The sequence below is a fragment of the Gobio gobio genome (genome assembly GCF_949357685.1).
Source record: "Gobio gobio genome assembly, chromosome: 2".
In the NCBI taxonomy this organism is placed as follows: Eukaryota; Metazoa; Chordata; class Actinopteri; order Cypriniformes; family Gobionidae; genus Gobio; species Gobio gobio.
In genome coordinates, this window is record NC_137098.1 from 78,789,644 (window position 1) to 78,933,822 (window position 144,179).

Here is a 144,179-nt window from a genome sequence, read left to right on the forward strand (position 1 = left end):
GGCACAGGAATAGATGAGACGAGCACTTGACGCCAACACTCGGAGCCAAACGCTCAGGTCATTACGCCGAGTGTGTGTGTGTGTGTGTGTGTGTGAGAAGGGAAGCACTCGTCTGCCGCACATCCTGACGTAGGAGATCCGCTGGACAGTGCTGGACTGAAATAACTCACCTCTGTCAGAAACTACAGCGGATGAACGGGTGACATCATTTACAGTTCAATACGACGGGGAATATGCCCTGGACAGATCTCAGTTGGCCAATCTGCTCTATTATATATACAGTATATAGTCAAAAGTGTGTGAACCGCTCGCAGAATCTGTGAAAATGTGAAGCATTTGAACAAAGTAAGAGGGATCATACAAAGTCCACGAGACAAAACAACAATTCAAATGACCCGTTCAGAAGTTTATGAACCCTTGACTCTTAATCCTGGAAGTGTGTGTGTGTGTGTGTGTGTGTGTGTGTGTGTACTCATGTTTCCCTGAAGACAAATTAAGTTCACTTTACCCTGATCTTCAAATTCAATAAAAAATAATGTTGCATGATCTCTCTTATTTTGTTGAAATTATTCACATTTTCAGATTCTGCAAGCGGTTCACACACTTACAACTGTATATTTATTTATATTTATATTGTAGCATTTTTCTAGCATACTCCAGTTTATCACACTAGTGTATCCTTGTGCGTTATATTCTATTCTTTTATTTATTTAGCCTAAATTTATAGTCACTAATCAGAGGTTCAAATAAAATTTGTGAAATACTATCTGAAATACATCATAAAATGCAAATACATTTTTTTAAAAAGCTTGTGCCAATCATTTTCCTCGATTTCTATACACGACCCAATAAAAACATTAGGCATTTCTGTCGACCCGCCTTCCTCGAGACTCTGACAGCGTATTTCAGAAATAAATATATGTCATAACGTATTTATATCACTTTTTATTAGGCTTATATTTTTCCGGTTCCAACATTTCATTATGAATACATTATTTTGTGATGCATTGGTTTGTTTTATATTGTCTGCTTTATTTATTTCAAGGTGTATTCAAGGTTTTTTATTTTAAGACGTCCTTTTTCATGTTACACAAAAATGTTACTTTTTAAGCCACTTACTTTAAAGTTGAAACAGTAACTCAGTTTACTTGAGTGTGTATTTATAAGATCTGGCCCAGTTGAGCGGCTTTACTGGAGCATTGTGAAACGGTCTCGTTCTGGAGGAGGCCACTCCACAGGGCAAAGAGATCGAGGGTTTAGCAGTGCAGCTTGGGAAGGGTTTGATGTGTGTCCAAATGCTTATCGCTGCTGCTATTTCGACTTCAGCGGACCAAAACAACGGGTCACATGATGCAGAGCACAGGCGGGCATGAAGGCGCTGACTGAAAGACACGTTCCTTTCAAGCATCTTGTCAATGCAAACACAGAGAGATTCAGCCCACATATCAGCAGCTTTTTTTTTAATCATCACCATCAGATATATTAACAGATGTCCTATATTTATTAACTAATAGATATCATCATACTTCCCCAGTTGATTAATCAAAGTAAGACCATTTTTTGTATTGTTTTCTGAAATGTATGTTTAAAAAAGCAACTGAGGCATTATGCATTAATGCACTAATTTACATTTCCAGAAGATCAATCTGAACATTGGATGAAGCCAGGTTCAAAACTTGTTTGATTGTGTTGACATATTAGAGTTCAGTGTTTTTAGTTAGGGGATTTGGGATATTTATTTCCATCACTTCATAAATCAGAAAATACTGTCAATAGACAGAAAAAAACACGTTTTCTCCATGTTTTTAGGAAAAAAATGTTCTATAAATCAGGTTGAATGATATATGAACAAACCCCTCACTAAAAACCTCCAGAATATAGATATGAATAAAACTGTAAGTTTTGGTGTGTGTAAGTGTTCCTGAAGTGGAGGAACAACTCATTTAATGACATGTATTGAGATTGAAATCTAAGACAGTTGCTTTATATTACAACTTTTCTGAAATATTGTTTAAATATGCAAATTAAATAAGTAAATATGCTCTTATTTGCACATATTCCAGAACATAAATCTGAACATGGCTTTATCCAGTGTTCAGGTTTGTGTTTGATTGGATATTACAGAGGGGATTTTGGATTTCTCTTTTCTAAATAAGTAAATCTGCACTAATTTTCACACATTTCCAGAAGATCAATCTGAACATTGGATGAAGCCAGGTTCAAAACCCTTGTTTGATTGTGTTGATATATTAGAGTTCAGTGTTTTTAGTGAGGGGATTTAGGATATTTATTTCCATCACTTCATAAATCAGAAAATACTGTCAATAGACAGAAAAAAACACGTTTTCTCCATGTTTTTAGGAATAAAATGTTCTATAAATCAGGTTGAATGATATATGAACAAACCCTTCGCTAAAAACCTCCAGAATATAGATATGAATAAAACTGTAAGTTTTGGTGTGTGTAAGTGTTACTGAAGTGGAGGAACAACTCATTTAATGACATGTATTGAGATTGAAATCTAAGACAATTGCTTCATATTACAACTTTTCTGAAATATTGTTTAAATATACAAATTAAATAAGTAAATATGCTCTTATTTGCACATATTCCAGAACATACATTTTGAACATGGCTTTATCCAGTGTTCAGGTTTGTGTTTGATTGGATATTACAGAGGGGATTTTGGATTTCTCTTTTCTAAATAAGTAAATATGCTCTAATTTTCACACATTTCCAGAAGATCAATCTGAACATTGGATGAAGCCAGGTTCAAAACTCTTGTTTGATTGTGTTGACATATTAGAGTTCAGTGTTTTTAGTGAGGGGATTTAGGATATTTATTTCCATCACTTCATAAATCAGAAAATACGTTTTCTCCATGTTTTTAGGAAAAAAATGTTCTATAAATCAGGTTGAATGATATATGAACAAACCCCTCACTAAAAACCTTCAGAATATAGATATGAATAAAACTAAGTTTTGGTGTGTTTAAAGGCCTGTACACACCGGGACGAATATCGCACGCGCTTATCGCCAGTGTTTTTCGTGACGTTTTTCGGCGCGTCTTGAGTGTTCACACCCAAGCGATTTCCACTGGCGATGCGCCGAGTGAACGTGCACATTCAGTAGATGCGCTCCCGGTACACAAGGTGGTGCTGCGGCACTTACGCTTCTGACACTCGCTTGTCACACAGAAGAAGAAGAGAGACAGTATTTACGTGCTTGCCAAAACCACAGATATATTATGTCTATGGCAAAACCATTCACACACTTTTTGCTAACTGGCAAGCAGCATTAGCAGCCCATCTTGTTTTTTGTCTACTTACTACTTCTTCGTCGTATCAATGTGTGCTCGGCAAGACCGATTTTGTGCTTGAGCGCCACACAGTCGTGTTTTACTGTCACTTCAGCAGCTCCAGGCACGTGAACAAAAGCGCTGATCTCATTGGTCGGCCAGTTTTTAACGCGCCGTGTCAAAATAAAAAAACGAACCCGAGGCGTTTTTTTTTTAAATGACGCTTTTACGCCTGGCGTTTTACGCGTCGGTGTGAACACTCACATTGGCGCCCATTGTTTAGTCACGAGGCGTGAAACGTCGGCGATAAACGCGCACAAAAATCGTCCCGGTGTGAACAGGCCTTAAGTGTTCCTGAAGTGGAGGAACAACTCATTTAATGATCTAATGTAATTGAAATCTACAGACCCAAATATATAATGTGCTGTAAAAGATGCACTTAAATGTGTATTCTGGATGTTTTCTTTCCACTAGTTTAATGATGGAAGCAAAATCTCAAAACTGACCAGTGCATGGAAAACTACGGTTTTGCCTGTAGAGTCTCGCCTTAAATATTGTGAAAAAAATAAGTGTTCTTGGAATTTTAGAAATAATTTATTTGTTACCTGCATGGCAATGTAACGAGTTGTAAAAGAGAGGAAATAAATCAATAAATGATGAATAATTTGTGTGAATAATATGCATTAAACATTACGCCACGGTTCGTGAGAAGCTATGACGTAAATATGTTTATGATCTTATATTTGATGAAGTTTGCATCAGTTATTTATTGTGAATCTGTATTGTATAAAGCGCTATACAAATAAAGCTGACCTAATGAAATCATAAAAATGACAGATATATTGTGTGTTTACCTGCATGTCAAAAATCAATAAATGATGAATAATTTAGATTTTAAAATGTAATATAATTACAAGCAGTTAATATTTGGTGATTTTACAGTGGAGATTTTGGGAAATACTGTCAATAGACAGAAAAAAAGACGTTTTCACCATGTTTTTAGGAATAAAATGTTCTATAAATCAGATTGAATGATATATGAACAAACCCCTCACTAAAAACCTTCAGAATATAGATATGAATAAAACTAAGTTTTGGTGTGTGTAAGTGTTACTGAAGTGGAGGAACAACTCATTTAATGACATGTGTTGAGATTGAAATCTAAGACAATCGTTTTTCTGAAATGGTTTAAATATGCAAATTAAATAAGTAAATATGCACTAATTTGCACAGATTGCAGAAGATCAATCTGAACATTGGATGAAGCCAGGTTCAAAACTCTTGTTTGATTGTGTTGACATATTAGAGTTCAGTGTTTTTAGTGAGGGGATTTGGGATATTTATTTTCATCACTTCATAAATCAGAAAATACTTTCAACAGACAGAAAAAAACAAATTTTATCCATGTTTTTAGGAATAAAATGTTCTATAAATCAGTTTGAATGATATATGAACAAACCCCTCACTAAAAACCTTCAGAATATAGATATGAATAAAACTAAGTTTTGGTGTGTGTAAGTGTTACTGAAGTGGAGGAAAAACTCATTTTATGATATAATGTAATGGAAATCTACAGACGCAAATAGATCATGTATTTATGATCTTATATTTGATGAAGTTTGCATCAATGTTATTAATTGTGAATCTGTATTGTATAAAGCGCATATAAAAATAAAGCTGACCTAATGAAATCATAAAAATGACAGATATATTGTATGTTTTTAACCCTAATCAATTTTAAAATGTAATATAATTCCAAGCAGTTAATATTTGGTGTGTGATTCCGTAATGATGAGTTGTATATGTGTGAGGCAGAAGCGGAGAGCAGTACCTCAGCGCACTGGGTCTGGGGAGAGGGTGGACAGCCTCCTTCCCCGTCCTCCAGCAGAGCGGTGGTGCTGTGGACCAGGTGCCCCAGCCGGTCCCTCACGGCCCTCCGCAGGCTCTCGAACTCCCCATCCAGCTCCTCGCCCATCTCCTCCACCTCCCGGCGGATCACACACTCCAGCAGCTCCATGCAGCGCCGCAGGGCGGAGCGCACGTGCCCCACCCGCTCCGCTGAGGTCAGGGCCTCAGGGCAGAGGGCAAGGGTCACCAGACGCCCCCCGCCCGGCTCGGGATGGGACAGGAAGCTCTCGCGCTCTCTCTGAGGGGGAGGACAAGGCCGTCATCAGTTATTACAGGAAAACATCGGCCCACTCGATGGTTACCGTTAACGCACCGGGATCTGTTTTTATTCCCACCTGTAATTAACACAACTTCCTCTGACTCACACACACACACACACACACACGCTTTTCATATCAATTATGCCTTGCGTGTTACGCCACCTCTTCACACAAACTTAAAAATGGAATAATTGGGGAATAGGTTTCACTCATACTGTGAGTAAATGTCATATGTAGGAAGACTGCAGAACTGAACAACACTTTCTAAAAAGCAACTTTTTAAATATAATATAATATAGCTGATATACCAACCTACTGAAGTACTAATATCGGCTGTGTGCCTCTATAATCCTCCAAAAAACTGAAATAATCACACATGTGAATCAAACACACACGATATATCACCACCATCTCGTTATCGGACGATACATGTTCACCTTTACTGTTATCGTTATCAGCCTGATATGATTTTCCGATAAACTAACGTCGATAGATAATGTATTATTCCCTTCAGATGGCTTTGAAATGATTGAAATATGATAATTATGATAAAATACAGTTCATGTGCAACAGGAGCAGCGCAAATCTGTCACAGTCATAACATCATAATTGTGTGTTTGGGACATAAGGCTCTCAAAAAATTATATAAACATTTGTATTTAGATTTTTCTGCCAATATATCGGTTATTGGCTCTCAAATATAAAGAATTATCGGTATCGGCCAAAATGTTCATATCGGAGCATCCCTAAAAACAACTGATTATTACTTTTTACTGTGTTAGCGATACACAATATATCAGCATCGGCTGATACATGTTCACTTTTACTGTTATTGTTATCAGCCTTCATATGATTTTCTGATAAACTAAAGCCGATAGATAATGTATTGTTCCCTTCAGGTGGCTTTGAAATGCTTGAAATATGATAATTATTATAAAATGTGCAACAGCAGCACTACATAAAACAGTCTCATTAAGGCTCTCAAAAAATATATAAACATTTGTATTTAGATTTTTCTGCCAATATATCGGCTATTGCCTTTCAAATATGAAGAATTATCGGTATCGTCAAAATGTTCATATCGGAGCATCCCTAAAAACAACTGATTATTACTTTTTACTGTGTTAGCGATACACAATATATCAGCATCGGCCAATACATGTTCACTTTTACTGTTATTGTTATCAGCCTTCATATGATTTTCCGATAAACTAAAGTCGATAGATAATGTATTGTTCCCTTCAGATGGCTTTGAAATGCTTGAAATATGATAATTATAAAATGTGCAAAATACAGATGTGCGCAAGAGCAGCACTACATAAAAGAGTCTCAATAAGGCTCTCAAAATTTTTTATTAACATATGTATTTAGATTTTTCTGCCAATATATCAGTTATTGGCTTTCAAATATAAAGAATTATATTAAATTGTTCATATCGGAGCATCCCTAAAAACCACTGATTATTACTTTTTACTGTGTTAGAGATACACAATATATCAGATACAGGTTCTCTTTTAATGTTATCGTCATTAGTTATTAGTATCAAATATAAGGAATTATCATTATCGGCCTGTTCAGAAGATTATTAAAGCTGATTTACTGAAGCCTTTTTAGTCTGTTAATATGATCATTTTTCACAGTGTAGATTTTTTTTTTTTTTTCAAAAAAATATTATTTTCACAGCGACAATCCGCTTCTTCAGGTGGACAGGTCATGATAAATGTGTAGAGCCAGATCTTTAATAAACACTGATCTATGAGCGGTCATCTGTCCATCTGCCCATGATTCCTCATGTCTGATTATTGATCATCAGTTCAGCTCTGAGTCTGGATCTGCTATAACGCAGCCGTTATGAAGAGATGCTGACTGTGCGCATTACTAATTGAATAAAAGCATTATGCGCCTGAGCAACAGCAGCCTCCCTCAGCAGTTCTGCCGTTAGTTTAGCCAACTCTCTCTCAAACCCAGAGAGATATGGACATTACTAGATTAAAGACTGAGCTGAAGCATCATAACCGCGTGAAGCACGCGCCGGGATTGACAGCAGGAGCGTCGTAACGCCAGCCGTACTCACGTAGAGCTCGAGCAGACGCGTGCAGTCGCGGTGCAACAAGCGGGCGAGCGCCGCCGCTCTGTCCGTCGCTGATCTCCCCGGGACGGGCGTGTCTGGCTCCGCTGCTCCCTCCATCGCGTCACGGCTCCGTTATCGAGCTGATCCCGACGCGCGTGCCTCGAGCCTTTTAAATACCGGGCAAACGCATGCGTCCCGACCGATCGGAGAGCTCGCGTGCGTCTGCGCCTCTCCAGCCTTTCTTTCCGTGGGACACCGAACGCGTGCACCGGAGGGCGTGATGACGTCATCTGCGCCGGTTCCGAGAAATTAAAAGCTCCGGGACTCGCGCCAGCTTCATTGAAATGAGCCATAATTACAAACCGCCCGGAGCGCGTCATAATTCAGCGTGAGCGGTTTACCACAGCATGACACACCTGACACCAGCCGCTATATATATGAACTTATTACTACACATAATTATCTAACCATTCTGATTATTACATATTGTGGTCTCACGATTCTAAAGCGACATCAAAGTTGGTTTTGACTTTAAAAAAGTAGTTATTTTTATTTTTTTGCAATATCTGAAGCATTTTAACGGCCCCACCACAAACAACAACAACATACTTTATGTTTATTTGTCATTTAATGCTAATTGTAATATATTTTTCACTTAATAATAGCAAAAAATTATAATTGTAATAAAATAAATCTAAGTGGTGAATAATCAAAAATCATTCTAATAATTTTGACAAAACTTCATAATTATTATTGCTCGGTCTAATTATTTAAACAAAATACAACATTTAAAGGCCATTCACACCGGTGTGACGTCACAAAACCAAACATAAAAAAAACAATAAAACACACGAGAGCCACGTTTCTAGCATCTGTAAAACTGTGTTCTTCCATCTTAAGAATATAGCCTAATATCTAAACTACAGCACATGCTCTCAATGCCAAATGCTGAACAGTGAGTTCATGAGCTCTAGATTATTGTAGTGCAAGGGTGTTCTGTGCGGTTGCTAAGGTATTCTGGGTAGTTGCTAGAGCATTTGCTAGGCAGTTGTTAGGGTGTTCTGTATGGTTGCTAAGGTAGTCTGGGGTGTTGCTATGGTGATGCTAAGCGGTTGGTAGTTGTCACAGATGATTACTATGGAGTTTTTATAGAGTTCTCAGCATGTTCTAGCACTTAGCTAATCACTGTTAGCACGTAGCTATTCACTGCTAGCATGTGTAGCATGTTGGAAGTCCTGTTTGCTAGCATGAGTCAAAAGACCCAACCCCCCATGTCTCTACGATGTTCTGATGCAGAGATATAGGTCTTGCTAAATGGTTGCTAGGGTACTCTGTTTGGTTGCTAGGGAGTCGCTTGGCAGCTGCCAATGATAATACCCCAAAGGCTGCTTGCCAGTCTGAATGATATAAACCAACCGCAATCCCTCTATGACATTCGGATTTGAAGATATTTGAAAGTGATTCATGATTGGCTGTTTGCTGTCCCTAGTCAAACGAGCCCACCCTCATGTTTCTATCACACTTCTGTCCAAAGATAGCCCTTTGATCTCTTTCAATGGAAGTCTATGGAACTTGTTGCTAGGGTGGTCTAAATGGTTGGGAGGGCGTGGCTTGATAGCTTCACGATGATCCTGAGAAACTGATTGGCTGCCTGAGTAAATTGAGGCCGCCGCCTTGTCTCTATGACACTGTGATCCAGAGTTATGGTCAGTTCCTGTAGCAGGAGAAACACATGCGCTCATGGGCCGTCCCTCACCTTAGTTAGTAAGTCTATGGGGCAACTTTGGGCAGCTCTTGCGCCCCAGGGGTAACACGTACACCCCACTGTGAGGTGTGTTCTGACAGAGCCTGCCCGCCTCTTCAAATGTGGCAACTCACGAGTTTCTACGAAATCCGCACTCTGAGCTATGACCCGTCAAAGTTCATCCCAATGATATGGATTGGTAGGGTTGGGGCCGTCCCCCACAAAGTTGGGTGCATGAAATTGTCCAAAATGTCTTGGTGACGCATTAAGAGTTCCTTTCACTGGAACTAACCCCTGAAAAACAACACACTAAAGCGTCTGCAGGCCTAGAGCTCGAGTTATACACCTGTGGCCATGAAGGGCTGAACAGCTGAACTTCTAGAACGAGTAAAGCTGCTGTGAAACCGTATTGCGTAAAGCGCTATAGAAATGAAGCTGACCTGACTTGACACAGAGAGTAGAGAAAGGTCAGATCTGCACAACACTCGCCCGCTCTGACCTGTTCCTCCTGTCTGAGAGACAAAAGAGCGGGACGAGAACCTGCTGTCTCTGAACCGTGTCTCAGTCTGACAAGACAAACGTCTGCTAAGAGTCTGTCAAGAGAACAAGAGGCAGGAATTCCACTCTGTCAAAGTGTCAGACAGCATGAGCTACTTCACACCCACACACACTTTACTCAAACTCAGAGTCAGAGCTACACAATCTGCAGAAGTCAGACGCTGAAGACTTGTTTATATCTGTCATGCACACTAATATACACGAGAATAATTGATCTAGGAAATGTTTTGCAAGAAAATACTTTTGCCGTTTCTTTCTGTCATTTACAAACAGTTACAAACCCCCAGCTCTAAAAGAAAACCCGGACGGCAGGAAGTGATGGTGTCATATTCTCTTATGAATGTGTGTGTGTGTGTGTGTGTGTGTGTGTGTGTGTGTGCCACCAGAGGGCGCCGCGCCACTGGCCCTGCAGTCCGAGTCTGAGCACGTGACCGTGACGTCACACACTCGTATTTTTTATTCATATGTAGAAGCTTTCGTTTTTATATTTTTGTTTACATATAATTATTACGGTTATTTATTATTATAGTTTCTATGTATTTTTTTCATGTTATTGCTTTTACTTATTTCAGTTCTCAAAGTAAAGTTTCAAATTTAGTTTTGAATCTATTATTTATTATATTTCCCTTTATTTCAGCTATATTGCAATTACTAAAATTAGTTTAATAATTTAAGTTAATGATAATAAACCTGGTTTAAGTCATTCATTCCACTTGACTACTCTATATATATATTATAGTTGGTAACACTTTAGAATAATGGTCATTAATTAACATTAGTTAACTACATTAGTTAACATTAACTAATAATGAACTGCACTTACTGTAAAAAGCCTTTATTAATCTTTGTTAATGTTAATTTCAACATTTACTAATGCATTATTAAAATCTTGTTAACATAGTTAATGCACTGTGAACTAACATGAACAAACCATGAACAGCTGGATTTACAGTATATTAACTAACGTTAACAAAGATGAACAAATACAGTAACATATGTACTGCTCATGGTTAGTTCATGTTAGTTAATACATTAACTAATGTTAACTAATGACCATTATTCTAAAGTGTTACCATAGTTTATATTAATATTTTGAATCAATATCAACATTTTAATTTGTTACTTTTTTATATAATTGTGTAATGTGCTTTTGTCATTTTAAGTCAGTTTTAGTTTGTATTGCGTTTATTTCAGTAAGTTGTGATTGTAGCTTTTTAAACTTTCATTTTGTTTAAGTTTTTCATATAATATTTATATTTCATTTTATTTCCGCATTATTTCAACTCACAGAAATGTTTTAATAGTTTTAGTTTGACACTGCTTTTGACTTCTAATGAGCCAGAATTCTTACTTTCAGATTTACTGATAATCCACCATCTTTCCCAAAAACATCTGCCCTCTTTCATATTCATAATCAATCAAATGTTTTATTTAAGAAAAACACAAATATTACAAGGCCTTCCATTTATAATCAACAACAGATCAAGGGCTGAAGAAATGAGTCCGCCGGATCAATGGACAGCAGATTATCACAGATATTATACTCCATTATATTCATAAACCCATCACTTCATCTCTCCTGATTGGTGACGTCAAACACTCTCACACACCACACACACTCTCACACACCCTCACACACTCTCAGGAGCTTGACCGAAATGCTGTTCGCCTGGAAAAACACAAATATGTATTTGTGGAATTCATCTGACAGACTTCAGATCATCTTTATCTGTTCAGAATAAATCTGATTCAACATCACACACGCCCCTCTGAACACACACACACACACACACCCCTCTGAACATCTGAAGCCTCAGGCACACACGCACACACACTTGATTGACACCTCTTTAATTATAGTGTCTGCATATTCTAGTTTCTGCATTAATTCATCTTAGACATGCGAGAATCTTTCAGTGCTCAGTTCTGACGGATATTGTGAAGAGGCTTTAGTGCGATGGACAGGGGGCAAAGGCCCTCATGGAACCACCAAAGCTTTGTTTTTAAGGGTGTAGCAAAACAAAAGAGATGTGAGAGCGTCAATCAAACACCCACCGACGACAGACCGGCTCTAATCTAGATCTGGAGACACCCTTTCACACTGAACTTTGATGAAGCGGAAGTTATTCACACGCCTCGGGCGTAACATGCAGATCGCGGACACACAGTATTTTTAGCCGCAGACCTGTGAAACCCCCAGACAGTCACACACACACTCTGAAACATACGCATGCACACGCCCAACACACACACACACGGCATGATCACATCCAATCGCAGCGCAAGGAGAGAGGAGGAATCCGGAGCATTTTTATTCTCACTTCTATTTCCAGACCTTTAGTTTTCATAATCTTTGGTATAATCCAGCAGGTGAAGACACATTTACTGCTCTGAAAGCCACAACGACGTCAAACGCCAGGCCTCAAAGAATGAAAGAATTTAAGTGCATCAGAATTAACTGCATCAGCCATTAAGTGTGTAAACATGAGCACGCCAGCGCAACATGCTTATCCTCCCACACACACACTTCACATCAAACCTCTGAGTAAGTGGCTCATCTCGTTCCATCAAGATGATTGAGTGATGATCGATCATTAGTGGTGACACCTGATGATGATGAGCAGAATCACTGAAAAGGGAAAGGTTATTAATAGCACAATGGTAATTCAAAGTGCTTTACACCAACAAGAAAAATAATTAATAAAAAGATTGACATAAAATAGTAGAAGAACAACACGAACAGAAAAAGAGACACAAGAACTACAGCTGACTTCAGCCACAGCCTCAGATGAACTGAAGATAAAAGACAATAAATCGGAAGATCTTCAGCTTCACACACTACTGACCAGACTGACTTTATTTCTGTCAGACGTCTACAGAAGCTCTATTTGAGATTAAAGAGTTAGTTCCCCCAAAAATGAAAATTCTGTCATTAATTACTTACCCTCATGTGGTTGGACACCCGTCAGACCTCCGTTCATCTTCAGACACAAATGAAGATATTTTAGTTGAAATCTGATGCTCTGAAAGGCCTCCATTGGCTCAATGGCACGTTACACTCTCAAGACCCTTAAAAGACACTAAAGACGTCGATACAAAGTCCATCTCACTACAGTGGTTCTAAAATAACTTTATGAATCGGCGACATTAGTTTTTGTGCGCAAGAAAACGCTAAATAACGACTTACATAGTGATGACGATTTCAAAACACGGCCTCATGAAGCTTCGAAGCTCCATCAGTGAGTCAATTCAGCGGTTCAGAGCGATATGAATCAGTGAGTCGATTCAGCAGTTTGAATCGCCAAATTTCAGCAGTTTGGCGGTTTGACACGCGATCCGAATCATCATTCATTTATGCATTTAGCAGACATTTACATTTATGCATTTAGCAGACGCTTTTATCCAAAGCGACTTACAACTAGGGGGTACAATAAGCGATTGGTCGTGAGGAGTCGAGTGAGCGCAACAAGTGCCTGAAATACTGAGTCCGTGTACATTTCTCAGTGTAGCAGAGGCTAGAGTAGGGAGGGAAAGAGGAGGAAAAGAAGAAAGGAAATGTCTTTGTTTTTTTTTGTTTTTGTTTTTTTAAGAGGTTAAGTGCTCATGGAAGAGATGAGTTTTTAGTTGACTCTTGAATGTTGTCAATGAATCCGCATTTCGGATGGCGGTGGGCAGATCGTTCCACCAGCTGGGAACGTTGAATGAAAATGTTCTGGAGAGGGATTTTTTGCCTCTCTGTGATGGTACCACAAGCCTTCGCTCCTTAGCTGAACGAAGGCTTCTGGTGGGGGTGTGACGACGTAGAATCAAGTCAAAGTATGCAGGAGCTGAGCGTGTGGTGGCTCTGTAGGCAAGCGTCAGCGACTTAAACTTGATGCGAGCAGCGAGTGGTAGCCAGTGCAGAGAGATGAAGAGTGGTGTGACGTGGGTCCTTTTGGGCTCGTTGAAGACCAGACGTGCCGCTGCATTCTGGATCATTCGAAGTGTTTGGATCGCACAAGAGGGGAGTCCAGCCAGAAGCGCATTGCAGTAGTCAAGTCTAGAAATAACCAGACCAGGGCCTGGACAAGAAGCTGTGTTGCGTGTTCTGTTAGGAACGGTCTGATCTTCCTGATGTTGTAGAGCGCAAACCTGCATGAGCAAGCTGTCTTAGCAATGTGTTCTCTGAAGGACAACTGGTCATCAAATGTAACTCCAAGATTTCTGACTGATTTTGAAGGGGAGATCAGGGATGCACCTAGCTGGATGGTGAAGTCATGTTGCATAGTGGGACTGGCGGGAAAGATGAGGAACTCAGTCTTTGCCAGGTTGAGCTGTAGGTGATTTTTACTCATCCATGCAGAGATGTCAGCCAGACAGCTGGAGATTCGTGCAGCTACTGTGGGGTCGTCTGGTTGGAATGAAAGGTAGAGCTGAGTGTCATCAGCATAGCAGTGATATGAGAAGCCTGTATGATGGGACCTAATGAAGTAGTGTAAATGGAGAAAAGGAGAGGTCCAAGCACTCAGCCCTGAGGAACCCCCGTGGTCAGTTGATGCGCTTGGGATTCCTCTCCTCTCCAGGCAACCTTGAAGGACCTACCTGTGAGATAAGACTCAAACCAATGGAGCGGAGTCCCTGTGATGCCCAGTGAAGAAAGGGTGGACAGAAGAATTTGATGATTGACCGTGTCAAAGGCAGCAGATAGGTCAAGGAGGACGAGGACTGATGATTTGGACTCAGCTTTAGCTATCCGCAGGGCTTCGGTGACCGACAGTAGTGCAGTCTCTGTGGAGTGGCCCCTTTTGAAACCGGATTGGTTAACGTCCAGCTGATTATTCTGTGAGAGGCAGGATGAAACCTGGTTGAAAACAACTTGTTCAAGAGTTTTTGCTATGAATGGCAGGAGAGAGACAGGTCTGTAGTTATCTATGAGTGATGCGTTTAAAGTGGGTTTCTTAAGCAGTGGAGTGACCCGAGCCTGCTTGAAAGTGGTAGGGAAAGTGCCAGTGCAGAGAGATGTGTTGATGATGTGTGTGAGTGCTGGTAGGAGTGTAGGAGAGATGGCTTGAAGGAGGTGTAGAGGGAATGGGATCGAGAGGACAGGTGGTAGGATGGCTGGAGAGGAGAAGTTTAGATACTTCGGCCTCAGTGAGTGTGGAAAATGAGGAGAGAGTATGTTCGGTCGTGGAAGTGGCAGATCTAAAATCCACAGTGCGCGGGGGTGAGAACTGATTTCTAATAGTTGTTGTTTTGTTTGTGAAGAATTGTGCAAAGTCGTCTGGAGATAGGGAGGTGGTGGGGGGTGGAGGAGGAGGACAGAGCAGAGAGTTGAATGTTCTGAATAGTGTGCGTGAGTTTGAAGTGCTGCTGATTTTGTTTTGGAAATAAGAAGATTTAGCTGCGTGTACTTCATTCGAGAAGGATGAGAGCAAAGACTGATACTTAGCTAGATCAGATGGGTGATTTGATTTATGCCATTTCCTCTCTGCTGCCCTGAGTGTTGTCCGATGTTCACGAATAACATCAGATAACCAAGGGTTAGAGGGAGTAGCTCGTGCTGGCCTAAAAGAAAGAGGGCAGATATTGTCTAGACATGAAGTTAAAGTGGAGCATAGAGTGTCAGGTGCAGTGTTAACATCCATAAAAGAGAATTGTGTGGATGAGGGAAGGGAGGATGACACAGCAGAGGAGAGATGAGAAGGAGAGAGTGAGCGCAGGTTTCGCCTGAAAGTAACTGGTGGAGGAACTGGTGGTGTGTGAGTAGTAAGTTAAAGATTAAATGTGATGAAAAAGTGATCTGAGATGTGTAGAGGTTTGACCAAGATATTGTCTGTAGAGCAGTTGCGTGTGTAAATGAGGTCCAGCTGGTTACCAGATTTGTGGGTATGTGACGTGATGAGGCGTTTGAGGTCGAATGAAGCTAGGAGGGAGTGGAAATCTGAAGCATAGGATTTGTCCAGGTGAATGTTGAAGTCGCCGAGTTCTATGAGTGGGCAGCCATCCTCTGGAAATGAGGACAGCAGAACATCTAGCTCATCAACAAAGGTGGTCAGTGGACCTGGGGGGCGGTAAATGACTACAATATGTATTTTAGTGGGAGTTGTAAGCGTTATAGCATGATATTCAAATGTGTTGTTTTTGCAAAGAGCTGTGTGAGATGAGTATTTCCAATTGTTAGAAATGAGAAGACCCGTGCCCCCACCCCTCCCAGTCTGGCGAGGGGTGTGGGAGAAAGAGAAGTTATTAGAGAGAGCAGCAGGTGTTGCTGAGTCTTCTGGATGGATCCAGGTCTCAGTCAAGGCCATTCGGCTCATTGATTCATAACGCTTCGAAGCTTCATGATGCCGTGTTTTGAAATCGTCATCACTATGTAAGTCGTTATTTAGGGTTTTTTTGCGCACAAAAACTATTGTCGCTGATTCATAAAGTTATTTTAGAACCACTGTAGTGAGATGGACTTTGTAACGACGTCTTTAGTACCTTTTAAGGGTCTTGAGAGTGTAAAGTGCCATTGTGTCAATGGAGGCCTTTCAGAGCCATAAGATTTACACTAAAATATCTTAATTTGTGTCTGAAGATGAACGGAGGCCTGACGGGTGTCCAACCACATGAGGGTAAGTAATTAATGACAGAATTTTCATTTTTGGGTGAACTAACCCTTTAACAGAGGTTTAGATTGTGATGTTTTAAAACAATTCAATGATTGGTCACCATTATGGAGATCAGTGTTTGCTTTAGTTAGTTGGTCTAACAGTGTTGACCAAACCACATAATATACATCATCTTCAGCTGAATAATAATCTTTCATTGATGTTTGGTTTGTTAGGACAATATTTGAACATCTGGAATCTGAGGGTGCAAAACATCTAAACATTGAGAAAATCTCTTTTAAAGTTGTCCAAATGAAGTCTTTAGCACTGCATATTGCTACTAATAATACATTTATGATATATTTGCGGTAGGATATGGACTAAATATCTTCATGGAACATGATCTTCATATCCTGATGATTTTTGGAAATAAAGAATAAGGTATAATTGTGACCCATATATTGTTGGCTATTGGCACAGATATACCTGTGAGACGCAGGACTGGTGTTGAGGTCAAGGGTCACATGACGCTGTCGTGTAAACGTACCCTAGGCCTGCACCGTCTCTATAGTTGCGCTTGTTGTCATGGTCACAGATTGAGTTTGGGTGTGGTTCTTTTCCTCGTTTGCTCCGTGTATTTCAGTTCTTGCACTCTTCAGTTGTCGGGTATTGTTAAAACTAAAATGTATTTGAAATACATTTATTTTATGCTAAATATACTACAAATACATTTATATAAATGCCCTGCAATTGTAATACTTCTAAATTGTTAAACTTAAAGTGTGCTAAAGTGGAACTATACTTTAGGTGCACTTTAAATATCTTGCATTTAAATGATACAGTGATCATACTATCGTTAGTAATAGTGATATCAGGGCGCTTTCACACCTACATTGTTTGGTCCAGATTTTTGGACTTTTCAGTTTGGTTCGGATCAAAATTACAGGTGTGAAACCTTCCCTGACCACGGTCCGGAACAAACAGACGAACTTTGGTCAGACGAAAAGAGGCGGTCTCGGTCCGGATCAAACTGAACAAAGGTTCGGTTCGTTTCTAGTGTGAAAGCATTTGCTGTACGGTTCAAACTTTCAGACCATTTACAGGAAGTTCCTGTTTATGTTAAAATATTTTAATGTTATTTTTAAATTTCATCTAGGCTACGTTGATTATGAAAAGTGAAAAGATGCGCAATATGTCAGAAGACAGAAGGTCAGAAATGATTTTGAAAGAAATTTTGCATGATTTTGCTTAGAAAGCCTTTCTTTAATGTGAATTTCGTTTTGTATAAATTGTATCTTAATTTTAATCAACGTTTAATCAGATAATTGCCTGGATTGAATAAATAAGAAGCAAATAGTCTATAGCAGACAATAATCACGGGAGCGATCACATGCTTTGCACATGAACTGGAGCGAGTCTCAAATAAACCGAAACTCAGCAGCTACTGCCTCACAAACATGAGAAATATGTGAATATAAAGCTTGAAATGTCCACTTTTAAACGTAACGAAAAGAAAATAGTCAAGCAATGTGCACTGTTCAATAGTGGCAACGATATGCGTCCGTTCATTCACTCTTGTCAAAGACGCAGATCCATTTACAAACCAATCAGTGTCCAGATGCCGATAGATGAAGACGAGGGGACACAAGTGTGTCATGTTCAGTTCTTTAGTGCACTCGCATAATTGCAATGTGAAACCAAACCAAAACTAACCGAATGTATAAAATGTATCAAAACATGAACTTCGGTTCAGACCTTGGTGCGGATTTACAGGTGTGAAAATGCCCTTAAACACATTTTAGACTTTAAAGGGGTGGTAAAACACATTGTTTTGAAGGCTTGACTGTGTTTGTGGGGTGCACTGTAACATGTGTTCATGCTTCGTTTAAAAAAAAAATTGCCTTATTTTTCATATATTTGACCTTTATTCTACACTGCTCTGTCCCTCCTTGTAAAACGGTCTGATGCTTTCCGGGTTGTATGAAGCCAGTCCCTCAAAAATACGCAGTGGGCTCAGATTGGTTAGCTGGCCCAGTGTGTTCTGATTCGCTAACCGCAGTGCACGGTTGTCGGAAACGTCACGCCCCTTACCTTAACCGGTAGACTGTGCTTTGGTCAGTATTAGAAACAATGGCGTCAATAAAACCATATGAGCTCGAATCAGACCCAGAACATTTGAGTGAAGATGATCGAGCAGAACCTGTTCAGTCCTCAAGAGTAAAGACTGCGGATCTATAATGATCACTACTGAATGGCACTGTTACTTTTGTATTTTTAGAACGATTATAGCCAAATATCTGTCGCAAGAACTATTAACCCAAAACGAACACTAAGCACTGGCTTTACTAGTAAGTTAGCCAAATCACACACAGAACCATGTTTAGCATGCCTGTAGATTAACAATACATAAAAGCTCTAATCAAAGAATCATTTACACTAATGCCAGGTTCGCTGTTGAGATTTTAACGTTAGGTGTTTGTAACGTTAAGTGTTCGTCGGATAACGTTAAGTATGAATGAGCATTTAACAGACTGGTTTGCAGAACAGCGTTGTCATCTGTTTACTGCCTTGCTACAACCAATTACAGGAAAACACATCGATGAAAAATAAATCAGACTTACAGGTTGTGGCCCGTGAACAGCTTCTGTTTGTAAATCCAGCTTTCAGGACAAGCCGTTGTGCATATCCTGTATTGAACTCGCGAAGTTTGTGGAAGTTTGTGTTGTCCTCCGTGAAATGTGCAGCGCGCGCGTCGTGCATCCACGCACTGGCAGTGTTTTTTTCACGCAGCTGATGTTGTGCAAATCTGGCATTGAAATCGCGAAGACGGTGGATGTTTTCCTCTGTTAGATGTGCTGCAGAGAGCCCTGCGCGCGCCTGATTCCCCGCTGACTCAAACACACGTGCATATAACATGCTGTATGTTAAACGCTCTGCAACGCACCCCCGTCCCTATGAAGGCTGAACAGAGCAAGTACACCAGACCTGCAATCCGGATGAAAATAACAGCGTTTCCTCGGCATCGCGGCAACAACACTCCAGCCTACTATACCACAACAGCGCCGCAATACAAAATGGCCTCACCCCCCCTTATTTAATATTCTCGGAGGAGGGGTTTATGTAAATATTGAGCCTGTTGATGTCACCAACCCTGGAGGAATGTGTGTAGTCGCCTACTGGCCGTTTGCTGTAGTTCTTAGAAACTGATTTCTTTAAAAGCAAATATCTCTCTTTGCTTTAAACTTTGAACGTTGTAACTTTGCAGATGTTGTTTATGCTCAAGCAGCAACATTACACGCTAGCTAAAGTTAGAATAGTGAAATCGTGGTTTACCACCCCTTTAAAGGGATAGTTCACCCAAAAATGAAAAATTCTGTCATAATTTACTCACCCTCAAGTTGTTCCAAACCTGTATGAGTTTCTTTGTTCTGCTGAACACAAAAGAAGATAGAGTGAAGAATGTTTGTAACAAAGCAGCGAGAGCAACTATTGACTACCACAGTAGCAAAAAAATACTATGGTAGTCAATGGTTGCTCTATCTGATTGGTTACACACATTCTTCACTCTATCTTCTTTTGTGTTCAGCAGAACAAAGAAACTCATACAGGTTTGGAACAACTTGAGGGTGAGTAAATTATGACAGAATTTTCATTTTTGGAGTGAACTATCCCTTTAATATTAAGAAATATACATTGTGCAATAAAGAAGAACTCAAAATAAAGTTTAATAATAATATTTATATCAGTATCAGTCTCAAGCGATATGTCAGTAAATATATGAATGGGTTTGTAGTATAGTTAGTGTGAAATAAATGTAGGCCTATTTTAAATGTGACTTAGCATAGGCTGATTGGCTCTGTCATGTTTTCCCACGTCATAACTCATAACTCATAATCACGAGTTGTGCTGATGTTCATTTGAACTCATAGACTGATTCTTTCTGACATGACTTGAAAACAGCGTAACTGCCGAAGCTAAACCTTGACCCCATTGGCCAGCCCCAACGTCCTACCATTGGTTGAACCAGAAGTAACACGTCAGAGCGCTATGCTTGATCTGTGTTTCGAACACGCCGTAAAGCCAATGCCATCACACTCGGTTTCGCTAAATAACCGACCTCGCTAGAGCGCACACTGTTGGGAATGCTGCAGATTTGGCACATTTGTCAGAAGGAAACCTTCACTGCAGTCTCACCATGTATTTAAAATCTGAGAATGAAGAAATTATTCTATTATTATTTTAGATGAGGCTTTCTTTCTTTGTGTGCAAACCAAAGGAAATGTGAGGTATGAGGCATCTAGTGTGTTCTGCTAACAGGTGCTGTGAGGGCAGGATTTACACTACTGTTGCCTACAGCGCAAATCTAACTGAGCAATTTTCCAATAAAATGATTGAATTTGTTAAATACTTAAGCGCTACTTCAGTAATGTGTTTTTGTTGAATCCTCTGCTGACCTGTGATGGTAACTGTATTAGAGTTCTACTTGAGTATAAGAACAGTATACAAGTTTATGTGTTTTAGGAAATGATATATAATAATGATAATCATGAAGTTTTATAATCATGACCTTTACCTTTTCAATAATTTGCACTCACTTTGAATATCATTTTACATTCATCCATTTGGCAGACGCTTTTATCCAAAGCAACTTTCATTGCCTTCAAGGTACACATTTTGTCAGTTTTGTCAGAACCCATGGCCCCATAAATCATTTCAATTCATGCGTCACATCTAAATCTGCAGCGTAATGCAAGATTGCCACATCCTTTCATGCGTTTCCGTCAGAGCCGTTCTGCACCTTCACATTCTTCCACCTAGAACGGCGGTGTCTGTATTTTAGCGCGTGCACACGAATAAATCTAATGTTATGGCGGTTTATGCATCCTGTCATGGTGGAGTAACTGGTAAAGCGAGTGCACATGTGTGCCAGCGACCCGGGTTCAAATCCAGTCCGTACTGTTTCCTACTTTCAATGTTCATATACGTCTGTTCCCATTGTCTCACTGATGTTCACCGGATAAGCAAGTGACTGGTACACTGTCAGCAAAAGGCATGTTCTTAAACTGTTCCATTATTTATACAGATGACTATTTGAAGCACACTATAATGATGCCATTAGCACACTTCAAGCCACTGCAATCGGTTTAAAAATCACTCAAAGTGTGTTATCAGTATGATATTAATGTACGTTCAACACTCCTACAGTGACTTTGAATTGTAATGTACATTTGAGGTTTATGCTGAATCAATTCTGCATTTCAAAACTTAAATACAAGAGTATATTTAAATTGTACTTAAGTATACTTGGAATAGTTCCACTTTAGCACAAACAAGTATATTTAATAGACCTTTAGTTGAACTTCAGCACTGCTTTTGTTCAACTAAAGTGCATTTAGGACACAATTAGTTGTTCAAATTTAACAGACTTTAAGTATACCAATTTATAGTGTGTCACAAATACATTTAGTTATACTAAAGTACATTTGAATAAATTGTGCTTAAGTATACTATTTTGTCACTAGGGCGTGGATGATTAAAGGATGTGTCATCTCATTGTGTGAGTTGTTACAAACAGCCCTTTTATATTTGCCATGAAAGCTGAATTAATATAGAACGATCTGCTCACTTTCTGTCCTCCGTTTGCTAAATTAGAGCTGCTTATTTCTGGCATATGTGTACAGAAGTTGAGATTGAGATTAAAAGAGGTTTAGATGTTGAAGTTAGTTTGAAAGTAGTATTTATGGGGCACCATTATGGAGATCAGTGTTTGTTTTAGTTTGACCATTACTTTTTAATGTTAGCTTTTCTCTTCTAAAATGTCATTCATTCAGTCATTCCTTCAACTTACATGCTTTTTAAAAGGGTAACGACAAAATAAATTAACAAAGCAACCTGGGGACAATAACACGATATGTCAGCTAGAACCAGACAAAATTCTCATTTCTATTTCCAGACCTTTAGTTTTCATAATCTTTGGTATAATCCAGCAGGTGAAGACACATTTACTGCTCTGAAAGCCACAACGACGTCAAACGCCAGGCCTCAAAGAATGAAAGTTGTCTCCAGAATTTAAGTGCATCAGAAATAACTTTTGTTTGAAATGCATCAGCCATTAAGTGTGTAAACATGAGCACGCCAGCGCAACATGCTTATCCTCCCACACACACACACAAAACACACAAACACTTCACATCAAACCTCTGAGTAAGTGGCTCATCTCGTTCCATCAAGAGCATTCCTATAGCTCTTTATAGTGGAAACCAGTTCTCAAGAATGACATTGAACTTTTAACATACACAGGTGCTTACATGCCATTTCCTCTGTCATTGCCTCAGGTGAAGTGTTTGAGATGTACAGTAAGCTGTTTCATAAAGAAGTCATGTATGGGATTTAATGTCTTTGAGGCTTTACACGTACACTGTTGAAAAATGTGTTGCTGCCGTTTCTAACTATTTGTGAAATGTACTATCAACTGACAGTTTTCCAAACAACTTCTTTCTTCTGTGGATATTTTTAAAAAGTGTTTTCTTTGTCCATTCAATGGAAGTCAAAGGTAACCAAAACTGAGCAACATTCTCACATCATCTTTGTGTTCTGCAGGAGTAAGAAAGTTTCGAACGACTTGTTTACTTCTGCAGTTAATGTGGACTGTGATATGAATATATTTCAGAGAGGTTCTCCAAAGGTTAAGGGTGTAGTCAGAAAAACAAAGCTTCTTGTTTGCGGTAATTACTCAACACTTGCTAATATGAATGGCAGCTAACTGCCACTTTAAATTTAAATAACTAAAATAACTTAACTAAAATAACAAAGTGTTAATTAACTTGGCCAGAGGAGAACTGGCACCCCGACTGAGCCTGGTTTCTCCCAAGGTTTATTTTTCTCCATTAGGTCACCTGATGGGGTTTTGGTTTCCTTGCCACTGTTGCCTCTGGCTTGGCGTGCTCAGTTGGGGACACTCAATTTTTCAACTAAACATCGAAATAAATCTAATTAATAAACTAAATTAACCATTTAAATTAAATTAGTGATCTAATTACTGATCTAAAGCCCACACTGTCACTGTATGATAATTGAAATGAACTGATGACATCAGTGTTTTTTCCAGAATGGCTGTACGGCTGAATAAAATTCTGTTGCATTATTTTCCTGTTTAACACTGTAAAGCTGCTTTGAAACAATCTACATTGTTAAAAGCGCTATATAAATAAAGTTGACTTGACTTGACTTGACTTAAAGTTTTTGTATGGCATGTTCAACTCTGGATGACACAGTTTTAACATAAACTAAGTTAATGCGATGTATATTTCTCAAACATAACTCATATTCTCATATGATAATACACTAATACACCAATACACTTATTGTGTTCTGGGTCAAAAATGACCAGCCTTTTGAAACTTGCTTGTAAATCACTCGTTGTACTTTATAATCACCACCCAGTCAACATTTTGAACACAGTGATCTAAAGTGTGCCTCACAGCGCACTCAGTGTGTGCTCATACTATGGCCATGATGTGAGGTCACCCCAGTTATTATTGCTCTAAGAATGTTCTGAGAATATTATGTCATGTTCTTGTAATGTCTTCAGTAGCTGGTTTTATTTTGGTTACCAGAATGTTCTCCTAAAAGGTAGGATAACATTCTGTAAAAACATTATAAACATGTTTAGTGATAAGGTTTAAAGAACATTATCCCCAAACATTTGTTTGAAAGTGAAAATCAGGTTAAAGTCAAGCTCCATTGCCATTAAACAACTCCAAAAACAGCATTAGCTCACTTTGTTTTTGGCATACGTGTACAGAGATTGTGATTGAGATTAAAAGAGGTTTAGATGTTGAAGTTTTTTAAAGTAGTGGTCACCATTATTGTGATCAGTGTCACAGTGATCAGTGCCTTGACTTTTTTTTCTTTATGGCAAGAACAGCAAGTTGTGATCAAGTATATTGTTGATAATAAAGATATTATCATGATGTAGTGGTCTGACTTCAAGTCTAATATCTGGTACCAGATTTACATCATCATCCTGGGATTATGTACAATAAGTAGATCACTGTGAGAATGTGTTGACTGGGAAAACACTGGATTCAGTCTTTTCATCAAACTTGTTTTCTTTCAATAAGCACAGGTTTTGTAGGCCTCGTTTTTGAGTGAAAAAGCATTATTTATGGATACATTTGTCAATATTCATCAAAATATGACACATTTTGCACTGTTTATCACACTAGTGTGCTTTAATGTTTAGCCAGGAAGTGTGTTCCTTAATGCTTTTATTTTGTAGAAAATATATTTTGTACACTAGTGTGATAAATTGTACAAAATATTTTTAAACTTGATTAAATATTGCCAAAATTGCACACAAAATATTGTCTTTTTTGGTCAAAAATTGAGGTTCTTGAGCTCTGATCAATGAGGCATACGATCCTTCAGTTCCAAAAAGAAAAACAAAACCTGTCCTAATTGAAACAAAACAAAAACATTAAATTCTATATTTGATGATAATATAGCATAACAAGAGATTTATACGTTTTTTTTTTGTAGGCTGGGGATTTTTGTGAAATTGTAACTTTGTACCATTTTGTGCAAAATCAAAGCATTTCGAAAGAAACGTTCTGATTAAACATTAAATCACACTAATGTGATAAATTGTACAAAATAGTTTTAAACTTTATTAAATATTGCCAAAATTACACACAAAATATTGTTTTGTTTTGGTCAAAAACGTAATTGCATGAGCTCAGATCAATGAGGCCTATGATCATTTAGTTCATAAAGAAATACAAAACCTGTCTTAATTGAACAAAAACAAGTTGACAAAAAATACTAAATTCTATATTTGATGATAATATAGCATAACGAGATGTATAAGCTATTTCTTTGTAGTCATGTTTGTGAAATTGTAACTTTGTGCCATTTTATGCAAAATAAAAGCATTTCAAAAGAAACTTCCTGATTAAACATTAAAGCGCACTAGTGTGATAAATTGTACAGAATATTTTGAAGTTGTATTCAATATTGCCAAAATTACACACTAAATATTGTTTTTTTTGGTCAAAAATTGAGTTGCCTACTCTCAGATACATGAGACCTACGATCAATCAGTTCCAAAAAGAAATACAAAACCTGCCCTAATTGAAAGAAAACAAGTTGACAGATATATATTCGAAGAATGAAGAAATGTATCCTATATTTGGTGATGATATAGAGTAATGGAGCTGGTTATTGTGTTTTTAAAGTGCCCCTACATGTGCAAGGTTAAAGGTTTTTCTGCAATAGGTTTACAAGCATCCAAAGTCAACAAACGCTTAAATTTTTTAACTTTACACTTTCAAACGCTGTTCATCGGCACCCAATGAAGACCATATTTGGACAATATGCAAATGAGTTAAAAACCTACGCAGGTTCAGCAGGAAGTGAGACTGAACCGCTCCTTTCTTTTAGGACACAAAACTCATTTATCTGCAGTTTGATCTTTGCAGAGCTTTTACATTACTCTATTACACACTGCATGAAGGGGAATACCCCAATAAAACACAAGAGGGGCCCTTTTACTTTATTATTACAGAAATCTGACCGGTTTCATTTATGTGACTGACAGATATGCATCACATGATGTTTATTAGTTTATTTAAAACAGTGTTCAGTCCAAATGGATGGAAATTTGATATGCAATTCAAAGGCTTTATAATTCTGTCTGAGATGATTGGCACCGTTTTCTTCAGCTTAAAGTCCATCATGAAAAAGCCCTCAGGAGAGTTTGCAGCTGAAACACTGATCACAGGATGGGGAAGTGAACGGCAATCCCCTCGGACGGCTTTTTATTGCAAAAAAAAAAAAAACAATGGTATGAATATCTTATCGTATAAATGTAATTTCCCTGATGAAATCCTGACAGCAGTGATCACTACACAAGCGCTGAGATGGATATCTTTCGCTCCGTCAGGGTTTTTCAGCATATCACTATGAGGAAGTGTTTGTTTGTTTTCTGAGGAGTATGACAGAAATCATGTGAATGTTGATTTCCTTCACACACACCCTGTCATTACACACTTGAGTTAATGAGTACTCTTCTCTGCAAAAAGGACTGAAACGAAAGTTCAAATCAGGACACAAAAGAAGCTATTTTACACTCATGCTTCAGGTATTTAACACAGAGTAATACAAAACAAATGTTTAATTTGCAAAGGGAATAAATTCCACTTATATATTGTGTGTTAGGCACAGAATATTCACTCAAAAAGTCCCTTTTTCCATATCTTTCGGCCTGTCTGTAGGCTCAATCAAACTTGCCAGAGAATTTTCCAAACAGCACACATGAATATTAAATCCCCCAAAATAAGCAGTCTACCAAACATTGATATCAAACCAAAATCACTGATAAAGTCCTTATGTTGTTTTGGTGGTCTGTATATATGACTGCTATTGCCACCGGGATATCCATGTCCAATATCACTGTTCAAACGACTCATATTCCTCTGACACTAAATTCTCCACTCTTGAGTCACATAATATCAGGACCCATCATTCAGGCACATGGCTTCTCATACCACTGCTATGCTGATGGCACTCAGCTCTACCTCTCATTACAACCAGATGATCCCACTGGCGGACATCTCGGCATGGATGAAAGAACATCACCTGCTGCTTAACCTGGCAAAGACTGAGCTTCTCCTCTTCCCTGCCAATCTGACAATGCAACACGACCATCCAGCTAGGCTCATCTAGTCCTTCAGGGTTGCTCAGAAATCTTTGATGACCAGCTGTCCTTCAGAGAACACATTTCAAAGACAGCTTGGTCATGCTGCGCTGCACAACATCAGGAAGATCCAGGCCCTGGTCATCTCTAGGCTTGACTACTGCAATGCACTTCTGGCTGGACTTCCATCATGTGCGATCAAAACGCTCCAAATGATCCAGAACACAGCAGCACGTCTTGTCTTCAACGAGCCTAAAAGGGCCCACGTCACACCACTCTTCATCTCTCTGCACTGGCTACCACTCGCTGCTCGCATCAAGTTTAAGGCGCTGACGCTTGCCTACAGATCCACCACGCGCTCAGCTCCTGCAAACTTTGACTCGCTCCTACAAGTCTACACCCCCACCAGAAGCCTTCACTCAGCTAAGGAGCGAAGGCTTGTGGTGCCATCACAGAGAGGCATGAAATCCCTCTCCAGAACATTTACATTCAACGTTCCCAGCTGGTGGAACGATCTTCCCAACGCCATCCGAAACGCAGAATCACTGACAGCATTCAAACGACAGCTGAAAACTCACCTCTTCCACGAGCACTTAACCTCATCTTTAACTTTTTGTGATTTTTTGCCACTTCATGACGGATCACTTCCTGTATTCCTCAGTTGTAAGTGGCTTTGGATAAAAGCGTCTGCTAAATGAATAAATGTAAATGTTTAGTTGAGATATCCGACACATTGGCCTAATATTGCACACTTGCTGTAATCCAAACGAGGTAGGAAAACTCGGGATGTTCCAAGCATATGATGGTTCCAGTGAACACCGTCTTATGACATGACATCAATCCATTTCGTAGATAGAAAAGGCTCATAAAACACCATAAAACAAACAAACGTGGAAATATTAAGGACATTCGGGACATTTCCTCACTACTAATTATTCCACGCTCAACTGTTAGTGGGATTATAACAAAGTGGAAGCCATTGGGAACAACAGCAACTAAGCCACGACGTGAAATCCCAGAGCGGGGTCAGCGCATGCTGAGGGTCACAGAAGTCGCCAACTTTCTGCAGAGTCAGTGTTTTTCAGGGGTTGGCCTTGGCCCCTTAGTTCCAGTGAAAGGAACTCTTAATGCTTCACCAAGACATTTTGGACAATTTCATGCTCCCAACTTTGTGGGACCAGTTTGGGGACGGCCCCTTCCTGTCCCAGCATGCACCAGTGCACAAAGCGTCGCTCCATAAAGACATGGATGAGGAGTTTGGTGTGGAGGAACTGGAGTCCTGACCTCAACCCGATAGAACAGCTTTGAGATGAATTAGAGCGGAGACTGAGAGCCAGGCCTTCTCAAAGAATCCCCATAAACACACTCCTAAACCTTGAGGAAAGCCTTCCCAGAAGAGCTGAAGCTGTTAGAGCTGCAACTCCATATTAAACCCTACGGATTAAGAATGGGATGGCATTAAATCTCATGTGCGTGTAAAGGCAGGCGTCACAAAACATTTGGCAATATGGTGGATGTCATAGCAATAAACAAACAACAACTATGCAGGCTTGAGATACTTCCGTGCTTTAATACAAAGGCGCTGTTGTTGATATGTAAAAATGTGAGAAACTTCGAGAGTTATTTGCATGACAGGTTTCGAAACGGGAAAATTCTCATCAAGCAGGTTCATGTTTCTCTCTGTTCCTGTTTAGAACTAGAAAAGGTTTGAAAGGCACTAAAGTAACATGCTATAAATCTATTGTGATCAATGATGAGGGGAGCTTGAATATTATATTCTCTCTATATTCAGCCCCAGTTCTCCCACAGGTGCGGCTGAATCATCCGTATCACGCGTTCAGTGTTTTCCTCTGCTGTTGGTGAGTAAAGAAGAATTTTAAGAATGTGATTTCTATCGGCTCTATTTCCTCTTCCTGCTGAAGCCTAAAAGATGCTGTCATTCAACATTGATATTATCAAAATCCTATCACTGCTTTATTAGCTGGTGTTTACGTTCGAGTCAGATATTATATTATACGATATATGATCAGTGGTGAAAAACCTGAGGGGAACTAGTGTCGTGGTAGAGGAGGGACAATATGACAAAGGTGTTTTATAACTATAAATCATTATTTTATAAATATCTACCTTAATAAATGTGATCTGTGGTCTTCTATGAACAACAGGAACTTTAACAATTCCTTTAAAATGTTTATTTTAAAGAAAAATAGGGCCCTAGGAAATGTTTTATCTTTTCAGAAATGTTGTGTTATATGATTAAATACAGATTTATTCGGTTGTAATCAATTGAATGTATGAAACCAATTGAATCTAGCTTTTTAAAATGTAATCAAACAGAAGATGATCAATAACTTTTATTTCTTGGCAAACAAAGAGCTGTGATTAAAATATGGAGAAAAATTGGTGTGATATTGTGTGGCATTTTAATAAACTGTGTTATTGTTGTAGTTATGATTACATTGAGAAGCACATTCTACAGTACAATCGTATATATTAATTAATTAATAATTTGATACAATGCACTTATTGTGTACATACATGTTTTTACATTGTACTTACATTTAAAAAGATACCTGGATGTAATTACATCTGAAATAAATTTCTGTAGTCACATTTGTAATTACACAGTTGACACTTCCCTTACACCAAACCCTACCTTTAAACTTACCCACACCACCAGAACTGTCCCTAACCCTACCCTTAAACTCACCCATACCACCACACCTGTCCCTAACTTTGCCCTTAAACTCACCCATATCACCACACCTGTCCCTAACTTTACCCTTAAACTCACCCACACCACCACACCTGTCCCTAACTTTACCCTTAAACTTACCCATATCACCACACCTGTCCCTAACCCTACCCTTAAACTCACCCACACCACCACACCTGTCCCTAACCCTACCCTTAAACTCACCCACACCACCACACCTGTCCCTAACTTTACCCTTAAACTTACCCATATCACCACACCTGTCCCTAACCCTACCCTTAAACTCACCCACACCACCACACCTGTCCCTAACCCTACCTTTAAACTCACCCACACCACCACACCTGTCCCTGACTTTACCCTTAAACTCACCCATACCACCACACCTGTCCCTAACCCTACCTTTAAACTCACCCACACCACCACACCTGTCCCTAACCCTACCTTTAAACTCACCCACACCACCACACCTGTCCCTGACTTTACCCTTAAACTCACCCATACCACCACACCTGTCCCTAACTTTACCCTTAAACTTACCCATATCACCACACCTGTCCCTAACCCTACCCTTAAACTCACCCATACCACCACACCTGTCCCTAACTTTACCCTTAAACTCACCCATACCACCACACCTGTCCCTAACTTTACCCTTAAACTCACCCATACCACCACACCTGTCCCTAACTCTACCCTTAAACTTACCCACACCACCACACCTGTCCCTAACTTTACCCTTAAACTCACCCATACCACCACACCTGTCCCTAACTTTACCCTTAAACTCACCCACACCACCACACCTGTCCCTAACTTTACCCTTAAACTCACCCATACCACCACACCTGTCCCTAACTCTACCCTTAAACTTACCCACACCACCACACCTGTCCCTAACTTTACCCTTGAACTCACCCATACCACCACACCTGTCCCAAACTCTACCCTTAAACTTACCCACACCACCACACCTGTCCCTAACTTTACCCTTAAACTCACCCATACCACCACACCTTTCCCTAACTTTACCCTTAAACTCACCCATACCACCACACCTGTCCCTAACTCTACCCTTAAACTTACCCATACCACCACACCTGTCCCTAACCCTACCCTTAAACCACCCATACCACCACACCTGTCCCTAACCCTACCCTTAAACTTACCCATATCACCACACCTGTCCCTAACTCTACCCTTAAACTTACCCATATCACCACACCTGTCCCTAACTTTACCCTTAAACTCACCCATACCACCACACCTGTCCCCAACCCTACCCTTAAACTTACCCACACCACCACACCTGTCCCTAACCCTACCCTTAAACTTACCCATACCACCACACCTGTCCCTAACTCTACCTTTAAACTCACCCATACCACCACACCTGTCCCTAACCCTACCTTTAAACTTACCCATACCACCACACCTGTCCCTAACCCTACCTTTAAACTCACCCACACCACCACACCTGTCCCTAACCCTACCTTTAAACTTACCCATACCACCACACCTGTCCCTAACTTTACCCTTAAACTCACCCACACCACCACACCTGTCCCTAACCCTACCTTTAAACTTACCCATACCACCACACCTGTCCCTAACTCTACCCTTAAACTCACCCACACCACCACACCTGTCCCTAACTTTACCCTTAAACTTACCCACACCACCACACCTGTCCCTAACTTTAACCTTAAACTCACCCACACAACCACACCTGTCCCTAACTTTACCCTTAAACTTACCCACACAACCACACCTGTCCCTAACTTTACCCTTAAACTTACCCATATCACCACACCTGTCCCTAACTCTACCCTTAAACTCACCCATATCACCACACCTGTCCCTGACTTTACCCTTAAACTCACCCACACCACCACACCTGTCCCTAACTTTACCCTTAAACTTACCCACACCACCACACCTGTCCCGAAACCTACCCTTAAACTCACCCATACCACCACACCTGTCCCTAACCCTACCCTTAAACTCACCCACACCACCACACCTGTCCCGAAACCTACCCTTAAACTCACCCATATCACCACACCTGTCCCTAACCCTACCCTTAAACTCACCCACACCACCACACCTGTCCCTAACTTTACCCTTAAACTCACCCATACCACCACACCTGTCCCTAACTTTACCCTTAAACTCACCCATACCACCACACCTGTCCCTAACTCTACCCTTAAACTTACCCACACCACCACACCTGTCCCTAACTTTACCCTTAAACTCACCCATACCACCACACCTGTCCCTAACTTTACCCTTAAACTCACCCACACCACCACACCTGTCCCTAACTTTACCCTTAAACTCACCCATACCACCACACCTGTCCCTAACTTTACCCTTAAACTCACCCACACCACCACACCTGTCCCTAACTTTACCCTTAAACTCACCCATACCACCACACCTGTCCCTAACTCTACCCTTAAACTTACCCACACCACCACACCTGTCCCTAACTTTACCCTTGAACTCACCCATACCACCACACCTGTCCCAAACTCTACCCTTAAACTTACCCACACCACCACACCTGTCCCTAACTTTACCCTTAAACTCACCCATACCACCACACCTTTCCCTAACTTTACCCTTAAACTCACCCATACCACCACACCTGTCCCTAACTCTACCCTTAAACTTACCCATACCACCACACCTGTCCCTAACCCTACCCTTAAACCACCCATACCACCACACCTGTCCCTAACCCTACCCTTAAACTTACCCATATCACCACACCTGTCCCTAACTCTACCCTTAAACTTACCCATATCACCACACCTGTCCCTAACTTTACCCTTAAACTCACCCATACCACCACACCTGTCCCCAACCCTACCCTTAAACTTACCCACACCACCACACCTGTCCCTAACCCTACCCTTAAACTTACCTATACCACCACACCTGTCCCTAACTCTACCTTTAAACTCACCCATACCACCACACCTGTCCCTAACCCTACCTTTAAACTTACCCATACCACCACACCTGTCCCTAACCCTACCTTTAAACTCACCCACACCACCACACCTGTCCCTAACCCTACCTTTAAACTTACCCATACCACCACACCTGTCCCTAACTTTACCCTTAAACTCACCCATACCACCACACCTGTCCCTAACCCTACCCTTAAACTCACCCACACCACCACACTTGTCCCTAACTCTACCCTTAAACTCACCCACACCACCACACCTGTCCCTAACTTTACCCTTAAACTTACCCACACCACCACACCTGTCCCTAACTTTAACCTTAAACTCACCCACACAACCACACCTGTCCCTAACTTTACCCTTAAACTTACCCACACAACCACACCTGTCCCTAACTTTACCCTTAAACTTACCCATATCACCACACCTGTCCCTAACTCTACCCTTAAACTCACCCATATCACCACACCTGTCCCTGACTTTACCCTTAAACTCACCCATACCACCACACCTGTCCCTAACCCTACCCTTAAACTTACCCACACCACCACACCTGTCCCTAACCCTACCCTTAAACATACCCATACCACCACACCTGTCCCTAACTCTACCTTTAAACTCACCCAAACCACCACACCTGTCCCTAACCCTACCTCTAAACTTACCCATACCACCACACCTGTCCCTAACTTTACCCTTAAACTCACCCATACCACCACACCTGTCCCTAACTTTACCCTTAAACTTACCCACACCACCACACCTGTCCCTAACTTTACCCTTAAACTCACCCATACCACCACACCTGTCCCTAACTCTACCCTTAAACTCACCCATACCACCACACCTGTCCCTAACTCTACCCTTAAACTCACCCATACCACCACACCTGTCCCTAACTTTACCCTTAAACTCACCCATACCACCACACCTGTCCCTAACTTTACCCTTAAACTTACCCACACCACCACACCTGTCCCTAACTTTACCCTTAAACTCACCCATACCACCACACCTGTCCCTAACTCTACCCTTAAACTCACCCATACCACCACACCTGTCCCTAACTCTACCCTTAAACTCACCCATACCACCACACCTGTCCCTAACTTTACCCTTAAACTCACCCATACCACCACACCTGTCCCTAACTCTACCCTTAAACTCACCCATACCACCACACCTGTCTCTAACTCTTCCCTTAAACTCACCCATACCACCACACCTGTCTCTAACTCTTCCCTTAAACTCACCCACACCACCACACCTGTCTCTAACTCTTCCCTTAAACTCACCCATACCACCACACCTGTCTCTAACTCTTCCCTTAAACTCACCCACACCACCACACCTGTCCCTAACTCTACCCTTAAACTCACCCATACCACCACACCTGTCCCTAACTTTACCCTTAAACTCACCCATACCACCACACCTGTCCCTAACTCTACCCTTAAACTCACCCATACCACCACACCTGTCTCTAACTCTTCCCTTAAACTCACCCATACCACCACACCTGTCCCTAACTTTACCCTTAAACTCACCCATACCACCACACCTGTCCCTAACTTTACCCTTAAACTTACCGACACCACCACACCTTTCCCTAACTTTACCCTTAAACTCACCCATACCACCACACCTGTCCCTAACTTTACCCTTAAACTCACCCACACAACCACACCTGTCCCTAACTTTACCCTTAAACTTACCCATATCACCACACCTGTCCCTAACTCTACCCTTAAACTTACCCATACCACCACACCTGTCCCTAACTTTACCCTTAAACTCACCCATACCACCACACCTGTCCCTAACTTTACCCTTAAACTCACCCACACCACCACACCTGTCCCTAACTTTACCCTTAAACTTACCCATACCACCACACTTATCCCTAACTTTACCCTTAAACTCACCCACACCACCACACCTGTCCCTAACTTTACCCTTAAACTTACCCATATCACCACACCTGTCCCTAACTCTACCCTTAAACTTACCCACACCAACACACCTGTCCCTAACTCTACCCTTAAACTCACCCATATCACCACACCTGTCCCTAACTCTTCTCCTAAACTTACCCATACCACCACACCTGTCCCTAACTCTACCCTTAAACTTACCCACACCAACACACCTGTACCTAACTCTACCCTTAAACTCTCCCACACCAACACACCTGTCCCTAATTCTACCCTTAAACTCACCCACACCACCACACCTGTCCCTAACTCTAACCTTAAACTTACCCATACCACAACACCTGTCCCTAACTTTACCCTTAAACTTACCCATACCACCACACCTGTCCCTAACTTTACCCTTAAACTCGCCCATACCACCACACCTTTCCCTAACTTTACCCTTAAACTCACCCACACCACCACACCTGTCCCTAATTCTACCCTTAAACTCACCCACACCACCACACCTGTCCCTAACTTTACCCTTAAACTTACCCACACCACCACACCTGTCCCTAACTTTACCCTTAAACTCACCCATACCACCACACCTGTCCCTAACTCTAACCTTAAACTTACCCATACCACAACACCTGTCCCTAACTTTACCCTTAAACTCACGCACACCACCACACCTGTCCCTAACTTTACCCTTAAACTTACCCACACCACCACACCTGTCCCGAAACCTACCCTTAAACTCACCCATACCACCACACCTGTCCCTAACCCTACCCTTAAACTCACCCACACCACCACACCTGTCCCGAAACCTACCCTTAAACTCACCCATATCACCACACCTGTCCCTAACCCTACCCTTAAACTCACCCACACCACCACACCTGTCCCTAACTCTACCCTTAAACTCACCCACACCACCACACTTGTCCCTAACTTTACCCTTAAACTTACCCACACCACCACACCTGTCCCTAACTTTACCCTTAAAATTACCCATACCACCACACCTGTCCCAAACTCTACCCTTAAACTCACCCATACCACCACACCTGTCCCAAACTCTACCCTTAAACTCACCCATACCACCACACCTGTCCCAAACTCTACCCTTAAACTCACCCATACCACCACACCTGTCCCAAACTCTACCCTTAAACTTACCCACACCAACACACCTGTCCCTAACTCTACCCTTAAACTCACCCATATCACCACACCTGTCCCTAACTCTTCTCCTAAACTTACCCATACCAACACACCTGTCCCTAACTCTACCCTTAAACTCGCCCATACCACCACACCTTTCCCTAACTTTACCCTTAAACTCACCCACACCAACACACCTGTCCCTAATTCTACCCTTAAACTCACCCACACCACCACACCTGTCCCTAACTCTAACCTTAAACTTACCCATACCACAACACCTGTCCCTAACTTTACCCTTAAACTTACCCACACCACCACACCTGTCCCTATCTTTACCCTTAAACTCGCCCATACCACCACACCTTTCCCTAACTTTACCCTTAAACTCACCCACACCACCACACCTGTCCCTAATTCTACCCTTAAAATCACCCACACCACCACACCTGTCCCTAACTCTAACCTTAAACTTACCCATACCACAACACCTGTCCCTAACTTTACCCTTAATCTCACCCACACCACCACACCTGTCCCTAACTTTACCCTTAAACTTACCCACACCACCACACCTGTCCCGAAACCTACCCTTAAACTCACCCATACCACCACACCTGTCCCTAACCCTACCCTTAAACTCACCCACACCACCACACCTGTCCCGAAACCTACCCTTAAACTCACCCATATCACCACACCTGTCCCTAACCCTACCCTTAAACTCACCCACACCACCACACCTGTCCCTAACTCTACCCTTAAACTCACCCACACCACCACACTTGTCCCTAACTTTACCCTTAAACTTACCCACACCACCACACCTGTCCCTTACTTTACCCTTAAAATTACCCATACCACCACACCTGTCCCAAACTCTACCCTTAAACTCACCCATACCACCACACCTGTCCCAAACTCTACCCTTAATCTCACCCATACCACCACACCTGTCCCTAACTCTACCCTTAAACTCACCCATATCACCACACCTGTCCCAAACTCTACCCTTAAACTCACCCACACCACCACACCTGTCCCAAACTCTACCCTTAAACTCACCCACACCAACACACCTGTCCCTAATTCTACCCTTAAACTCACCCACACCACCACACCTGTCCCTAACTCTAACCTTAAACTTACCCATACCACAACACCTGTCCCTAACTTAACCCTTAAACTTACCCACACCACCACACCTGTCCCTAACTCTAACCTTAAACTTACCCATACCACAACACCTGTCCCAAACTCTACCCTTAAACTCACCCACACCAACACACCTGTCCCTAATTCTACCCTTAAACTCACCCACACCACCACACCTGTCCCTAACTCTAACCTTAAACTTACCCATACCACAACACCTGTCCCTAACTTAACCCTTAAACTTACCCATACCACCACAACTGTCCCTAACTTTACCCTTAAACTCGCCCATACCACCACACCTTTCCCTAACTTTACCCTTAAACTCACCCACACCACCACACCTGTCCCTAACTCTACCCTTAAACTTACCCATACCACAACACCTGTCCCTAACTTTACCCTTAAACTCACCCACACCACCACACCTGTTCCTAACTCTAACCTTAAACTTACCCATACCACAACACCTGTCCCTAACTTTACCCTTAAACTCACCCACACCACCACACCTGTCCCTAACTTTACCCTTAAACTTACCCACACCACCACACCTGTCCCGAAACCTACCCTTAAACTCACCCATACCACCACACCTGTCCCTAACCCTACCCTGAAACTCACCCACACCACCACACCTGTCCCGAAACCTACCCTTAAACTCACCCATATCACCACACCTGTCCCTAACCCTACCCTTAAACTCACCCACACCACCACACCTGTCCCTAACTCTACCCTTAAACTCACCCACACCACCACACGTGTCCCTAACTTTACCCTTAAACTTACCCACACCACCACACCTGTCCCTTACTTTACCCTTAAAATTACCCATACCACCACACCTGTCCCAAACTCTACCCTTAAACTCACCCATACCACCACACCTGTCCCTAACCCTACCCTTAAACTCACCCACACCACCACACCTGTCCCAAACTCTACCCTTAAACTCACCCACACCACCACACCTGTCCCAAACTCTACCCTTAAACTCACCCACACCACCACACCTGTCCCTAACTCTACCCTTAAACTCACCCACACCACCACACCTGTCCCTAACTCTACCCTTAAACTCACCCATACCACCACACCTGTCCCTAACTTTACCCTTAAACTCACCCACACCACCACACCTGTCCCTAACTCTACCCTTAAACTCACCCACACCACCACACTTGTCCCTAACTTTACCCTTAAACTTACCCACACCACCACACCTGTCCCTTACTTTACCCTTAAAATTACCCATACCACCACACCTGTCCCAAACTCTACCCTTAAACTCACCCATACCACCACACCTGTCCCAAACTCTACCCTTAATCTCACCCATACCACCACACCTGTCCCTAACTCTACCCTTAAACTCACCCATATCACCACACCTGTCCCAAACTCTACCCTTAAACTCACCCACACCACCACACCTGTCCCAAACTCTACCCTTAAACTCACCCACACCAACACACCTGTCCCTAATTCTACCCTTAAACTCACCCACACCACCACACCTGTCCTTAACTCTAACCTTAAACTTACCCATACCACAACACCTGTCCCTAACCCTACCCTTAAACTCACCCACACCACCACACCTGTCCCAAACTCTACCCTTAAACTCACCCACACCAACACACCTGTCCCTAATTCTACCCTTAAACTCACCCACACCACCACACCTGTCCCTAACTCTAACCTTAAACTCACCCACACCACCACACCTGTCCCAAACTCTACCCTTAAACTCACCCACACCAACACACCTGTCCCTAATTCTACCCTTAAACTCACCCACACCACCACACCTGTCCTTAACTCTAACCTTAAACTTACCCATACCACAACACCTGTCCCTAACCCTACCCTTAAACTCACCCACACCACCACACCTGTCCCAAACTCTACCCTTAAACTCACCCACACCAACACACCTGTCCCTAATTCTACCCTTAAACTCACCCACACCACCACACCTGTCCCTAACTCTAACCTTAAACTTACCCATACCACCACAACTGTCCCTAACTTTACCCTTAAACTCGCCCATACCACCACACCTTTCCCTAACTTTACCCTTAAACTCACCCACACCACCACACCTGTCCCTAACTCTACCCTTAAACTTACCCATACCACAACACCTGTCCCTAACTTTACCCTTAAACTCACCCACACCACCAGACCTGTCCCAAACTCTACCCTTAAACTCACCCACACCACCACACCTGTCCCTAACTCTACCCTTAAACTCACCCACACCACCACACCTGTCCCTAACTCTACCCTTAAACTCACCCATACCACCACACCTGTCCCAAACTCTACCCTTAAACTTACCCATATCACCACACCTGTCCCAAACTCTACCCTTAAACCCACCCATACCACCACACCTGTCCCTAACTCTACCCTTAAACTTACCCATATCACCACACCTGTCCCTAACTCTACCCTTAAACTCACCCATACCACCACACCTGTCCCAAACTCTACCCTTAAACTTACCCATACCACCACACCTGTCCCAAACTCTACCCTTAAACTTACCCATACCACCACACCTGTCTCTAACTCTACCCTTAAACTTACCCATATCACCACACCTGTCCCTAACTCTACCCTTAAACTCACCCATACCACCACACCTGTCCCCAACCCTACCCTTAAACTTACCCATATCACCACACCTGTCCCTAACTCTACCCATATCCCACCTCAATATCAGCAAAAGTGTTTTGCAATACAATTTGAACACAGTAAGTACATTGTACTTATTTTTTGATGTAAGTACATAGTACTTAAGGCCACCTAATATAAAGTGGGGCCAGCCCTACATTTGTTCTTGTTTGAGAGGCGCTTCACTCGATATACGGACCAATACAGGAGAAAAGACCATTATGACTTTGCTCTCTTGATGACTTTAAATAGTATTCTTAAATAGTACATTTCCTTGAACTTCTGCCAGCAGTAAACAATCAAATGATGAATCTGATTTCTATAAAGCCAGTAAAACATCACAGATAGCGTGTGCAAATGAACGCCGGCTTCAGCGGGCCACTTCTTTCTCTGTGCACTCCCAAACAGGAATAACGGCGAGTGATGCCAGCCCCTGAACCGAGGGCTGAAAAATGTGACTGATTGTAATCAAAATGTGACGAAACACATGATGACACAGTGGCACACTTGCTTTTTCAGATTGGATGAGCAGGCAGATCAGGTTACCATGGGCCAGAACGCAGCATTCCTGCTCTTGTGCGGTGAGTTCTGATCAATGCATTTCTGTCACACCACGCGACGTGATGACGCTGAATGACGTCCCTCTTAAAGATCTGGTGGGGGTTTAGTATCTATAATATTTCCATATAGATTCTTTGCTGCTCCTTTTCTGCATTAAGTAGATGCTTTTATCCTATGTGTCAACTCAACCAGAGATCCCCAGCTCACATTTTTGATTTTGTTAATGTTTTTTCTGTAGAAAGTCAAACACACAGTAAATAGTGATTTATTATTGATGAAAGCCAAAATATGGATATGTGTATTGACGGAGTAATCACTGTTTTGAAGAGGAGGGTTAGCCATAATACAGGGGTGTAAAAATCATTATTTTATTTTCACTATTATTATACATTATTATATATTATTACATTATTATATTCAGTATTAGTGATATCTGTTGACTTTATCAATCTGTGTGTCATTATATGCCAACGGTGAGCGCTCAAACATGGGGAAAAAGCATTTCTGCTGTTTATGCCTCAAGTTTATGGGGCGCCGTTTGTAAAGCGGCTCACGCTGAAAATAACAGCAACATTTTGACACATTTAGCTTCAAACAATGTTTAAAAAACTGGTATGAATTTTTGGCGGTCACTTTTTTAGCACATTTACAACAATATTTATCAACTTAGAGATATTTTAAATAGTTAAATCTAAATGTTAAATCTAAATCTAAATGTTAAATCTAAATCTAAATGCTAAATCTAAATCTAAATGTTAAATCTAAATCTAAATGTTAAATCTAAATCTAAATGTTGAATATAAATCTAAATGCTAAATCTAAATGTTAAATCTAAACGTTAAATCTAAATGTTACATCTAAATCTAAATGTAAAATCTAAATGTTAAATCTAAATGTTAAATCTAAATACAAAATCTAAATCTAAATCTAAATGTTAAATCTAAATGTTAAATCTAAATATAAATGTTGAATCTAAATGTTTCGGGTGAAACTAAATATTTAACTAATATGCAAATTCAGAATGCAGATAACCGGTTTTAACATTTAGATTTAACATTTAGATTTTACATTTAGATTTAGATTTAGATTTAACATTTAGATTTAGATTTAACATTTAGATTTAGATTTAGCATTTAGATTTAGATTTAACATTTAGATTTAACATTTAGATTTAGATTTAACATTTAGATTTAGATTTAACATTTAGATTTAGATTTAACATTTAGATTTAACAATTAACATTTAGATTTAGATTTAACATTTAGATTTAACTATTTAAAATATCTCTAAGTTGATAAATATTGTTGTAAATGTGCTAAAAAAGTGACCGCCAAAAATTCATACCAGTTTTTTAAACATTGTTTGAAGCTAAATGTGTCAAAATGTTGCTGTTATTTTCAGCGTGAGCCGCTTTACAAACGGCGCCCCATACAAGTTTGCATTATAGATAGTTTGCATTGTATTAATCAAGAAGTATTAAAGATATCTTAATATCCTTTTAGATTCTGGTTCTTAACAAACTTTGCTTTTAATATCTTCATTTTAAAGTCCGTCGATGGGTCAGTCCCAGAGATATGGAGATCTTAATGCGGCTCCATGAGTAAACTGGTCAATTGAACACATTTTCAGTGGTCAAAACCCAAACGTGGGTCACTTTGCACACAGATGATAGTTTTTTTCTTTTAAAGAGGAATATCTGAAGAAGGAAAGAGTTTAAAATAGTGTTCCGCCCCCCTTTCGCTCTCACCACTTACAATGAAGAGCAAGAAGAGAAAGTGTCAAAATAACAAATATTTGATGTTTTTATTTGCAGGAATCTTGAATTCATTTTTTACAACTACAGCTCCACTTACAGCAACAACAACAACAACACAAGTTACATCTACAACTGAACCAACAAAAACAACTCCTTCAAGATCTACAACAGAACATACAACTACAACTACAGCTCCACTTACAGCAACAACAACACAACTTACATCTACAACTGAACCAACAAACACAACTCCTTCAACATCTACAACAGAACATACAACTACAACTACAGCTCCACTTACAGCAACAACAACACAACTTACATCTACAACTACAGCTCCACTTACAGCAACAACAACACAACTTACATCTACAACTGAATCAACAAACACAACTCCTTCAACATCTACAACAGAACATACAACTACAACTACAGCTCCACTTACAGCAACAACAACACAACTTAAATCTACAACTAAACCAACAAACTCAACTCCTTCAGCATCTACAACAGAACATACAACTACAACTACAGCTCCACTTACAGCAACAACAACACAACTTACATCTACAACTGAACCAACAAACACAACTCCTTCAACATCTACAACAGAACATACAACTACAGCTCCACTTACAGCAACAACAACACAACTTACATCTACAACTGAACCAACAAACACAACTCCTTCAACATCTACAACTGAACATACAACTACAACTACAGCTCCACTTACAGCTACAACAACACAACTTACATCTACAACTGAACCAACAAACACAACTCCTTCAACATCTACAACAGAACATACAACTACAACTACAGCTCCACTTACAGCTACAACAACACAACTTACATCTACAACTGAACCAACAAACACAACTCCTTCAAGATCTACAACAGAACATACATCTACAACTACAGCTCCACTTACAGCAACAACAACACAACTTACATCTACAACTGAACCAACAAACACAACTCCTTCAACATCTACAACAGAACATACAACTACAACTACAGCTCGACTTACAGCAACAACAACACAACTTACATCTACAACTGAACCAACAAACACAACTCCTTCAACATCTACAACAGAACATACAACTACAACTACAGCTCACCTTACAGCAACAACAACACAACTTACATCTACAACTGAGCCAACAAACACAACTACATCTACAACTACAGCTCCACTTACAGCAACAACAACAACAACACAACTTACATCTACAACTGAACCAACAAACACAACTCCTTCAAGATCTACAACAGAACATACATCTACAACTACAGCTCCACTTACAGCAACAACAACACAACTTACATTTACAACTGAACCAACAAACACAACTCCTTCAACATCTACAACAGAACATACAACTACAACTACAGCTCGACTTACAGCAACAACAACAACACAACTTACATCTACTACTGAACCAACAAACACAACTCCTTCAAGATCTACAACAGAACATACAACTACAACTACAGCTCCACTTACAGCAACAACAACAACACAACTTACATCTACAACTGAACCAACAAACACAACTCCTTCAACATCTACAACAGAACATACATCTACAACTACAGCTCCACTTACAGCAACAACAACACAACTTACATTTACAACTGAACCAACAAACACAACTCATTCAACATCTACAACAGAACATACAACTACAACTACAGCTCCACTTACAGCTACAACAACACAACTTACATCTACAACTGAACCAACAAACACAACTCCTTCAACATCTACAACAGAACATACATCTACAACTGCAGCTCCACTTACAGCAACAACAACAACACAACTTACATCTAAAACTGAACCAACAAACACAACTCCTTCAACATCTACAACAGAACATACAACTACAACTACAGCTCCCCTTACAGCAACAACAACACAACTTACATCTACAACTGAACCAACAAACACAACTCCTTCAACATCTACAACAGAACATACAACTACAACTACAGCTCCACTTACAGCAACAACAACACAACTTACATCTACAACTGAACCAACAAACACAACTCCTTCAACATCTACAACAGAACATACAACTACAACTACAGCTCCACTTACAGCAACAACAACACAACTTACATCTACAACTGAACCAACAAACACAACTCCTTCAAGATCTACAACAGAACATACATCTACAACTACAGCTCCACTTACAGCAACAACAACACAACTTACATTTACAACTGAACCAACAAACACAACTCCTTCAACATCTACAACAGAACATACATCTACAACTACAGCTCCACTTACAGCAACAACAACACAACTTACATCTACAACTGAACCAACAAACACAACTCCTTCAAGATCTACAACAGAACATACAACTACAACTACAGCTCACCTTACAGCAACAACAACACAACTTACATCTACAACTGAGCCAACAAACACAACTACATCTACAACTACAGCTCCACTTACAGCAACAACAACACAACTTACATCTACAACTGAAACAACAAACACAACTCCTTCAAGATCTACAACAGAACATACAACTACAACTACAGCTCCACTTACAGCAACAACAACACAACTTACATATACAACTGAGCCAACAAAAACAACTCCTTCAACATCTACAACAGAACATACAACTACATCTAGAGCTCCACTTACAGCAATAACAACACAACTTACATCTACAATTAAACCAACAAACACAACTCCTTCAACATCTACAACAGAACATACAACTACAACTACAGCTCGACTTACAGCTACAACAACACAACCTATATCTACAACTGAACCAACAAACACAACTCCTTCAACATCTACAACAGAACATACAACTACAACTACAGCTCCACTTACAGCAACAACAACACAACTTACATCTACAACTGAACCAACAAACACAACTCCTTCAACATCTACAACAGAACATACAACTACAACTACAGCTCCACTTACAGCAACAACAACACAACTTACATCTACAACTGAGCCAACAAACACAACTCCTTCAACATCTACAACAGAACATACAACTACAACTACAGCTCCACTTACAGCAACAACAACACAACTTACATCTACAACTGAGCCAACAAACACAACTCCTTCAACATCTACAACAGAACATACATCTACAACTACAGCTCCACTTACAGCAACAACAACACAACTTACATCTACAACTGAACCAACAAACACAACTCCTTCAACATCTACAACAGAACATACATCTACAACTACAGCTCCACTTACAGCAACAACAACACAACTTACATCTACAACTGAACCAACAAACACAACTCCTTCAAGATCTACAACAGAACATACAACTACAACTACAGCTCCACTTCCAGCAACAACAACACAACTTACATCTACAACTGAACCAACAAACACAACTCCTTCAACAGTTACAACAAAACATACAACTACAACTACAGCTCTACTTACAGCAACAACAACAACACAACTTACATCTACAACTGAACCAACAAACACAACTCCTTCAAGATCTACAACAGAACATACATCTACAACTACAGCTCCACTTACAGCTACAACAACACAACCAACATCTACAACTGAACCAACAAACACAACTCCTTCAAGATCTACAACAGAACATACAACTACAACTACAGCTCCACTTCCAGCAACAACAACACAACTTACATCTACAACTGAACCAACAAACACAACTCCTTCAACAGTTACAACAAAACATACAACTACAACTACAGCTCTACTTACAGCAACAACAACAACACAACTTACATCTACAACTGAACCAACAAACACAACTCCTTCAAGATCTACAACAGAACATACATCTACAACTACAGCTCCACTTACAGCTACAACAACACAACCAACATCTACAACTGAACCAACAAACACAACTCCTTCAACATCTACAACAGAACATACAACTACAACTACAGCTCCACTTACAGCAACAACAACACAACTTACATCTACAACTGAACCAACAAACACAACTCCTTCAACATCTACATCAGAACATACAACTACAACTACAGCTCCACTTACAGCAACAACAACACAACTTACATCTACAACTGAGCCAACAAACACAACTCCTTCAACATCTACAACAGAACATACAACTACAACTACAGCTCCACTTACAGCAACAACAACACAACTTACATCTACAACTGAACCAACAAACACAACTCCTTCAGCATCTACAACTGAACATACAACTACAACTACAGCTCCACTTACAGCTACAACAACACAACTTACATCTACAACTGAACCAACAAACTCAACTCCTTCAACATCTACAACAGAACATACAACTACAACTACAGCTCCACTTACAGCAACAACAACACAACTTACATCTACAACTGAGCCAACAAACACAACTCCTTCAACATCTACAACAGAACATACAACTACAACTACAGCTCCACTTACAGCAACAACAACACAACTTACATCTACAACTGAACCAACAAACACAACTCCTTCAACATCTACAACAGAACATACAACTACAACTACAGCTCCACTTACAGCAACAACAACACAACTTACATCTACAACTGAGCCAACAAACACAACTCCTTCAACATCTACAACAGAACATACAACTACAACTACAGCTCCACTTACAGCAACAACAACACAACTTACATCTACAACTGAGCCAACAAACACAACTCCTTCAACATCTACAACAGAACATACATCTACAACTACAGCTCCACTTACAGCAACAACAACACAACTTACATCTACAACTGAACCAACAAACACAACTCCTTCAACAGTTACAACAGAACATACAACTACAACTACAGCTCCACTTACAGCTACAACAACACAACTTACATCTACAACTGAACCAACAAACACAACTCCTTCAAGATCTACAACAGAACATACAACTACAACTACAGCTCCACTTCCAGCAACAACAACACAACTTACATCTACAACTGAACCAACAAACACAACTCCTTCAACAGTTACAACAAAACATACAACTACAACTACAGCTCTACTTACAGCAACAACAACAACACAACTTACATCTACAACTGAACCAACAAACACAACTCCTTCAAGATCTACAACAGAACATACATCTACAACTACAGCTCCACTTACAGCTACAACAACACAACCAACATCTACAACTGAACCAACAAACACAACTCCTTCAAGATCTACAACAGAACATACAACTACAACTACAGCTCCACTTCCAGCAACAACAACACAACTTACATCTACAACTGAACCAACAAACACAACTCCTTCAACAGTTACAACAAAACATACAACTACAACTACAGCTCTACTTACAGCAACAACAACAACACAACTTACATCTACAACTGAACCAACAAACACAACTCCTTCAAGATCTACAACAGAACATACATCTACAACTACAGCTCCACTTACAGCTACAACAACACAACCAACATCTACAACTGAACCAACAAACACAACTCCTTCAACATCTACAACAGAACATACAACTACAACTACAGCTCCACTTACAGCAACAACAACACAACTTACATCTACAACTGAACCAACAAACACAACTCCTTCAACATCTACATCAGAACATACAACTACAACTACAGCTCCCCTTACAGCAACAACAACACAACTTACATCTACAACTGAACCAACAAACACAACTCCTTCAACATCTACAACAGAACATACAACTACAACTACAGCTCCACTTACAGCAACAACAACACAACTTACATCTACAACTGAACCAACAAACACAACTCCTTCAACATCTACAACAGAACATACAACTACAACTACAGCTCCACTTACAGCAACAACAACACAACTTACATCTACAACTGAACCAACAAACACAACTCCTTCAACATCTACAACAGAACATACAACTACAACTACAGCTCCACTTACAGCAACAACAACACAACTTACATCTACAACTGAACCAACAAACACAACTCCTTCAACATCTACAACAGAACATACAACTACAACTACAGCTCCACTTACAGCAACAACAACAACACAACTTACATCTACAACTGAGCCAACAAACACACCTCCTTCAAGATCTACAACAGAACATACAACTACAACTACAGCTCCACTTACAGCAACAACAACACAATTTACATCTACAACTGAGCCAACAAACACAACTCCTTCAACATCTACAACAGAACATACAACTACAACTACAGCTCCACTTACAGCAACAACAACACAATTTACATCTACAACTGAGCCAACAAACACAACTCCTTCAACATCTACAACAGAACATACAACTACAACTACAGCTCCACTTACAGCAACAACAACACAACTTACATCTACAACTGAACCAACAAACACAACACCTTCAACATCTACAACAGAACATACATCTACAACTACAGCTCCCCTTACAGCAACAACAACACAACTTACATATACAACTGAACCAACAAACACAACACCTTCAACATCTACAACAGAACATACAACTACAACTTCAGCTCCACTTACAGCAACAACAACACAACCTACATCTACAACTGAACCAACAAACACAACTCCTTCAGCATCTACAACAGAACATACAACTACAACTACAGCTCCACTTACAGCAACAACAACACAACTTACATATACAACTGAACCAACAAACACAACTCCTTCAGCATCTACAACAGAACATACAACTACAACTAAAGCTCCACTTACAGCAACAACACAACTTACACCTACAACTGAGCCAACAAACACAACTCCTTCAACATCTACAACAGAACATACAACTACAACTACAGCTCCACTTACAGCAACAACAACACAACTTACATCTACAACTGAACCAACAAACACAACTCCTTCAACAGTTACAACAGAACATACAACTACAACTACAGCTCCACTTACAGCAACAACAACACAACTTACATCTACAACTGAACCAACAAACACAACACCTTCAACATCTACAACAGAACATACAACTACAACTACAGCTCCACTTACAGCAACAACAACAACACAACTTACATCTACAACTGAACCAACAAACACAACTCCTTCAACATCTACAACAGAACATACAACTACAACTACAGCTCCACTTACAGCAACAACAACACAACTTACATCTACAACTGAACCAACAAACACAACTCCTTCAACATCTACAACAGAACATACAACTACAACTACAGCTCGACTTACAGCTACAACAACACAACTTACATCTACAACTGAGCCAACAAACACAACTCCTTCAACATCTACATCAGAACATACAACTACAGCTCCACTTACAGTAACAACAACACAACTTACATCTACAACTGAACCAACAAACACAACTCCTTCAGCATCTACAACTGAACATACAACTACAACTACAGCTCCACTTACAGCAACAGCAACAACAACACAACTTACATATACAACTGAGCCAACAAACACAACTCCTTCAACATCTACAACAGAACATACAACTACAACTACAGCTCGACTTACAGCAACAACAACACAACTTACATCTACAACTGAGCCAACAAACACAACTCCTTCAACATCTACAACAGAACATACAACTACATCTAGAGCTCCACTTACAGCAACAACAACACAACTTACATCTACAACTGAACCAACAAACACAACTCCTTCAACATCTACAACTGAACATACAACTACAACTACAGCTCCACTTACAGCAACAACAACACAACTTACATCTACAACTGAACCAACAAACACAACTCCTTCAACATCTACAACAGAACATACAACTACAACTACAGCTCCACTTACAGCAACAACAACACAACTTACATATACAACTGAGCCAACAAACACAACTCCTTCAACATCTACAACAGAACATACAACTACAACTACAGCTCGACTTACAGCAACAACAACACAACTTACATCTACAACTGAGCCAACAAACACAACTCCTTCAACATCTACAACAGAACATACAACTACATCTAGAGCTCCACTTACAGCAACAACAACACAACTTACATCTACAACTGAGCCAACAAACACAACTCCTTCAACATCTACAACAGAACATACAACTACAACTACAGCTCCACTTACAGCAACAACAACACAACTTACATCTACAACTGAGCCAACAAACACAACTCCTTCAACATCTACAACAGAACATACAACTACATCTAGAGCTCCACTTACAGCAACAACAACACAACTTACATCTACAACTGAACCAACAAACACAACTCCTTCAACATCTACAACAGAACATACAACTACATCTAGAGCTCCACTTACAGCAACAACAACACAACTTACATCTACAACTGAACCAACAAACACAACTCCTTCAACATCTACAACTGAACATACAACTACAACTACAGCTCCACTTACAGCTACAACAACACAACTTACATCTACAACTGAACCAACAAACACAACTCCTTCAACATCTACAACTGAACATACAACTACAACTGCAGCTCCCCTTACAGCAACAACAACACAACTTACATCTACAACTGAACCAACAAACACAACTCCTTCAACATCTACAACAGAACATACAACTACAACTACAGCTCCACTTACAGCAACAACAACACAACTTACATCTACAAATGAACCAACAAACACAACTCCTTCAACATCTACAACAGAACATACAACTACAACTACAGCTCCCCTTACCGCAACAACAACACAACTTACATCTACAACTACAGCTCCACTTACAGCAACAACAACACAACTTACATCTACAACTGAACCAACAAACACAACTCCTTCAACATCTACAACAGAACATGCAACTACAACTACAGCTCGACTTACAGCTACAACAACACAACTTACATCTACAACTGAACCAACAAACACAACTCCTTCAGCATCTACAACTGAACATACAACTACAACTACAGCTCGACTTACAGCAACAACAACACAACTTACATCTACAACTGAACCAACAAACACAACTCCTTCAAGATCTACAACAGAACATACAACTACAACTACAGCTCCACTTACAGCTACAACAACACAACTTACATCTACAACTGAACCAACAAACACAACTCCTTCAACATCTACAACAGAACATACAACTACAACTACAGCTCCACTTACAGCTACAACAACACAACTTACATCTACAACTGAACCAACAAACACAACTCATTCAACATCTACAACAGAACATACAACTACAACTACAGCTCCACTTACAGCTACAACAACACAACTTACATCTACAACTGAACCAACAAACACAACTCCTTCAACATCTACAACAGAACATACAACTACAACTACAGCTCGACTTACAGCAACAACAACACAACTTACATCTACAACTGAACCAACAAACACAACTCATTCAACATCTACAACAGAACATACAACTACAACTGCAGCTCCCCTTACAGCAACAACAACACAACTTACATCTACAACTGAACCAACAAACACAACTCCTTCAACATCTACAACAGAACATACAACTACAACTACAGCTCCACTTACAGCAACAACAACACAACTTACATCTACAAATGAACCAACAAACACAACTCCTTCAACATCTACAACAGAACATACAACTACAACTACAGCTCCCCTTACCGCAACAACAACACAACTTACATCTACAACTACAGCTCCACTTACAGCAACAACAACACAACTTACATCTACAACTGAACCAACAAACACAACTCCTTCAACATCTACAACAGAACATGCAACTACAACTACAGCTCGACTTACAGCTACAACAACACAACTTACATCTACAACTGAACCAACAAACACAACTCCTTCAGCATCTACAACTGAACATACAACTACAACTACAGCTCGACTTACAGCAACAACAACACAACTTACATCTACAACTGAACCAACAAACACAACTCATTCAACATCTACAACAGAACATACAACTACAACTACAGCTCCACTTACAGCTACAACAACACAACTTACATCTACAACTGAACCAACAAACACAACTCCTTCAACATCTACAACAGAACATACAACTACAACTGCAGCTCCCCTTACAGCAACAACAACACAACTTACATCTACAACTGAACCAACAAACACAACTCCTTCAACATCTACAACAGAACATACAACTACAACTACAGCTCCACTTACAGCAACAACAACACAACTTACATCTACAAATGAACCAACAAACACAACTCCTTCAACATCTACAACAGAACATACAACTACAACTACAGCTCCCCTTACCGCAACAACAACACAACTTACATCTACAACTACAGCTCCACTTACAGCAACAACAACACAACTTACATCTACAACTGAACCAACAAACACAACTCCTTCAACATCTACAACAGAACATGCAACTACAACTACAGCTCGACTTACAGCTACAACAACACAACTTACATCTACAACTGAACCAACAAACACAACTCCTTCAGCATCTACAACTGAACATACAACTACAACTACAGCTCGACTTACAGCTACAACAACACAACTTACATCTACAACTGAGCCAACAAACACAACTCATTCAACATCTACAACAGAACATACAACTACAACTACAGCTCCACTTACAGCAACAACAACACAACTTACATATACAACTGAGCCAACAAACACAACTCCTTCAACATCTACAACAGAACATACAACTACAACTACAGCTCGACTTACAGCTACAACAACACAACTTACATCTACAACTGAACCAACAAACACAACTCCTTCAGCATCTACAACAGAACATACAACTACAACTACAGCTCCACTTACAGCAACAACAACACAACTTACATCTACAACTGAACCAACAAACACAACTCCTTCAACATCTACAACTGAACATACATCTACAACTACAGCTCCACTTACAGCAACAACAACAACACAACTTACATCTACAACTGAACCAACAAACACAACTCCTTCAACATCTACAACAGAACATACAACTACAACTACAGCTTCACTTACAGCAACAACAACACAACTTACATCTACAACTGAACCAACAAACACAACTCCTTCAACATCTACAACTGAATATACAACTACAACTACAGCTCCACTTACAGCAACAACAACACAACTTACATATACAACTGAACCAACAAACACAACTCCTTCAACATCTACAACAGAACATACAACTACAACTACAGCTCCACTTACAGCAACAACAACACAACTTACATCTACAACTGAGCCAACAAACACAACTCCTTCAACATCTACAACAGAACATACAATTACAACTACAGCTCGACTTACAGCTACAACAACACAACTTACATCAACAACTGAGCCAACAAACACAACTCCTTCAACATCTACATCAGAACATACAACTACAACTACAGCTCCACTTACAGTAACAACAACACAACTTACATCTACAACTGAACCAACAAACACAACTCCTTCAGCATCTACAACTGAACTTACAACTACAACTACAGCTCCACTTACAGCAACAACAACACAACTTACATATACAACTGAACCAACAAACACAACTCCTTCAACATCTACATCAGAACATACAACTACAACTACAGCTCCCCTTACAGCAACAACAACACAACTTACATCTACAACTGAACCAACAAACACAACTCCTTCAACATCTACAACAGAACATACAATTACAACTACAGCTCGACTTACAGCTACAACAACACAACTTACATCAACAACTGAGCCAACAAACACAACTCCTTCAACATCTACATCAGAACATACAACTACAACTACAGCTCCACTTACAGTAACAACAACACAACTTACATCTACAACTGAACCAACAAACACAACTCCTTCAGCATCTACAACTGAACTTACAACTACAACTACAGCTCCACTTACAGCAACAACAACACAACTTACATATACAACTGAACCAACAAACACAACTCCTTCAACATCTACATCAGAACATACAACTACAACTACAGCTCCCCTTACAGCAACAACAACACAACTTACATCTACAACTGAACCAACAAACACAACTCCTTCGACATCTACAACTGAACATACAACTACAACTACAGCTCCACTTACAGCAACAACAACACAACTTACATCTACAACTGAGCCAACAAACACAACTCCTTCAACATCTACAACAGAACATACATCTACAACTACAGCTCCACTTACAGCAACAACAACAACACAACTTACATCTACAACTAAACCAACAAACACAACTCCTTCAACATCTACAACAGAACATACAACTACAACTACAGCTCCACTTACAGCAACAACAACACAACTTACATCTACAACTGAACCAACAAACACAACTCCTTCAACATCTACAACTGAACATACATCTACAACTACAGCTCCACTTACAGCAACAACAACAACACAACTTACATCTACAACTGAACCAACAAACACAACTCCTTCAACATCTACAACAGAACATACAACTACAACTACAGCTTCACTTACAGCAACAACAACACAACTTACATCTACAACTGAACCAACAAACACAACTCCTTCAACATCTACAACTGAATATACAACTACAACTACAGCTCCACTTACAGCAACAACAACACAACTTACATATACAACTGAACCAACAAACACAACTCCTTCAACATCTACAACAGAACATACAATTACAACTACAGCTCGACTTACAGCTACAACAACACAACTTACATCTACAACTGAGCCAACAAACACAACTCCTTCAACATCTACATCAGAACATACAACTACAACTACAGCTCCACTTACAGTAACAACAACACAACTTACATCTACAACTGAACCAACAAACACAACTCCTTCAGCATCTACAACTGAACTTACAACTACAACTACAGCTCCACTTACAGCAACAACAACACAACTTACATATACAACTGAGCCAACAAACACAACTCCTTCAACATCTACAACAGAACATACAACTACAACTACAGCTCGACTTACAGCTACAACAACACAACTTACATCTACAACTGAACCAACAAACACAACTCCTTCAACATCTACAACTGAACATACAACTACAACTACAGCTCCACTTACAGCAACAACAACACAACTTACATCTACAACTGAGCCAACAAACACAACTCCTTCAACATCTACAACAGAACATACAATTACAACTACAGCTCGACTTACAGCTACAACAACACAACTTACATCAACAACTGAGCCAACAAACACAACTCCTTCAACATCTACATCAGAACATACAACTACAACTACAGCTCCACTTACAGTAACAACAACACAACTTACATCTACAACTGAACCAACAAACACAACTCCTTCAGCATCTACAACTGAACTTACAACTACAACTACAGCTCCACTTACAGCAACAACAACACAACTTACATATACAACTGAACCAACAAACACAACTCCTTCAACATCTACATCAGAACATACAACTACAACTACAGCTCCCCTTACAGCAACAACAACACAACTTACATCTTCAACTGAACCAACAAACACAACTCCTTCGACATCTACAACTGAACATACAACTACAACTACAGCTCCACTTACAGCAACAACAACACAACTTACATCTACAACTGAGCCAACAAACACAACTCCTTCAACATCTACAACAGAACATACATCTACAACTACAGCTCCACTTACAGCAACAACAACAACACAACTTACATCTACAACTAAACCAACAAACACAACTCCTTCAACATCTACAACAGAACATACAACTACAACTACAGCTCCACTTACAGCAACAACAACACAACTTACATCTACAACTGAACCAACAAACACAACTCCTTCAACATCTACAACTGAACATACATCTACAACTACAGCTCCACTTACAGCAACAACAACAACACAACTTACATCTACAACTGAACCAACAAACACAACTCCTTCAACATCTACAACAGAACATACAACTACAACTACAGCTTCACTTACAGCAACAACAACACAACTTACATCTACAACTGAACCAACAAACACAACTCCTTCAACATCTACAACTGAATATACAACTACAACTACAGCTCCACTTACAGCAACAACAACACAACTTACATATACAACTGAACCAACAAACACAACTCCTTCAACATCTACAACAGAACATACAACTACAACTACAGCTCCACTTACAGCAACAACAACACAACTTACATCTACAACTGAGCCAACAAACACAACTCCTTCAACATCTACAACAGAACATACAATTACAACTACAGCTCGACTTACAGCTACAACAACACAACTTACATCTACAACTGAGCCAACAAACACAACTCCTTCAACATCTACATCAGAACATACAACTACAACTACAGCTCCACTTACAGTAACAACAACACAACTTACATCTACAACTGAACCAACAAACACAACTCCTTCAGCATCTACAACTGAACTTAAAACTACAACTACAGCTCCACTTACAGCAACAACAACACAACTTACATATACAACTGAGCCAACAAACACAACTCCTTCAACATCTACAACAGAACATACAACTACAACTACAGCTCGACTTACAGCTACAACAACACAACTTACATCTACAACTGAACCAACAAACACAACTCCTTCAACATCTACAACTGAACATACAACTACAACTGCAGCTCCCCTTACAGCAACAACAACACAACTTACATCTACAACTGAACCAACAAACACAACTCCTTCAACATCTACAACAGAACATACAACTACAACTACAGCTCCACTTACAGCAACAACAACACAACTTACATCTACAACTGAACCAACAAACACAACTCCTTCAACATCTACAACAGAACATACAACTACAACTACAGCTCCCCTTACCGCAACAACAACACAACTTACATCTACAACTACAGCTCCACTTACAGCAACAACAACACAACTTACATATACAACTGAGCCAACAAACACAACTCCTTCAACATCTACAACAGAACATACAACTACAACTACAGCTCGACTTACAGCTACAACAACACAACTTACATCTACAACTGAACCAACAAACACAACTCCTTCAACATCTACAACAGAACATACAACTACAGCTCGACTTACAGCTACAACAACACAACTTACATCTACAACTGAACCAACAAACACAACTCCTTCAGCATCTACAACTGAACATACAACTACAACTACAGCTCCACTTACAGCAACAACAACACAACTTACATCTACAACTGAGCCAACAAACACAACTCCTTCAACATCTACATCAGAACATACAACTACAACTACAGCTCGACTTACAGCTACAACAACACAACTTACATCTACAACTGAGCCAACAAACACAACTCCTTCAACATCTACATCAGAACATACAACTACAACTACAGCTCCACTTACAGCAACAACAACACAACTTACATCTACAACTGAACCAACAAACACAACTCCTTCAACATCTACAACAGAACATACAACTACAGCTCGACTTACAGCTACAACAACACAACTTACATCTACAACTGAACCAACAAACACAACTCCTTCAGCATCTACAACTGAACATACAACTACAACTACAGCTCCACTTACAGCAACAACAACACAACTTACATATACAACTGAACCAACAAACACAACTCCTTCAACATCTACAACAGAACATACAACTACAACTACAGCTCGACTTACAGCTACAACAACACAACTTACATCTACAACTGAACCAACAAATACAACTCCTTCAACATCTACAACAGAACATACAACTACAACTACAGCTCGACTTACAGCTACAACAACACAACTTACATCTACAACTGAGCCAACAAACACAACTCCTTCAACATCTACAACAGAACATACAATTACAACTACAGCTCGACTTACAGCTACAACAACACAACTTACATCTACAACTGAGCCAACAAACACAACTCCTTCAACATCTACATCAGAACATACAACTACAACTACAGCTCCACTTACAGTAACAACAACACAACTTACATCTACAACTGAACCAACAAACACAACTCCTTCAGCATCTACAACTGAACTTACAACTACAACTACAGCTCCACTTAAGGCAACAACAACACAACTTACATATACAACTGAACCAACAAACACAACTCCTTCAACATCTACATCAGAACATACAACTACAACTACAGCTCCCCTTACAGCAACAACAACACAACTTACATCTACAACTGAACCAACAAACACAACTCCTTCGACATCTACAACTGAACATACAACTACAACTACAGCTCCACTTACAGCAACAACAACACAACTTACATCTACAACTGAGCCAACAAACACAACTCCTTCAACATCTACAACAGAACATACATCTACAACTACAGCTCCACTTACAGCAACAACAACAACACAACTTACATCTACAACTAAACCAACAAACACAACTCCTTCAACATCTACAACAGAACATACAACTACAACTACAGCTCCACTTACAGCAACAACAACACAACTTACATCTACAACTGAACCAACAAACACAACTCCTTCAACATCTACAACTGAACATACATCTACAACTACAGCTCCACTTACAGCAACAACAACAACACAACTTACATCTACAACTGAACCAACAAACACAACTCCTTCAACATCTACAACAGAACATACAACTACAACTACAGCTTCACTTACAGCAACAACAACACAACTTACATCTACAACTGAACCAACAAACACAACTCCTTCAACATCTACAACTGAATATACAACTACAACTACAGCTCCACTTACAGCAACAACAACACAACTTACATATACAACTGAACCAACAAACACAACTCCTTCAACATCTACAACAGAACATACAACTACAACTACAGCTCCACTTACAGCAACAACAACACAACTTACATCTACAACTGAGCCAACAAACACAACTCCTTCAACATCTACAACAGAACATACAATTACAACTACAGCTCGACTTACAGCTACAACAACACAACTTACATCTACAACTGAGCCAACAAACACAACTCCTTCAACATCTACATCAGAACATACAACTACAACTACAGCTCCACTTACAGTAACAACAACACAACTTACATCTACAACTGAACCAACAAACACAACTCCTTCAGCATCTACAACTGAACTTACAACTACAACTACAGCTCCACTTACAGCAACAACAACACAACTTACATATACAACTGAGCCAACAAACACAACTCCTTCAACATCTACAACAGAACATACAACTACAACTACAGCTCGACTTACAGCTACAACAACACAACTTACATCTACAACTGAACCAACAAACACAACTCCTTCAACATCTACAACTGAACATACAACTACAACTGCAGCTCCCCTTACAGCAACAACAACACAACTTACATCTACAACTGAACCAACAAACACAACTCCTTCAACATCTACAACAGAACATACAACTACAACTACAGCTCCACTTACAGCAACAACAACACAACTTACATCTACAACTGAACCAACAAACACAACTCCTTCAACATCTACAACAGAACATACAACTACAACTACAGCTCCCCTTACCGCAACAACAACACAACTTACATCTACAACTACAGCTCCACTTACAGCAACAACAACACAACTTACATATACAACTGAGCCAACAAACACAACTCCTTCAACATCTACAACAGAACATACAACTACAACTACAGCTCGACTTACAGCTACAACAACACAACTTACATCTACAACTGAACCAACAAACACAACTCCTTCAACATCTACAACTGAACATACAACTACAACTACAGCTCGACTTACAGCAACAACAACACAACTTACATATACAACTGAACCAACAAACACAACTCCTTCAACATCTACAACAGAACATACAACTACAACTACAGCTCGACTTACAGCTACAACAACACAACTTACATCTACAACTGAGCCAACAAACACAACTCCTTCAACATCTACATCAGAACATACAACTACAACTACAGCTCGACTTACAGCTACAACAACACAACTTACATCTACAACTGAGCCAACAAACACAACTCCTTCAACATCTACATCAGAACATACAACTACAACTACAGCTCCACTTACAGCAACAACAACACAACTTACATCTACAACTGAACCAACAAACACAACTCCTTCAACATCTACAACAGAACATACAACTACAGCTCGACTTACAGCTACAACAACACAACTTACATCTACAACTGAACCAACAAACACAACTCCTTCAGCATCTACAACTGAACATACAACTACAACTACAGCTCCACTTACAGCAACAACAACACAACTTACATATACAACTGAACCAACAAACACAACTCCTTCAACATCTACAACAGAACATACAACTACAACTACAGCTCGACTTACAGCTACAACAACACAACTTACATCTACAACTGAACCAACAAATACAACTCCTTCAACATCTACAACAGAACATACAACTACAACTACAGCTCGACTTACAGCTACAACAACACAACTTACATCTACAACTGAGCCAACAAACACAACTCCTTCAACATCTACAACAGAACATACAATTACAACTACAGCTCGACTTACAGCTACAACAACACAACTTACATCTACAACTGAGCCAACAAACACAACTCCTTCAACATCTACATCAGAACATACAACTACAACTACAGCTCCACTTACAGTAACAACAACACAACTTACATCTACAACTGAACCAACAAACACAACTCCTTCAGCATCTACAACTGAACTTACAACTACAACTACAGCTCCACTTAAGGCAACAACAACACAACTTACATATACAACTGAACCAACAAACACAACTCCTTCAACATCTACATCAGAACATACAACTACAACTACAGCTCCCCTTACAGCAACAACAACACAACTTACATCTACAACTGAACCAACAAACACAACTCCTTCGACATCTACAACTGAACATACAACTACAACTACAGCTCCACTTACAGCAACAACAACACAACTTACATCTACAACTGAGCCAACAAACACAACTCCTTCAACATCTACAACAGAACATACATCTACAACTACAGCTCCACTTACAGCAACAACAACAACACAACTTACATCTACAACTAAACCAACAAACACAACTCCTTCAACATCTACAACAGAACATACAACTACAACTACAGCTCCACTTACAGCAACAACAACACAACTTACATCTACAACTGAACCAACAAACACAACTCCTTCAACATCTACAACTGAACATACATCTACAACTACAGCTCCACTTACAGCAACAACAACAACACAACTTACATCTACAACTGAACCAACAAACACAACTCCTTCAACATCTACAACAGAACATACAACTACAACTACAGCTTCACTTACAGCAACAACAACACAACTTACATCTACAACTGAACCAACAAACACAACTCCTTCAACATCTACAACTGAATATACAACTACAACTACAGCTCCACTTACAGCAACAACAACACAACTTACATATACAACTGAACCAACAAACACAACTCCTTCAACATCTACAACAGAACATACAACTACAACTACAGCTCCACTTACAGCAACAACAACACAACTTACATCTACAACTGAGCCAACAAACACAACTCCTTCAACATCTACAACAGAACATACAATTACAACTACAGCTCGACTTACAGCTACAACAACACAACTTACATCTACAACTGAGCCAACAAACACAACTCCTTCAACATCTACATCAGAACATACAACTACAACTACAGCTCCACTTACAGTAACAACAACACAACTTACATCTACAACTGAACCAACAAACACAACTCCTTCAGCATCTACAACTGAACTTACAACTACAACTACAGCTCCACTTACAGCAACAACAACACAACTTACATATACAATTGAGCCAACAAACACAACTCCTTCAACATCTACAACAGAACATACAACTACAACTACAGCTCGACTTACAGCTACAACAACACAACTTACATCTACAACTGAACCAACAAACACAACTCCTTCAACATCTACAACTGAACATACAACTACAACTGCAGCTCCCCTTACAGCAACAACAACACAACTTACATCTACAACTGAACCAACAAACACAACTCCTTCAACATCTACAACAGAACATACAACTACAACTACAGCTCCACTTACAGCAACAACAACACAACTTACATCTACAACTGAACCAACAAACACAACTCCTTCAACATCTACAACAGAACATACAACTACAACTACAGCTCCCCTTACCGCAACAACAACACAACTTACATCTACAACTACAGCTCCACTTACAGCAACAACAACACAACTTACATATACAACTGAGCCAACAAACACAACTCCTTCAACATCTACAACAGAACATACAACTACAACTACAGCTCGACTTACAGCTACAACAACACAACTTACATCTACAACTGAACCAACAAACACAACTCCTTCAACATCTACAACTGAACATACAACTACAACTACAGCTCGACTTACAGCAACAACAACACAACTTACATATACAACTGAACCAACAAACACAACTCCTTCAACATCTACAACAGAACATACAACTACAACTACAGCTCGACTTACAGCTACAACAACACAACTTACATCTACAACTGAGCCAACAAACACAACTCCTTCAACATCTACATCAGAACATACAACTACAACTACAGCTCCACTTACAGCAACAACAACACAACTTACATCTACAACTGAACCAACAAACACAACTCCTTCAACATCTACAACAGAACATACAACTACAGCTCGACTTACAGCTACAACAACACAACTTACATCTACAACTGAACCAACAAACACAACTCCTTCAGCATCTACAACTGAACATACAACTACAACTACAGCTCCACTTACAGCAACAACAACACAACTTACATATACAACTGAACCAACAAACACAACTCCTTCAACATCTACAACAGAACATACAACTACAACTACAGCTCCCCTTACCGCAACAACAACACAACTTACATCTACAACTACAGCTCCACTTACAGCAACAACAACACAACTTACATCTACAACTGAACCAACAAACACAACTCCTTCAACATCTACAACAGAACATGCAACTACAACTACAGCTCGACTTACAGCTACAACAACACAACTTACATCTACAACTGAACCAACAAACACAACTCCTTCAGCATCTACAACTGAACATACAACTACAACTACAGCTCGACTTACAGCTACAACAACACAACTTACATCTACAACTGAGCCAACAAACACAACTCATTCAACATCTACAACAGAACATACAACTACAACTACAGCTCCACTTACAGCAACAACAACACAACTTACATATACAACTGAGCCAACAAACACAACTCCTTCAACATCTACAACAGAACATACAACTACAACTACAGCTCGACTTACAGCTACAACAACACAACTTACATCTACAACTGAACCAACAAACACAACTCCTTCAGCATCTACAACAGAACATACAACTACAACTACAGCTCCACTTACAGCAACAACAACACAACTTACATCTACAACTGAACCAACAAACACAACTCCTTCAACATCTACAACTGAACATACATCTACAACTACAGCTCCACTTACAGCAACAACAACAACACAACTTACATCTACAACTGAACCAACAAACACAACTCCTTCAACATCTACAACAGAACATACAACTACAACTACAGCTTCACTTACAGCAACAACAACACAACTTACATCTACAACTGAACCAACAAACACAACTCCTTCAACATCTACAACTGAATATACAACTACAACTACAGCTCCACTTACAGCAACAACAACACAACTTACATATACAACTGAACCAACAAACACAACTCCTTCAACATCTACAACAGAACATACAACTACAACTACAGCTCCACTTACAGCAACAACAACACAACTTACATCTACAACTGAGCCAACAAACACAACTCCTTCAACATCTACAACAGAACATACAATTACAACTACAGCTCGACTTACAGCTACAACAACACAACTTACATCAACAACTGAGCCAACAAACACAACTCCTTCAACATCTACATCAGAACATACAACTACAACTACAGCTCCACTTACAGTAACAACAACACAACTTACATCTACAACTGAACCAACAAACACAACTCCTTCAGCATCTACAACTGAACTTACAACTACAACTACAGCTCCACTTACAGCAACAACAACACAACTTACATATACAACTGAACCAACAAACACAACTCCTTCAACATCTACATCAGAACATACAACTACAACTACAGCTCCCCTTACAGCAACAACAACACAACTTACATCTACAACTGAACCAACAAACACAACTCCTTCAACATCTACAACAGAACATACAATTACAACTACAGCTCGACTTACAGCTACAACAACACAACTTACATCAACAACTGAGCCAACAAACACAACTCCTTCAACATCTACATCAGAACATACAACTACAACTACAGCTCCACTTACAGTAACAACAACACAACTTACATCTACAACTGAACCAACAAACACAACTCCTTCAGCATCTACAACTGAACTTACAACTACAACTACAGCTCCACTTACAGCAACAACAACACAACTTACATATACAACTGAACCAACAAACACAACTCCTTCAACATCTACATCAGAACATACAACTACAACTACAGCTCCCCTTACAGCAACAACAACACAACTTACATCTACAACTGAACCAACAAACACAACTCCTTCGACATCTACAACTGAACATACAACTACAACTACAGCTCCACTTACAGCAACAACAACACAACTTACATCTACAACTGAGCCAACAAACACAACTCCTTCAACATCTACAACAGAACATACATCTACAACTACAGCTCCACTTACAGCAACAACAACAACACAACTTACATCTACAACTAAACCAACAAACACAACTCCTTCAACATCTACAACAGAACATACAACTACAACTACAGCTCCACTTACAGCAACAACAACACAACTTACATCTACAACTGAACCAACAAACACAACTCCTTCAACATCTACAACTGAACATACATCTACAACTACAGCTCCACTTACAGCAACAACAACAACACAACTTACATCTACAACTGAACCAACAAACACAACTCCTTCAACATCTACAACAGAACATACAACTACAACTACAGCTTCACTTACAGCAACAACAACACAACTTACATCTACAACTGAACCAACAAACACAACTCCTTCAACATCTACAACTGAATATACAACTACAACTACAGCTCCACTTACAGCAACAACAACACAACTTACATATACAACTGAACCAACAAACACAACTCCTTCAACATCTACAACAGAACATACAATTACAACTACAGCTCGACTTACAGCTACAACAACACAACTTACATCTACAACTGAGCCAACAAACACAACTCCTTCAACATCTACATCAGAACATACAACTACAACTACAGCTCCACTTACAGTAACAACAACACAACTTACATCTACAACTGAACCAACAAACACAACTCCTTCAGCATCTACAACTGAACTTACAACTACAACTACAGCTCCACTTACAGCAACAACAACACAACTTACATATACAACTGAGCCAACAAACACAACTCCTTCAACATCTACAACAGAACATACAACTACAACTACAGCTCGACTTACAGCTACAACAACACAACTTACATCTACAACTGAACCAACAAACACAACTCCTTCAACATCTACAACTGAACATACAACTACAACTACAGCTCCACTTACAGCAACAACAACACAACTTACATCTACAACTGAGCCAACAAACACAACTCCTTCAACATCTACAACAGAACATACAATTACAACTACAGCTCGACTTACAGCTACAACAACACAACTTACATCAACAACTGAGCCAACAAACACAACTCCTTCAACATCTACATCAGAACATACAACTACAACTACAGCTCCACTTACAGTAACAACAACACAACTTACATCTACAACTGAACCAACAAACACAACTCCTTCAGCATCTACAACTGAACTTACAACTACAACTACAGCTCCACTTACAGCAACAACAACACAACTTACATATACAACTGAACCAACAAACACAACTCCTTCAACATCTACATCAGAACATACAACTACAACTACAGCTCCCCTTACAGCAACAACAACACAACTTACATCTTCAACTGAACCAACAAACACAACTCCTTCGACATCTACAACTGAACATACAACTACAACTACAGCTCCACTTACAGCAACAACAACACAACTTACATCTACAACTGAGCCAACAAACACAACTCCTTCAACATCTACAACAGAACATACATCTACAACTACAGCTCCACTTACAGCAACAACAACAACACAACTTACATCTACAACTAAACCAACAAACACAACTCCTTCAACATCTACAACAGAACATACAACTACAACTACAGCTCCACTTACAGCAACAACAACACAACTTACATCTACAACTGAACCAACAAACACAACTCCTTCAACATCTACAACTGAACATACATCTACAACTACAGCTCCACTTACAGCAACAACAACAACACAACTTACATCTACAACTGAACCAACAAACACAACTCCTTCAACATCTACAACAGAACATACAACTACAACTACAGCTTCACTTACAGCAACAACAACACAACTTACATCTACAACTGAACCAACAAACACAACTCCTTCAACATCTACAACTGAATATACAACTACAACTACAGCTCCACTTACAGCAACAACAACACAACTTACATATACAACTGAACCAACAAACACAACTCCTTCAACATCTACAACAGAACATACAACTACAACTACAGCTCCACTTACAGCAACAACAACACAACTTACATCTACAACTGAGCCAACAAACACAACTCCTTCAACATCTACAACAGAACATACAATTACAACTACAGCTCGACTTACAGCTACAACAACACAACTTACATCTACAACTGAGCCAACAAACACAACTCCTTCAACATCTACATCAGAACATACAACTACAACTACAGCTCCACTTACAGTAACAACAACACAACTTACATCTACAACTGAACCAACAAACACAACTCCTTCAGCATCTACAACTGAACTTAAAACTACAACTACAGCTCCACTTACAGCAACAACAACACAACTTACATATACAACTGAGCCAACAAACACAACTCCTTCAACATCTACAACAGAACATACAACTACAACTACAGCTCGACTTACAGCTACAACAACACAACTTACATCTACAACTGAACCAACAAACACAACTCCTTCAACATCTACAACTGAACATACAACTACAACTGCAGCTCCCCTTACAGCAACAACAACACAACTTACATCTACAACTGAACCAACAAACACAACTCCTTCAACATCTACAACAGAACATACAACTACAACTACAGCTCCACTTACAGCAACAACAACACAACTTACATCTACAACTGAACCAACAAACACAACTCCTTCAACATCTACAACAGAACATACAACTACAACTACAGCTCCCCTTACCGCAACAACAACACAACTTACATCTACAACTACAGCTCCACTTACAGCAACAACAACACAACTTACATATACAACTGAGCCAACAAACACAACTCCTTCAACATCTACAACAGAACATACAACTACAACTACAGCTCGACTTACAGCTACAACAACACAACTTACATCTACAACTGAACCAACAAACACAACTCCTTCAACATCTACAACAGAACATACAACTACAGCTCGACTTACAGCTACAACAACACAACTTACATCTACAACTGAACCAACAAACACAACTCCTTCAGCATCTACAACTGAACATACAACTACAACTACAGCTCCACTTACAGCAACAACAACACAACTTACATCTACAACTGAGCCAACAAACACAACTCCTTCAACATCTACATCAGAACATACAACTACAACTACAGCTCGACTTACAGCTACAACAACACAACTTACATCTACAACTGAGCCAACAAACACAACTCCTTCAACATCTACATCAGAACATACAACTACAACTACAGCTCCACTTACAGCAACAACAACACAACTTACATCTACAACTGAACCAACAAACACAACTCCTTCAACATCTACAACAGAACATACAACTACAGCTCGACTTACAGCTACAACAACACAACTTACATCTGCAACTGAACCAACAAACACAACTCCTTCAGCATCTACAACTGAACATACAACTACAACTACAGCTCCACTTACAGCAACAACAACACAACTTACATATACAACTGAACCAACAAACACAACTCCTTCAACATCTACAACAGAACATACAACTACAACTACAGCTCGACTTACAGCTACAACAACACAACTTACATCTACAACTGAACCAACAAATACAACTCCTTCAACATCTACAACAGAACATACAACTACAACTACAGCTCGACTTACAGCTACAACAACACAACTTACATCTACAACTGAGCCAACAAACACAACTCCTTCAACATCTACAACAGAACATACAATTACAACTACAGCTCGACTTACAGCTACAACAACACAACTTACATCTACAACTGAGCCAACAAACACAACTCCTTCAACATCTACATCAGAACATACAACTACAACTACAGCTCCACTTACAGTAACAACAACACAACTTACATCTACAACTGAACCAACAAACACAACTCCTTCAGCATCTACAACTGAACTTACAACTACAACTACAGCTCCACTTAAGGCAACAACAACACAACTTACATATACAACTGAACCAACAAACACAACTCCTTCAACATCTACATCAGAACATACAACTACAACTACAGCTCCCCTTACAGCAACAACAACACAACTTACATCTACAACTGAACCAACAAACACAACTCCTTCGACATCTACAACTGAACATACAACTACAACTACAGCTCCACTTACAGCAACAACAACACAACTTACATCTACAACTGAGCCAACAAACACAACTCCTTCAACATCTACAACAGAACATACATCTACAACTACAGCTCCACTTACAGCAACAACAACAACACAACTTACATCTACAACTAAACCAACAAACACAACTCCTTCAACATCTACAACAGAACATACAACTACAACTACAGCTCCACTTACAGCAACAACAACACAACTTACATCTACAACTGAACCAACAAACACAACTCCTTCAACATCTACAACTGAACATACATCTACAACTACAGCTCCACTTACAGCAACAACAACAACACAACTTACATCTACAACTGAACCAACAAACACAACTCCTTCAACATCTACAACAGAACATACAACTACAACTACAGCTTCACTTACAGCAACAACAACACAACTTACATCTACAACTGAACCAACAAACACAACTCCTTCAACATCTACAACTGAATATACAACTACAACTACAGCTCCACTTACAGCAACAACAACACAACTTACATATACAACTGAACCAACAAACACAACTCCTTCAACATCTACAACAGAACATACAACTACAACTACAGCTCCACTTACAGCAACAACAACACAACTTACATCTACAACTGAGCCAACAAACACAACTCCTTCAACATCTACAACAGAACATACAATTACAACTACAGCTCGACTTACAGCTACAACAACACAACTTACATCTACAACTGAGCCAACAAACACAACTCCTTCAACATCTACATCAGAACATACAACTACAACTACAGCTCCACTTACAGTAACAACAACACAACTTACATCTACAACTGAACCAACAAACACAACTCCTTCAGCATCTACAACTGAACTTACAACTACAACTACAGCTCCACTTACAGCAACAACAACACAACTTACATATACAACTGAGCCAACAAACACAACTCCTTCAACATCTACAACAGAACATACAACTACAACTACAGCTCGACTTACAGCTACAACAACACAACTTACATCTACAACTGAACCAACAAACACAACTCCTTCAACATCTACAACTGAACATACAACTACAACTGCAGCTCCCCTTACAGCAACAACAACACAACTTACATCTACAACTGAACCAACAAACACAACTCCTTCAACATCTACAACAGAACATACAACTACAACTACAGCTCCACTTACAGCAACAACAACACAACTTACATCTACAACTGAACCAACAAACACAACTCCTTCAACATCTACAACAGAACATACAACTACAACTACAGCTCCCCTTACCGCAACAACAACACAACTTACATCTACAACTACAGCTCCACTTACAGCAACAACAACACAACTTACATATACAACTGAGCCAACAAACACAACTCCTTCAACATCTACAACAGAACATACAACTACAACTACAGCTCGACTTACAGCTACAACAACACAACTTACATCTACAACTGAACCAACAAACACAACTCCTTCAACATCTACAACTGAACATACAACTACAACTACAGCTCGACTTACAGCAACAACAACACAACTTACATATACAACTGAACCAACAAACACAACTCCTTCAACATCTACAACAGAACATACAACTACAACTACAGCTCGACTTACAGCTACAACAACACAACTTACATCTACAACTGAGCCAACAAACACAACTCCTTCAACATCTACATCAGAACATACAACTACAACTACAGCTCGACTTACAGCTACAACAACACAACTTACATCTACAACTGAGCCAACAAACACAACTCCTTCAACATCTACATCAGAACATACAACTACAACTACAGCTCCACTTACAGCAACAACAACACAACTTACATCTACAACTGAACCAACAAACACAACTCCTTCAACATCTACAACAGAACATACAACTACAGCTCGACTTACAGCTACAACAACACAACTTACATCTACAACTGAACCAACAAACACAACTCCTTCAGCATCTACAACTGAACATACAACTACAACTACAGCTCCACTTACAGCAACAACAACACAACTTACATATACAACTGAACCAACAAACACAACTCCTTCAACATCTACAACAGAACATACAACTACAACTACAGCTCGACTTACAGCTACAACAACACAACTTACATCTACAACTGAACCAACAAATACAACTCCTTCAACATCTACAACAGAACATACAACTACAACTACAGCTCGACTTACAGCTACAACAACACAACTTACATCTACAACTGAGCCAACAAACACAACTCCTTCAACATCTACAACAGAACATACAATTACAACTACAGCTCGACTTACAGCTACAACAACACAACTTACATCTACAACTGAGCCAACAAACACAACTCCTTCAACATCTACATCAGAACATACAACTACAACTACAGCTCCACTTACAGTAACAACAACACAACTTACATCTACAACTGAACCAACAAACACAACTCCTTCAGCATCTACAACTGAACTTACAACTACAACTACAGCTCCACTTAAGGCAACAACAACACAACTTACATATACAACTGAACCAACAAACACAACTCCTTCAACATCTACATCAGAACATACAACTACAACTACAGCTCCCCTTACAGCAACAACAACACAACTTACATCTACAACTGAACCAACAAACACAACTCCTTCGACATCTACAACTGAACATACAACTACAACTACAGCTCCACTTACAGCAACAACAACACAACTTACATCTACAACTGAGCCAACAAACACAACTCCTTCAACATCTACAACAGAACATACATCTACAACTACAGCTCCACTTACAGCAACAACAACAACACAACTTACATCTACAACTAAACCAACAAACACAACTCCTTCAACATCTACAACAGAACATACAACTACAACTACAGCTCCACTTACAGCAACAACAACACAACTTACATCTACAACTGAACCAACAAACACAACTCCTTCAACATCTACAACTGAACATACATCTACAACTACAGCTCCACTTACAGCAACAACAACAACACAACTTACATCTACAACTGAACCAACAAACACAACTCCTTCAACATCTACAACAGAACATACAACTACAACTACAGCTTCACTTACAGCAACAACAACACAACTTACATCTACAACTGAACCAACAAACACAACTCCTTCAACATCTACAACTGAATATACAACTACAACTACAGCTCCACTTACAGCAACAACAACACAACTTACATATACAACTGAACCAACAAACACAACTCCTTCAACATCTACAACAGAACATACAACTACAACTACAGCTCCACTTACAGCAACAACAACACAACTTACATCTACAACTGAGCCAACAAACACAACTCCTTCAACATCTACAACAGAACATACAATTACAACTACAGCTCGACTTACAGCTACAACAACACAACTTACATCTACAACTGAGCCAACAAACACAACTCCTTCAACATCTACATCAGAACATACAACTACAACTACAGCTCCACTTACAGTAACAACAACACAACTTACATCTACAACTGAACCAACAAACACAACTCCTTCAGCATCTACAACTGAACTTACAACTACAACTACAGCTCCACTTACAGCAACAACAACACAACTTACATATACAATTGAGCCAACAAACACAACTCCTTCAACATCTACAACAGAACATACAACTACAACTACAGCTCGACTTACAGCTACAACAACACAACTTACATCTACAACTGAACCAACAAACACAACTCCTTCAACATCTACAACTGAACATACAACTACAACTGCAGCTCCCCTTACAGCAACAACAACACAACTTACATCTACAACTGAACCAACAAACACAACTCCTTCAACATCTACAACAGAACATACAACTACAACTACAGCTCCACTTACAGCAACAACAACACAACTTACATCTACAACTGAACCAACAAACACAACTCCTTCAACATCTACAACAGAACATACAACTACAACTACAGCTCCCCTTACCGCAACAACAACACAACTTACATCTACAACTACAGCTCCACTTACAGCAACAACAACACAACTTACATATACAACTGAGCCAACAAACACAACTCCTTCAACATCTACAACAGAACATACAACTACAACTACAGCTCGACTTACAGCTACAACAACACAACTTACATCTACAACTGAACCAACAAACACAACTCCTTCAACATCTACAACTGAACATACAACTACAACTACAGCTCGACTTACAGCAACAACAACACAACTTACATATACAACTGAACCAACAAACACAACTCCTTCAACATCTACAACAGAACATACAACTACAACTACAGCTCGACTTACAGCTACAACAACACAACTTACATCTACAACTGAGCCAACAAACACAACTCCTTCAACATCTACATCAGAACATACAACTACAACTACAGCTCCACTTACAGCAACAACAACACAACTTACATCAACAACTGAACCAACAAACACAACTCCTTCAGCATCTACAACAGAACATACAACTACAGCTCCACTTACAGCAACAACAACACAACTTACATCTACAACTGAACCAACAAACACAACTCCTTCAGCATCTACAACAGAACATACAACTACAACTACAGCTCCACTTACAGCAACAACAACACAACTTACATCTACAACTGAACATACAACTACAACTACAGCTCCACTTACAGCAACAACAACACAACTTACATCTACAACTGAACATACAACTACAACTACAGCTCCACTTACAGCAACAACAACACAACTTACATCTACAACTGAACCAACAAACACAACTCCTTCAACATCTACAACAGAACATACAACTACAGCTCGACTTACAGCTACAACAACACAACTTACATCTACAACTGAACCAACAAACACAACTCCTTCAGCATCTACAACTGAACATACAACTACAACTACAGCTCCACTTACAGCAACAACAACACAACTTACATATACAACTGAACCAACAAACACAACTCCTTCAACATCTACAACAGAACATACAACTACAACTACAGCTCGACTTACAGCTACAACAACACAACTTACATCTACAACTGAACCAACAAACACAACTCCTTCAACATCTACAACAGAACATACAACTACAACTACAGCTCGACTTACAGCTACAACAACACAACTTACATCTACAACTGAACCAACAAACACAACTCCTTCAGCATCTACAACTGAACATACAACTACAACTACAGCTCCACTTACAGCAACAACAACACAACTTACATATACAACTGAGCCAACAAACACAACTCCTTCAACATCTACAACAGAACATACAACTACAACTACAGCTCGACTTACAGCTACAACAACACAACTTACATCTACAACTGAACCAACAAACACAACTCCTTCAACATCTACAACTGAACATACAACTACAACTGCAGCTCCCCTTACAGCAACAACAACACAACTTACATCTACAACTGAACCAACAAACACAACTCCTTCAACATCTACAACAGAACATACAACTACAACTACAGCTCCACTTACAGCAACAACAACACAACTTACATCTACAACTGAACCAACAAACACAACTCCTTCAACATCTACAACAGAACATACAACTACAACTACAGCTCCCCTTACCGCAACAACAACACAACTTACATCTACAACTACAGCTCCACTTACAGCAACAACAACACAACTTACATATACAACTGAGCCAACAAACACAACTCCTTCAACATCTACAACAGAACATACAACTACAACTACAGCTCGACTTACAGCTACAACAACACAACTTACATCTACAACTGAACCAACAAACACAACTCCTTCAACATCTACAACAGAACATACAACTACAACTACAGCTCGACTTACAGCTACAACAACACAACTTACATCTACAACTGAGCCAACAAACACAACTCCTTCAACATCTACAACAGAACATACAACTACAACTACAGCTCCACTTACAGCTACAACAACACAACTTACATCTACAACTGAACCAACAAACACAACTCCTTCAACATCTACAACAGAACATACAACTACAACTACAGCTCCCCTTACAGCAACAACAACACAACTTACATCTACAACTGAGCCAACAAACACAACTCCTTCAACATCTACAACAGAACATACAACTACAACTACAGCTCGACTTACAGCTACAACAACACAACTTACATCTACAACTGAGCCAACAAACACAACTCCTTCAACATCTACATCAGAACATACAACTACAACTACAGCTCCACTTACAGTAACAACAACACAACTTACATCTACAACTGAACCAACAAACACAACTCCTTCAAGATCTACAACAGAACATACAACTACAACTACAGCTCCACTTACAGCAACAACAACACAACTTACATCTACAACTGAACCAACAAACACAACTCCTTCAACATCTACAACAGAACATACAACTTCAACTACAGCTCCCCTTACCGCAACAACAACACAACTTACATCTACAACTGAACATACAACTACAACTACAGCTCGACTTACAGCTACAACAACACAACTTACATCTACAACTGAACCAACAAACACAACTCCTTCAACATCTACAACTGAACATACAACTACAACTGCAGCTCCCCTTACAGCAACAACAACACAACTTACATCTACAACTGAACCAACAAACACAACTCCTTCAACATCTACAACAGAACATAAAACTACAACTACAGCTCCACTTACAGCAACAACAACACAACTTACATCTACAACTGAACCAACAAACACAACTCCTTCAACATCTACAACAGAACATACAACTACAACTACAGCTCCCCTTACCGCAACAACAACACAACTTACATCTACAACTACAGCTCCACTTACAGCAACAACAACACAACTTACATATACAACTGAGCCAACAAACACAACTCCTTCAACATCTACAACAGAACATACAACTACAACTACAGCTCGACTTACAGCTACAACAACACAACTTACATCTACAACTGAACCAACAAACACAACTCCTTCAACATCTACAACAGAACATACAACTACAACTACAGCTCCACTTACAGCAACAACAACACAACTTACATATACAACTGAGCCAACAAACACAACTCCTTCAACATCTACAACAGAACATACAACTACAACTACAGCTCCACTTACAGCTACAACAACACAACTTACATCTACAACTGAACCAACAAACACAACTCCTTCAACATCTACAACTGAACATACAACTACAACTGCAGCTCCCCTTACAGCAACAACAACACAACTTACATCTACAACTGAACCAACAAACACAACTCCTTCAACATCTACAACAGAACATACAACTTCAACTACAGCTCCACTTACAGCAACAACAACACAACTTACATCTACAACTGAACCAACAAACACAACTCCTTCAAGATCTACAACAGAACATACAACTACAACTACAGCTCCACTTACAGCAACAACAACACAACTTACATCTACAACTGAACCAACAAACACAACTCCTTCAACATCTACAACAGAACATACAACTACAACTGCAGCTCCCCTTACAGCAACAACAACACAACTTACATCTACAACTGAACCAACAAACACAACTCCTTCAACATCTACAACTGAACATACAACTACAACTACAGCTCCACTTACAGCAACAACAACACAACTTACATCTACAACTGAACCAACAAACACAACTCCTTCGACATCTACAACTGAACATACAACTACAACTACAGCTCCCCTTACAGCAACAACAACACAACTTACATCTACAACTGAACCAACAAACACAACTCCTTCAACATCTACAACAGAACATACAACTACAACTACAGCTCCCCTTACCGCAACAACAACACAACTTACATCTACAACTACAGCTCCACTTACAGCAACAACAACACAACTTACATATACAACTGAGCCAACAAACACAACTCCTTCAACATCTACAACAGAACATACAACTACAACTACAGCTCGACTTACAGCTACAACAACACAACTTACATCTACAACTGAACCAACAAACACAACTCCTTCAACATCTACAACAGAACATGCAACTACAACTACAGCTCGACTTACAGCTACAACAACACAACTTACATCTACAACTGAACCAACAAACACAACTCCTTCAGCATCTACAACTGAACATACAACTACAACTACAGCTCGACTTACAGCTACAACAACACAACTTACATCTACAACTGAGCCAACAAACACAACTCATTCAACATCTACAACAGAACATACAACTACAACTACAGCTCCACTTACAGCAACAACAACACAACTTACATCTACAACTGAACCAACAAACACAACTCCTTCAGCATCTACAACAGAACATACAACTACAACTACAGCTCGACTTACAGCTACAACAACACAACTTACATCTACAACTGAACCAACAAACACAACTCCTTCAACATCTACAACTGAACATACAACTACAACTGCAGCTCCCCTTACAGCAACAACAACACAACTTACATCTACAACTGAACCAACAAACACAACTCCTTCAACATCTACAACAGAACATACAACTACAACTACAGCTCCACTTACAGCAACAACAACACAACTTACATCTACAACTGAACCAACAAACACAACTCCTTCAACATCTACAACAGAACATACAACTACAACTACAGCTCCCCTTACCGCAACAACAACACAACTTACATCTACAACTGAACCAACAAACACAACTCCTTCAACATCTACAACAGAACATACAACTACAACTACAGCTCCACTTACAGCAACAACAACACAACTTACATATACAACTGAGCCAACAAACACAACTCCTTCAACATCTACAACAGAACATACAACTACAACCACAGCTCCACTTACAGCAACAACAACACAACTTACATATACAACTGAGCCAACAAACACAACTCCTTCAACATCTACAACAGAACATACAACTACAACTACAGCTCCACTTACAGCTACAACAACACAACTTACATCTACAACTGAACCAACAAACACAACTCCTTCAACATCTACAACAGAACATACAACTACAACTACAGCTCCACTTACAGCAACAACAACAACACAACTTACATCTACAACTGAACCAACAAACACAACTCCTTCAACATCTACAACAGAACATACAACTACAACTACAGCTCCCCTTACCGCAACAACAACACAACTTACATCTACAACTGAACCAACAAACACAACTCCTTCAACATCTACAACAGAACATACAACTACAACTACAGCTCCACTTACAGCAACAACAACACAACTTACATATACAACTGAGCCAACAAACACAACTCCTTCAACATCTACAACAGAACATACAACTACAACCACAGCTCCACTTACAGCAACAACAACACAACTTACATATACAACTGAGCCAACAAACACAACTCCTTCAACATCTACAACAGAACATACAACTACAACTACAGCTCCACTTACAGCTACAACAACACAACTTACATCTACAACTGAACCAACAAACACAACTCCTTCAACATCTACAACTGAACATACAACTACAACTGCAGCTCCCCTTACAGCAACAACAACACAACTTACATCTACAACTGAACCAACAAACACAACTCCTTCAACATCTACAACAGAACATACAACTACAACTACAGCTCCACTTACAGCAACAACAACACAACTTACATCTACAACTGAACCAACAAACACAACTCCTTCAACATCTACAACTGAACATACAACTACAACTACAGCTCCACTTACAGCAACAACAACACAACTTACATATACAACTGAGCCAACAAACACAACTCCTTCAACATCTACAACAGAACATACAACTACAACTACAGCTCCACTTACAGCAACAACAACACAACTTACATCTACAACTGAACCAACAAACACAACTCCTTCGACATCTACAACTGAACATACAACTACAACTACAGCTCCACTTACAGCAACAACAACACAACTTACATCTACAACTGAGCCAACAAACACAACTCCTTCAACATCTACAACTGAACATACATCTACAACTACAGCTCCACTTACAGTAACAACAACACAACTTACATCTACAACTGAACCAACAAACACAACTCCTTCAACATCTACAACAGAACATACAACTACAACTACAGCTCCACTTACAGCAACAACAACACAACTTACATCTACAAATGAACCAACAAACACAACTCCTTCAACATCTACAACAGAACATACAACTACAACTACAGCTCCACTTACAGTAACAACAACACAACTTACATCTACAACTGAACCAACAAACACAACTCCTTCAACATCTACAACAGAACATACAACTACAACTACAGCTCCACTTACAGTAACAACAACACAACTTACATCTACAACTGAACCAACAAACACAACTCCTTCAACATCTACAACAGAACATACAACTACAACTACAGCTCCACTTACAGCAACAACAACACAACTTACATCTACAAATGAACCAACAAACACAACTCCTTCAACATCTACAACAGAACATACAACTACAACTACAGCTCCACTTACAGTAACAACAACACAACTTACATCTACAAATGAACCAACAAACACAACTCCTTCAACATCTACAACAGAACATACAACTACAACTACAGCTCCACTTACAGTAACAACAACACAACTTACATCTACAACTGAACCAACAAACACAACTCCTTCAACATCTACAACAGAACATACAACTACAACTACAGCTCCACTTACAGCAACAACAACACAACTTACATCTACAAATGAACCAACAAACACAACTCCTTCAACATCTACAACAGAACATACAACTACAACTACAGCTCCACTTACAGCAACAACAACACAACTTACATCTACAACTGAACCAACAAACACAACTCCTTCAACAGTTACAACAGAACATACAACTACAACTACAGCTCGACTTACAGCTACAACAACACAACTTACATCTACAACTGAACCAACAAACACAACTCCTTCAACATCTACAACAGAACATACATCTACAACTACAGCTCCACTTACAGCAACAACAACACAACTTACATCTACAACTGAACCAACAAACACAACTCCTTCAACAGTTACAACAGAACATACAACTACAACTACAGCTCGACTTACAGCTACAACAACACAACTTACATCTACAACTGAACCAACAAACACAACTCCTTCAACATCTACAACAGTACATACAACTACAACTACAGCTCCCCTTACCGCAACAACAACACAACTTACATCTACAACTGAACCAACAAACACAACTCCTTCAACATCTACAACAGTACATACAACTACAACTACAGCTCCACTTACAGCAACAACAACACAACTTACATCTACAACTGAACCAACAAACACAACTCCTTCAGCATCTACAACAGAACATACAACTACAACTACAGCTCCACTTACAGCAACAACAACACAACTTACATATACAACTGAACCAACAAACACAACTCCTTCAACATCTACAACAGAACATACAACTACAATTACAGCTCCACTTACAGCAACAACAACACAACTTACATATACAACTGAACCAACAAACACAACTCCTTCAACATCTACAACAGAACATACAACTACAACTACAGCTCCCCTTACAGCAACAACAACACAACTTACATCTACAACTGAGCCAACAAACACAACTACATCTACAACTACAGCTCCACTTACAGCAACAACAACAACAACACAACTTACATCTACAACTGAACCAACAAACACAACTCCTTCAAGATCTACAACAGAACATACAACTACAACTACAGCTCCACTTACAGCTACAACAACACAACTTACATCTACAACTGAACCAACAAACACAACTCCTTCAACATCTACAACAGAACATACAACTACAACTACAGCTCCACTTACAGCAACAACAACAACACAACTTACAAATACAACTGAACATACAGATACTGAACACTCAGAATCATCTGTAACTGGTTTCAGATCATCAACTATGCTGGTTACCAACCATCTGCAAACTCAGGTACTGTTATCTTCATACACGTTACATAAAAAGGTCATATTCCTCCATTCAGATCCAGACTAAACTCTTTTCCCCAGTGTTTTCTGTAATCGAGTTTTTACAGCCCAAACTCTCTGCAGGGTGCTAGAGCTCACAGGGCCTGAGTTACACACTTTCAACAATCAATTTATAACCAGAAAATCAAAAAGTGCCTCTTTTTAGGGAGATTTATTACAGCTCAGACAACATATACTCACATGTTCATCACTTATAGTAGTGGTTTATGAAACTCCAGAGGGTTTCCTGTAGAATGACTCCAGTATTGTGTGTTTAGAGACACTGTGTGTGTGTGTGTGTGTGTGTGTGTGTGTGTGTGTGTGTGTGTGTGTGTGTGTGTGTGTGTGTGTGTGTGTGTGTGTGTGTGTGTGTGTGTGTGTGTGTGTGTGTGTGTGTGTGTGTGTGTGTGTGTGTGTGTGTGTGTGTGTGTGTGTGTGTGTGTGTGTGTGTGTGTGTGTGTGTGTGTGTGGGACGCTTTTACATTTGGGTCGGACAAATCCAGGCTGAAACAGTCCCAGAGAAATTTAGTATAAATAAGTTACTCTGTGTAAAACAAATGCCAAAGTGATGCATATCTCCAGAAAGTAGAGATTCTAAGCTTTCAAATGGTGCCACATATGAGGTCAGAGCTCCTCCAGACATTTAACATTTAAAGTATATACTTGATGATGTCATTACGGACCCTGATCAGGGTCTCAGAGTTTAAGAGGTTAAAGTGCAAAAAAATATATATAAATAGTAAACTATAAGTATAATGTTATGTCCACTTACAAACTTACAAGTATACTCTCAGTATAAACCCCTAAACTAGAGTACACTTCAATGTGTACTTTCACAAACTAAAACATGTACTACTCGTATTAAAATAGCAAACTACTACTATACTTATAGTACAGATGCGTTACAAATGAGAGACCTAGTAACTTAAAGTTTATTACTGTTACACTTATAGTACACTTAAACGTATACTTTAATATACTAAAAGTGGGCCAATTTAGTCTCAAGTAGTACACTTACAAGTTTACTACTAGTACAGATTGATATTAGTACACTTACTACATAAAGTATACTTAAAATATAATTGAACATTACTTAAGTATACTTCATAAAATGAACTTAAGTATACTTCTTTTTCGTAAGGTTTCTGGGAATGTAATAATTTTCACTGTAAATGATAAGGTCATTTATAGCTTTTACTGAATTTGGCAGTATTTGACACTAAAATGACACACATGTCGATGTTAAACCGTACACAAGTTTTCCCTCTACAATATGTGGCATGTTTTTCTCTGCCGTCTTTACAGGAAACAAGACACGCCGGGACCCCGGATTCAATGGACACATCCTCGACTAACACCAAGCCATTTTCTCCATCACCTCTTCCCAAGGCCATAAGCGAAGACTCAAACTCTTCTCTTGAACACCGAGACTCAAGCTTGGGTTTATCCATTCAACCAGACACCCTGTCTTCAACACCAACAGATCTAACAAACTCACCATCACAACACAACATCCCCGGAGAAGGAGAAGTGAACAAGTCAGAGAACACACCCCAAGTACCCATGTTTAAAACTATTGTCTTCAACCACCCGCTGGTATATCAAGTCACAATCATGGCCACAGTGTCAAAACCATGAAACAGAACTACTGAAAGGGGAAGTGTGCGATCCAGAGAGCTTATTTTCCGCTCTGCATATTTCCCTACAACATCTGTTGACGCACACACGGAAGACTATGCCAAGCATTTCAGCGTAAAACAAACACACAAACACAGCAACAAGTGAAACGGGAAACACATTTTGAAGAACCGGTTTAATGTTGCAAGAAGACCGACGCTCATTTCAACAATATACCAAATATGATAAAATTTGTATCATATGTAGAAATATCTTTAATATATTCATTATTTACAGCACAGTCGTTTATATATAAGCCTGTCATGTAATACAGACGATATAAAACATTTCACCTTTGTTCTATTCTGTGTAATACACTGTAAAAACACTATTTATTTTAGGGTTCAATTCTCGCTATGAACTCATTACCGTTGCTTATTAGTATGCCTTATTCTGCATGACCTTATCCTACGTCCCTCAATCCTAATACCTAAAAACTACAAAAACTACCGTACTAATTATTAATACCCAGTAAATTAGCAGTTTATTGAGTTTATGTTCCCCATCCTAAAGTGTTACCCAATACTTTTTCAAAGTTTTACCAGAAAATACTACTTCGTTGTAATTATCTGTGAAATGTACTTAATTTAGTAATGACTTTTTACACTCTTTAGTGTAATCTTGCTTATGCTCGTTTATCAGTATGAATATTGTTGGCTCCTATGACAGATGTCTTGTGATTTTCCTCATGTTCCCGCATGAATAAATGTGAATAAATACGATCTTTTTCATGGGAAACGATTGACTGCATTCCTTTAGCAGACAGATGGACAGATATGCTCAGAGAATACGTAGGGTTTGAGGATCAAACAGGTGAGTTGAGTTCATTCCAGCTCATGCCGCCCTAATGAGGGATCAATGAATCAACATCTACTCTCCAAACTCTCTTCTTCAGTGTTTATGTGTCCACTCAACGAAAGCCAATGTGTCCTACAGAAGAAATAAATGGAAACACGTCTTTGGCTTTTTGAAATTGGTATTAGGCCTACGTTATGGGATCATTTAAATAAAATGTGCAACAAATATAATATACACTGCTCTTTAGAAGTGATAAAGCAGCCTAGAATTGATAGCTTTCATCATTTGAAGCACCTGTTAAGCACTCAGTGACAAATCACACCCTTTATCACTTAGTCATGTCGTATTTCATAAACCTGCATGCTTAGGGTGGAATGCATTGTTATACGGTTAAAGATGGAATGCAAAACCGAACAACCACTCAAGGGACAGCTATGTGACTCGGACCATGTGACTCAAAGCTTATATAAACAATGATTTTTAGGAGAGCACAACTTTACCTGAGTTTATCAAGGGACGTACAGCTCCAACTGAGTGCATGATATCACCTTCAAACAAGCAATGGACCAGGTGAGTTTGACTTCTTCAATATTACTACAACCACACTTATTAGTTCTCGTAGCCACAATGTATTTACTCATGTTCTTAATTCTTTTTTGTTGTGTATCATATAAAGGTTATAACAGACACAGAATTTATACTCCATACACACTGTGGTAAAACGGCTGACACTTCAAAATCTATTCATTGAAGTAAAAAAATGTTTAATTTGAAGATGCATTTGGAGTGATTGCCGTACATTTCTCCAAACATTAAAAATACAACAATAACTGCAATATTATAATTATATATTATAATATAATAAATGCAAAATGATTAGGATAGCATAAGGAAGTCCAACAATATTCTAAATCTTAAAATGTTTGTGCTTATCTGCGACAATATTTAATATTGCTGAATGTAAGTTTTAGGATTGCACACCCTTAATTCACACCGATAATTTTGGTATGCCATATATATATATATATATATATATATATATATATATATTTATTTTTTTAAGGATGCAGCTCAACTGTTTTCACCACTGATAATACTCATAAATGTGTTGAGCATCAGATCCTCATATGAGAATGATTAGTGAAGGATCATGTGACACTGGAGTAATGATGATAAATTCAGCTTTGATCACAGGAATAAATGACACTTTACTATATATTCACATAGAGAACAGATGATTTACAGTATCTTATAAAAAAGGTAGTAGGGCTGCACAATATGGGGGAAAAAACTAACATCGCAATATTTCGTTTTTCTGCGATATATATTATGAAAACAATTATAAGTTGAATATCCTTTAATATTAGGTCTCTAACTGTCTCGAAAACATTGTTCAGTGTATAAATGAACCAATAATAAAGCATAATTATTTTTCCCTATGTTCAATTAAGTTAAGAAGTTCCATATAGGAATGTACATTATAATTGTATGCATTGCATATTCAGCTGCACTGTTGATTTATACTTTAATCAGGAGCATTTTTAATTTCCTTTTAGATTCTGGTTCTTAACAAACTTTTCTTTTAATATCTTCATTTTAAAGTCCGTCGATGGGTCAGTCCCAGAGATATGGAGATCTTAATGCGGCTCCATGAGTAAACTGGTCAATTGTACACATTTTCAGTGGTCAAAACCCAAACGTGGGTCACTTTTCACACAGATGATACATTTTTCTTTTAAAGAGGAATATCTGAAGATGAAATAATGTTGAAACTAGGAATGTGTCTCATGTTTTTCTATCAGCTCAATTGCATAGAACAAACAGTACATGTCTAAGTGCCATAAATGTTCCTTATCTGCATGCCTGTAACTCTAAAAGTATTCAAGATATCTTAATATCCTTCTAGATTCTCATTCTTAATGAGCTTTCCTTTTGGAGTCTCAGTCCCAGAGATATGGAGATCCATGTTCAAACTGTTGAATTGTACTCATTTTCAATGGTCAAAAACTAAACATAGGTCACTTTTCAAACCGCTGATAGTTATTCTGTTTAAAATGAAGAATAAATAACACTGAAACTAGAGATGTATCTCGTTTCACACAACACACCTCTCTGAGTGCCAACATTTTTTTCTTCTAAAGTTGACTATGGTTCAATCCCAGAGATATATTAGGATATCAATGCGGTAACGTGTAGCTATGATGCCGTATATTTGAACTATTGCTAGTTTCAGAAGGTTCATGAACAAAATCCCTTTTTCCAAATATCACTGAAACTGATTCAAATATTAATACATTTCACATTCTTATTTTGAAAGCAGGTTAATGTGCCTCAACTTGACCATTTCAGTGTATTTTTGGCGCTCAGAGAGGTGTGTTGATGCAAGTGTTTGAAACAAGATACATCTCTAGTTTCAACATTTCTTCAGGGAATCCCTTTAAATACATTAAGTATCAGCTTTGTGTATAGTCATGAACCACATTTAGTTTTTTACCATTAAAAAAGGGGTAAATCTCAACAATGGACTCATGGAGCTGCATTAAGATCTCCAAATCTATGGAATTGAACCACATAGGGCCTTGAAAATAAAAATGGCAAAAGAAAAGTTTGTTAATAACCAGAATCTTAAATCATATTGCGATCTCTTTAATACTCGTAGAGTGACAAGCATGCACACTTTGGGAAAATAATATGTATGGCACTCAGACTGGTATAATCTTGTGTTGATAGAAAAAAAAATACATACATAAAGACAAAAATAAAGATACATTCCTAGTTTCAACATTATTTGTTCTTCAGATATTCCTCGTTAAAAGAAAAAAGTATCCGCTGTATGAAAAGTGACCCACGTTTGGTTTTTGGGCACTGAAAATGTGTTCAATTGACCAGTTTACTCCTGGAGCCGCATTAAGATCTCCATATCTCTGGGACTGACCCATCGAGGGCCTTTAAAATGAAGAAACCAAAAGAAATGTTAATTACTAACCAGAATTTAAAAGGATATTCAGATATCTTTAACACTTCTTGAGTTACAGGCATGCAAACTTGGGATAAAAAACACAAGAAGTGCTTTTTCCTCAAGTTTCACCGTTGGCATATAATTCAATAAAGATTGATAAAGTCAACAGATTTCACTAATAAATCTTCCATTTGTGTGGAAATAAAATAATGATGCTGCTATCTTTCTAAAGTCATGTTTACACCCCTGTATTATGGCTCCAAATCTCAGGTGAAACTGTCACACATAAAGTATGTGTGGTGGGCCACATTTAATATATTTTACTAGACTGCGAGCTGTTTGAAATTCAGGTTGGGACCACGTGATTGGACCACGGGCCAGACTTTGGACACCCCAGACTTAAGACATGCTGTCTGTGCGGCTTTGTGTGCAAAAACATTGCAAGTTCCTCTTTTGTCTTCTTGCGCTTGAATGCTTTAAACTCAGCAAGGACTTAACAATACAGGACTTTGACTCTATTTAAATTTTGCAATTAATCCACAAATCACATGCTTTCGAACTGTGGGGCTTGGTCTGTACGGATCACGGCTCAACTATGATCTCTACTAACATGACATCACACATCCTGCGACGTGACTATCACGGATACGCACATTGCGATGTCGATGCTGAAAGGATGTCATGCAGCCTTGGTAAGCAGAAGAGGCTTAGTTCCAAAACATTTACAGAATCTTACTGAGCACAAACTTTTAAATAGTAGAGCAATTCTTCCCTTGTTTTCTTGTTATTTGTGATAACAAATATTCATTTTCATTTTAATGTGCACTGTACAAACATTGACAAATCATATTTGATGGACAGACACAAAGCAGTCATTATAGAATGCTGTGCTGGAGAAAGAGTGTTTTTATTCATTTATACGTTTTTTGTTTTTCCACTGTCAAAAGATGCTGTTCCTTACATATTTTCTGATCTTATGTATTATATGTTTATAGGTGAGTTACTTGACAGCTACCAAGATGAGAAGAAAAGCACTGATCATCACAGTGTTAAGTTTAGGTCCGTAAGTTACTGATTATGCAAATTCTTTATTTTTCTTATTACTTATTTAAGTGTGACAATTGCTCTATGATCAATGTTACTTTTAATTTTTTTAACAACAGTGTATTGTAGTGCCACTGCTCAAACAACAACAGACACTACAACTGCTGAACCTACAACAACTCAAACATCAACAGACACTACAACTACTGATCCAACAACAACTCAAATATCAACAGTCACTACAACTGCTGATCCAACAACAACTCAAATATCAACAGTCACTACAACTACTGAACCTACAACAACTGAAACATCAACAGACACTACAACTGCTGAACCTACAACAACTGAGACATCAACAGACACTACAACTACTGAACCTACAACAACTGAAACATCAACAGACACTACAACTGCTGAACCAACAACAACTGAGACATCAACAGACACTACAACTACTGAACCTACAACAACTGAAACATCAACAGACACTACAACTGCTGAACCTACAACAACTGAAACATCAACAGACACTACAACTGCTGAACCTACAACAACTGAGACATCAACAGACACTACAACTGCTGAACCTACAACAACTGAAACATCAACAGACACTACAACTGCTGAACCTACAACAACTGAGACATCAACAGACACTACAACTACTGAACCTACAACAACTGAAACATCAACAGACACTACAACTGCTGAACCTACAACAACTGAGACATCAACAGACACTACAACTGCTGAACCTACAACAACTGAAACATCAACAGACACTACAACTGCTGAACCTACAACAACTGAAACATCAACAGACACTACAACTGCTGAACCTACAACAACTGAGACATCAACAGACACTACAACTGCTGAACCTACAACAACTGAAACATCAACAGACACTACAACTGCTGAACCTACAACAACTGAGACATCAACAGACACTACAACTACTGAACCTACAACAACTGAAACATCAACAGACACTACAACTGCTGAACCTACAACAACTGAGACATCAACAGACACTACAACTGCTGAACCTACAACAACTGAAACATCAACAGACACTACAACTGCTGAACCTACAACAACTGAAACATCAACAGACACTACAACTGCTGAACCTACAACAACTGAAACATCAACAGACACTACAACTGCTGAACCTACAACAACTGAAACATCAACAGCCACTACAACTGCTGAACCAACAACAACTGAAACATCAACAGCCACTACAACTGCTGAACCTACAACAACTGAGACATCAACAGACACTACAACTACTGAACCTACAACAACTGAAACATCAACAGACACTACAACTCCTGAACCTACAACAACTGAGACATCAACAGACACTACAACTACTGAACCTACAACAACTGAAACATCAACAGACACTACAACTGCTGAACCAACAACAACTGAAACATCAACAGCCACTACAACTGCTGAACCTACAACAACTGAAACATCAACAGACACTACAACTGCTGAACCTACAACAACTGAGACATCAACAGACACTACAACTGCTGAACCTACAACAACTGAAACATCAACAGACACTACAACTGCTGAACCTACAACAACTGAGACATCAACAGACACTACAACTACTGAACCTACAACAACTGAAACATCAACAGACACTACAACTACTGAACCTACAACAACTGAAACATCAACAGACACTACAACTGCTGAACCTACAACAACTGAAACATCAACAGACACTACAACTACTGAACCTACAACAACTGAGACATCAACAGACACTACAACTGCTGAACCTACAACAACTGAAACATCAACAGACACTACAACTACTGAACCTACAACAACTGAGACATCAACAGACACTACAACTGCTGAACCTACAACAACTGAAACATCAACAGACACTACAACTACTGAACCTACAACAACTGAGACATCAACAGACACTACAACTACTGAACCTACAACAACTGAAACATCAACAGACACTACAACTACTGAACCTACAACAACTGAAACATCAACAGACACTACAACTGCTGAACCTACAACAACTGAAACATCAACAGACACTACAACTACTGAACCTACAACAACTGAGACATCAACAGACACTACAACTGCTGAACCTACAACAACTGAGACATCAACAGACACTACAACTACTGAACCTACAACAACTGAGACATCAACAGACACTACAACTACTGAACCTACAACAACTGAAACATCAACAGACACTACAACTACTGAACCTACAACAACTGAAACATCAACAGACACTACAACTGCTGAACCTACAACAACTGAAACATCAACAGACACTACAACTACTGAACCTACAACAACTGAGACATCAACAGACACTACAACTGCTGAACCTACAACAACTGAGACATCAACAGCCACTACAACTACTGAACCTACAACAACTGAAACATCAACAGACACTACAACTGTTGAACCTACAACAACTGAGACATCAACAGACACTACAACTGCTGAACCTACAACAACTGAGACATCAACAGACACTACAACTACTGAACCTACAACAACTGAGACATCAACAGACACTACAACTGCTGAACCTACAACAACTGAAACATCAACAGCCACTACAACTGCTGAACCTACAACAACTGAAACATCAACAGACACTACAACTGTTGAACCTACAACAACTGAAACATCAACAGCCACTACAACTGCTGAACCTACAACAACTGAAACATCAACAGACACTACAACTGTTGAACCTACAACAACTGAGACATCAACAGACACTACAACTGCTGAACCTACAACAACTGAGACATCAACAGACACTACAACTGTTGAACCTACAACAACTGAGACATCAACAGACACTACAACTGTTGAACCTACAACAACTGAGACATCAACAGCCACAACAACTACTGAACCTACAACAACTGAAACATCAACAGCATCTACAACTGCTGAACCTACAACAACTGAAACATCAACAGCCATTACAACTGCTGAACCTACAACAACTGAAACATCAACAGCCACTACAACTACTGAACCTACAACAACTGAAACATCAACAGCTACTACAACTGCTGAACCTACAACAACTGAAACATCAACAGACACTACAACTACTGAACCTACAACAATTGAAACATCAACAGCCACTACAACTACTGAACCTACAACAACTGAGACATCAACAGACACTACAACTACTGAACCTACAACAACTCAAACATCAACAGACACTACAACTGCTGAACCTACAACAACTGAAACATCAACAGCATCTACAACTACTGAACCTACAACAACTGAAACATCAACAGCCACTACAACTACTGAACCTACAACAACTCAAACATCAACAGACACTACAACTACTGAACCTACAACAACTGAAACATCAACAGACACTACAACTACTGAACCTACAACAATTGAAACATCAACAGCCACTACAACTACTGAACCTACAACAACTCAAACATCAACAGACACTACAACTACTGAACCTACAACAACTCAAACATCAACAGACACTACAACTGCTGAACCTACAACAACTCAAACATCAACAGACACTACAACTACTGAACCTACAACAACTCAAACATCAACAGACACTACAACTGCTGAACCTACAACAACTCAAACATCAACAGACACTACAACTACTGAACCTACAACAACTGAAACATCAACAGCCACTACAACTGCTGAACCTACAACAACTGAAACATCAACAGCATCTACAACAACTAAACCTACAACAACTCAAACATCAACAGACACTACAACTGCTGAACCTACAACAACTGAAACATCAACAGCCACTACAACAACTAAACCTACAACAACTCAAACACCAACATCTACAGTTAATGTTAGGTTTCACAGCAATGAAAATTTTGATCCAGAACTGTCAAATACATCTTCTGATGCCTTTAATGCCAGAAAAAAGCAAATTAAAGATGAGGTACGTTGTGCGACATTGTTTGAATGCATATGCAATTTGCTCAGCAAGTTAAATAGTAACAAATCATTTGCATTTTAATGTATGAAGCATTTTCTTCTGCAACCTAATGTAAATATTAGTGCAAACTATTTGCACCCCACATAGACAATAATGTATGTTATTTTTACACCACTGCAGTTTTATTTGTGCACTGATGTAAATATCACTACACTGCTATTTTAATAATAACAACAGAAACTATAGGTGAAAATACAAAAGTCCACAGTTGGCAAGAACTAAGGGCTGTTACAGTAAACTTTAATATGCACTGAAATTTGGAATCACTATATCTGCATATAATGTGAAAACAAATGTATGACCACCAAATGTTGTTCATGCTGTAGGTTTTTGACTGTGGTTAGAATTTGTAATTGATAACTAAATGTTGAATCTGACATTGTGAAACTGTTTTCCACAGATTGAGCCAATATTTAAAAAGAAATTCAGTAACTTCATTCGATTGGACGGTTTTTCGTTCCGGTGGGTATTTCTTTCCTTATAAGAAGAAAATATTTGTTGTCTTTTGTTTCAGACAAAAGTCTAGACAGTTATAAATATATTTGTTTTACTAGTGTACAAGTTGGAAATAACAATTTTAGATTTCCAAACATTCCTATTACAAATCAGTGATATTTTTGTAAGAACAAGGAGTGTTTTAACAGAAGGTGTGAACCACACAGGGATCTGATCCCACTATTATTGAGTCAGTCTGGAACTACTTGGAAGACACAGAAGCAACTGAGGCTAAACCCTAAATTCATAAAAGAACTATGGCAACTTCTCCAAGACGCTTGGAACAACCTACATGCAACCTACCTTAAAAACGGTGTACATCTAATGAGCTTGAAGTTTTGAAGGCCAAGTGTGGTCACACCAAACACTGACTTGATTTGCATAAGAGACATTTAAACAGTACAGTAGTTTGCTGGCAGGTTGATCCAGCATCTTGGAAAGGCTTCCACAGTTCTGTGGATGTCAGCTTTAGTCTCAACTGCATCTTTCTCTTCATGTAATCCCTGATGGACTCAATGATGCTGAGATGAGATTAATTATTCCAAAACTTGCAAAAGGGAATTTGTTAATCTAAAATTCTACTGGTGTATTAAGGCTGTTATTATTATTTACTGTCAAATGTTTGTGAATCATCTATATTTTGTTAATAAGGGCATCTGACAGACTTGTATAATACCACACGAAAACTACAGCAAACCAAAAATAGCTGCATGAACACTTCACCAAATGTGCTGAGAGTTTCTGTACAGAGTCTTATTGTTTTATTTTTTTAAATGACAATGACCCTTTCTCTTCCCCGTCTCTTCTGTAGTGCTGGATCAATCGTCACTGATATGGATGCAATATTTAGTAGTGCAGCCAATGTTGCAGAGATAACAACTACTATTTTAAATAGTAACACCACTCTTAACATCCTCAGTGTAGAAGGTAAGTCAAAGAAGCAAAATCATCAATTAAGTGTCATTCAAAACTATTCAGAATGCTTTCTGTATTACTCTTTATTATTGATAAACTATAGTTGTTGTTTATACACTATTTGTTTGATTAATCTTGCTGGAGTTTAACAGTTTTCTCAACTATTAATTATATGTAACTATATTCTTCAAATAATCCAAACACAAAACAGTGCCAAACGACACGACTACAACTGCTGAACCGACAACAACTCAAACATCAACAGACACTACAACTGCTGAACCTACAACAACTCAAACATCAACAGACACTACAACTGCTGAACCTACAACAACTCAAACATCAACAGACACTACAACTGCTGAACCGACAACAACTCAAACATCAACAGACACTACAACTGCTGAACCTACAACAACTCAAACATCAACAGACACTACAACTACTGAACCTACAACAACTCAAACATCAACAGACACTACAACTACTGAACCTACAACAACTGAGACATCAACAGACACTACAACTACTGAACCTACAACAACTCAAACATCAACAGACACTACAACTACTGAACCTACAACAACTCAAACATCAACAGACACTACAACTACTGAACCTACAACAACTCAAACGTCAACAGACACTACAACTACTGAACCTACAACAACTCAAACATCAACAGACACTACAACTACTGAACCTACAACAACTGAAACATCAACAGACACAACAACAACTAAACCTACAACAACTGAAACATCAACAGCCACTACAACTACTGAACCTACAACAACTGAAACATCAACAGACACAACAACTGCTGAACCAACAACAACTCAAACATCAACAGACACTACAACTACTGAACATACAACAACTCAAACATCAACAGCCACTACAACTACTGAACCTACAACAACTGAGACATCAACAGACACTACAACTACTGAACCTACAACAACTCAAACATCAACAGACACTACAACTACTGAACCTACAACAACTCAAACATCAACAGACACTACAACTACTGAACCTACAACAACTGAAACTTCAACAGCCACTACAACTACTGAACCTACAACAACTGAGACATCAACAGCCACTACAACTGCTGAACCTACAACAACTGAAACATCCACAGCCACTACAACTGCTGAACCTACAACAACTGAAACATCAACAGACACTACAACTACTGAACCTACAACAACTCAAACATCAACAGCCACTACAACTGCTGAACCTACAACAACTGAAACATCAACAGACACTACAACTACTGAACCTACAACAACTCAAACATCAACAGCCACTACAACTACTGAACCTACAACAACTGAAACATCCACAGCCACTACAACTGCTGAACCTACAACAACTGAAACATCTACAGCCACTACAACTGCTGAACCTACAACAACTGAAACATCTACAGCCACTACAACTGCTGAAACTACAACAACTGAAACATCCACAGCCACTACAACTACTGAACCTACAACAACTGAAACATCAACAGCCACTACAACTGCTGAACCTACAACTGAAACATCAACAGACACTACAACTGCTGAACCTACAACAACTGAAACATCAACAGCCACAACAACTACTGAACCTAACCCTTACCCTAACCCTAAACCTGACCCTAAACCTAATCCTGACCCATCAACAGCCACTACAACTACTGCTCCTACAACAACTGAAACATCAACAGCCACTACAACTATTGAACCTACAACAACTCAAACACCAACAATTACAGTTAATGTTAGGTTTTACAGCAATGAATCTTTTGATCCAGAACTGTCAAATACATCTTCTGATGCCTTTAATGCCAGAAAAAAGCGAGTTAAAGATGAGGTACGTTGTGCGACATTGTTTGAATGCATATGCAATTTGCTCAGCAAGTTAAATAGTAACAAATCATTTGCATTTTAATGTACGAAGCATTTTCTTCTGCAACCTAATGTAAATATTAGTGCAAACTATTTGCACCCCACATAGACAATAATGTATGTTATTTTTACACCACTGCAGTTTTATTTGTGCACTGATGTAAATATCACTACACTGCTATTTTAATAATAACAACAGAAACTATAGGTGAAAATACAAAAGTCCACAGTTGGCAAGAACTAAGGGCTGTTACAGTAAACTTTAATATGCACTGAAATTTGGAATCACTATATCTGCATATAATGTGAAAACAAATGTATGACCACCAAATGTTGTTCATGCTGTAGGTTTTTGACTGTGGTTAGAATTTGTAATTGATAACTAAATGTTGAATCTGACATTGTGAAACTGTTTTCCACAGATTGAGCCAATATTTAAAAAGAAATTCAGTAACTTCATTCGATTGGACGGTTTTTCGTTCCGGTGGGTATTTCTTTCCTTATAAGAAGAAAATATTTGTTGTCTTTTGTTTCAGACAAAAGTCTAGACAGTTATAAATATATTTGTTTTACTAGTGTACAAGTTGGAAATAACAATTTTAGATTTCCAAACATTCCTATTACAAATCAGTGATATTTTTGTAAGAACAAGGAGTGTTTTAACAGAAGGTGTGAACCACACAGGGATCTGATCCCACTATTATTGAGTCAGTCTGGAACTACTTGGAAGACACAGAAGCAACTGAGGCTAAACCCTAAATTCATAAAAGAACTATGGCAACTTCTCCAAGACGCTTGGAACAACCTACATGCAACCTACCTTAAAAACGGTGTACATCTAATGAGCTTGAAGTTTTGAAGGCCAAGTGTGGTCACACCAAACACTGACTTGATTTGCATAAGAGACATTTAAACAGTACAGTAGTTTGCTGGCAGGTTGATCCAGCATCTTGGAAAGGCTTCCACAGTTCTGTGGATGTCAGCTTTAGTCTCAACTGCATCTTTCTCTTCATGTAATCCCTGATGGACTCAATGATGCTGAGATGAGATTAATTATTCCAAAACTTGCAAAAGGGAATTTGTTAATCTAAAATTCTACTGGTGTATTAAGGCTGTTATTATTATTTACTGTCAAATGTTTGTGAATCATCTATATTTTGTTAATAAGGGCATCTGACAGACTTGTATAATACCACACGAAAACTACAGCAAACCAAAAATAGCTGCATGAACACTTCACCAAATGTGCTGAGAGTTTCTGTACAGAGTCTTATTATTTTATTTTTTTAAATGACAATGACCCTTTCTCTTCCCCGTCTCTTCTGTAGTGCTGGATCAATCGTCACTAATATGGATGCAATATTTAGTAGTGCAGCCAATGTTGCAGAGATAACAACTACTATTTTAAATAGTAACACCACTCTTAACATCCTCAGTGTAGAAGGTAAGTCAAAGAAGCAAAATCATCAATTAAGTGTCATTCAAAACTATTCAGAATGCTTTCTGTATTACTCTTTATTATTGATAAACTATAGTTGTTGTTTATACACTATTTGTTTGATTAATCTTGCTGGAGTTTAACAGTTTTCTCAACTATTAATTATATGTAACTATATTCTTCAAATAATCCAAACACAAAACAGTGCCAAACGACACGACTACAACTGCTGAACCGACAACAACTCAAACATCAACAGACACTACAACTAATGAACCTACAACAACTCAAACATCAACAGACACTACAACTGCTGAACCTACAACAACTCAAACATCAACAGACACTACAACTGCTGAACCTACAACAACTCAAACATCAACAGACACTACAACTACTGTACCAACAACAACTCAAACATCAACAGCCACTACAACTGCTGAACCTACAACAACTCAAACATCAACAGACACTACAACTACTGAACCTACAACAACTCAAACGTCAACAGCCACTACAACTACTGAACCTACAACAACTGAAACATCAACAGACACTACAACTGCTGAACCAACAACAACTCAAACATCAACAGACACTACAACAACTAAACCTACAACAACTGAAACATCAACAGACACTACAACTACTGAACCTACAACAACTCAAACATCAACAGCCACTACAACTACTGAACCTACAACAACTGAAACATCAACAGACACTACAACTGCTGAACCAACAACAACTCAAACATCAACAGACACTACAACTACTGAACATACAACAACTGAGACATCAACAGCCACTACAACAACTAAACCTACAACAACTGAAACATCAACAGACACTACAACTACTGAACCTACAACAAGTGAAACATCAACAGCCACTACAACTGCTGAACCTACAACAACTGAAACATCAACAGCCACTACAACTGCTGAACCTACAACAACTGAAACATCAACAGACACTACAACTACTGAACCTACAACAACTGAAACATCAACAGCCATTACAACTGCTGAACCTACAACAACTGAAACATCAACAGCCACTACAACTGCTGAACCTACAACAACTGAAACATCAACAGCCACTACAACTGCTGAACCTACAACAACTCAAACATCAACAGCCACTACAACTACTGAACCTACAACAACTCAAACATCAACAGCCACTACAACTACTGAACCTACAACAACTGAAACATCAACAGCCATTACAACTGCTGAACCTACAACAACTCAAACATCAACAGCCACTACAACTACTGAACCTACAACAACTCAAACATCAACAGACACTACAACTGCTGAACCTACAACAACTGAAACATCAACAGCCATTACAACTGCTGAACCTACAACAACTGAAACATCAACAGCCACTACAACTGCTGAACCTACAACAACTGAAACATCAACAGCCACTACAACTGCTGAACCTACAACAACTGAAACATCCACAGCCACTACAACTGCTGAACCTACAACAACTGAAACATCAACAGACACTACAACTACTGAACCTACAACAACTCAAACATCAACAGACACTACAACTGCTGAACCTACAACAACTGAAACATCAACAGCCACTACAACTGCTGAACCTACAACAACTGAAACATCAACAGCCACTACAACAACTAAACCTACAACAACTGAAACATCAACAGACACTACAACTGCTGAACCTACAACAACTGAAACATCAACAGCCACTACAACAACTAAACCTACAACAACTGAAACATCAACAGACACTACAACTGCTGAACCTACAACAACTGAAACATCCACAGTCACTACAACTACTGAACATACAACAACTAAAACATCAACAGACACTACAACTGCTGAACCTACAACAACTCAAACATCAACAGCCACTACAACAACTAAACCTACAACAACTCAAACACCAACATCTACAGTTAATGTTAGGTTTCACAGCAATGAAAATTTTGATCCAGAACTGTCAAATACATCTTCTGATGCCTTTAATGCCAGAAAAAAGCGAGTTAAAGATGAGGTACGTTGTGCGACATTGTTTGAATGCATATGCAATTTGCTCAGCAAGTTAAATAGTAACAAATCATTTGCATTTTAATGTACGAAGCATTTTCTTCTGCAACCTAATGTAAATATTAGTGCAAACTATTTGCACCCCACATAGACAATAATGTATGTTATTTTTACACCACTGCAGTTTTATTTGTGCACTGATGTAAATATCACTACACTGCTATTTTAATAATAACAACAGAAACTATAGGTGAAAATACAAAAGTCCACAGTTGGCAAGAACTAAGGGCTGTTACAGTAAACTTTAATATGCACTGAAATTTGGAATCACTATATCTGCATATAATGTGAAAACAAATGTATGACCACCAAATGTTGTTCATGCTGTAGGTTTTTGACTGTGGTTAGAATTTGTAATTGATAACTAAATGTTGAATCTGACATTGTGAAACTGTTTTCCACAGATTGAGCCAATATTTAAAAAGAAATTCAGTAACTTCATTCGATTGGACGGTTTTTCGTTCCGGTGGGTATTTCTTTCCTTATAAGAAGAAAATATTTGTTGTCTTTTGTTTCAGACAAAAGTCTAGACAGTTATAAATATATTTGTTTTACTAGTGTACAAGTTGGAAATAACAATTTTAGATTTCCAAACATTCCTATTACAAATCAGTGATATTTTTGTATGAACAAGGAGTGTTTTAACAGAAGGTGTGAACCACACAGGGATCTGATCCCACTATTATTGAGTCAGTCTGGAACTACTTGGAAGACACAGAAGCAACTGAGGCTAAACCCTAAATTCATAAAAGAACTATGGCAACTTCTCCAAGACGCTTGGAACAACCTACATGCAACCTACCTTAAAAACAGTGTACATCTAATGAGCTTGAAGTTTTGAAGGCCAAGTGTGGTCACACCAAACACTGACTTGATTTGCATAAGAGACATTTAAACAGTACAGTAGTTTGCTGGCAGGTTGATCCAGCATCTTGGAAAGGCTTCCACAGTTCTGTGGATGTCAGCTTTAGTCTCAACTGCATCTTTCTCTTCATGTAATCCCTGATGGACTCAATGATGCTGAGATGAGATTAATTATTCCAAAACTTGCAAAAGGGAATTTGTTAATCTAAAATTCTACTGGTGTATTAAGGCTGTTATTATTATTTACTGTCAAATGTTTGTGAATCATCTATATTTTGTTAATAAGGGCATCTGACAGACTTGTATAATACCACACGAAAACTACAGCAAACCAAAAATAGCTGCATGAACACTTCACCAAATGTGCTGAGAGTTTCTGTACAGAGTCTTATTGTTTTATTTTTTTAAATGACAATGACCCTTTCTCTTCCCCGTCTCTTCTGTAGTGCTGGATCAATTATCACTGATATGGATGCAATATTTAGTAGTGCAGCCAATGTTGCAGAGATAACAACTACTATTTTAAATAGTAACACCACTCTTAACATCCTCAGTGTAGAAGGTAAGTCAAAGAACCAAAATCATCAATTAAGTGTCATTCAAAACTATTCAGAATGCTTTCTGTATTACTCTTTATTATTGATAAACTATAGTTGTTGTTTATACACTATTTGTTTGATTAATCTTGCTGGAGTTTAACAGTTTTCTCAACTATTAATTATATGTAACTATATTCTTCATATAATCCAAACACAAAACAGTGCCAAACGACACGACTACAACTGCTGAACCGACAACAACTCAAACATCAACAGACACTACAACTGCTGAACCTACAACAACTCAAACATCAACAGACACTACAACTACTGAACCTACAACAACTGAAACATCAACAGCCACTACAACTACTGAACCTACAACAACTGAGACATCAACAGCCACTACAACTACTGAACCTACAACAACTGAAACATCAACAGCCACTACAACTGCTGAACCTACAACAACTGAAACATCAACAGCCACTACAACTACTGAACCTACAACAACTCAAACGTCAACAGCCACTACAACTACTGAACCTACAACAACTGAAACATCAACAGCCACTACAACTACTGAACCTACAACAACTCAAACGTCAACAGCCACTACAACTACTGAACCTACAACAACTGAAACATCAACAGCCACTACAACTACTGAACCTACAACAACTGAGACATCAACAGCCACTACAACTACTGAACCTACAACAACTCAAACATCAACAGCCACTACAACTACTGAACCTACAACAACTCAAACATCAACAGCCACTACAACAACTAAACCTACAACAACTGAAACATCAATAGCCACTACAACTACTGAACCTACAACAACTGAAACATCAACAGACACAACAACAACTAAACCTACAACAACTGAAACATCAACAGACACTACAACTACTGAACCTACAACAACTGAAACATCAACAGACTCTACAACAACTAAACCTACAACAACTGAAACATCAACAGACACTACAACTACTGAACCTACAACAACTGAGACATCAACAGCCACTACAACAACTAAACCTACAACAACTGAAACATCAACAGACACTACAACTACTGAACCTACAACAACTGAAACATCAACAGACACTACAACTACTGAACCTACAACAAGTGAAACATCAACAGCCACTACAACTGCTGAACCTACAACAACTGAAACATCAACAGCCACAACAACTACTGAACCTACAACAACTGAGACATCACCAGACACTACAACTACTGAACCTACAACAACTGAAACATCAACAGCCACTACAACTGCTGAACCTACAACAACTGAAACATCAACAGCCACTACAACTACTGAACCAACAACAACTCAAACATCAACAGCCACTACAACTACTGAACCTACAACAACTGAAACATCAACAGCCACTACAACTACTGAACCTACAACAACTCAAACATCAACAGCCATTACAACTACTGAACCTACAACAACTGAAACATCCACAGCCACTACAACTACTGAACCTACAACAACTGAAACATCAACAGCCACTACAACTACTGAACCTACAACTGAAAAATCAACAGACACTACAACTACTGAACCTACAACAACTGAAACATCAACAGACACTACAACTGCTGAACCAACAACAACTGAAACATCAACAGCCACTACAACTACTGAACCTACAACAACTCAAACATCAACAGCCATTACAACTACTGAACCTACAACAACTGAAACATCAACAGCCACTACAACTGCTGAACCTACAACAACTGAAACATCAACAGCCACTACAACTACTGAACCTACAACAACTGAAACATCAACAGCCACTACAACTACTGAACCTACAACAACTGAAACATCAACAGCCACTACAACTGCTGAACCAACAACAACTGAAACATCAACAGCCACTACAACTACTGAACCTACAACAACTGAAACATCAACAGCCACTACAACTACTGAACCTACAACAACTGAAACATCAACAGCTACTACAACTGCTGAACCTACAACAACTGAGACATCAACAGCCACTACAACTACTGAACCTACAACAACTGAAACATCAACAGCCACTACAACTACTGAACCTACAACAACTGAAACATCAACAGCAACTACAACTACTGAACCTACAACAACTGAAACATCAACAGCCACTACAACTACTGAACCTACAACAACTGAAACATCAACAGCAACTACAACTACTGAACCTACAACAACTGAAACATCAACAGCCACTACAACTACTGAACCTACAACAACTGAAACATCAACAGCCACTACAACTGCTGAACCTACAACAACTGAAACATCAACAGCCACAACTACTGAACCTACAACAACTCAAACATCAACAGCCACTACAACTACTGAACCTACAACAACTGAAACATCAACAGCCACTACAACTACTGAACCTACAACAACTCAAACATCAACAGCCACTACAACTGCTGAACCTACAACAACTGAAACATCAACAGCATCTACAACTGCTAAACCTACAACAACTGAAACATCAACAGCATCTACAACTGCTGAACCTACAACAACTCAAACACCAACAGCCACTACAACTGCTGAACCTACAACAACTGAAACCTCAACAGCCACTACAACTGCTGAACCTACAACAACTGAAACATCAACAGTCACTACAACTGCTGAACCAACAACAACTCAAACATCAACAGCCAGTACAACTGCTGAACCTACAACAACTGAAACATCAACAGCAACTACAACTACTGAACCTACAACAACTCAAACATCAACAGCCACTACATCTACTGAACCTACAACAACTGAAACATCAACAGCCACTACAACTGCTGAACCTACAACAACTGAGACATCAACAGCCACTACAACTACTGAACCTACAACAACTCAAACATCAACAGCCACTACATCTACTGAACCTACAACAACTGAAACATCAACAGCCACTACAACTACTGAACCTACAACAACTCAAACATCAACAGCCACTACAACAACTGAACCTACAACAACTGAAACACCAACAATTACAGTTAATGTTAGGTTTTACAGCAATGAATCTTTTGATCCAGAACTGTCAAATACATCTTCTGATGCCTTTAATGCCAGAAAAAAGCGAGTTAAAGATGAGGTACGTTGTGCGACATTGTTTGAATGCATATGCAATTTGCTCAGCAAGTTAAATAGTAACAAATCATTTGCATTTTAATGTACGAAGCATTTTCTTCTGCAACCTAATGTAAATATTAGTGCAAACTATTTGCACCCCACATAGACAATAATGTATGTTATTTTTACACCACTGCAGTTTTATTTGTGCACTGGTGTAAATATCACTACACTGCTATTTTAATAATAACAACAGAAACTATAGGTGAAAATACAAAAGTCCACAGTTGGCAAGAACTAAGGGCTGTTACAGTAAACTTTAATATGCACTGAAATGTGGAATCACTATATCTGCATATAATGTGAAAACAAATGTATGACCACCAAATGTTGTTCATGCTGTAGGTTTTTGACTGTGGTTAGAATTTGTAATTGATAACTAAATGTTGAATCTGACATTGTGAAACTGTTTTCCACAGATTGAGCCAATATTTAAAAAGAAATTCAGTAACTTCATTCGATTGGACGGTTTTTCGTTCCGGTGGGTATTTCTTTCCTTATAAGAAGAAAATATTTGTTGTCTTTTGTTTCAGAAAAAAGTCTAGACAGTTATAAATATATTTGTTTTACTAGTGTACAAGTTGGAAATTACAATTTTAGATTTCCAAACATTCCTATTACAAATCAGTGATATTTTTGTATGAACAAGGAGTGTTTTAACAAAAGGTCTGAACCACACAGGGATCTGATCCCACTATTATTGAGTCAGTCTGGAACTACTTGGAAAACACAGAAGCAACTGAGGCTAAACCCTAAAATCATAAAAGAACTATGGCAACTTCTCCAAGACGCTTGGAACAACCTACATGCAACCTACCTTAAAAACAGTGTACATCTAATGAGCTTGAAGCTTTGAAGGCCAAGTGTGGTCACACCAAACACTGACTTGATTTGCATAAGAGACATTTAAACAGTACAGTAGTTTGCTGGCAGGTTGTTCCAGCATCTTGGAAAGGCTTCCACAGTTCTGTGGATGTCAGCTTTAGTCTCAACTGCATCTTTCTCTTCATGTAAACCCAGACGGAGTCAATGATGCTGAGATGAGATCAATTATTCCAACATTTGCAAAGGGAATTTGTAAATCTAAAATTCTACTGGTATATTAAGGCTGTTATTGTTATTTACTGTCAAATGTTTGTGAATCATCTATATTTTGTTAATAAGGGCATCTGACAGACTTGTATAATACCACACGAAAACTACAGCAAACCAAAAATAGCTGCATGAACACTTCACCAAATGCGCTGAGAGTTTCTGTACAGAGTCTTATTGTTTTATTTTTTTAAATGACAATGACCCTTTCTCTTCCCCGTCTCTTCTGTAGTGCTGGATCAATCGTCACTAATATGGATGCAATATTTAGTAGTGCAGCCAATGTTGCAGATATAACAACTACTATTTTAAATAGTAACACCACTCTTAACATCCTCAGTGTAGAAGGTAAGTCAAAGAAGCAAAATCATCAATTCAGTGTCATTCAAAACTATTTACAATGCTTTCTGTATTACTCTTTATTATTGATAAACTATAGTTGTTGTTTATACACTATTTGTTTGATTAATCTTGCTGGAGTTTAACAGTTTTCTCAACTATTAATTATATGTAACTATATTCTTCAAATAATCCAAACACAAAACAGTGCCAAACGACACGACTACAACTGCTGAACCTACAACAACTCAAACATCAACAGCCACTACAACTGCTGAACCTACAACAACTCAAACATCAACAGACACTACAACTACTGAACCTACAACAACTCAAACATCAACAGACACTACAACTACTGAACCTACAACAACTGAAACATCAACAGCCACTACAACTGCTGAACCTACAACAACTGAAACATCAACAGCCACTACAACTGCTGAACCTACAACAACTCAAACATCAACAGACACTACAACTGCTGAACCTACAACAACTGAAACATCAACAGCCACTACAACTACTGAACCTACAACAACTCAAACATCAACAGACACTACAACTACTGAATCTACAACAACTCAAACATCAACAGGCTCTACAACTACTGAACCTACAACAACTCAAACATCAACAGACACTACAACTACTGAACCTACAACAACTCAAACATCAACAGACACTACAACTACTGAACCTACAACAACTCAAACATCAACAGGCTCTACAACTACTGAACCAACAACAACTCAAACATCAACAGCCACTACAACTGCTGAACCTACAACAACTCAAACATCAACAGACACTACAACTACTGAACCTACAACAACTCAAACATCAACAGCCACTACAACTACTGAACCTACAACAACTCAAACATCAACAGCATCTACAACTACTGAACCTACAACTCAAACATCAACAGCCACTACAACTACTGAACCTACAACAACTCAAACATCAACAGTCACTACAAGTGCTGAACCTACAGCAACTCAAACATCAACAGCCACTACAACTACTGAACCTACAACAACTCAAACATCAACAGTCACTACAAGTGCTGAACCTACAACAACTCAAACATCAACAGACACTACAACTACTGAACCTACAACAACTCAAACATCAACAGCCAGTACAACTACTGAACCTACAACAACTCAAACGTCAACAGCCACTACAACTATTGAACCTACAACAACTCAAACATCAACAGCCACTACAACTACTGAACATACAACAACTCAAACATCAACAGCCACTACAACTACTGAACCTACAACAACTCAAACATCAACAGCCAATACAACTGCTGAACCAACAACAACTCAAACATCAACGGCCAATACAACTACTGAACCTACAACAACTGAAACATCAACAGCCACTACAACTACTGAACCTACAACAACTCAAACATCAACAGCCTCTACAAGTACTGAACCTACAACAACTCAAACATCAACAGCCTCTACAAGTACTGAACCTACAACAACTCAAACATCAACAGCCTCTACAAGTACTGAACCTACAACAACTCAAACATCAACAGTCTCTACAACTACTGAACCAACAACAACTCAAACATCAACGGCCAATACAACTACTGAACCTACAACAACTGAAACATCCACAGCCACTACAACTGCTGAACCTACAACAACTCAAACATCAACAGCCTCTACAAGTACTGAACCTACAACAACTCAAACATCAACAGCCTCTACAAGTACTGAACCTACAACAACTCAAACATCAACAACCACTACAACAACTGAACCTACAACAACTCAAACATCACAAGCCACTACAACTACTGAACCAACAACAACTCAAACATCAACAGCCACTACAACTTCTGAACCAACAACAACTCAAACATCAACAGCCACTACAACTGCTGAACCTACAACAACTCAAACATCAACAGACACTACAACTACTGTACCAACAACAACTCAAACATCAACAGCCACTACAACTACTGTACCTACAACAACTCAAACATCAACAGCCACTACAACTGCTGAACCTACAACAACTCAAACATCAACAGCCACTACAACTGCTGAACCTACAACAACTCAAACATCAACAGCCACTACAACTGCTGTACCTACAACAACTCAAACATCAACAGCCACTACAACTGCTGAACCTACAACAACTCAAACATCAACAGACACTACAACTACTGTACCAACAACAACTCAAACATCAATAGCCACTACAACTACTGTACCTACAACAACTGAAACATCAACAGCCACTACAACTGCTGAACCTACAACAACTCAAACATCAACAGCCACTACAACTGCTGAACCTACAACAACTCAAACATCAACAGTCACTACAACTACTGAACCTACAACAACTCAAACATCAACAGCCACAACTACTGAACCTACAACAACTCAAACATCAACAGCCACTACAACTACTGAACCTACAACAACTCAAACATCAACAGCCACAACTACTGAACCTACAACAACTCAGACGTCAACAGCCACTACAACCGCTAAACCTACAACAACTCAAACATCAACAGCCACTACAACTACTGAACCTACAACAACTCAAACATCAACAGCATCTACAACTGCTGAACCTACAACAACTCAAACATCAACAGCCACTACAACTACTGAACCTCCAACAACTCAAACATCAACAGCCACTACAACTGCTGAACCAACAACAACTCAAACATCAACAGCCACTACAACTGCTGAACCTACAGCAACTCAAACATCAACAGTCACTACAACTGCTGAACCAACAACAACTCAAACATCAACAGCCACTACAACTGAACCTACAACAACTCAAACATCAACAGCATCTACAACTACTGAGCCTACAACAACTCAAACATCAACAGCCACTACAACGGCTAAACCTACAACAACTCAAACATCAACAGACACTACAACTACTGAACCTACAACAACTCAAACATCAACAGACACTACAACTACTGAACCTACAACAACTGAAACACCAACAGCCACTACAACTACTGAACCTACAACAACTCCTACTATAAATACAACCACTACAACTACTGAACCTACAACCACTGAAACATCAACAGCCACTACAACTACTAAAGCTACAACAACTGAAACACCAACCTCTACAGTTCATGTTAGGTTTTACAGCGATGAAACTTTTGATCCACAACTGTCAAATACATCTTCTGATGCCTTTAATGCCAGAAAAAAGCGAGTTAATGATGAGGTACGTGGTATGCTATAGGTTTTGACTGTGGTTAGAATTTGTTATTGATAACTAAATGTTGAATCTGACATTGTGAAACTGTTTTCCACAGATTGAGCCAATATTTAAAAAGAAATTCAGTAACTTCATTCGATTGGATATTTTTTCGTTCCGGTGGGTATTTCTTTCCTTATAAGAAGAAAATATTTGTTGTCTTTTGTTTCAGAAAAAAGTCTAGACAGTTATAAATATATTTGTTTTACTAGTGTACAAGTTGGAATTAACAATTTTAGATTTCCAAACATTCCTATTACAAATCAGAGATATTTAGTGTTTTAACAGAAGGTGTGAACCACACAGGGATCTGATCCCACTATTATTGAGTCAGTCTGGAATTACATTAGCCTGGCGTGGCCATACTCAATTCTAGTCAGAATATGAGTCTGGTACCGCTCCATTGAGCTTTGATTATGGGGCGTGTTTCAACCGAGCCAGGAAAGACCTCAATTGGATAGACCCACAACCAATCAGAGCAACGGAGCGACGCGTAACGTTAGTTGTCAAATGTCAACAGAACCCAACTGCACTGTTACCAAGTCCGTGTTTTTCTCCATGTCCGCGGGTTGAAGTGACCCCAATTATGTGATTATATAAACCCAGGAATGCGAAATTTTAGCAGGCAACCTTGCCAAAATAACATATTTTGCCAACCAAACGTTTTGAGTAGCAATTGTGCGCGACATTGCAAAAACACTTGGAAACCCTGTCTGCATGCACGCATGATTAAGTAACGTTACAAGAAAAACATGAGTGTAAACGATCTTTGGCAGTAATAAAATAATTTAAGGATACACAGAGTACTTACCAACACGATCATCGTTTCTGAGAGAAATAGTAAAGGTGAACGCATATACGAACAAGTTCTCCGTTTAGGATAAGAGCAAATTCAACCCAAGAGCCTTCGATGACGTGGATGATTACGTTACTGTTGATCATCTGTCCATCATCGTCTAAAGCCCGCCCTGACAATTTCATTGGTCCGAACAGTTTCTGTTCGGGCATAATTCCTCCTCTATGGAGCGAGTCCAGACCGAATTGCCCGAGCAAAACATTTTGTGGGCGGGGCTAAATTCGGCTGGCATCCAGGCTAGAATTACATGGAAGACACAGAAGCAACTGAGGCTAAACCCTAAATTCATAAAAGAACTATGGCAACTTCTCCAAGACGCTTGGAACAACCTACATGCAACCTACCTTAAAAACGGTGTACATCTAATGAGCTTGAAGTTTTGAAGGCCAAGTGTGGTCACACCAAACACTGACTTGATTTGCATAAGAGACATTTAAACAGTACAGTAGTTTGCTGGCAGGTTGATCCAGCATCTTGGAAAGGCTTCCACAGTTCTGTGGATGTCAGCTTTAGTCTCAACTGCATCTTTCTCTTCTTATGATCCCAGACGGACTCAATGATGCTGAGATGAGATCAATTATTCCAAAACTTTCAAAGGGAAATTTTAAATCTAAAATTCTACTGGTATATTAAGGCTGTTATTAGTATTTACTGTGAAATGTTTGTGAATCATCTATATTTTGTTAATAAGGGCATCTGACAGACTTATAATAGATAACAGACAGTATAATACCACACGAAAACTACAGCAAACCAAAAATAGCTGCATGAACACTTCACCAAATGTGCTGAGAGTTTCTGTACAGAGTCTTATTGTTTTATTTTTTTCAATGATAATGACCCTTTCTCTTCCCCGTCTCTTCTGTAGTGCTGGATCAATTATCACTGATATGAATGCAACATTTGGAAGCGCACCCAATGTTACGGAGATAACAACTACTATTTTAAATAGTAACACCACTCTTAAAATCATCAGTGTAGAAGGTAAGTCAAAGAAGCAAAATCATCAATTAAGTGTCATTCAAAACTATTTAGAATGCTTTCCGTATTACTCTTTATTAGTAGTAAACTATAGATGTTGTTTATACACTATTTGTTTTATTAATCTTGCTGGAGTTTAATTGTTTTCTCAACTGTTAATTTTATGTAACTATATTCTTCAAATAATCCAAACACACAACAGTGCCAAACGACACGACTACAACTCAAACGCCAACAGCCACGACAACAACAAGTCCTACTACAACTACAACCACAACTACAACCAGTCCTACTATAAATACAACCACAACCACAACCAGTCCTACTACAACTACAACCACAAAACCTACTACAACTACAACCACAACTACAACCAGTCCTACTATAAATACAACCACAACCACAACCAGTCCTACTACAACTACAACCACAAAACCTACTACAACTACAGCCACAACTACAACCAGTCCTACTATAAATACAACCACAACTACAACCAGTCCTACTACAACTACAACCACAAAACCTACTACAACTACAGCCAAACCAAAAATAACTACAACAACATTGCCAACCACCACCACAGTACCAGCACGTCCTCTGCCAACAGTGGCCATCCAGATTGACATTATTGAGATATTTGTTATAGAGCTTACAATCCCAGAAAGCCCAGAATTTAAGACCCTAGCCAGAAAGGTAGAGAGTGCGGTAAGTTTCAAACTGCAGAACATCCATCCATTCATCAAAACCACTTATCTTCTGTAGGGTCAAGGTTTCATTTTCATAGAATATTAAGAAACATGCCTAAAACTGACTCACTGTTTTTACAGTTTAATGAAGTCTACAAACAAAAGTATGGAGATCGTTTCATCAGGACCATCGTGCTTGCTTTCCTGTAAGTTAATAGTTTGCTTGAAATATTTCTTTTTTAAATTTGCACTCCATCATGCTCTCAGTGTCAGACAGATTGTGTGAATGTCATAATAACTTATATTTATGCATTAGACAAACACTTTTATCCCAAACAAATTGCATTCAATGTAAAACTGTTTGAGCTAAACACCTAAACTTGACTAGAAAAACAAATTTTTATTAATATTACCATACTCATTACTGTCAACACAGTACAAAATATGGGTAGATTTATTTTGCTTTCCTAAGCATTTATGTTGTGTCGTTTTTCATTACAGAGCTGTTAGCAAAACCCGAGAAGATAAAAATGTGCAGGCCCAGGTTGAGTTAGTGTTTAATCAAACGTCCACCGAACCCATCCCCAGCAACACTGACATAGTGGAGACTCTGAAAGAAGCAGCTACAGCTCCAAACTCAACCTTCACCCTTTCTGTTAATGTCAACTCTATTGCTGTTATCAGTGAGTGGTCTGATGTGCCCTCTTTCTACGAAAATTGCAGAGAAAATTCTGTGCAGTTGTGATACTTTTTTAAATCATTTTTGTAGGATCACTGCAGAAAATTCCAGTGATAATCCTGACCGATGGAACCTTTGTGGCTGCTCTTTCAAACACAAGTTCAGCTGCGTTTCAGGATAGGGCAAGCATGATGAAAACAGGGGTAAGTGTGACGCGTCTCACTATTTGGGGAAACGTGCTTTTGCCAATTAAGTCTAAACGAAGCGACTCTTGTTTTGCAGCTTGAGCCGTTTTTCTTTGCTGATTACCCTGCATCCTTCAGCATCATAACCATAACAAGCTTCAGGTAAGCATATGCTGGTGTGTTCTCAAATATAGCTTTTGATTTAACATAATGCTCAGTTTTAATGGATGAATTTTGACTTTGTCCAGTGATGCCAATGTAAAAACAAGGAGTGTGTCCACGATCCGAAACTCCATGGACCTCACATTTGCGGCGAACACCCTCCTACCTAAAGACAGCCAGATAGTGAACACTATAGTTCGAGCAGCCAAAAACAACACACTACCCTTCCAGATCTTCACGGATAAAATCATTATAAACGGTACAGGTAAGTGTTGCACTTTAAGCTTTTACTCAGATGAGCATTTGATTACTGAACTCATATCAATGAAGGGTAGAGTACAGTTTTTTCCTAGTGTCCAAGCCCAATTCCACATTTTCACAAACAAAAATTAGGCTCTGATTTGAAGAACATTTGGTAACCCTTTAGTTTAGCGTCCAAATGTTCACTATGAACTAGTTGCTTATTATCATGCATATTACTATAATATTGTCTGTTTATTAGCACTTAAAAAGCACATATTAATGCCTTATTCTACATCCCTTAATCCTACACTCTAAATGCTGGGTTGTTTCAACCCAAATTTGGATCAAATATGGACAAACCCAACTGATAACAATTGTATTTAAAAATGTAATGTTTGTCCATATTTGACCCAAATTTATGTCGAAACAACTCAGCATTTTTTAGAGTGACCCAACTTAAAAACTACCTTACTAACTATCAATAAGCAATATTTAGAGCTTGTATTAATTGCCAATAAGAGGCACAGTTTTATTATCAGACAGGAATAAAAACTCCTACCGGAGTGGCCAAAAGTGATCCCTTTATTCGAATATTATTACACATTTGTTAAAGAATTTGCAGTCCCATAGTGTAGATGTGCTTGGAATCAATCGGTTCATGTGCGATAATAACACAATGAAATATGGCAAATTGTGTGGACATCATTTTTGTCCAGGCTGTCATACACAGAAATGAGGAACACCAACAAAATATTAATATTATGTTGTGGTCAATGTATGTTTTTACCTGTGAGCGTTTGGTTGTTATAGTAAATTAAAACTTGTAGCTGTAGTTTTGCCAAATAATTTTGTCAAATACCATAACCAAGTTTAACATTTCGTTCTTCCATTCATATTTTTTAAAAATATTTTCCTCATATTTTGATGGCTTAATCCAATTTATAGGGTCATTAAAACAAATATCCCCTCCAGAGAGAGAATGCTAATGTGCACATATGGAGGGCCAAACAGCATAATATTGTACTTTTTACTGCCCTACATTTCATCCTGAATATCATTTAATACTTAAAGGGATAGTTCACCCAACAATGAAAATTACCCCATGATTAACTATACCCCACTCTCAAATCATCTTAGGTGTGTATGACATTCTTCTTTCAGACAAACACAGTCAGAGTTATATTAATAAATGTCCTGGCACTTCCAAGCGTTGTAATGGCAGTGACTTGTTGGTTAATTTTTGAAGTCCATAAAAGTCATGTCAGCTTTATTTATATAGTGCTTTTTACAATGCCGATTGTTCCAAAGCAGCTTCACAGTGTTAAACAGGAAAATAATGCAACAGAATTTGATTCGGACGTACATCTGCTCTGGAGAAAACGTGATCATCAGCTCATTTCAATCATCATACAGGGACAATGTGGGCAGATCAGTAGTTTAGTTGAATCTTTAGTGTCTCCAACTGAGCAAGCCAAAAGCTAAAGGCGACAGAGGTGACAGTGACAAGAACCAAAACTCCATCAGGAGACAGAATGGAGAAATGCTGAATGCTCAGAGGTCAGATTAGATCTGTCTGATGTGATGCTGTAGTAGACGGCTGCATGGTTATAATTTTCTTCCTAATATTATCAATCTTACATGTAAAGAAGTTCATAAAGTCATTACTGCTGTGCTGTTTACAAACATCAGAAGTTGAAGCTTTATTTTTGGTTAATTTAGCCACTGTATCGAATAAATACCTAGGGTTGTGTTTGTTGTCTTCCAAGAGAGTCGAGAAATAAGCAGATCTAGCAGTTTTTACGGCCTTTCTGTATGCGATCATGTGCTCTTTCCACGAATTACGAAAGACCTCTAGTTTTGTTTTCTTCTAGCTGTGCTTCATTTTTCTAGCTTCAGGCAAATTTCCAAATTTCATTGAATGATAAATTCTGCTCTGTTTTCTTTGTAACGCAGTATATTCCTCAGCTGAAGTCGGCAGGAAGGTCAGTGTGCTGACCGCTTTACTCCTGGTGGCTGTGTCACTTCTGGTTCCGTGGTTTGACTGACCATAACTACACGGTATCCCATCATAACTGATTCAGACTGGTCTAAATGTCTCTTCCACGTCTGCTCAAGTGAAGGACTTGCACAGAAAGCTACGGATGCTACTTAATGAGTAGTAACGAACATATTATTTTTTATAATCCTATCCTGAAAATGTATTCCATTTCAGTTCTGTATCTGTATATTCCTGCATGTTTCTTTATAGATGAAGGTCAGAACCCAGCATTGTGCACTTACTGTATGTACAATAGTTTTCAATTTTAAATATTTGACTGGTTTGTAAAGTCTAAAGCTTTGCTGAAATCCACATCATCAGACACAAGTTCCAAAATTACCTGTGATTATTTTTTGAAATGGCAAGAGGTTTTACTTTTTCTTTGAAGGGATCAGTCGAAATGTTCCATGGGCCATTATTTTATTATTCTCAATGTTATCACCATAAGATCATAACTAACTACTCCATATAGATTAAAATACTCCAGATATACAGAAACATAATTAACACGCATTTTCAAATAAAATCTATTATGACCTGACAGAGGGAAACGTTGATTTAAAAATGATTAAAATCTTCATAAGGTTTCACACCCAGACTGTTATCTCATGAATCTCTTGTGAAATGAACACAACCGCTCTGCTGAAACCCAACGCAATGCTTTGGAAAATCTCTTTCATGCTGGCTGACAGGTTTTGATGAACAAAAGAATGAGGTATTTCAATGATAATGAAACCTGTAAAACACCTTGCAAGAATGATAAATATTCACAGGACACAGCATCAGAAACTTCTGGTGGAAAAACGCACGGATGAAATGTATCATAACACACACAGAGCGAAACACAGCCGCAGCTGTTATTATTCCTCATCTTATAAGCACACTTAGGTACATAATATTTAACAGACATATTTATGTATCATACCAGTATTTTCTAAATTATTTATTCTAGAAAAACATATATATGCAATATTTCTGATGTTAATTTAATGCTAAACTCAAAGGTTGTATTGATGTATTGATTGTTGTTCACGCTGGATGTGGTAATAACAGTTATGTATGTAATAATATTTATCACTTTCATAAGGACATGTTAAATTAACTCTGGTGACACAACTAGGATTATAAAGGTGATGCACAATAATAAAAAAAAAGATTATTCTAATATTCAGTCATTGTATCATTTCGTCTCTTGTCTTTCTTTCTCTCTCTCAGTGATCAGATTTAATCTGTCCTTCTACAGCCGTCTGTTCAGTTTCTGCAGTTCATCTGTGATTCGTCAAGCATGTGATATGTACATCATCAAAAGGCAAACAAAAAGATGTTTTGTTTTTACCTTCCATACAATGAAAGTCCAAACACACACAGAAAGAAAGAAAGAAAGAAAGAAAGAAAGAAAGAAAGAAAGAAAGAAAGAAAGAAAGAAAGAAAGAAAGAAAGAAAGAAAGAAAAAAAGAAAGAAAAAAAGAAAGAAAAAAAGAAAGAAATAATTTTTTTGGTTGAATGATCACTTTGGAGACAAAAAGACAACAGGAAGTGCCGTCTAGACAAATTTACATCTTCACCCTTTTTTCAAATATTATGATCAAACAGTGTGGTCATCATTTTTGGCCAGGCTGTCATACTAAGGAATTATGAACACGTGCAAAAATGAGAAAATGCCTGGTTTATGACTGTAAGGTCTGGGAAGTTCATAAAGTCATTTATGACTCTGGGTTATGACTGTGAGGCCTGGGTTATGACTGTAAGGCCTGGGTTATGTCTGTAAGGCCTGGATTATGTCTGTAAGGCCTGGGTTATGACTGTAAGGCCTGGGTTATGTCTGTAAGTCCTGGGTTATGTCTGTAAGGCCTGGGTTATGACTGTAAGGGCTGGGTTATGTCTGTAAGGCCTGGGTTATGTCTGTAAGGCCTGGGTTATGACTGTAAGGGCTGGGTTATGTCTGTAAGGCCTGGGTTATGTCTGTAAGGCCTGGGTTATGACTGTAAGGCCTGGGTTATGACTGTAAGGGCTGGGTTATGTCTGTAAGGCCTGGGTTATGTCTGTAAGGCCTGGGTTATGACTGTAAGGCCAGGGTTATGACTGCAAGGCCTGGGTTATGTCTGTAAGGCCTGGGTTATGACTGTAAGGCCTGGGTTATGACTGTAAGGCCTGGGTTATGTCTGTAAGGCCTGGGTTATGACTGTAAGGCCAGGGTTATGACTGCAAGGCCTGGGTTATGTCTGTAAGGCCTGGGTTATGACTGTAAGGTCTGGGTTATGACTGTAAGGCCTGGGTTATGTCTGTAAGGCCTGGGTTATGACTGTAAGGCCTGGGTTATGTCTGTAAGGCCTGGGTTATGACTGTAAGGCCTGGGTTATGTCTGTAAGGCCTGGGTTATGACTGTAAGGCCTGGGTTATGACTGTAAGGCCTGGGTTATGACTGTAAGGCCTGGGTTATGACTGTAAGGCCTGGGTTATGACTGTAAGGCAGGCCTGGGTTATGTCTGTAAGGCCTGGGTTATGACTGTAAGGCAGGCCTGGGTTATGACTGTAAGGCCTGGGTTATGACTGTAAGGCCAGGGTTATGACTGTAAGGCCTGGGTTATGACTGTAAGGTCTGGGTTATGACTGTGAGGCCTGGGTTATGACTGTAAGGCCAGGATTATGACTGTAAGGCCTGGGTTATGACTGTAAGGCCTGGGTTATGTCTGTAAGGCCTGGGTTATGTCTGTAAGGCCTGGGTTATGACTGTAAGGCCTGGGTTATGACTGTAAGGCCTGGGTTATGACTGTAAGGCCTGGGTTATGACTGTAAGGCCTGGGTTATGACTGTAAGGCCTGGGTTATGTCTGTAAGGCCTGGGTTATGACTGTAAGGCCTGGGTTATGACTGTAAGGCCTGGGTTATGACTGTGAGTCCAGGATTATGACTGTAAGGCCTGGGTTATGACTGTAAGGCCAGGATTATGACTGTGAGGCCTGGGTTATGACTGTAAGGCCAGGATTATGACTGTGAGGCCTGGGTTATGACTGTAAGGCCAGGATTATGACTGTAAGGCCAGGATTATGACTGTAATGCCTGGGTTATGACTGTAAGGCCAGGATTATGACTGTAAGGCCTGGGTTATGACTGTGAGGCCTGGGTTATGACTGTAAGGCCTGGGTTATGTCTGTAAGGCCTGGATTATGTCTGTAAGGCCTGGGTTATGACTGTAAGGCCTGGGTTATGTCTGTAAGTCCTGGGTTATGTCTGTAAGGCCTGGGTTATGACTGTAAGGGCTGGGTTATGTCTGTAAGGCCTGGGTTATGTCTGTAAGGCCTGGGTTATGACTGTAAGGGCTGGGTTATGTCTGTAAGGCCTGGGTTATGTCTGTAAGGCCTGGGTTATGACTGTAAGGCCTGGGTTATGACTGTAAGGGCTGGGTTATGTCTGTAAGGCCTGGGTTATGTCTGTAAGGCCTGGGTTATGACTGTAAGGCCAGGGTTATGACTGCAAGGCCTGGGTTATGTCTGTAAGGCCTGGGTTATGACTGTAAGGCCTGGGTTATGACTGTAAGGCCTGGGTTATGTCTGTAAGGCCTGGGTTATGACTGTAAGGCCAGGGTTATGACTGCAAGGCCTGGGTTATGTCTGTAAGGCCTGGGTTATGACTGTAAGGTCTGGGTTATGACTGTAAGGCCTGGGTTATGTCTGTAAGGCCTGGGTTATGACTGTAAGGCCTGGGTTATGTCTGTAAGGCCTGGGTTATGACTGTAAGGCCTGGGTTATGTCTGTAAGGCCTGGGTTATGACTGTAAGGCCTGGGTTATGACTGTAAGGCCTGGGTTATGACTGTAAGGCCTGGGTTATGACTGTAAGGCCTGGGTTATGACTGTAAGGCAGGCCTGGGTTATGTCTGTAAGGCCTGGGTTATGACTGTAAGGCAGGCCTGGGTTATGACTGTAAGGCCTGGGTTATGACTGTAAGGCCAGGGTTATGACTGTAAGGCCTGGGTTATGACTGTAAGGTCTGGGTTATGACTGTGAGGCCTGGGTTATGACTGTAAGGCCTGGGTTATGTCTGTAAGGCCAGGATTATGACTGTAAGGCCAGGATTATGACTGTAAGGCCTGGGTTATGACTGTAAGGCCTGGGTTATGTCTGTAAGGCCTGGGTTATGTCTGTAAGGCCTGGGTTATGACTGTAAGGCCTGGGTTATGACTGTAAGGCCTGGGTTATGACTGTAAGGCCTGGGTTATGACTGTAAGGCCTGGGTTATGACTGTAAGGCCTGGGTTATGTCTGTAAGGCCTGGGTTATGACTGTAAGGCCTGGGTTATGACTGTAAGGCCTGGGTTATGACTGTGAGTCCAGGATTATGACTGTAAGGCCTGGGTTATGACTGTAAGGCCAGGATTATGACTGTGAGGCCTCGGTTATGACTGTAAGGCCAGGATTATGACTGTGAGGCCTGGGTTATGACTGTAAGGCCAGGATTATGACTGTAAGGCCAGGATTATGACTGTAATGCCTGGGTTATGACTGTAAGGCCAGGATTATGACTGTAAGGCCTGGGTTATGACTGTGAGGCCTGGGTTATGACTGTAAGGCCAGGATTATGACTGTAAGGCCTGGGTTATGACTGTAAGGCCTGGGTTATGACTGTAAGGCCTGGGTTATGACTGTAAGGCCTGGGTTATGACTGTAAGGCCTGGGTTATGACTGTACGGCATGCCTGGGTTATGACTGTAAGGCCTGGGTTATGACTGTAAGGCCTGGGTTCTGACTGTAAGGCAGGCCTGGGTTATGACTGTAAGGCCTGGGTTATGACTGTAAGGCCAGGATTATGACTGTAAGGCCTGGGTTATGACTGTAAGGCCTGGGTTATGACTGTAAGGCCTGGGTTATGACTGTAAGGCCTGGGTTATGACTGTAAGGCCTGGGTTATGACTGTACGGCATGCCTGGGTTATGTCTTTAAGGCCTGGGTTATGACTGTAAGGCCTGGGTTATGACTGTAAGGCCTGGGTTATGACTGTAAGGCATGCCTGGGTTATGTCTTTAAGGCCTGGGTTATGACTGTAAGGCCTGGGTTATGACTGTAAGGCCTGGGTTATGACTGTAAGGCCTGGGTTATGACTGTAAGGCCTGGGTTATGACTGTAAGGCATGCCTGGGTTATGTCTTTAAGGCCTGGGTTATGACTGTAAGGCCTGGGTCATGACTGTAAGGCATGCCTGGGTTATGTCTGTAAGGCCTGGGTTATGACTGTAAGGCCTGGGTTATGTCTTTAAGGCCTGGGTTATGTCTTTAAGGCCTGGGTTATGACTGTAATGCCTGGTTCCCTGGAGAGGGGATGATACGCTGTGTGTGACTGAAGCATGTGTGAAATAGAGCTCAAGTCCTGGGCGTAAAACCTCACGAATGTGTACGGCGAGGACCAGCCTGCCACATCAAAAACATCTTGAAATGATACTCCTGACAAAAGAGACTTAGAGGCAGCCATTCTCCTAGTCGAATGGGCTTGGATTGCCATAGGAGAAGGTAGACTCATAAGGAAGAGAGACAGCCTCAAATATCCACTTGCTCCTCCTCTGCTTAGATGCTGGGGAACCCTTGCTAGCAGACCCAAAACAGACGAACAGTTGGTCAGATTTAGGCCATAGGGCAGCTAGTGTCCGGACTGACACTGCATGAAAAGTGGGATTTTCGACCCCGTAAACGCCTGTATACTCCCGGAAATCTCCCTAATTTTCGGCAGTTTTCGACAATTTAGAGGCAGCGAACGTCGCGTTCGTCTGTACCACAAATTGTCGTAAACGAACCATGACGTAGGTGGAGAGCCCCCCCGCTGAGAGACCGTGCGGAGGTGCGACGCCTCTAATTTGCATATGAATAGCAGCGAAACCAGAGAGTCAACGGCCAGACTTGAATTTACTCACTCACTATTGGCTGAAGCCACTACATTTAAAAAAGAAAAATCCCTCGTGATTGGTTGGCAGATCACTGCAAACCAATCATTATTGGTCCCCCTGGCTCATTATAAATGTAAACCCCAATAATAATAATAAATATATAATTTATGTTGTAATAATTTGTTTTATATTAATGTTATTGTGCTATGAAGTATTCATACCATCAAGGAATATATGGGAAAATTATACGGACCGTGCCGTTTATTCAAACAAGGGGCTTCATTTATAAGCATACAGCTGTTCATTCAAAGAAAGGGCTTAATTTATAAAACACAGCGGTTTACTCAAAGAAAGAGCTTTATTGTTAAACACACAACTATGTACAGTGCAGCAGTAATGTCTCGTAATGTAATGTAAAGTTCGTCGAGCTCCAGGCTGCGAGAGCGCGGTGGCCGCACAATCCATCCAGACACCCCGTCAACAAAGCCGTCTTCCTCGTCAGATATGAGTTCAATGGTCGCGGACTTCCAAACGTCCACCTCATCCAGCACACTCTCGCTTCCAGCAACTGTAATACAATCCATAAAGACAATAAGCAACCTGAAAAATACTCACATTGACAAAAAACGGATCTAATATAATAAATCTTACCCTTTTTCTTCTTGATCGACTCCGAGCTAAACTTCGCAGTTTCAGGTTGTTTTATCTGAAGCTCCGGCGTGTCAATTCATAATACGTCTTACAGGCAGCTGGAAAACAATTACATGAGACTGGTATTAATAAAAACAGTCACGGTAAAATTAAACAAGGAATGAGAAAAACAGAAGTTATACTTAAGTTACACACAATGTCGTCTTGATCAGCGGTTAAATCTGGACTCGCGGAAATCGCTCCAAGCAGATAAGAGCTCACGGCTTCGTTATGAGGCGAGGATAGTCTGTGTAAACAAAATGTGCAGTTTTAAGCTCGGATCTATTAACGCATCCATTTCCTTATACAGCTGAATAAAAGCATATTCTTTAAATCGTAACGTTACATTACCCATGCTGTGGTTCATAGCGCCTGCAGTTTGCCTCAGAGTTATGAAGACGAAGACAGCCTCCTGAAAATGAGTCCAAAAAGTTGGTCGCGTCCATGCAGAGATTGAGTTGAAGACGGTGTCCTGTCATTGTTGATCGCGAAAAAGGAAAGCAGCAAAAAACATAGGAAATGTAAAAAAACAAAAAAGCTTAAAGCTCGTCTTCTACGCGTCATGGCCATGACCTCGACCTCGCACGTCATTGGACTAGGGCTCTACTATGGAACGCGCCCGGGGCCAAATCTCTTTATACGAAACGCGTGACTCATGACCGTTTCAACACGCCCTGTTTTCCGCGTCAACGCAGCAATTTTTTACGTGTTTCTTTTGTATGTGTAGACACGCACATTCTGGTCGTGTAACAGGCATACACACACAGTCGACGCACAGTTTTAACATGTTAAGAAGACACATTTTAACGTGTTTCTTAACGCGCACATTCTGTACATGTCGAAGTGTATTTTTTTTTTTTTAAAGCAGACTTACCTTTAGATGTAGCCTAGGCTATGTATATTAATATAAGATATTAATTAATTGCTTACCTGACTACTGTGCTAGAGTAAAGTAGCCTAATGTTGCAATGTATATTAAGTAAATGCTTAATATTATACAATTATTATAATTTATCTATATGGGTTATTGTTTGTTTTTTAAAGTTAGGCTATATATAATTTCTAAAAGTATAGGCTAATTTACACAGCACATATTTATAACTGAAAACACACACACACACACACAACTTTATTCACTTTCACATAATAATGTTTTTGTAATTTGGTGTTTAGTTTGTTGTATAGTTTGTTTATACTGTTCTGTCTCTGTTTTGTTTCCAGGAACATCTGATGAGTGCTATAATAAAATGACTTCATTATATTTAAAATATGTTTTGTTATTCATTTATTTATTATTCATCAAAGACAAGAATAACTTTTGCCATTTAAATGCCACATTAATTTACTGAGGACCCATACAGCCAATGATCATGTGTGAAAACACTTATACATAAATTGATCACTTAGAAATCAAAACTAAGGTTTGAGAAAGAAAGAATATGCATACAACAAAATATATTGTTTCATAGCAGCTTCAGTAACAAGTTCAAAACAAATTCTGCTGTAAAGCGGCTCTAACAAGCCAATATAGTGTCAATATTCAGCTCAAGTGACTTCAGTGTTGATTCAGTTCAGTTGATTTCAGTTCAACTGTAAATTCCTCAGTTGTGCATTGTGTGTAGTTAGATATATGCAAAAACAACATTTTTGGAAATAGTTAAAATAGTTTTGCACAAAGTGTTGCTTTTGCAAGAGATGTCTGATGTTTTGTGTGTAGAGTTACAAGAAATGGAGCCGTATTTTCAGAAATTGTGTGTAAGCAATTAGATAAAACTGTAAATGAATCCAGTTTATTTTAGTTCAGGACTCATAGTCCAGGTGTTAGTAATCTGTGCTTAATCTTTGTTCCAGGCAACAATTTTTTAACTCACGATTAACTAGATTAAGGCCTACTCTTGGCATAATTTAAACCCTGTCCAGGAAACCACCTCTTGAAAATCTGCATTGATAATTCATAAAATGTGGTGTGAGCTCAATTTAAATGACAATTTCAGAAAAACACAATCTGACTTAACTATAAACACACAAACTTGTACTTTTCACATTTATGATTAATAGCCATTTAAAAAATCATTCACAGTGCAGGGTGGAAACATTTATTTTGGTATGTAAACTGTATGCTTTACTTGATTTATTTGTGTGCTTTGGTTCATTGTCTTGCTGTCTTCACTGCTGTCCTGTATTATTTTATTTTTTTTACATAACATTGGTTATTGCTAATGACATATAGAGTAATTAATCTACACTGTGAGCCCGGACAAGTTGAATCTACTTAAAAAATTGGAGCAAACTGGTTGCCCTAAAAATTTAGTAATGTGAACTAAAACGAGTACATTTAACTTAAATTTAAGTTAACATTTTAACTTAAACTTTGAACTTGTTTTGGTTAAAAAAATTCAGAACCTAGATAAAACTCCCCCTGCTGCTACTCTGATTTGCATTTGTGTAGCTCACAGCATGTTCATTTACATGATAAAGCCTCCCCTAGAATTAAGGGGAGGGGGGGTCATGGGGGGACAACTGCCAAGCAAGGCCCACGACAATTTACGACAATTTACGGCAGTTTTCGGTGTTGCCTGCAAATTGCCGTGCACAGTCGTAAACCCGAAGTTTCACGGCAATCTACAGTGTCACATACTGACGAAAATCCCACTTTTCATGAAGTGATACAGAAAGGTTGGGCATGCTAAAGATTTAAAGATTGGGCATGCTTTCTCCAGGTTGGTGACGTCACTTGCTTCTGACGTCTCAATCCACCATTGGACTGATTTCACACGTGCTTCATGACGCAGAACGCTCCCACACCATCGGTCATGATGAAGGGAAATAAACATGAGATGGAGGAAAAATATTGATCAATGCTTCTGCGTTCATCATAACTGTTTGTTAATTGGCCAGAGGAGAAAAAGCCTGGTTTATTGAGGTCCCAAGGTTTATTTTTCTCTGTTATGCCCCTGATGGAGTTTTGTTTTCTCCAGAGCGGCTGTACGGCCAAATCAAATTCTGTTGCATTATTTTCCTGTTTAACACTGTAAAGCTGCTTTGAAACAATCTGCATTGTAAAAAGCGCTATATAAATAAAGCTCACTTGACTTGACTTGACTTGATTTGCGTTCCCTCGAGAAACTTTGCGTTTGCTCACAAATAGCTCAAAAGGTTTTGCGAGCGAATGCAAAGTTTCTCAAGGGAACGCAAAAGCAGTGGCTTATTATTTTTCCTCCCATCTCATATTTTCTCTCCACCACCATGTCCCTTTAGGGCTCCATAGAAAACCAACCAGATAATACAAGCCCAGCTCCGGAAAAGTTGGGACATTTTGTAAAATGCAATAAAATCAAGAATCTGTGATTTGTTAATTCTCTTGAATCTTTTATTTAACTGACAAAAGTACAGAGAAAAGATTCCCAAGATTAATTGTATTTAGATTTTTATGGCTGCAACACACTCCCAAAAATCATGGGACAGAGGCATGTTTACCACTGACACATTCCCTGAACTGAGGATACTGATGGCTGCAGTTCTACAAGAGGAATTATTGCCCAATGTTGCTTGACAACAGTCCGTGGCCGTCGTTGACCGAGTCTCTTTTTTTATGATGATAGATTAGAGACCTACAGTATTTTGCACTGATGCACCCCCATACCATGACAGTGCCATCTGAGAGGTCAAAGGTCACACACATTCAACAGGACTGAGATTTCTCTGGATTCCCTGAATCTTTTCACAATATTACGTATGGTAGATGATGAAAGACTTAAATTATTTTCAATCTTGCATTGATAAATGTGAATTGTTTGACATTGTCATGAAACCTTTACCAATTCACCTATTTATTCAAAGCAGTTCAACTTGGAGATCGATTAATCATTTCACTTTTATTCTGCCTCTGTCCCAACTTGTTTGGAATGTGTTGCAGCCATCACGTGAAGAATATTTATAAAAAATAATAATAATTATATATATATATATATATATATATATATATATATATATATATATATATATATATATATATATATATATATATATATATATATATATATATATATATATATAATTTAATTTATACAGTATATTTCCTCATATTTTGATGGTTTGTATGGAACCTTTTAGGGTCATTAAAAGCAAATATGCTCTCCGGACAGCACTTTCGGCCACAACTGTAGGTTAGCATTTCATTTTTTAATGTTAAAATATTTTCTCCCAAATCTTTTTGATTCAACATAACAGAAAAATACTTTATCCCAGCTGAAAGGTGAACTCAGCACTTTCTTCCTCATTTACTTCTACAGAAATGAATAGTACCTTTTAACAAATACGACACCTTTCACCTTTCAAAATCATATCCTGCTCACTTCATCTAGGCTTAATCCTTATTTTTGGACTGTTAATCTCATTTATACAATGCCAGAAAAACAGGTCACTACAATTATAATATGATTTCTATATCAGTTCAACATTGAAAATGAGTGCACTGCTTCAAATACAGTACGAGTACAGTTGAGATGTTCACTCTCCACATCAAACCGTTCCCCTTAAGCATTGTTTGACTGGAGTGAGGAGCCGGTTCATTGAGAGGATTTCTATTTGGCCATTGTTGTTTTTATTCCAAAAAACATTAAACAGCGCCATCTGCTGGGTCACAAAAGAAGTAGAGCCCAAAAACATCAGTACAGCAATGCACTTACAGTAATTCAGCCATTCATTCATTTGCACTTAAGCCCAAACAGTAAACTTTCAGTAGGCCAAAACAAGCGTACATTATATTGATTAGTTGACGACCGACTGTGTGATACCATTAAAACCGTTTATTGCACATCATTGTTTCCCCATTAAAGCTTGTATATGTATACTGTTATATATATATATATATATATATATATATATATATATATATATATATATATATATATATATATATATATATATATATATATATATATATATATATATATATACATACTGACAATCCACTAGTGCAAAACTCTTGACATATCCCTGAAAACACTGTACTTCAAATATTAGGCATAAAAATATTGAGTTGTGTTTTACTGACTTTCCAAAAATATATATGGTCTTTTAGATTTTGTATTGGAAATTGGATGTATTCACCAATTTGTCGCATTTGGGCCTAAAATTGTCACATTTTAAAGTTGTGAAAATGGGATACACTCTCCCTAAGGAACTTCACCAAAAATCTTGTGCAGATTCATTAGATTGTGTATTATTTTTCTAAATCTTCATGTAAAGTAAGACAACTCTCCTAAGCCTTTCCAGATATTATAGATTCATTCTGACAAACCCTGTCATAAATCTAACAAAATGCTTGTGAATCTCGCTGATACTGTTTCTCTTGTGTTCCATTGACTTTATGATTTATAACTAAATGGCTTTTTATTGTCACAATTCTGAATGTCACACCAAATGATGAACTGCACCACACCCACAATTTGTCAATGCAAAAAAAAAAAGATTTTATATGCAACATTCAATGAATTAAATTAAATTAAGATAATAAGACTAAAAAGCATCAAACATACTAACTGTTATTTACAACCCCAAATCAGAAAAAGTTGGGACAGTATGGAAAACGCAAATAAATAAAAAAAGAAGTGATTTCTAAATTTACTTTGACTTGTATTTCATTGCAGACAATATGAACACAAAATATTTCATGTTTTGTCTGGTCAACTTCATGTCATTTGTAAATATGCATCCTTTCCTGACATTCAGACCTGCAACACATCTCAAAAAAAGTTGGGACAGGAGCAATTTAGGGCTAGTAATGAGGTAAAATGGTTAAATAATGATGTGATTTGAAACAGCTGATGTCAACAGGTGATTGTAATTATGATTTGGTACAAAAGCAGCATCCAAGAAAGGTCTAATCCTTTAGGAGCAAAGATGGGCCGAGGATCGCCAGTTTGCCAACAAATACGTGAGAAAATTATTGAAATGTTTAAAAACAATGTTCCTCAAAGAAAGATAGGAAGAGATTTGGATATTTCACATTCAACAGTGCATAACATAATTAAAAGATTCAAGGAATCTGGAGGAATTTCAGTGCGTAAAGGACAAGGGCGCAAGTCTAAGCTGAACAACCTAAGTACTGACTTAGACGATCTTACTGAAACTGTGACTAGCTACATCGAATTTTGTGAAGACTTGGTAATTCATAAAAAAGAATTTATAGTTTTTCCAAACAATAAGCCTTGGATTACTAAACAAGTTAAAAATTCTATTAACTTAAGGAATATTTATTTTAAACAAGGCGATAGTATTCGGTACAAAGAGGCCAATAAACAAGTTAGAAATGAGGTGAAATTAGCAAAATTGCGGTACAAGGAAAAGATAGAAACTATGTTTACAAATGAAAAGTCTCATGTAGCTTATACTAATAGACTAATAGATCCCAAAGAGTACGGGTCAATGGAGTGGTGTCGAATATTTTGATGTCCTCCACGGGTACGCCACAAGGTTGTGTTTTGTCTCCTCTTTTGTTTTCTTTATACACCGATGATTGTCGTAGTGTTTTTAATGGGAGACACATTGTTAAATTTGCGGACGACTCTGTGATTGTGTCTCTTCTCACTGAGTCTGAGCCAGATGTTGGGCCAGTGATCGATAATTTTATTCAATGGTGTGATGATTCATTTTTAAATATTAATGCTTCAAAAACAAAAGAGATACTTATTGACTTCCGTAAGAAGAGCTCTGCACCTGTGTTGCCTTCTATCATAAAGGGACAGCAGGTAGAAATAGTCAAACAATATAAATATTTAGGGACTATAATCGACGATAAATTACAATTTGAGGAAAACACCGATATAATTAGAGGAAAAGCTCTTCAGCGTATGCATTTTTTAAGGAAACTTCGACTTTTTAACATGGATGTTTCTTTTATGAAAATGTTTTATACATGCTTCATTGAAGCCATTTTAAGTTTTTCCATCGTCTGCTGGTATGGTAACCTTAATTTAAAGAACAGGAGGAAGCTGACAAGCATTGTGACAATGTGCAGTAAGATAGTGGGGACCGATTTAAGGACTATCTCACAGATTTATGAGTGCAGGACAATTAGGAAGGGCCAGGTAGTGCTTTCTGATGTTACTCATCCATTGTAGGCTGAATTTCAACTCCTTCCTTCAGGGCGGAGATTTAGACTCCCCTTGTGTAAGTCAAATAGATATAGAAATTCTTTCATACCGGCGGCAATTAAGTTTTTTAACGATTTTTCTATAATTCAAGGTAATTGATGTGTTGTGTTGTGTTGTTAATATGTGTATGTGTATACTACTGTTCCTACTGCTGTCTATACAAAGAATTGCCTTTAAGGACAATAAAGTTTAACTAACTAACCGTGATCTCCGATCCCTCAGGCGGCACTGCATCAAGAATCGTCATTCATCTAGAAGCGATATCACCACATGGGCTCAGGACTACTTTGGCAAACCTTTGTCAAGTACCACAATACGTAGTTACATCCACAAATGCCAGTTAAAACTGTACTGTGCCAAAAGGAAGCCCTATGTTAACAGTGTCCAGAAGCGCCGTCGACTTCTCTGGGCTCGAGGCATCTGGGATGGACCATCACACAGTGGAAACGTGTACTGTGCTCAGATGAAGCAGTATTTCAGCTATTTTTTGGGAGGAATGGACGCCGTGTGCTCCGGACCAAAGAAGAAAAGGATCATCCAGACTGTTACCAGCAACAAGTCCAGAAGCCAGGGTGTGTCATGGTATGGGGTTGTGTCAGTGCCCTTGGCAAAGGTAACTTGCACTTCTGTGAAGGCTCCATTAATGCTGAAAAGTACATCGAGATTTTGGAGCATAATATGCTGCCTTCAAGAAGACATCTTTTCCAGGGACGTCCATGCATATTTCAACAAGACAATGCAAAACCACATTCTGCACACATTCTGCAGTCCTGTCTGCGGAGGAAGAGGGTTCGGGTACTTGACTGGCCTGCCTCAGTCCCGACCTGTCTCCAATAGAGAATGTGGACAACGAAGACCCCGAACTGTTGCCCACCTTAAGACTTGTTTGCAGGAAGAATGGGACAAAATTACACCTGAAACACTTCATCACTTGGTGTCTTCAGTCCCTAAACGTCTTTTAAGTGTTGTGAAAAGGAATGGCAACATTACAAAGTGGTAAATGCTTTACTGTCCCAACTTTTTTTGAAATGTGTTGCAGGTCTGAATGACAGGAAAGGATGCATATTTACAAATGACATGAAGTTGACCAGACAAAACATGAAATATTTTGTCATCATATTGTCTGCAATGAAATACAAGTCAAAGTAAATTTAGAAATCCCTTCTTTTTTTTGCGTTTTCCATACTGTCCCAACTTTTTTCTGATTTGGGGTTGTAAGAAACTCAGAAATATGAGTAAATCAAACACGTAATCTCACGTCAAGAACCTTCAACATGAACATTTTAAAAATGTACAACAATTATCATTGTTAAACAGTAAAAATATTCTCAATTTACAATTATGTTTTAGATTGAAATTTCATAGACATTACTCATATCGGATACCAGTCAAAAACATACAATGTATAATTTGCATATTAATTACCCAATGCATCATCACATCAAATTATTATTATTATAGTCATTAGTATTTCTCATGGGAAGCTGAAAACGTTTCAGACCATAATGGCATTCACTTCTCTCTTTATTGTTCTGTATATCTTTAGTGCATCTCTCCACATCTCTCTCACTTTCTGCCTAACAGACAAACAATTGCATCTGTAACGTGGAGGCAGGGATGAGAATCCAAATGCAGCTTGAACATTTATTAAAGACTTAAACACTGAAAATACAAGAATGCAAACAGGCAGGCGCATAAGACCAGGAACACATGCGGGAGCAACGACCGACAAGCAACAACTGAAGCAGTGGGCTATAAACACACAGGGCAACAAGGTTAACGAGATAACAAGAGGGAGTGGCTAAATGGGAAACACCTGGGAGAATTAATACAACATGAAAAACTACAAAGGACTACAACACATGGCACAGGACAGGAAATAACAAAAAGTGTCCACAAACACACAGGGAATATGTGACAGCATCTTTTAATATGCAAAGCAGTATTAGTATAAAAAAGTATAAAAATTAAAAGGAATACATTATTTGAATGGGTAATTTAATGTTCACCATTAAATTCATTCAATATGTTTTGAATATTTATTTATTTATCATTTAAAATATTGTGTGACAAATCTGTGATAGATCTGCCAGGCTCTCTCACCAGTCAACCACAGTGCACCACACACACCTGAACCTCATCTGCACCCTTATCAACTGACTTTATAAGCACACACCTCACCTCAGTTATTTGTCCGGTCTCGTTCATGCTACATGGGCTACTTACCTGTATCTCAAGCAATTTCTCCAGTGTTCTATTCTCCAGCGTTTACCTCAAGATTTTCCCTCATTCCCCATGATAATCTGTCAGACTTTGAGGTGTGTGCATCCAACCTGGTCTCCTCTTCACCGAATCTCACGAGTCCCTGCAACTGTAAGAAAAAGACTTTCCATCACTCTCACATCTTCTGGACATCAAGTCTCAATTGAGTGTCTACTCACCTGTTGATATTGCCTGTTGCTCCGTGCTGTCTCGAATAAACTTCATTCCTGTTTACCATTCCTCTTTGTGTTCCGTGTACACATTATGTAACACTACGCGTATTTAGTGTGTATTAGCGATATGTGTAGATTTCAATTTCCATACAGTTTAATCTTTTGGGTGAATCTCCAGTCATCACTGTTGATTGTCGTTTGGTCCTTTCTGGATTACAATGCACCATCAAAATGATATGTTTAATTATTCCAGCTGCTGTGAGAAAGGGCTGTAAATGCTCTGCCCCCTGCAGCATCCTCACATGCGATAGCCTACTAGCCGGACTCTTTCTTTATGTGTACAGACATGATGTGGAAATCCACCAGTACTTCTCAAATTATAACACATTACAAGCTTACCGTTGTGAATCGGGCTAAGGAAATTGTTTTGATCACTGGCTGGTTATGTACTTGCTCAAATTGATTCGGATCATTTTAACCAAAAAAATGTATGGACTGCAGCTTTAATCATCTCAAAATATCAAACATGTTATAAAACATGATCTGGGCAAAAGTTGTGTAGTGTATTCCAGCCTTTACAAAACACATTCACAACTAATATAATAATACAGGTAACAACATCCGTATTGTTTGTAAAAATCATGTTAATGCCTTTAAAAGTTAAGTGAAAAGTTGCGAGTTCTAGAAATGTGTTAAATCTACCTATAAATAGATCATTTAGAGTAGACAAACAAGTGAGAACAATCAGTTAATATACACAAAAAGTTAAAAAAAAAAAAAAAAAAAAAAAAAAAAAAATATATATATATATATATATATATATATATATATATATATATATATATATATATATATATATATATATATATATATATATATATCCTTATCCATGTCCTCTCAGCTTTTCAAAGCTTTTTCTTACCTTGGTGTTTTAATAATTTTATATTTTTTTGTATGTCAGCAATGAAGAATGCATTGATAAAATCTCAGTTTATTTTTGTTAAAACGGAATGTATTACCAAAGCACCTGTTAGCCTAACAATGAATGAGAAGAACTAAAACTCTGGAATGTTGCTTAACAATTGCTAGACACTGAGTGATGCTTGCACTTGTGATAATGACTCAGAACAGAGGTAATAAAACAACATTTGGGTAAGGCAGGGACTGCACTTACCTTTACAATGGGACTTACAGCTCAACCTGTGTTTTAGGTCTCATTCACTCCATCATCATTCCTTGAAGGGATCAGACGAATAGGGTGAGTTAGATTTTCTTTTTTACTTTTAAAGTACTTTTAGCGTTTTTTAGTTTTTTAACTACATAACATTTCACTTAAATAACGTTTTCCCAGAAGACAAAAAATCTATGCTTATTTTTAATTTAAAAAAAAAAATGTGTATAGTATTTTCAATTAAAATATCAGTCACTAACTGAATAATGAATAATAAAAAAAAAAAAGAAAAATCTGCCGTACAAACAATCTCTAGCTATCTCAATGCTGTTGATTTATTTTGTGATATAGGCCAAAAGTAGCAGGGATATGTTTCCCCCCTACTCATAGAGTAACTATAACTGTACATAAAACCATAGAGTACTGCCTCTGTTCTTATAATCTACAGTCATTATAGAAGTGACATAGAAATAGCAATTAATAAACAGCATGATACTAGTGAAAACACTTTTTAATCAACCTATCAATGGGTGAAAAGTATGATCAGTATGATATTGAGTTCACATGATAATGCCACATATTTCGCAGAATTGATCTTTGGCAAGACAGCACAGGTGAATAACACCATACTTCCCCATGTGACTAATCACATACTTTAATACAATTATTTTGTTTTACAAGCTTTCTAAAATGTCATGTTTAAATATGTGAATGTGAATTAATTAATTTGCATACATTTTCAGAACATAAATCTGAACATTGGATAAAGTCAGGTTTTTACAAAGGGGATTTTTGATATCTCTTTTTATCACTCCATAAATCAGAAAATACTCTGAACAGCCAGGAAAAATACGTGTTCTCCATGTTTCTAGGAATAAAATGTTCTATAAATCAGGTTGAATGATATATGAACAAACCCCTCACTAAAAACCTCCAGAATATAGATATGAATAAAACTGTAAGTTTTGGTGTGTGTAAGTGTTACTGAAGTGGAGGAACAACTCATTTAATGACATGTATTGAGATTGAAATCTAAGACAATTGCTTTATATTACAACTTTTCTGAAATGTTTTAAATATGCAAATTAAATAAGTAAATGTGCTCTAATTTTCACACATTCCAGAACATACATTTTGAACATGGCTTTATCCAGTGTTCAGGTTTGTGTTTGATTGGATATTACAGAGGGGATTTTGGATTTCTCTTTACTGCCAGAAAATGCTATCAAAATACAAATTTTCTCCATGTTTTTAGGAATATAATGTTCTATAAATCGGGTTGAATGATATATGAACAAACCCCTCACTAAAAACCTTCAGAATATAGTTATGAAAAAAACTGTAAGTTTTGGTGTGTGTAAGTGTTACTGAAGTGGAGGAACAACTCATTTAATGACATGTATTTAGTTTGAAATCTAAGACAATTACTTAATATTACAACTTTTCTGAAATATTGTTAAATTTGCAAATTAAGTAAATATGCTCTAATTTTCACACATTCCAGAACATACATTTTGAACATGGCTTCATCCAGTGTTCAGGTTTGTGTTTGATTGGATATTACAGAGGGGATTTTGGATTTCTCTTTTCTAAATAAGTAAATATGCACTAATTTTCACACATTTCCAGAAGATCAATCTGAACATTGGATGAAGCCAGGTTCAAAACTCTTGTTTGATTGTGTTGACATATTAGAGTTCAGTGTTTTTAGTGAGGGGATTTGGGATATTTATTTCCATCACTCCATAAATCAGGACATACTGTCAATAGACAGAAAAAAACACGTTTTCACCATGTTTTTAGGAATAAAATGTTCTATAAATCAGGTTGAATGATATATGAACAAACCCCTCACTAAAAAACCTTCAGAATATAGATATGAATAAAACTGTAAGTTTTGGTGTGTGTAAGTGTTACTGAAGTGGAGGAACAACTCATTTAATGACATGTAGTGAGATTGAAATCACTTGGGGTTACTTGACTGTAACCCTGTTCCCTGATAAAGCGGAACGAGATGCTGCATAAGCTTATGCAAATGGGGATGTCTTTGACATAACCAGCTGTGAAAATAGTGTGAAAACACGTCAATGAAATTGACCCGGGAGGTATTTATAGCCTCGGCTGGTGACGTCATAGGCGCACCTGCTGCACGAGGCTATAAATAGATGAGCTTCAGCTGGAGCAAACCAGATCTTCTTTGTTTGAAGACCAGTCCTGAAGCATCATCAGCACGGCCTAGCAATGCAGCATCTCGTTCCGCTTTATCAGGGAACAGGGTTACAGTCAAGTAACCCCAAGTGTTCCCTTTCAAAAGCTACACTCAATGCTGCATAAGCTTATGCAAATGGGAACGAGAATACCCACGCCGCCGTGCTTGATGGTGCCTGGACCCCTTACGGTTGTGTAGGTGTGCACAAGAACGCAAGAAGCCTCGGCATTAGCCTGTGATGTCGACTCAAGGACATGAGAGCCCAGAGTGGCATGAGCATCCAAGCTATAAAGTCTTAAGTGTGTGGAGAGGACCAACCTGCCGCATCACAAACACTTTGTAAGGGAGCACCCCTTGCTAACGCAGTAGAAGAGGCGACTCCCCTGGTGGAGTGAGCCCTTAATCCTATAGGTGAAGCTTGACAGCGTGCCTCATAAGCAAGAGCAGTAGCATCCCTGACCCAATGTGACATTGTTTGATGGTGGCAGAACCTCTGTTACGGCCCCCATGGCAAACAAACAGTTGCTCTGACTTACGCCACTGGCTAGTGCGGTGGACGTAGGCCTGAAGAGCATGGACTGGACACAGTCTATGAAGTTTCTCCTGATCCGGCGTTGTGAACGGCAGAGGGCAGAAGGTTTCAAGAGTGACAGGATGTACAGTCGACAAAGGAACCTTAGGCAGGTAGACAGGGTGGGGATGCAAAATCACTTTCACCAAACCTGGGGCAAAGTCTAAGCAGGATGGCGATATTGACAGAGCCTGCATGTCCCCAATTCTTTTCAGAGAAGTTATAGCCATAAGAAAAACCATCTTTAGAGTCAGAAGTTCGTCAGACGCTGATTCTAGAGGTTCAAAGGAGGTCTCAACCAGACCCTCGAGGGCTAAAACTAAGTCCCATGAAGGGGTCTTGGCTCTTAATGGAGGCCACAACTGCCTGGCACAACAAAGTGAGCAGGCAGAAGATGCCTCCCAAGCGGCACCCCATCCATCAGGGCATGGCAAGCCAAAAGAGCGGCCAAATAAACCCTGAGAGTGGAGGGGCAAGCTAATGTTTCAAAGGGGGTCTCAACCAGACCCTCGAGGACTAAAGCTAAGTCCCATGAAGGGATCTTGGTTCTAAAAGGTGGCCTCAACCGCCTACCCCATGAATGAAGCGAGCGAGTAGAGGATGTCTCCCGAGCGGCACCCCATCCACCAAGGCGTGGCAAGCCGAAAGAGCGGCCACATGAACCCTGAGAGTGGAGGGGCAGGTGCCTGATGACAACTTTTCTTGCAGAAAATCCAGAACTGAAGTTACCTGGCAGTTGACTGAATCTACATTGTGTCGTACACCACCTTTCAAAGACACCCCATTTATTAGCATAAACTTTCCGAGTGGAGGAAGCTCTAGCACATAGGATGGTCTCAATAACTGCAGGCGAAAGCCCTGTGTCCCTCAGTTGGTGCCCTTCAGGGGCCAAACATGAAGGTTCCACAGGTCGGGCCTGGAATGGAATATCGTGCCCTCTGCCTGAGACAGAAGGTCCCTCCTCGCCGGAATCGCCCAAGGTGAGCCGTTGAGGAGAGACACTATCTCCGAGAACCAAACCCTGTTCGACCAACGCAGCGCTATCGATAAGAAGCAAGACCCTTGTTGGCGAACCCCGGCTAGAACTCCCAGGAGCAGAGCGACTGGAAGGAGGGCATACAGACACATTTTGGGCCATGTATGAACCATCACATCCAGACCCAGCGGGGCTGGGTGACAGAGAGAAGCAGGGACATTGCGCTGTCTGAGAAGAGGCGAAGAGGTCCACTCCCTGTGGTCAGCTCTGTAAAATCTGATCCAGATCTGCTTGAGTACTTCTGGGTGGAGTTTCCACCCCCCCATCTGTAACTCTGTCTGGACAGTAAATCTGCTCCCACATTCAACCGCCCTTGAATGTACACTGCTCGAGTGACAGGAACTTGTTCTGAGCCCAGAGAAAAATCTGTCTCGCTATTCTGATAGCGTGAGCACAGACCCCCCTGGTGATTATATACAAGATATTTAGCTGTACTGTCCACCCGCACTAGGACATGACAGCCCCTCAATTGGGGGAGAAAGTATTTCAGGGCCAGAAATACAGCCGTCAACTCGAGGCAGTTGATGTGCCAACTGAGTTGATGACCCTCCCATTCCCGTTGGGCTGGACGACCACTTAAGGCCGCACCCCAGCCCGTCAGGGAAGCGTCCGTCGTTAGCAACTTGCGACGACAAGGTACGCCTAGCGTGGGACCCAAGGCAAAAACCGGGGTCTGAACCACATAGTTAGTGGACGAAGCCACATGGCGCGCCACTTTATTTGCCTGAGGATTGGCCCTAAGTCCTCTGGCTTTGAGCCACAACTGAAACGGTCTAATGTGCAACAACCCCAAAGGGAAACCCGTGGATGCTGATGCCATTAGACCTAACACTCTGGTGCTGATGATCAGTAAGATCTTGGTCTAGCCTGACTTTGCTCAGGGAATACTGAATGGTCTTGATTCAAGCGGGAAACCATTGTGCCCACCTTGTGACCAAAAACCGAACAAACCCTAGATAAGTCGTTCTCTGGGCAGGAGAAAGAACACTTTTCTTGGTGTTGAGTCTCAACCCTAGAGAAACTAGATGAGCCAACACACTGTGTTGAAGCACCATCTCATGTGATTGTGCTAATTTTAGGAATCGCCTTTGTAATTCAAAATTTGAATGCCCCGGAATCCCAATGGAGCCGGTAATACATCCATACATTTTGTTTATGTGCGGTTACAAGGCTAGCCAAATGGAAGACCCGAAATTGGTAAGCTTTTGCCCCCAAGAGCGAACCTCAGGAACTTCCTGTGTTGTGGCAGACTTTATATGCGAATACATGCGTCCTTCGGATCAATCGTGCCGAATCCAATCACAATGTTGAATATGCGACACGACCGCCTTCACTGTAACATCTTGACCTTGAGTACTTTAACTGCTTCACGGTTTAAGACTCGAAGATCTGAGATTAGACACCCCCCCCCACCCTACTGGGGACCAGGAAGTAACTGCTGTCACTTGTGACAGTACGAACGCCAACTCCGCCTTCACGGAAGTGGAGACCACGCCGTTCAAACAAGGAGGATGACAAATAAATTAGTTTACTCATTTTTACCGTGCTTAACACCCATGCAGAAATGCCTGGCAGAAGTTCACACGCTGCCTGAGACTCTGAGAGTGACAATTTTAACACTTCCTGTTGAGGGGATGTTAGACGTTCTATGTCCTGGATGATAGCAGGATTTAAACACTGAACGTCTAACATTTCACTGGAAACCACTGCCCCCCCGAATCACCAGAGGCGGCGGGGATGGAGTAGTTTTGAGGATAACGGGGTGGGGCGAGCAAATGTTTGACAGGCCCTGTCCCGCGGGGGCAGACTGGGCACCAGACCACCGGACTTCCTATATTGATGACAGTCCCGAGGTCTGCCCTGGGAGGTTGTTGAGGATGACGAGCCGGTCTCCAGTCTTTACGAGGGAGAGCGCGACTCGCCACACTCTGCTTATTACCCCCCTAAATCTTGAAGGACTGAAGAGAGGTTGTGTGGCTGATAGCCCCTCCCCTTGAGTGCATTGAGGAAGAAACTGAGTGAACACTTCATGTTTCTTCCACTCCTTTAAATCTGGCCACTACAGAGTTAACTGAGTCACCAAATGAACCACTCAAATCCTTCAGAAGGTCAGCCTGATATGCTTGCAAGACAGCCATAGTGTGCAGCGCAGCACCAGCCTGTCCCTTTATATTTATTATTCTTATATAAATCATATACAATATATATTCCATATAAAATAATATATTATATATATATATATATATTCCATATAAAATAATACAATATATAATTCACATATATAAGCTTTGCCCACGACAGCCAACGTTTATTTCCTACATGGCTTCGTGGGGAGGTATGTCTCTTTAATGAAAATGCAGACCCAGGCGAGAGATAGCTCGTGAGCGTCTCCCACCTGGGGTATTCTCACATATCCACGCGATTTCGCACCCATGATAGTCGAAAATGTCGAAGTCAAGGGTACAAAAACACGTGAAGTAAATGCTTTCTAGACAGAAACCTCAAGCTCACTGCGTTCGGGGATCTCTCATTCACGGGACCAGACAAACTGCCCTGGCCACCGCGCGAACAACCACCTCGATAAATTCCTCGTATGGATTCACCATCATGTGAGGAACGATCGCAGGCGGCTGCTCGAGGTCCGCGGACCCAGAGATTCATCATCATTCCCCGCGCGAGCCGAAGAAACGCCGGAGCGCGCTTCGGGATCACGCGGGGAAACATGCATTTGGTGAGCGAGCAAGCGAAAGGGACGGACCCGTCTCTTGCTCGTCAGCAAACCCATTCGAGAGCTCCGAAAACTGGTGCGGACTGAAAGTAGCCCAGACGAGCATAAAGCATTCTAACTGTAAAGGCTTGCAATGCTCGCACTCGTCTGACTCAATGCAGCGACCGCATGCTCTTCCCCAAACACACACAGCAATAAACGTGCACATCCAGTTCTATTTGAAAGAGAACATGGATATACAGCGTTTTACTCTGCTGACTCGTTTCCAACTGATCAGATTTAACTAGAACTCTTTCCACTAATGTTTCTTTGTAACAGAGATGAGAAAGAGAGAGAAATCTGCACACTGCCATGTTGAAAACTAACTCCTAACAAAGATCTCGAGTTGAGTCTGAAAACAAAAAGACCTGGTTTGCTCCAGCTGAAGCTCATCTATTTATAGCCTCGTGCAGCAGGTGCGCCTATGACGTCACCGGCCGAGGCTATAAATACCTCCGGGTCAATTTCATTGACGTGTTTTCACACTATTTTCACAGCTGGTTATGTCAAAGACATCCCCATTTGCATAAGCTTATGCAGCATTGAGTGTAGCTTTTGAAAGGGAACCAAGACAATTGCTTTATATTACAACTTTTCTGAAATATTGTTGAAATATGCTAATTAAATAAGTAAATATGCTCTAATTTGCACACATTCCAGAACATAAATCTGAACATGGCTTTATCCAGTGTTATGGTTTGTGTTTGATTGAATATTACAGAGGGGATTTTGGATTTCTCTTTTCTACCATAAAATGCTGTCAAAATACAAATTTTCATCATGTTTTTAGGAATAAAATGTTCTATTAATCAGGTTGAATGATATATGAACAAACCCCTCACTAAAAACCTTCAGAATATAGATATGAATAAAACTGTAAGTTTTGGTGTGTATAAGTGTAACTGAAGTGGAGGAACAACTCATTTAATGACATGGATTGAGACTGAAATCTAAGACAATTGCTTTATATTACAACTTTTCTGAAATATTGTTTAAATATGTAAATAAATAAGTAAATGTGCTCTAATTTTCACACATTGCAGAACATACATTTTGAACATGGCTTTATCCAGTGTTCAGGTTTGTGTTTGATTGGGTATTACGGAGGAGATTTTGGATTTCTCTTTTCTACCATAAAATGCTGTCAAAATACAAATTTTCGCCATGTTTTTAGGAATAAAATGTTCTATAAATCAGGTTGAATGATATATGAACAAACCCCTCACTAAAAACCTTTAGAGTATAGATATGAATAAAACTGTAAGTTTTGGTGTGTGTAAGTGTTACTGAAGTGGAGGAACAACTCATTTAATGACATGTATTGAGATTGAAATCTAAGACAATTGCTTTATATTACAACTTTTCTGAAATATTGTTGAAATATGCTAATTAAATAAGTAAATATGCTCTAATTTTCACACATTCCAGAACATAAATCTGAACATTGGATAAAGCCAGGTTCAAAATGTGTGTTTGATTGTGTTGACATATTAGAGTTAATTGATTTTACAGAGTGGATTTTGGAAAATACTGTTAACAGCCAGAAAAAAACAAATTTTCGCCATGTTTTTAGGAATAAAATGTTCTATAAATCAGGTTGAATGATATATGAACAAACCCCTCACTAAAAACCTTCAGAATATAGATATGAATAAAACTGTAAGTTTTGGTGTGTGTAAGTGTTACTGAAGTGGAGGAACAACTCATTTAATGACATGTATTGAGATTGAAATCTAAGACACTTGTTTTATATTACAACTTTTCTGAAATATTGTTTAAACATGTAAATAAATAAGTAAATATGCTCTAATTTGCACACAAATCTTAACATTGGATGAAGCCAGGTTTAAAATATGTTTGATTTTGACAAAGTGAAAAAAAAATATTTTCTCCATGTTTTTAGGAATTAAATGTTCTATAAATCAGTTTGAATGATATATGAACAAACCCCTCACTGAAAACCTTCAGAATAAAGATATGAATAAAACTGTAAGTTTTAGTGTGTGTAAGTGTTACTGAAGTGGAAGAACAACTCATTTAATGACATGTATTGCGATTGAAATCTAAGTGTTAGGGCTGCGAATGAGAGACAGGAGGATCCAATAGCGATTCAGTAAACACTCATTTATTAGTATGACTGAGACAGTACGTCGAACAAAGTCATCAAAAGAAGCAATGTAACAGATCAGGCGAATCCCCGTAGAGTGGCAGGTGTAGGGGAGCGAACCAGGCATAGAAGTGCAGGCAGAGCAGTCACAGACAGGCAGAAGCAGGGACGCAGCAGGCAGCACGGCACAGCGGAATCCAGGAAGGAACCGGAATGGAGATCACACGGGGGGAAAACAGGAACACACGCCGACGAACACACACAAGGGAAGCCTGAAACGATCTGACAATGAGAGTGGGTGAGAGAACTGCATATAAAGCCCGGTGATGAGTGCAGCAGGTGGAAGTGATGAGCACCGTAATCAGTGGCCACGCCTCCACACAACCTCACAAGCACAGAGAAAAGAAGACAATGAATTGATGAAACGTGACACTAATGCTGCGTTCCAAGCAGGTTTTTGAGCCCGTAAGTTACAACTTCAAACCACGACTTGTGACTTTGTAGCGTTCCAGGCAAAGTCACGCCAAACTACCTGAGCGCAAGGAATCGTGTGGTAGTTAACGTCTAGATGTCTAGACTAGTCTAGATGTAAACAAAGCATGGAGGACCGTCCAGGGTGTATGCTCATTTACAACCATTTCTATCGCCAAAGGTGCTTACTCCTTGCTTATTTGAGAGAAACGTAGGAGAAAAACAGCACAGACGGCAAGAAAAGCTGGTATACCTTTTATTTTACGTTATTTGCATATTTGTTTCATAAACACTGCATCCGTAGGGGGCTGCCATTGTTGCTTCGCGGGCTATGTGACGTCAAAACTCGTAACTGGGAGTACATAGATCTAGTACGAGTTCACGGGTGGGAAGTCACGGGTTTGGCTGCCGTTCCAGTCCACTTTCACGGGTAGAAGGTTGGAAAAACACGGGTTACCGGTTGCCTGGAACGCGGCATAAGACAATTGCTTTGTATTACAACTTTTCTGAAATATTGTTTAAACATGTAAATAAATAAGTAAATATGCTCTAATTTGCACACAAATCTTAACATTGGATGAAGCCAGGTTTAAAATATGTTTGATTTTGACAGAGTGAAAATCAAAAACATTTTCACCATGTTTTTAGGAATTAAATGTACTATAAATCAGTTTGAATGATATATGAACAAACCCCTCAGTAAAAACCATTTTGAGAAAACAGCCTTTAAAGATATGCATTGTAATTAAAACCGAGAGACGCAAATAGATAGTGTAATAAAATGAACGTAATGTATTTCAGAAGTTTTCTTTCTAGTATGAATGAAAATATATGCTATGTAAGTACAATAAATAGCTAAAAAAAAAAATTCAAAATTCAGGATTTTGCCTGTAGTGTCTTGCCTTAAAGGTCCCATGGCATGGCATTTTTCTCTTATTTTATAATGTTTCCTGAGGTGTACTTATATTGTTAGTATGACTTTTACATCATAAAATGTCATAATTTAGAAATAAAAGGCATTTTTTCTATACTGCTGTTTGCCCTGTGGCTGAATGCCCTGCTTCAAGAGGCGTGTCTGCTGTGAGACTTCAGTAAAAACGCCCACTGTTGTGATTGGGTGACATCTTTGCATTTGAAATGAGCGGAGGGGGCGTGGTTTAACGAGGTCTACGAGGCACGAGCAGGCACGAGCTGCTGCCAGAGAGACGGATGGACCTGAGTTCACTTCACATCAGTTCTCAGCATGTCTGAACTGTTGTAGTTACAGCATATACTTCAGGTTATTAGTCTATTTCTAGTCGGAGGGGCTGTCACTCATGTCAGAAAGTTAGTAACTTTAGTAAATTATGGATCAGCGCTGACTGGAGACGCGAACCGTTTAGAACGATTCAGTCCGATTTGGTGAACTGATTCGGTTCACTAAAAAGAACTGGTTCAAAAGAATGATTCGTTCGCGAACCGGACATCACTAATGTACCAGAGACGGAGCTCAGCGATTGCTAACAAAGTTATTTATAGTAACTACTGAGTTATGAGAGCGCTGTCAGTCAGCGCGAGTTTATTGTGTTTGTATCTGAGAGTTCTAAATAAACACGAGTCCCAGTCACACCGAGTCCGTCTTCATCATTATTACCAACTTTGTAACACATGCAAAGTACCATTACAGCTGTCGAGATGAACAAGTTAAAAGTAAGTGTTGATAATAGCATTATTTTTTAAATAAAATAAAAGCGTCAGTGACGCGCGTTGAGTACACAGCGCAAACAAAGACACAACAGCAGTATTTGAATGTAATCCAGTTTATTGTGGGGCTAGGCTGGCTAGCCCGGATATGCTCAAGCTTACCCCCCTTCTGCTTAATCTCACGCCGCGTTTGGCTCCTCCGCTGTGGGCCAGATGCAGTACTGGGGGTCGGGGATGTTGAAGGCCGACCGGTCAGTGCAGCCCGAGCTTCGGCGTGTGTGAGGCCGATGTTGAGCAGAAACTCATGACTGTATGCACATTTTAGAACAGATAGACGCGACGAGGACGTACAAAAACACTGACTCACAAGATAGAAAACACGAAAACACCGTTCTGTCTGGAGAGAGAGAGAAGCCGCATTGTGTGCACGAATAATAATAAATAATTAGCTACACATCAGAAATCACTGATCACAGATCAGAAGGAACTGAAAAAAGACTTCTGTTTTCATTTGTACATCCAAACACTGAGAAACTGCCAGCATTCACTCGTTCACAACCCATGATCTCTCGAGCGCTTGCATGGGCGTGGCAGATTCTCTGGGCGGAGGAAAGGGAGGAAACCGTTCCTGCTTGGACGTCAAACCAGGAGACTTCAGGATTGGCTCGTCTGGCCTGTCATTTTCTCAAAGGCAGAGAAAGACAGCCAGAACTCGGGTTTACACCGATCAACATTTCTATCCACTTGGGGACAATATTCAGGCTAGGGGAACTCATATTAATGTTGAAAAACCTCATAAAATGAAAATTTCATGCCATGGGACCTTTAAGTTGAAACCCAAACTTGGCATGTAAATGAAACTGTCACTTGACTTGACCAGACAGGTACACATTCTACTCTCCAAGACCCAGAGACACGTTTTGACCCAGAGACACGTTTTAAGTGCAAATTAAGTACACACACACACACACACACACACACACACACACACACACACACACACACACACACACACACACACACACACACACACACACACACACACACACACACATGTTTGTTTTTGTGAAATGTGAGGACATTCCATAGGCGTAATGGTTTTTATACCGTACAAACCGTATTTTCTATCCCCTTACACTGACCCTAAACCTACCCATCACACACACACACAGACACACACACACTGCCCCTGCCCCTAAACCTACCCATCACAGGAGACTGTGCAGTTCACTTTCTGTGAAAAAAAACTTGTTCTGTATGATTTATAAGCATTTTGAAAAGTGAGGACATGGGTAACGTCCTCATATTTCACCCTCTTTTTGTAATACCTATGTCATTATACACATTTGTGTCCTGATATTTCACAAAAACATGCCCACACAAACACACACACATACACACACACACGCGTTTGTTTTTGTGAAATATTAGGACATTCCATAGGCGTAATAGTTTTTATACCGTACAAACCGTATTTTCTATCCCCTTACACTGCCCCTAAACCTACCCATCACACACACACACACACACACACACACACACACACACACACACACACACACACACACACACACACACACACACACACACACACACACACACACACACACACACACACACACACACACACACACACACACACACACTGCCCCTACACCTACCCATCACACACACACACACACTGCCCCTGCCCCTAAACCTACCCATCACACACACACACACACACACACACACACACACACACACACACACACACTGCCCCTAAACCTACCCATCACACACACACTGCCCCTGCCCCTAAACCTAGCCCTCACAGGAGACTGTGCAGTTCACTTTCTTTGCAACAAAAAACCTTGTGCTGTATGATTTATAAGCATTTTGAAAAGTGAGGACATGGGGAACGTCCTCATATTTCACCCTCTTTTTGTAATACCCATGTCATTATACACATTTGTGTCCTGATATTTCACAAAAACATGCACACACACACACACACACACACACACAAAACAATTGTATTTTTATAATAATAATTTTTTTCATTATTTAGAAACCCCGACCCAGTGCAAACCCAAAGCTAAACATTAAAATCTGACCCAATCCCAGCAAGACATTTTACCGTTCGTGGGGTCCCATTGAACTCAAGACAGCTAGCAGACCTCTACTGCAAAGTACCGCGGTCACACTAAGATAAAAC

At 39.3% G+C, this 144,179-nt stretch overlaps 3 protein-coding genes across 4 annotated transcripts in view; 2 read left to right on the forward strand and 1 right to left on the reverse strand.

The window, feature by feature from the left end:
* LOC307122676 (uncharacterized protein) overlaps positions 1-7,829 on the reverse strand; it is a 10,614-nt gene extending 2,785 nt beyond the window's left edge. For both annotated transcript variants that reach the window (XR_013816078.1, XM_079810838.1), the window contains exons 1-2: positions 7,541-7,829; positions 5,130-5,444 (exon numbers count right to left, since the gene is read on the reverse strand). Coding sequence is in view for 1 of the 2 variants with exons in the window: in XM_079810838.1 (XP_079666964.1) it covers positions 5,130-5,444; positions 7,541-7,654 (429 nt within the window). In the remaining variant the exon portion in view is untranslated. The remainder of the gene's footprint in view (positions 1-5,129; positions 5,445-7,540) is intronic.
* Positions 7,830-40,220: 32,391 nt separating this feature from the next.
* Positions 40,221-83,712, forward strand: LOC307118822 (uncharacterized protein; the record flags this gene model as incomplete). Its single annotated transcript, XM_079804637.1, has 3 exons — positions 40,221-40,311; positions 80,625-81,265; positions 82,606-83,712. 3 exons carry the CDS (start codon positions 40,221-40,223, stop codon positions 82,936-82,938), a joined length of 1,065 nt encoding a protein of 354 aa, XP_079660763.1. The 3' UTR covers positions 82,939-83,712.
* Positions 83,713-87,344: 3,632 nt separating this feature from the next.
* On the forward strand, positions 87,345-114,995 carry LOC307118831 (uncharacterized protein; the record flags this gene model as incomplete). The annotated part of the gene is made up of 11 exons (XM_079804649.1): positions 87,345-87,426; positions 105,837-107,950; positions 108,042-108,103; positions 109,708-109,823; positions 110,023-110,528; positions 110,651-110,715; positions 111,011-111,192; positions 111,279-111,391; positions 111,471-111,535; positions 111,622-111,800; positions 113,732-114,995. 11 exons carry the CDS (start codon positions 87,345-87,347, stop codon positions 113,821-113,823), a joined length of 3,576 nt encoding a protein of 1,191 aa, XP_079660775.1. The 3' UTR covers positions 113,824-114,995.
* Between the last annotated feature and the right edge of the window lie 29,184 nt (positions 114,996-144,179).